This window comes from Ictidomys tridecemlineatus, chromosome 1 (genome assembly GCF_052094955.1).
Source record: "Ictidomys tridecemlineatus isolate mIctTri1 chromosome 1, mIctTri1.hap1, whole genome shotgun sequence".
NCBI classification, from domain to species: Eukaryota; Metazoa; Chordata; class Mammalia; order Rodentia; family Sciuridae; genus Ictidomys; species Ictidomys tridecemlineatus.
The window spans coordinates 154,223,316-154,367,494 of record NC_135477.1 but is presented as its reverse complement, the minus strand read 5'-3'; the positions used below and the strand labels follow the sequence as shown (position 1 = coordinate 154,367,494).

The window sequence follows — 144,179 nt, the reverse complement described above, 5'->3', positions numbered from 1 at the left end:
CCTTGATTAAGAAATGCCAGTAACATGGAATATCTGCTGGGGAAATTTGCTGGCTTTCGACAGAACCAGCTAAAAGAAAGGCCACATAGGTGGCAACAAGAAAGGCCAAAAGAACAGGGCTGCCCAAGCCCTATGAAGATCACATCTTACCACTGTGTAACCCAGATGCTGGAGGTGAAGCTACAGGAAATGTTTGTCTCAGTGGGCTTTGGTCTTATTTTGATCCCATCCCTTTTATCTATGCCCTTATTTCTGCCTTTTAGCATGGAAATGTTTTCTCTGTGCCATTACATATTATATATATATAAAACTTACTTTTGATTTTTATAGGGACTTGGAACCAAGAGTTTGCCTTGAGCCTCAGAGGAGACTCAAGACTTGGGTTTTTGGGCAATGATGTAACTGTTAAGACTACAGGAACTCCATAGCAGCACAATTCACAATAGCTAGACTGTGGAACCAACCTAGATGCCCTTCATTAGATGAATGGATAAAAAAAAATGTGGCATTTATACACAATGGAGTATTACTCTGCGCTAAAAAATGACAAAATCATGGAATTTGCAGGGAAATGGATGGCACTAGAGCAGATTATGCTAAGTGAAGCTAGTCAATCCCTAAAAAACAAATGCCAAATGTCTTCTTTGATATAAGGAGAGCAACTAAGAACAGAATAGAGAGGAAGAGCATGAGAAGAAGATCACCACTATACAGGGACGAGGGGGGGAGGGAAAGAGAGAGAGAAGGGAAATTGCATGGTAATGGAGGGAGACCCTCATTGTTATACAAAATTACATATAAGAGGAAGTGAGGGGAAAGGGGGAAAAAACAAGAGAGAGAAATGAATTACAGTAGATGGGGTAGAGAGAGAAGATGGGAGGAGAGGGGAGAGGGGAGGGGGGATAGTAGAGGATAGGAAAGGCGGCAGAATACAACATATACTAGTATGGCAGAAGGTAAAAAAGTGGATGTGTTACCGATGTGAATCTGCAATATGTATACGGGGTAAAAATGGGAGTTCATAATCTGCTTGAATCAAATGTATGAAATATGATATGTCAAGAACTTTGTAATGTTTTGAACAACTAATAATAAAAGAAAGACTACAGGAACTCTATGGACTAAATGCATTTTGCATTGTGAGATTTACATGAGACTTTGGGGGCCAGAGGCAGAATGGATGGTTTGGATATAAGGTATCACCCAAAACCTCTTTGTTAATGCAATAGGTGAAATGATTAGATTATAAGAGCTATGAACAATCAGTGAATTAATGCATTTGATGTACTGATACTTTGGATTACTGGGGGTCATTGTAGGCAGATAGGGTGTGGCTACAGGAAGTGGGGGGTGTGCCTTGGGGATTATATATTTTGTCTCTAGCTCTTTACTTTCCCCTTCTGTCCCCACTTCCGTTTCCTTCTCTTTTCTCTTTCTCCTCCTCTTTTTCTCCTCCTCCTCCCCCTCCTCCTCCTTCTTCTTCTTTTCTCCTTCTCCCTCTCCCCCATCCTCCTTCCCAGCCCTGTCAGCTGAGCTGATCAGCTTTCTCCCACCATGATGCTCCACCTCACTGTGGACCCAGAGCAATGCAGTCAGTCAACCATGGACTGAAACTTTGAAACTGTGAGCTCAAAATAAACTTTTCCTCCTCTAAGTTTTTCTTGTCAGGTGTTTTGGTCACAGCAATACAAAGCTAATTATCACTACTTATACATAATATATGTTTGTATTTCTGTGTGTGCCTGTGTATATGTAAGGCTGTTCTTGTCTTTTCCTCTATACTGGTGAAGCACCCCAAATTATTAGACATGGTTCTATATTTATATGAATAAATTTCTATTCATTATATATTAGCATATACATGATTAAATGTTACATATTCCTCTCCATTAACAAATGTTTTCTTGTATGTATATGCGTGAGTGTGTCTATCAAAAATGAATATTACTTACTGGGGCAGCCAATGTCAACTCAACCTAGCATGAATATCCCAGAGGCATCTCAAAAACTCACACTGCTGCTTATTCAAGCAACCCAGCTAGCCTCTGGGTTTATTATATTTCTCCTGCCTTAGATATGTGCATTTCAAATCCAGCATACATTAGCTTTGTCAAACCAATCTCACCTCATAAGCAGGTCCTTAGTTTCACCGCTTATCATCCAACATTCTGGGGTGACAATACCCATAGATCTGTTTCTGTCCTGCTTCTTTTCATCTGCTACCTGCTTTGGTGGTCAGAAGAGATTATTAAGCCAGGCATCTGCTTTGGGTGTTCCTCAAACAAGTGGAGGGACCACCTGGCTCCCTAGCTGTTTCTAATTCAAGTCTTATTTGGGCCATCCCAGTAAGGATCAGATCTAGCCAAAACTGGATTGCTCAGGAACATGTAGCTTTCAATTTATGAGGTATTTTAGTTAACTTTTTCATCATTGTGACCAAAATACCTGAAAAGAACAATGTAGAGGAGGAAGTCAATTTTGGCTCACAGTTTCAAAGGTTCAGTCCATGGTTAGCTGATTCCATAGCTCTGGGCCTGAGGTGAGGCTGATCATCATGGCAGAAGGGCCTGGGAGAGGAAAGCAGCTCAGGACATGGGAACCAGGAAGCAGAGAGAGAGCTCTGCTCACCAGGGACAAAATATAAACCCCAAAGATACACATACCCCCCAGTGACTTACTTCCTCCAGCCATACCCCACCTGCCTGCAGTTACCACCCAATTAATCCATATCAGTGGATTAATCCACTGATTAGGTTATACCTTTCATCATTTTTCCTCTGAAAATGCTTGTATTGTCTCATGCATGATCTTTTGGGGGGGCACCTCATATCCAAACCATAACATTCTTCCCCTGGCCCCCAAAAGTTTATGCCTATCTCATAATGCAAAATACATTAAGTACATTTCCAAGAGTCCCCATAGTCTTAACAGCTCCAGTATTGCCCAAAAGTCTAAGACCAAAAATCTCATCTGAGAATCAAGGCAAACTCTTAGCTATGAGAGTAAAGACCAAAAGCAAGTTACATATATACAATATATAATAGTACAGAATAAACATTTCCATTCCACAAGGAAGAAATAGGGGCATAGAAAGAAGCAATCAGACCAAACCAAGACTGAAGTCCAGCTGGGCAAACAAGTCCTACAGCTCCATGCCCAGGGGCACATGGCATCCTGATGTACTCTCCCAAGGGCTCATGTAGCTCCACCTCTGTGCCATTGCTGGTTACAGCCCACATGGCCTCTCTTTCATCTTGTTTCTGCTGAATTCCTACAGATTTCCTCAGCAGACATCCCACAGTTTTCATAGCCAAGAGGCTCATGGGTGTTCAGAATGGAGCCAATTTCCTGGACTGTTGCAGTCCCATCCTAGATGTCTTCAAACTAAGACTTAATCATGTTCACCCACAAAGAAGACTGAGAGCCAAAAAAAAAAATTCTGACCATATCTGGCTTGTAGCATTCAGCATCTTGGGACAAGTCCTGAGCCCTCAGTAGCCCCTTGTGATCATCAGTTTTTCCTAGCCTGTGCTGTGCTTGACCAGCATTATGGCTCCAGTTGCTCAGCCCACACTTCTATTTATTCCAGCATAACCCAGCTGTCCCACACAGTCCTTCTTCCTTTCTGCAAAAAGTCCCTCTTCTTCCCACCTGGGATGACTCATTCATGTGCACCCCACAAAGTGTTACAGAGAAAAGAACTCTATATGAGGGAGATTTTGAGGTAAAGAGGCCAGCTCCCTCATAGCCACATATTCACACTTGCATTGTGCTTGAAAGAGAAATCATTGGCCTTGTCTGGCATATACGTGAGGTGCTCCTAGAAGTTGCAGTTGTGTATCACATTATTGTCCCCTGTCAGCAAATTCTGAGCTAGAGGTCTCACTGATTCCTGTAAAGAGATATGTGTATATTTTACATACATGCATATGTATGTACACAATGTATGTGCATACACAAATACACAAGGACAGATAGTGAGACAGAGATTTTTCTCTTATTTCTGTTTGACGCCTTCCAAAATTACAGGAAGACCCTGCAGTTTCTTGAAGAGATGTTGACAGCGGATGCCTATGGTCAGACAAGACTAAACTTTGCAAAGAAATCCAGACTGACTTAGCCTAAGAGCTTGTCCTTCTGTTCACATGTAGTTAAAGGGGTCTTCACACTGAATTCAGCCTGTTAATCTCTTTCATCATGGCATGAGAAAAGACCTGCCAACTGGGACAGGTTCATCCTGGCACTGAGAGACACTTAAAACCTGATGATTTGGAGAAAGACTGTGATCAAAAGTAGGAAATGAGAAAATTATAGATGCCAAGATGAAGCTACTCTTGTCAGACCCTGGTGAAATTTATAGCTGGGAAAGCATGAAGGAAGGTTGTTCATGCTCTGCCTAAGATAAGAACTGTCTCAAGAACTTTCTAAAAGAAAAAAAAAAACTTCACCAGAAAGTCTTCTACATTCCCCATGCTTTTCAAACCTCACACATGCACTAATTTCTATAATATAGGTTAGCTTTAACATTCTTTAAGACTGAAACAAGGGCACCTCCACCAATGAGATTAAAAAAAAAAAAAACTACAGTCTCAAGTCTCCAAGACCAGTGGTCTTTGTATCCAAGCAGCTTACCTGAATTTCTGCCTTTTGCTAATAAAGTCTCTCCTTATCCTTTCTTCTTTACATATACTAGCAGCTTGCTGTAGTATGCATCCTGGATGATAATCCTTTTTCTCATTCCAGAATAAATTCTTTAAATCTGTAAACATTTTTCCTATGGCTATGATTGCTATTTTTCAGCTTTAATGCTGTCTAAGATTTTTTAGTTTCGACTTGAAGGAATCCCAATAGTTCTCATGTAGAGCTTGTCTGGTGGTAATTAATTCCATCAGTTTTTGTTTATATGGGAAGGCATTTATTTCCTCTAAAACTTGGAAGGTCAGCTGAATATAATATTCTTAGTTGAGTTATTCTTTAAGCATTTTGAATATTTTATTCCACTGCCTTCTGGCCTATAAGATTTCTCCTGAGAAATCCAATGTAATCCTATAGAAGTTCTATTGCATATGACAAACTTCTTTTTTCTCTAGCTGCTTACAAGATTCTCTCTTTGTCTTTAACTTCTGGTAGTTTGATTATAATATGTATTGGTGAGTTTTCTTTAGTGCCTTTGATTTTGATAGCAGGATAATGCTAACCATGTAAAATAAGTTGTAAACTATTCCCTCTTCTGCAACTTTTTTGAAAGAGTTTTTATATTACAAATTTTCTTCCTCGGATGGTTGACAAAATTTGCCAAATGAAGCCATCAGATCTGGAGTTTATGTTTTGAGACTCCAATTTAATAATATAGGAATATTCATGGTATTTATTGCAGGAGGTAGTATTATTTTAGGGAATTTTTTATTTCAGCAATGTAGTTGATTTGTTTGCTAAAATTTTACATAATGCTTCCTTATCTGCATAGTAGCTGCATAATACATAGTGATATTACCTTTCTCATTCACGATGTTGATAATTTGCTTGCACCTGTTCTCACTCTCAAGCTTGCCTGCATACGTGCTCTCTCTCTCTCTCTCTCTCTCTCTCTCTCTCTCTCTCTCTCTCTCTCTCTCTCTCTCTCTCTCTCTCACACACACACACACACACACACACACACACACCTGTGCATGCTCTAGGTTGAGATTTATCAGTGCTATTGATTTTCTCAAGGACCAGCTTTTGGTTTCATTGATTTGCTGTAATGTTTTCCTGTTTTCTATTTCATTGATTTTATGTTTACTTTTAAATTTGACCAAATGATCCAGAAATTTTAGTCCTAGACAGATAACAACGAGAAATGACTTTTTATCCATACAAAACTTATACATGAATACTTATAGTAGCATTATTTGTAACAGCCAAAAAGCAAAGACCCAAATGTCCAGCAGCAGATGAATTGATAGATAAAATGCAATATATCTATAAAATGATATATTATTCAGCAGTTTGTACTGATGCATGCTGCAACATGGATGAATCTTGACAACATTATGTTAAGTGAAAGGAGATGATCACAAAGGACCACATGTTAATATGATTCCATTTATATGAAATGTCCAAGATCATTAAATCTATAGAAACAGAAAGTAGTGGTTTACTACAGCTGGGAACAGAGATAGATTGTGGAGACTGGGAATGATGGTTAAAGGGCACAGGTTTTCATTTTCATGAAAATGTAAAATTGATTGTGGTAATGGATGTATAACTCTGTGACTATGCCAAAAGTCAATTTTATATTTCAATGATTTATTTTTAAAAATAATAATACTTTTAAAAATCAGTAAAAAAAAATGTGAGTAATTACCATAAGATAGACAATTGGAGGGGTGGTTAAAGAGATGTTAGTCAATGAATACAAAATTACAGTTAGATATGAGGAATAAGTTCAAGAGATCTATCATACAACACAAGACCATAATTAAAGACAATACATTGTATTCTTGAAAAATACTAAGAGAGTGTATGTTAAATGTTCTCACCCAAAAAAAAAAAAGATCACTATGTGAGGTAACACATACATCAATCAGCTAGATTTAACCATTCCATAATGTAAATATGCTTCAAAACATCCTGTTGTACATGATGAATGCATCTAATTTTATCTGTCAGTTTGCATGAATAAATAAAATAAAAACACTGAAATGTCTGCGATTTTACCCTATTCTAGCAATTCAGATTTATGCATTCTAGCAGAAGACACAAGACCCATGGGTCACAGACAAACCCCTTTATTACTTCTGGAATAACAGATGGAATAAATTCCCTTAGGGATGATTCCCCTAATTCTCTAAACCCTATGAGGGTGAGTGTCTACAAGTGACATGTGACAAAATTTTTCCCCACACTCACTGCACACATAAGTTTTCTCCTCACGTAAATCTTCTGATTGGTGACAAGATTGAACTTCAAGCTGAGGACTCAACCACACTCCTCGCACACAAAGGGCTTCTCATCCAAATGTGTCCTCTGCTGTTTGATGAAAACTGACTTATAGCTGTAGCCCCTCCCACAATCCCTATACACATATAGCTTCTTACCCAAGTGCATCCTCTGGTGCAAGACAAGGACTGACTTTCTCGAAAAGTTTCACACACACTTCCTGCACCTGTAAGGCTTTTTCCCAGGTGTGTTTTTTGGTGAGCATTAACATCACCTTATTTTTTCAGTATTGAAGATTGAACCCAGGGACACTTTACCACTAATCTACATCCCCAGATTTTTTTGGGTGTTTTAGTTTAAAGTTGCTGAGGATTTTGCTAAGTTGCTGAGGCTGGCCTCAAATTTACAATCCTGCTGCCTCACATAGATTTACAGGCATGCCCCCACCACTCCCAGAAAGAGTCAACTTTTCAGTCAAAGTGTATCCACACTCGTGGCACAGAACATGCTTCTCCCCTAAGAGTGACTTCTGGTTTCTGTGGGGATTTTATTTCTACCAGAAACCCCACCCACACTCCCAGCACACAACTGGCTTCTCCCCAGAATGCATCCTCAGGGAATTAAAGATGAAAGACCTAGTGACAAAGCCCTGCCCATATTCTCCACACATAGAAGACCTCTCCACTGTGTATCCCCATAAGAACATTTGACTTCTAGCTAAAGTCTCTTTTACACCCTGCCCAACTACCTGTTTCAGGGCCTGAAAATTCTACTCCCTTCAATATTTTTTATGCTTCCTTGAGGTTTGACCTTTTTACCATGCTGGTCTCTATTTTAGCTACCTTATTTCCTTAACCAAAGTTTAGAGGATGACCAAGGGATAAACTGGAAAAGTTTATCCACCTTTCACAAAAAGAGCTTGCAGCCTTCCCTCTTTTGCCCTTCTGCTTTGTCACTCAAAGCTGTTGCTTTTGTGGTTTCTGAACTTCTCTACAGAAGTCCTTGGTGGGAGGTGATTTTCAGCAACCGAGATGGAGATGATCCTAAGCAGATGGCTGCAAAGAACATGTTGAATGAGGAAGAGTTGACTAGAGAAGGTCAAGAGGACAGTCAACACAGAGACAGATTTCTGGCTTTGATTTTGCTTAAGAGAAAAGTTTTCATCAGAGTGGTCAAGACAAGGTAACCTGGACCACTCTTCTTGTCTGAGGATAAGACTTTACCTAAGGTTAAACATGAAAGCTCCCAACAAAGGCTTGTCTCCCATCTATACATCCTTTGAAGGAATTATTTTTCATTTCTTATTTAGTCATTTTCAAACCAAATTGTAAAATCCACATCAATGAAATTTCCACATAACATTCAGACTAGGAATCTTATAAGCAAGTAGCAGAGACATCTACAGTTCTATAAATGGCTGCAATTATAGTCCTTGCCCTGCTTCACTTATCTTCTTGGTTTTTTGTTTCCAAGATTTTACTTTCACTACAATAAAATATATTCCTCTAGGCAGATTTCTCAATTAGGTAAAGGAGTTTATCTCATTAATACTAAATCACACACTTCACTTATTTTCTGATACAAATAACTCACCACAATTTCTTCATCCTACTAACAATCTATGAGCTAAGTAGACACAGAGACAGATTTCTGACTTTGATTCTGCTTAAGAGAACTTTCCTATTAAAAAAGTGGCTTACATAAAAGTTCCTTGTCTGGAGCCCCATAAATGTAGCAGGCAGTAAAGGAGAGTTGTTCAAGAAAGCTGTGTACTGAAACTGAATTGAAGTTTCCCCATTCACAAATATTCACACTACTGGGGACACACTACTGCCCCCATTTACACTACAGAGGACAAGTGAAAACAGCAAAGGACAAGGCAGACATAGTCCAAGGACTGTATACTTACAGTGTTCCTGTTACCCAGATTTTTATAAGCTAAATAAAGAAATATGGTTGAAGATTTAGAAAGCTAGTATTGTCATCACCCATGAGAACACAGAAAGATCCAACCTGGAAAGGTAAGACAGGAAATGCAGAGTATAAGGTACAACACAAAATTTCTTCAATTCTACAAAATCCAGATCCTCCTTGAGGTAGCAAAAAATGAATGTCATTGTTTTTGCATCCCATATCCTAAGCTAAAATTCAGCAGAGCAAGGCAGGTGATCTAGGACACCCTAGGATGCCCCAAAACAGAGTTAACATCCTAGAAGAGCCATTTCTACCAAGATGCTATAGTTTTCAGCATCACCTCCTTGTACAGAGTCCTCTGAGCAGGGCTCAATAGCTGCCACTCATTCAGAGTGAAATCTACATCCATGTACCTGAATTCCACAGATGCCTGAAACACAAAACATCTCTGCTCAGCTAGGAACCAATACTGCCCATAACCTGGGAAGAAGATTAAAAAGGTGTGTACTGAAACTGAATTGAATGGGGGAGCAGGGACTATAATTTCTAGACTCAACTTTTGAAAGTGACTCTGGTGACAAGTATTCCAAGATCATTAACCTGCCACTTCTACCCAGCCAGGAACATTTGTGCTTTGACTAAAGTCCTATCTTAGGCTGGCTAAAATGAGATTTACAGACAAAGGTCCCAACCTTGGGGAACTGTCAACCCACTCAGGAAGAAGAGGAAAATGTCAATAAAGCCATAACAAGAGAAAACAGTGAGACTTCCTAAGTTTGAAGACTTTCAAAGATTTCTTAATTTAACCCTCCATGTTACAGTTAATCAGTCTGAGCCCTGTCCAAGTGGGCTAAACAGCATGCTCAGTTTATATCTCCCAGTGATGACAAAGGTTAAGCACTATCAGTCCTACAGTCCTTCCCCTGAATCAGGTCACACCCCTTTCCCTCAGGCCTCACAGGCAAAAGTGGAGAATGATGAAGAGCATGGACTTGAACTACAGAGCCAGAGTGCTATGGTTTGAATGGTTTGTCCCCTCCAAAATGGAATCTGATTTCCATTGGGGTAGTATTGGGAAGTGGGGCTTTTAAAAGGAGATTAGGTAGTTAACAGGGGTCAATGGTTTTCTTAAAGGATGGGTTAGTAATACCTTGTCTTGGATATTTTGTTATAGCAACAGAAAATAGACTCAGACACAGGTTTCAAGGCCACCTCTGCCTCTAACCAATGTTTGGTAAGACAAGCACTGAGAGGTACTTAACCTTTCAGTGTCTCCGATTTTCTTCTGTGAAATGGGAATAATAACAATACTTACTTCATGTGGCTGTACTGAGAATTAAATAAGGTAACTTAAGACTATCCACCTATCAGTCATGGTAAATGTTCAGAGAGGGTGATCACTGAGTCATTCTAAAGTTTCCTCCACACACACAATTATTATTTTGCTCTACTTTACTCTGGATTTTAAATAACAAAAAGACTCAAATACAAAATATACCAATAACTCCTTAAGTTGCTAAGAAAAAATCTAATAGGACAATAGGCACCAAAGATTTCTGGTTGGCCAATGGGCACATGAAAAACTGCTCAACCTCAACAGTCATCAGATAAATGTTAACTAAAACCACAATGAGAAATCATTGCACACCCACCAGAATAGCTAAAATATAAAACACAGAAAACACCAAACATTAGCAAGAATGTGGCAGAACAGAAGTCTCAGATGGGAAGGTAAACTGATAGAATCACTTTGGACAACTTTTCAACAAAATCCACCTAAAATTTAAGATAACCCAGAATTCTACTACTAGGAGATCCTGCTTATTTTACCTTTAACATGCCCAGTAAGTACACAAATCTGCTGGATGTTACTTATAATTTAAACAATGTTAGCTATCATCGAAATTATATTGCTACACTATAAATTTCACATACAAACACTATGTTGCCTGTAATTTTAGGTAGAATTCATTGAGAAAACATTACCAAATGTTTTTATGCATCTTGGGGCTGGGGATGTAGCTCAGTGGTAGAGTTCTCACTTAGCATACTTGAAGCTCTGGGTTCAGTTTCCCAGCACCCCCCAACACACACATACACACACTCTATATATTTTAGTTTTTGGTGATGTTATAAATATTTTTTTGTTTTAATGTTTAATTATTCATTGTTAGTATATTGGAATGGAATTGACTTCTGAATATTGATCCTATAAACTGGCTAAGCTCACTTACTGGTTCTAACAGTTTTTCTCAAATATATATATACACAAATACATACATATATATGGATATCTTAAGTCTTTAGTTTCTTCCAACAGGATTTTGTGGAGAATTTTTAGTGTTCAGGTCCTGTTAGACCCACAAAATCCTGTTAAAGACCTATGTAAATATAGTGATATACCATGCTTATGAATTTGGAAGATTCATTAATGTATTCTTTCCAAATAAATTTATAGATTCAGTACAATCCCAATCAAAATCCCTATGGGCTCTTCTGTGGATATTCAATTTTCCTTTATATGACAGAAAAATAAAAAGGCTCTAGAATATCCAAAATGATTTTGAAAAAGATGAATGAAGTTCTTAAAGTATTAACTACAGATCAGCCCCAAATCTCTCAGAGGGACCAAAAGATTCAAAATACTTTCATGGCATCAAAACCTCTACCATGGCAGGGTAAAGAGTTCAAAAATCCTCAACCTGAAAGGCCATGATAAAGTCACTTACCTTTATCAAAAACAATCAATCACTCCAAGCTCTGGAGATCATCTAAAGGCAGATGGCAAACAGAAAAGTGGTTATTCAGGAGAAAGATACTGAACTGTGGGCAACAACAATGGAAAATTTTGCCAATGGCTGCTAAACTCTCAGGCATAGTCAGCAGCATTATTCAATTATAGTGCAGAAAGCTTTGAAAATCAACAATGGAGAGAGGGCTGAGTTTATATGAAGCATGAAACATTCCATATACAGCAGTCTCTTCAGTTAACAGCAGCTTCTTTAGTAATGGATGGAAAATAAACAGGAAAGGCCAACAGTTACATGGATGTTGTAATCCTGGTTGAGGGAAGTAATAAATTGCAGACTAGATAGGTGGTCACCTATCACAGAGTCATGAAATGAGAGAGCTCTAATGGGCCTTGATAAGCTTTCTACACATCCATAGAGGAGAAACCAGATTTCCCATGCCATCCACGTATTCCTGGCTGAACATGAACTGGCATGCACATACAGAAAAGAAGCAGGAAAGTAAATGCAAAGGCAATTTAACAACTCCATGAACTTTTAACACATCAATGAGGCTGGTACCTTTACTGGATCATGATACTTAAGCACAACTTCTCACCAATCAGCATCTAACCATTAAGTGATACAGACATGGCAGTGATCTCAAGGAAGCCCGGCTTAAAAATAAAAACAAGAATAAGAAAAAGAAATGAAGGGACATAACAGTGGTCACCTATCACAGGGAAAACAGATCTCACAGACAGAGTACTAAAAGGGAGAAGGCTACACAAAGAAAGAGAACTCCAGAAATCAATACAGGGGTCATCTGAGGATGGTGGAGAACACTGAACTACATTCATGTGGAAGGATTCTCCATGAAATCAGTCAAGTAATGATTAAGAGCTGACTGTCAGCCAAACAACTCCTAGAACTCAAAGAGAGATAAGCCACATGTCAGATCTGACCACTGGGAAAGCAGAGAGCTCCTTAAAACTCTATGGAAAACAGTATGTGTCTCCTCAAAACTTAAACATAATTACCATGTGACCCAGCAATTCCATTTCTGGGTATATACCCAAAATAACTGAAAGCAGGGACTCAAACAGATATTTGTACAAGGACATTCATAACAACATTTTTCACGATAGCCAAAATGTGTAAACAACCAATGTCCATCAACAGACAAATGTGCTACATACATACTAGGAATACAGTTCAGTGTTCTCCACCATCCTAAGATGACCCCTGTATAGTAAAACAGGTCACTCCTCAAAGACTTCCCAGTATGAACAAAGAAGCCTTCAAGCAAGAGATGGATAAAATTTCAGGAAATACTCACCTCACTTCTAAGACTCAAAAGCCCAGTGGCCATCTTCTTATTTTGTTGTTGTTTTCCTTGGAGAAGGGCAAAGGCCCTAAAGGCAGATCTGGGATCAAAAAAGAAAAACAAGAAATGCCTGTGTAGAAATCCTCTCCCTAATAACTGAAACAGGACTCATTTTACAGGCTCTCTCGAGGCCCTAGGAAAAAGATCCAAAGAACTAGGACATTCATGAGTTCTACCCAGGTTCTGGCCAGGGAATAAGAAACCCATCTGCAAAGAATTGTGGGAATTTGTCATTAACGCTGAATATTCTGAGGGAAAAAGCCTCAGGATGTCTCAGAAAAGGCCCAAATCAGAGGCAACCTTAGAATCCCTGGTCTATTTTTGAGACCTTATAGTATCTGCTTTACCTCTCCCAGGTTGTTTCTTTGTGTGTACAGTGGAATTGGCCAGAAAGAAAGTTCAACTGACCTAGATCCTGCTGATGGAGTAAGGATTATGAAACTGAATCTGAGGCTGAAGCCTGGAGGGAACTGGGGAAGGCCCAGTTTGAAAGCCATCTCCTCCAGCCAGCATTAACATGTGGGCTGAACACCTCTATCAGAGGTCCTTCTGCCAGGTAGGTCCATGTGCCAAGAATAGGACTTATCCTAGGCAATGTCGTATGTGAAGAGAAGACGTGCAATTAAAGGGAGGGAGAAGGGAGCTTTTATGTAAGGACACCTCTCTTCAGAAAGGTCCCAGGTGTCTTACCTCTTATATACCCAAAATTTCAAGTTCCCTTGGAACTTAAGATATAGCAATCAATAATGGGCCCATACATTCAGCTCTTTAATTTCATGAAGAAATTTTTGAGAAGGTAAACGAATACTTACTGTTCTAAATCCAAAGCCTTAAAGAGATTTCCCCAAACTTTATGAGTGGGCACTGAATGGGTCTGAAAGAAAGAAAGAGAGAGGGAAGGAGAAGGAGGGAGGGAGAGAAGGAAGGAAGAGAAAAAGGAAGGAAGGAAGGAAGGAAGGAAGGAAGGAAGGGAGGGAGGGAGGGAGGGAGGGAGGGAGGGAAAGAGCTACAGAAGATATTTTGAAACAGAAGCATCAATTATGGGCAGAGTGTCAGATTATTAATTTAGTGTTAAGTATTTTAAACATGAACATGATATTTTAGAAAAAAAAATCCTCATTATTTTTAAGTACACTGAAACATTTAGGGCTAATTAATATTATGTCTATAACTTCTTTCACAATACTTGAAGGGAAATTGTTATGAAATCAAGAGCTTTACATGGCTTATCAGCCAAATAAAATGTGTGCTACTGGTGTGGATCCTGTTTACCAAAAACCAAATATAGAAAGACATTTTTAGGGCATTTAAGGAAATGTGAACAGTGATTGGATATTAGATGATTTTAAAGAATCGTTATTATTCTTGTGAGGTTAAAACTAGTAGTGTGGTTAAGTTTTTCCTTTTACTAAGAGTCCTTATCTGTGCCGATGAAAATGTGTGCAGTAAAGGATTAACTTTGCCCAAAGAATGGTTTAACCCTTTGCCCCTGGATCCTGGGAGGTAACTCCTTTAGCCCTTGGAACCACCGGCCTGATGAGAGTGTCTTTATTTACCTGGGGGCCTTGGGACACATCAAAGACTCTCTGCTACTAATGTGATTTTCAGTGGAGGATCCCATAGACCTGTAGAGGGGTGAAAACTAAGGTCAGCCACCTGGGGAGAGTCAGACATATCTACAGAAGCAAACACCAACAAAAACTGGTAGACACTGCTGGATTTGGTGGTACATGCCAGTAATCCCAGTTACTTGAGGTGCTGAGGCTGGCCTTACCAACTCAGAAAATCCCTGTCTCAAAATAAAAGTTTTAAAAAGGGCTGGGAATGTAGCTCCGTGCTTGTCTAGCATGCATGAGGTTCTGGGTGCAATCCCTAGTACCACACCAAAAAAAAGAAACTCTGGACACCAAGGCTGGAATTGGAATATGTTTTCCCAGTTGGCAATACTGCTTCATGTTGCCACAAATCACTGCTGGTAGAAATAGGCACCGCCCTCACAATTCAACCAGGAGGAGACAATTGGAGTCGGTATATCTAATATCTCCTGGTCCCTGCACTATGAGTTTCTTCCCTTAGGTAATTTTTTATCTGTATCCTTTTGCTAAAATAAGCCAGCTGTGCATAAATGTTTGCACTGTGAGTTGTTCTAATGATTTCCTGATCCTGACAGCCATCTTGGGGACTCCTAAATTTTGCAAAAGTGATAACCAAGATTTGCTCCTAAACACCCTAGGGGAGAAAAAAGTATATCTGGATAAAAAATGAAACAATTCTAGTCAGAATTGATACTTTTTAAGTTGGACTCGTTATTCTATGCTTTCAGCAACAACAAAACTTAGAGACAATAAGGCAAAATAATAATGAGTCAAGGCAAGAGTAATAAAGGAGTATTCCTACTATTCTTTCTAATTTCCTATTTGAAATATTTGCATAAAAATACAAATTTTTAATGGACTAACAAGGACATAGTAAACTATAGTGAGAACAAGAACCAAGGAAACCTAATATAAGTATGAAATTACCGTGTGGCTATGATCATTAAATTAGAAGAAAAAACTAGCCAGAAGTATTAATGATTTATTCTGAACTATTAAGGTTACTCTAAGGTTAAATTCACAAATACTGTGAAGTGGATGTCAGAAAAAAGGAAAAGCTGGGTGCAGTGGCACATGCCTTAAATCCCAGCCAGCTCGGGAGGATGAGCAGGAGGATTTCAAGTTCAAAGCCAGCTAAGCAACTCAATGAGACCCTGTCTCTAAATAAAATACAAAATAGAGTTGGGGATGTGGCTCAGTGGTTTGGTGCCCCTGAACTCAATCCCCAGTACCAAAAAAAGAATAAAATTGCCAGTGTTCCACAATAATGGCCAGAGATCTGTTTCCATGATCTGCTAAGACTTCGCATTTAGTGGTACTCACAGTCATGATTTATTCCAGAAAAATGATACAAAGCAATATCAACAAAGGAGAAAGGGGCATGGGGTGAAACCCAGGGGGAACCAACCTTCACTTTCCAAGAGTCTCTGGCCTGTGGAGTCATGGAGGGTGCACTTATCCTCCCAGCAATGCCAACTAGACAAGCACATTTAAAACTCAGTGTCCAGGGTATTTTGGGGGGCTGCACTTCAAAACACAAGTACATGTCTGTACCAAAATTCCATGCTACCAGAAGGAAAACGGGTATTCTGCATAGACCACATTATTTGTACAAACAAGGCACAGCGAGTTCACTATTATCAAGAAATAGTGGGAATCCTCACCAAATCCAAATTCCCACATATCAGCAAGAGCTTTCAAATGACAGCAATTGGGTCTACTTGGTTAACTCTTTACTACACAAGAGTGAAGGGAGTTTTTTTTTAAAGGAATTTATTTAGGTTATCAGATTTCTTTATTTTAATCACACAAATAACATTTTAATGTTGGAAAGCATCATAAAAATGCAGAAGATTAAAGTAGATTTCTCCTTTGGAACCCTGCCCTAGTCTTATCCATTATTCTTCTGTCTGTCAATGAGTTTACTCAAATTAAGGCCTTTATCCACTTTCATATTTGTATTTCAATATATATAGACAATGTTCATTCCCATAAATTGTATTGTTTTGTAATTTTTTCTACCTACTTACGCATGTACTGACAAAAGACTTTCGAGGAGTGAGGTAGGATAGTGCAATAATCCAGATGAGAGGTGATGGTGACTTGGACCAAGTTGGAAACCGTACAGGTTCTGCATTACCTTACTGGAGGTGGAATGTGAGAGCATGGGAGGAGTCAAAGATGAAGGCAAGGTTTTGTTCCTTGGTTTTGCCCAAGTTAATTTAGCTAGAAAGTGCCTTAGGCTAACTTTGAACTCTGGTTGTGAAAGGCCAGGTATTTAACCAGTCAGTCTGACTGGAAGTTATGCAATGATCCTCAAAGGGTATCCTCCAGTGCATTTGGAAGTTTGGATGCTGCAAGATAAGACTATGAGTTGGTAAGTGTGGGACCTGATAGATGGGTTTTTGAGGGTACCCTAAACTTGTTTCTCCACTTCATGGAATGTATGAAACTTTCTCAACAATAAAAGATTAAACATAGAAGTCCCAGTGCCTGAGTATTACCAGCAATGTCTAAATTTGCGAATCAGGTGTCAGCTCACAGCCACTAGAGGTTTGGACAAGGAGACTGGTTCTAGTGGCTCCCATCTTGTATCTCCACCCCATCTCCTAACTTTGAAGGCAGCCAGCCTGGGCCCACCACCTGAAGGAAAAACCACACAAGCCCAAATGACTACCGAGGTTCCCAGCCAAACTCAAAGATGTCTGAACCCAGCCAAGATACCCCACCTGAAACAAACAACAGAACAGTAAGGTCTGAAGACATATGACCTTCCTAACTAAAGCCCTGGGAACTTATGGACCACCCCACTCTCCTTCCCCCCCAATCCTACTTCCCAACCTGGGCATATTCAGCTGTTTCCTCCAAGCCAATCCTTGTCCCACCTCCAAAATTTGAGGATGCAAGGCCCAAGCGGCATCCTTTCCCCACCACTAAGAGATGTTTGCCCCAAGTCCAGGGAGCCCCCCGCTGCCTAAGGTCAGATCAGAGCTGGTGCACCACCATCCACCCCAGGCCTCAAGTTCCTCCCTCTCATAAAATCTCTGAAGATTTTGAAGTCAAACAGAAACCCCCCACTACCACCAGGGGCGTTTGTCCCTAAACAAAAATTGCACCAACCCCTTTCAAAGAACTGAGGGCTTCCTTCCAATTAAGCTCCACATACTACAGGTGGAGAGAACTGAGGGACATGACCACTTTCAACACCATGATCCAAAACAGTCGAGCTCCACCTCTAAAAAGAAAAAGTCTGGTTCAGACCAGTCCTGAGGTTCCTGCCCTACCCAGCCCAGGAGGCAAAGCCAAGGAGCGCCTTGCAAATCCAGAATTCAAGTCTTGCTCCAACTAGTAATCCTTCCTGGACCTCACACAGGTAATTCATTCCTACACGTACACACACACACACACACACACACACACACACACACACACACCAGCAAAAAAGAGAGCAATTGAGATGGCTACCCTATGCCCTGAGAGCCACCCCTTAAGCCAGCTTCTCTGCTCTCTGCTACCCACAAATCTCACTTATTGAGCACTGTTAAAGGAAGGTGGGTGGGTGCAGGCTCCAGCCTTGGACATGCACATGGGGACACCATGACTACAGTCCCCAGAATCATTCCAGCCCCCACAAGTGTGTCATTGCTTACAGCTTGGCAGAGAGTGAGGGATGCTCATCAGAGCACAAGACCAAGTTGGGTGAACAGGAACTGCTGATTTTCCGGTGCTGGTCTCTACTCAAAACATGCACAGGGGTGGATAGGTCATGCTAGGTAGGAGTGATATTTGAAAGGTTATGAGAAAACGGGGTTGAAAAGTTTTATTGCTTTGCTAACCAAGGAGAAAACAGTGGACTCCCTTCTCAGAGGCTGTGATCCTAACTGTCAAGGGAATAGTGGGCTTTTAAAGAGGGCTACATTCCAGGTCTACCCGTAGCAGTAGTCATAATTCATTTGTATCCTTGAAAGAGAGAGAGAGAGAGAGAGAGAGGAGATAGCCAGTATCTTAGATTTGCAGGTGCCAGGGACAAAGTCTGGATTCTTTCATTGTGTTGTCCTTGAGTCCTTCACTCTTGCGGTCTGTGAGCCAAATGATAGAAAAATCGGCATAGGAGGGGAAGATTAATCTTGCTTCCTTCATGGTTAGGGAGGGAAGAAGGAGAAGAGGAAAGAGGGGAAATCGTCATGTTAAAAATAAGCTGCAGTCACAGAGCAACAAGGGTCATATATGAAGCATGAAATGGACCCTGTCACAGGGAGTCCTAAGTGAAGCCCCGTTATTCTTAACCTTCCCCCTGCATGAAGTCAGGTTGGTATAATTTTGCTGATCTCTTTAAGTTTTGCATAATTTATCATTTATCTTATTTACAAACATTCTTGATATTTTTACTGGTCTCAAAGTTCCTTCTTTGAACACTTAGTGTAGTTAAATTTCTCATTTCTGCACATAACCTATGCTGGAACTTAAATCACAAGCAACCAAGCTTGATAAAATCGTTTGTAAAGTAAATACAAATAAATTCCAAGTAACTGGGCATGTAATCCCAGCTAGATGGGAGGCTGAAGCAAGAGGATGGCAAATTTGAGGCCAGACTTGGAAACTTACACTCCATCCCAAAATAAAATTGCATGAGGGATTGGGAGTGTAGCCCAGAGGCAGAGCACTTGCCCTGCATGTGTGAAGCTGGGGGTTCAATCCCCAGTACTGCAAAATAAAATAAAATAAATTCCAAGTAAACTACATTAAAGGATGAAATATAAAATGAACTCAGGTTAAAGATTGTATTTGACTCAGAGTTAATGAGGAAAAGTAAGATGTTAAACTTCAAAGGAGAATCCAAAGGGCAGAGTAATTGATCCAGAAATGTTTAAGTTGTGAAAGAGCACAAAACTGCAGGACAGAGTTGTCCCATCACCGGGACAGAATTTATTTACATGTCTACAAACAAGAATTACTTTTCATTACTGTCAGCTACAATTTTACAAAGTTATAAGGTAGTTCAAAAGTAATGAAAGGCTAGAACCAGATAACCTGGAAAGATGCTAGAAAGACCAAGGTTAATATTTTCTTAAAAGATCATATAGTAAATATTTAGGTTTTATGGGCACTACCTGCCTTGAAACCACTCAGCTCTGCAGTTTTAGGGAAGCAGACGGAAACAGTATGTTAAAAAAAATAAGCATAGCTGTGTTCTATTAAAATCATATTTACTAAAAAAAAAAACACATACCAGCTGTACAGTGAAGTTTTTCCATTGGAAACATTTGGAATTTTTGCTTATTCCAAATTTCCTTAAAACTAAATAAATGGTGTAGAATTTTTTTTTAAAAGAGAGAGTGAGAGAGGAGAGAGAGAATTTTTAATATTTATTTTTTAGTTCTCGGCAGACACAACATCTTTGTTGGTATGTGGTGCTGAGGATCGAACCCGGGCCTCACGCATGCCAGGCGAGCGCGCTACCGCTTGAGCCACATCCCCAGCCCTGGTGTAGAATTTTTTAAAACTCTTTTTAGTTGTAGATGGACACAATATCTTTATTTATTTATTTATTTTACATGGTGTTGAGGATCAAACCCAGTGTCTCACACATGTGAGGCAAGTGCTCAACCACTGAGCTACAACCGCAGCCCCAAAATTGTATAATTTTTAATGACAATTATTTTGTTTTTACAGAGCCTGGGTTTTATTTTGAATTACTTTTTTATTTTTTGATGGGGTCCCACTCTGTTGCCCAGGCTGGCCTGGAATTAGCAATCCTCCTACCTCAGCCTCTCAAGTGGCTAGGATTACACCACATCCATCCAGAGTTAGGATTTTAAATATGGCATATCCAAATATTTCTTATTTCTAATAATAAAAACTAATTTATTTGAATAATTAGACTTACCTTAAAGAAAACTATTCCTTGGCCATTGAAAAGTGTTTCCTGGGGGCTGGGGATGTGGCTCAGTGGTAGAGCGCTTGCCTGGCATGTGTGAGGCACTGGGTTCGATCCTCAGCACCACATAAAAATAAAATAAAGATATTGTGTCCACCTAAAGCTAAAAAATATATATTAAAAAAGAAAAGTGCTTCCTGTGAATTTTTTCTTCTATCCTGATACTTTTATGTCAGACTCAAACATGTCATTCAGAATCCAGATATTTTTACCTCCTCTGAAATCCTTATCAGGAATTTTAACTCTTATGACCCCTACACTAATTTTTTTAATGTGAAAATGAAAAAGCCTTCCCATTTTTCCCCTTATAAATCTTTCCCACTCTTGTGAATGCCTTTGGGTTTCTGCTCAGTGTAAGTGTCAGTGGCTAATGTTTGCTATACCAAAGTCTGACTACATAGCTTTTGATTTTCTTCACTTGGGTGGTCTTCATTTATTTGCACACTTACAAAGTTATACATATACTTGCTGTGTGGCCCTGTAATTTCACCCCTAGGTATTGAACCAAGAAAAATGAAAATACATGTATACAAAAATCCTTTTGTGAATGCTTATTCATAAGTGCTAAAAAACGAAAACAACCCAAATATTCATCAACTAGTGCATAAGTTGTGGAAGGGTAACAAATTGTGATAAAGTTCTTAGAGTAAAATACTACTCCACAACTAGAAGGACAGAATTACTGAAACATTAAACAAAATAGATGTATTTCAAAGGTATCATTATATCAAGTGAAAGAAGACAGACTCAAAAGGCCACAAACTACATGAATCCATTTATAAGACATTCTGGGGAAAAAAAAAAAGCAAAACTATTGACAAACGTCTTAATCTATTTTATGTTGTTATTACAAGATTCTTGAGCTGCATACTTTATAAATACAAGAGGCTTATTTGACTCACAGTTCTGTAAACCCAAGAGCGTGACACCAGAATTGGTATCTGGAAAAGGCCTCATAGTAGATAACATCACTATTTAAATGAAATGAGTTTGAGAGTGCTGAACTTTTCCTGAGTTTCAAAACCCTTCTACCCTTAAAGGATCCCCAGACTCTTGCATATTCTCAAATTAGAGCTGTTTTCATCCTTACTCAGTAAAGTCCCACAAAACTCACAAACAATACCTTTATTTACCTGTTTCTATAAAACCCAGTCCCTAACCATCATCCTTTTCTATGAAATATTCCTTAATAAACAATTGTATACCTATTTCAATAGCTTGAATAAAATAATGTCTCTAACTGGCCATTACATTTTTTCTTAGTATCATACAACAATCTAAATAGGCCTCAAGGATAGTATGCTTAGTGAAAGAAGTCAAACTGAAAAGATTATGATTCTATTTACATAGCACTTGCAAAATGACAGAACTATAGAGATTACAAATAAGGATGTTTTCCATCTGGGCACAGTGGCACATGACTGTAATCTCAGCAGCTCATGGGTGACTGAGGCAGGAGGAATAAAAATGATTTTTGAATAATAACATTGAATGTAAATGGCCTCAACTTATCAATCAAAAGGCATAGATTGGAGATTGTACCTAAAATCAAGACCCAATGATATAGTGTCTCTGACAAATTTACTTCATGGGCAAAGATGTCCACAGTATGAAGGTAAAAAGATAGGGGAAAAAAATGTATCATTCACATGGATCTTGTAAACAAGCAGGGGTTTCCTCATATCAAATAAAGTGGACTTCAAGCCAAAGTTAATCAGAAGGGACAAAGAAGGACATTTTATACTACTTAAGGGAATCATATATCAACAAGACATAACAATCTTCAATATTTATGCCCTAAACAATGGATCAACTTCATACATCAAACAAACTCTTCTCAATCAAGAATCAAATAGACTACAACACAATAATAGTGGGTAACTTTAACACACCTATCTTGCTAGATCCTCCAAACAAAAACTAGACAAAAAATATAGAACTAAAAAGTACAATTAATAATTTAGACTTAATAGACTATTTCATCCATCAATAAATGAGTTCATATACTTTCTTCTCAGAAACACATAGATCCTTTTCTAAAATAGACCATATTTTATGCCACAAAGCAACTCTTAGCAAATACAAAAAAAATAGAGACAATACCTTGCATTCTATCATATCATAATGGAATGAAATTAGAAATCAATAATAAAATAAAAAATAGAAACTACTCTAATACCTGGATATTAAATAATAAATTATTGAATGAACAATGGATAGCAGAAGAAATCAGGGATGAAATTTTAAAAAATACTTGGACATAAATGAGAATAATGATACAATGTATTAAAATCTCTGGGACACTATGAAGTTGGTTCTAAGAGGAAAGTTCATTGCATTGAACTCATTCACTGAAAAGTCACCAAATAAATAACCTAACATTACATCTGAAAGCCCTAGAAAAAGGAGAACAAATCAATTCCCAAAGCAGAATACAGAAATAATTAAGATCGGAGCTGAAATCAATGAAATTATAACTAAAAAGATCCAAAAATCAACAAAACAAAAAGTAGATTCTTGGAAAATAAATAAATAAAATTGATAAATTCTTAGCCAAGCTAACAAAGATAATGAGAGAAAATTCAAATTACTAAAATTTGTGATGAAAAAGAAAATATCACAATAGACACTACTGTAACACAGAAGATAATCAGAAACTATTTTGAAAATTTATACTGTAATAAAATAGAAAATCTTGAAAAATTTTCTAGAGAAATGAGACCTACCCAAATTGAATCAAGAGGACATAGAGAGGTCGCTCTGGGCGCGCGTGTGGAGACGTCTGTGGCGTTGGCGGCGGTGGTGGCCCCTGGGGCCTGAGAAGGTGGTGTGGCTGCGGGTTTTGCCCAGGGAGCGAGTTCGGGGCTGTTTCTTGGCCGGCTTCACGGGGACGCCACTGATCAGCGCCGGATGTGACCTTCTTGGACGATTCAAGTTCTTAAAAAGTTTCAGTGTACATTTGAGGTGGCTGTTTATACAAAGGAAGCACTGGGACTTGTGGCTACCTTCAAGAATAAAAAAATAGAAAATGGAACAACCATGTGTGTTATGTGAGGAAGAACAGGATCCAGAACCACAGAGCATAAAAGGAACCAAACAAATAGATGATGAAGATGCTGAACTGATCTTTGTTGGGGTGTCTTCAAATTCAAAACCAGTTGTTTCAAATATTTTGAATAGAGTGACCCCAGAAGAAAAGATACTGTTCGTAGATTGCAGCCTACAAGTCATGTGACCCCTTCATCAGAAACAGTGACTATGTTGCCAGTATCTCAATCTGAATCAAGATCAACAGATAGTCCTATTATTATTGAGCCTTCGTCTAAGCCTGATGATAAAAGTAATTCACCAAAAGTTGTGCCTAGTAGCTCTTCAGAATCATGTTCTCCTGTGGTTACCCTCACAAGTTCATTGCATCATCCAGTGAAAGCAGCACTTTCAGAAGGAGGTATGAATGAAAGTACTTGTATATCAAAGCGGTGTTCCAATTCTGAAGTAATTAGCATAAATCCCAAAAATCCTAAACTCAGTGATGGAATCACAGGAGGAGGATATTCTTTAACTTTGTCCCCTCCAAGTGTTTTTAATAATAATAATCCTCAGCAGAGTACATCCAATGATGTCCATACCTCAGTAAGCCATGTTCAGAATGTATTATCTTTTCCCACAGCTTTTCCAAAGGACAGTCTCCATTTAAAGCCTATAACTATAAATCCTGATAGGGAAAATGGGTTGGCAAAAACAGAATTTTCAGATCTAGCAAGTCAAAATAAGACCTTTGATCCCAAGAAAGGGAATTTGATTCTATTACTTAGTGACTTTTACTATGGACAACATCAAGGAGATGGGCAGCCAGAACAGAAAACTCACACAACCTTTAAATGCCCCAGCTGTTTGAAAGTTCTAAAAAATGTTAAGTTTATGAATCACGTGAAGCACCATTTGGAACTTGAGAAGCAGAGGGGTGACAGCTGGGAAACCCACACTACCTGCCAGCACTGCCATCGGCAGTTTCCCACTCCCTTCCAACTACAACGTCACATGGAAAGTGTACACACTCCACAGGAGCCCTCTGCTGTCTGTAAAATTTGTGAGTTGTCATTTAAAACAGATCAGATTCTTTTAGAACACATGAAGGACAATCATAAGCCTGGGGAAATGCCCTATGTGTGCCAGATTTGCAGTTTCAGATCATCAGCCTTTGCTGATGTGGAAACACATTTTAGAACATACCATGAAAACACTAAGAATCTACTTTGTCCTTTTTGTCTCAAAATTTTCAAAACTGCAACACCATATATGTGTCATTATAGGAGGCACTGGGAAAGGAGTGTTCACCAGTGTTCTAAATGTCGGCTACAGTTTTTAACTTTCTTTTTTTTTTATTTTTTTCCATACTACTTTCTTTGTTTCTTTTTCAAGTAAAAAAAAACTCTATATTTTTATGAAACTTGATGAACAACCATACTCCAAACTGTACAGATACCAGAAATACATAGTTATCAAAAGTGCACACACTTCCTCTGGCCTCTCCAGCACCTTTGGCTTCCTAGGCTTGGTCTTCTTTGGCATCTTCATCCTCAGCACGTTGTCACAATCTTTGCCAATCTCAGCTTTTACCTGTTCTTTTGTTGTTGTTGTTTATAAAATAAATGACAGTGGAATGCATTACAATTCTTATTATGCATATATACCACAATTTTTCATATCTCTGTTTGTAATATAAAGTATATTGACACCCAATTCGTGTCTTCATACATGTACTTTGGATAATGATGACCATCACATTCCACCATCCTTGCTAACACCCTGCCGGCTCCCTTTCCCTCCCTCCCCTCTGCCCTATCTAGAATTCATCTATTACTCCCATGCTCTCCCTTCTTACCACACTATGAGTCAGTTTTTAACTTTCAAGGAGAAAATGGAGCACAAGACCCAATGTCATCAAATGTTTAAGAAGCCTAAGCAACTAGAAGGATTGCCTCCTGAAACAAAAATTGTTATTCAAGTGTCACTGGAACCTGGTCAACCAGAATCAGTGAATGTAGCGTCTATTATTCTGAGTACAACTGATTCTGAACCATCTCCTCCCAAATCTAAAAATAGAATTTCCAAAAAATCTCATTAATTCTATTTTGGGAAACCAAAAGCAAATATTTCAGTTTGAATAGAAGAAAAAAACCCATGAAAACAAAAAATATAAACCATACATTATTCAGTAGCACCAAAAATAGTGAAACTAATGAATTGAGATTTAAGTTCATGCATAGGGTTTTAAAAATTTTTTCTTTCGTTCTTTTTTGTGGTGATGGGGATGAACCAGGACCTAGTATGTGCTGAGCAATTGCTCTACCACTGAGCCATGCACCACATTCCCACTCCCTGAATTTTGAGCTTTTATATGGTTTTTATATTAACTATCTGGTTCAACATATGAAAGGTGCTTGTATATGATGTTTGAGTGGGGGGGAAAAAAAGTGGAAGCCTATTTATTTTGTCAGTATTTTATGTTACTCCTAAGCTGGAGAGATCTTTCTTCTATATACAGAATTTGTAGAGGTTTTGAAGTATTTAATTTTATTTTTAAACTTTTTCTGTATATTACACATTTCACTGTTAACTCTAATCAGACTGCAATGACTTTGTTATGGCTTGATCCCTTTATTCATGAACTCTTAGAAGTGCCTGTGCAGTGTGAGTGTAAAATAATCTGGTTTTGAAAGCCTTAGTGTGATGTTGAAGGAGAAGCTGTGGCATGGATGGAGGTGAAGACTTATGTATAAGTTAGGCAAAAGAAAGTATTTGACCCCTTATCCCAGTTGAGGGATAGGCACATTCTAGTCTTGGAGCCAAGGCAGAAGGAACACAGCCTGAGAATGTCTTTGCCTAATAGAAGAACATCCCAAGGAAGCAAAATCATTCTTGAAAAATGTCTGCATTTGGTGAAGGACTCCTTCATATATTAAATAGCTGCTCAGTATCTTTAGCTTCATATGAAGCCACAACAGTAATTAGAATGGGAACCGGCCCCAATTAATTTCCTGTTGAGTGATCCAAAGGAGAATTTTTCATTCTGGCTAGAGGTTAGTGAAGAATGAATTCTCCTTGTCCTAATAAGCCACAGCAATAAAGCATGTTATAATTCCCGAGGAAAAGAAGCACTGGTATCTGAAGTTTGAACTGTACTGGACCCAGAGTTTCTGCTGAAAGGGGCCATACAAATGATGACTGTCCAGTTAATGGGCTGAGCTAAATTTAGTTCTTCCACTGATAAGCTGGAATGGGGGCTTGTCCAAGAAGGTACAGTGCACTAGGTACAGTGCACCAAAATAGCCCAGGGTGACTGATTAAAATTAAACCCATATGGGACTTTATATTTTTGAGCACATGTGTAACTTACCATAATTGAGTATATGAAGCTTGCAGTTCTGTGTCTTGGAAGTGAGTATATTACAGTTAGTAGGGTATTTTTTGTAGTATTTATAATTTCCTAACTGATTACACTAATGAATCTCTTTTTTATCATTTTTAAATTTGTTCTAGTTAGTTAAAATGGCCCAAATGTATTGTCTGTCCTTATCTGATAGATCCTCCTATTTAATCTCTAACTATACTAGGGAGGAACTTTTTCCATTTGCCCTCCCCAAAGGCTGTTTCATAGAACTGTGAAGTACTTTCTGAGCATTGGTTCCTAAACATCAGCAGCCTGAGCTGCTGTGAGTCCCCAGGGTTGTCTATCTCCCAGGGCTTGTTCTAGGGTCATCTCTTATTCATTACCCTCATCGAAGGTACCCAGCAGCCTCTGTTCATCAATCAAGGAATCTACTAGCATCCTAGCTGTAGACATAGGTCTAGAAAAGTCTTTTTCATTCTTCCCCTACTCCTTTATTCTCTCCTCAATCTAATTAAATTTTCTAACTTTCACAAAAAGCTGGGAAGAGGTAATCTTCAGGTCATAGTATTAGAATTTGGGGAAGAAGGACTAAAAATAATTAAAAGAGGTTGTTAGTAGATTTTGTTGTGTTTAATTGCTCCATGCTTGCTTATTTGATTAATTCATTCACACCTTGAACGGTTTGCTAGGTCTTTTCAGTTAGTTTGCTTGGGCCAAGGCATGTTACGAAAATTTTACCCTGAACCCTTTCTTTAGATATAAGAAAATGTGTGTGTATGTTTATGTGTATGACTGTCCCACTTGTTCTGGTGGAAATTCTTATTGTTTAAATCTGCAGACTTTTGTGTATTGTGTTTCTATGGTAAAAGTAAGAAATGTTCTAGTTGTAAATTTTAGTGATTGCTTACTGTTAGTGGCACTGTGAACTGTTGTTTGCTGTTTCACTAAAGCATGCTCCTAAGGAGTACAAATTGTCAGTTATTGCCAACTACAGGTTCCAGTGGTGTGGCCCCTGCCTACCTCCTCCCTCTTTCATTCTGTGATACAGCTCTACCATTTCCCTAATTGATATGCTGTTTTGATATAATGGCCTTGTTATTCCTTAAGCAAATCATATTTTTTCCTGATTTACAGGCTGCACATGCTATTCTCTTAGAACGCTTTCCCCTAGGCCTGCATGGCTTGCTACCTCACTGAACTGTTAACACTTCCTTTGGTTCTTAGAACTAGAAATCTCCCCCACATTTTTTGTAACCTTATTCTTTCTCCTTAAAGGCACTTTACCTCCCTCCCCCCACTTCTTTCTTCCCTCTCTAATATAGTTAAATTTCCTAGATTTTCACAAAAAAAGCTGGGAAGGAATCATTAAGGGCTTTGCTTCTCTCTTAGAATTGAGCTAGCTTGAGTCAATTTCTGTGCCTGCAACCAAAAGAAAGTTAATATAGTGAATTGAGTCAAAGGGATCTTTCTTTGTTTTTCTATTGATAGCTTATGATTTCAAGCAATTAAATTGAAGAGACCATCAAAAGCCTACCAACAAAGAGGAGCCCAAGACCAGACAAATTCTCAGTCAAGTTCTACCAGAGCTTCAAAGAAGAACTTACTGGAAAATGCCATAATATTATTATACTTTATGACTGGGTAATATTCTATTGTGTATAATATGTCAAAATACCAAAAAAAGAAGAGGTACACCTCAAATTATTCCATGAAATTGAAAAGAAACCCTTCCTAACTCATTCTATGAAGCTTATAAAACTCTGATACCAAAACCAGACAAACACACATTAAGGAAAGAAAATTTCAGATCCAAATCCCTGATGAAATTAGATTTAAAAATTCTTAATTAAAAAAACTGGCATATCACATACAAAAACACATTAAAAAGATAGTGCACCATGACCAAGTGGGGTTCATACTAGGATGGTTCAACATTCAGAAATCAATAGACGTAATTCCTCACATCAATGGACTTAAAGACAAGAATCATATGATTAACTCAATAGATGCAGAAAGAGCATTTGACAAAATTCATCATCCATTCATACTCAAAACACTAGAAAAACTAGGGATAGTAGGAACATACCCCAACATTGTAAGAGCTATCTATGCTAAGCCCAAGGCCAACATCATTCTAAATAGAGAAAAATTGAAACTGTTCCCTCTAAAAACTGGAAGAAGACAATGATGCCCTCTTTCACCACTTCTATTCAACACTGTCCTTAAAACTCTACCCAGAGCAATTAGGCAGAAGAAATAAATTAAAGGGATATGAACAGGAAAGAAGAGCCCAAAAATCCCTATTTGCTGAGACATGATTCTATACTTAGAAGATCCAGAAAATTTCTAGAACTCATAAATGAATTCAGCAAAGTAGTAGGTTATAAAATTAACATCCATAAATCAATTGCATTCCTATATATCAGTGATGAACCAACTGAAAGAGAAATTAGAAAAACTATATTCACAATAGTCTCAAAAAAAGTCAATGTAACAAAAGGCTAAAAGACCTACCTGTACAGTGAAAACTACAGAATGCTAAAGAAAGAAATTGAAGAAGACCTTAGAAGATGGAAAGATCTACCTTGCTCTTGGACAGGCAGAATTAACATTGTCAAAATGACCATACTACTAAAAGCACTATACAGATTTAATGCAATTACTATTAAAATTCCAATGACTTTCTTTATAGAAATAGAGAAAGCAGTCATGAAATTCATTTGGAAAAATAAGAAACCTAGAATAGCCAAAGGAATCCTCAGGAAAAAAAAAAGTGAAGCAGGAGGCCTCACAATACCAGACCTTAAATTATACTACAGAGCTATAGTAACAAAAATGGGACAGTACTGGCACCAAAGCAGACATGATGACCAATGGTATGGAATAGAAGACACAGACACAAACCCACATAAATACAGTTACCTCATACTACATCCATCTCATACTACATAAACGCACCATAAACATATGTTGGAGAAAAGATAGACTTTTCAACAAATGGTGCTAGAAAAACTATAAATCCATATGTACCAGAATGAAATTAGACCCCTATCTCTCACCCTGCACAAAACTCAATGCAAAATGGATCAAGGCCCCTGCACCTGGTAGAACAAAAAGTAGGCCCAATTCTCCATCATGTCAGCTTAGGAACTGAAGTCCTCAACAAGACTCCTAAAGAATAAGAAACAAAACCAAGAATCAATCAATGGGATGGTATCAAATTAAGAAGCTTCTTCATAGTAAAGGAAACAATCAAGAATGTGAACAGAGAGCCTACAGAATGAGAGAAAATCTTTGCCACCTGCACCCCAGACAGAGTATTAATCGCCAAGATATATAAAGAACTCAAAAAACTTAACACCAAAGAAAACAAATAACCCAACCAATAAATGGGCAAAGGAACTAAACAGGCATTCCACAGTAGAAGAAATACAATCCATCAACCAATATATTTAAAAATGTACAACATCTCTAGCAATTAGAGAAATGCAAATTAAAACTACACTGAGATTTCATCTAATTCCAGTCAGAATGAAAATTATCAAGAATACAAGTAACAGTAAATGTGGGCAAGGATGTGGGGGAAAATGTACACTCGTACATTGGTACAACTACTGTGGAAAGCAGTATAGAGATTCCTCAGAAAACTTGGAATGGAACCACCATTTGACCCAATTATCCCACTCCTTGACATATACCCAAAAGACTTAAAAGCAGCCTATTGCAGTGACTTGGCCACATCAATGTTTATAGCAGCTCAATTCACAATAGGTAAGCTATGGAACCAAACTAGGTGTCCTTCAACGGATGAATGGATAAAGGAAATATGGTATATATACACAAGGGAATATTACTCAGCCTTAAAGAAAAATGAAATTATGGCATTTGCCAGTAAATGGATAGAGCTGGAGACTATCATGCTAAATGAAGTAAGTCCATCCCAAAAAAATCAAAGATCAAATGTTCTGTCTGATATGCAGGTGCTAACACACAGTAAAGGAGGAGGGGAGAAAATACAAGTTCATTGGATTAGACAAAGGAGAATAAAGGGAAGCATGGGAAATAGGAATAGGAAAGACAGTAGAATTAATTGGACAACCACAAGAATGGGAAGTTATACTCCATTTATATATATCAAGATACATTCTACTGTCATGTATAACAAAAAAGGACAAAAAAAATTTAAAAGGCATACAAGAACCTTATTTGCACCTTATTAAGAAGCTAATCACAAAAGTCTACATACTGTATGATTCTAAATATGACATTCTAATAAAAAGATCAGTGGTTGCCAGAGTTGGGGTACAGGAAAACTAAAGAAATTAATGAATACAGGTAGGTAGCACAAGGAATGTTTGAGGGCAATGAAATATTATGTAGGATTCTGTACTATTGGATACATCTCATTATTCTTTTGTCAAAACTCATAGAAGATACAACTCAAAAGATGAACCCTAATGTAAATAATGGACTTTAGTTACTAATAATACTTCACTATTGACTCATTAATTATAATATTTCCACACTTATGTGAGATGTTAATAGGAGAAACTGTGAGAGGAAGAATGGTATGTGAAACTCTCCCTTCTGCTCAATTTTTCCATAAACTTAAAATTGCTCAAAAAAATAAAGTGCATTAGCAAATGCTATGGAAAGCAGTATGGAGTGTGTGTGTGTGTGTGTGTGTGTGTGTGTGTGTGTGTGTGTGAGAGAGAGAGAGAGAGAGAGAGAGAGAGAGAAAGAGAGAGAGAGAGAGAGAGAGAATGTTTCCAACAGAGGATCACAGGATAAGCAAACAGCCTTGGCAAAACACAGCAGGATCCAAGCATGGTGCCAAATGCCTGCAATCCCAGCTACTAAGGAGGCTGAAGCAGGAGAATCATAAGTTCTAGGCCAATCTCAGGGAAGTAACAAGACCCTGCCTCAAAATACAAAGGACTGAGGATGTGGCACAGTGATACAGCACTCCTGAGTTCAATCCCCCAAACTAAAAACAAAAAACAAACAAACAAACAAAGACACAAAGAACACAATACAACCATAAAAAGAATTTTTTTCCAAACCAAACTTTTCCTAACTTGATCAAATAGTACAGGAATACCAATTGGCCACTAAAGGCTTATTTAGAGGAAGGTCTGAATGATGTTCTAAAAAAAGGGGGGGGTGAGGGGGTAGGGGTACCTTGGGCAGTTGGTCGGACAGAAGTAGGCCTGAATCCTGACTTTACAGTTGCTCTGTGAACCCATCATAGAAAAACTACGTCCAACTATGGTTAAATTAATAAAGAGTCCAGAGTGAACTGAACTGAACTTTGATTTGTACAGCAAAGACTTCCAGTTTTGAAGGGAGAATGAAGAAAGAGGGAGGAGGTTGAAAGGGGCTCAAAGAAATGAAAAATAACAAAGGTTATTGTAAATGTCATTGGTCCAGCTGGGAGACAGAAGCCCTATCCTCAAGTACTGGCCACAATGGTCACTTCTTCTAGCAGCCTACCATTTTCTCAGACAGGCATTTTTTAAATTTATTTATTTATTTATTGTTGTTATATATGACAAAAGAATGCATTACAATTCATATTACACATATAGAGAACAATTTTTAAAAATATATTTAATTTTTAGTTATAGGTGTACAAAACATCTTTATTTTATTTTTATGTGGTGCTGAAGATGGAACTCAGTGCCTAACGCATGGTAGGTGAGCGCTCCACTACTGAGCCACAACCCCAACCCGAGGACAATTTTTCATATCTCTGGTTGTACACAAAGTAGAGTCACATCCTTCGTGTCTTCTTACATGTACATTCCACCATCTTTCCTACCCCTACGCTCCTCCCTTCCCTTTTCCCCTCTGCCTTATCTGGAGTTCATTTAATCCTCCCATCCTCCCCCCTCACATCAAATTGTGGATCCACATCCTTAAATCAGAGAAATCATTTGGCTTTTTATTTTTTATTTTTTGAGTGGCTAATTTCACTTTTAGCATTATATTCTTCAGCTTCATGCATTTTAAAGGAGGTGAAAGTCTGGTGGGGACTCAGCCTTGGAAAACTGTTAATGCTGTTAGTGCTATAAGTCAAAGTTGAGGCCGTGAGTGCAGGGTTCAGAGTTGGATCAGAGGGAGAATCTTTATCAACACAAGCAGGTTAATGAGCTCCAGAACCTCAGTTTTCTCAGGAGTAAAGATGTGCGAAGAGCAGGAGATGGTGGGTCAGGACATCACCTGGTCTTGGCTGTCCCCTTCCTCCTGACAGTTCTGCTCAAGATTGGAATCCCAAGGGGCTGGGAAGGAAAGAGGCTGGAGTGACCTTGGGCCTCTAGGACCAAAACCATAGAAAGGGTGGCGCAGAAACTTGTGGATGAAGAAAGCCTGGGCCCAGTGGGAAGAATGAAGACCGGCGTGGAAACGAGACCAGGGGTCAGACCCCAGGCTGCACCAGCCTGCTAGCTACCAACGCGGGGTCCACCTGGTGAACCCCTCAGGACACCCCACCCCCACCCCGACACACACACCAACCCGTCTCCTCCGCAGGGTCTCCCAGCTGTGGGGGCGGCCCCACCCGACTGAAGCTTCTTGCAACCTTGGGCTCCTGTCGCAGGAGGGACTCTAGAGCAGAAGTTTCGGGGCTCTCACCCACGCATGTCCAGGTGCCTCGCTGCGATGCTCCTCTCGGGCAGGAAAGCTGGGGCCATCTGGGCTCAGGACGCAGGACTCCAGGCAGCAGAGCCTGGTGGGGCAGCCCCGGGGAGCAGGGAAGGAATGAGCACTATCTTCTGGGTAGGATGAGCGCTTCCCACCGCGGCCGAGGCTCCTGAAGCGCTGCCCTGCCCCGAATGCCAGGGTCTCCCCAAGATCAGGCAAGTGAGGCGAGAATCTTTCCCCAAGTCTTGTCTTAGACGTTCTTGGAGTTGCGAACCCCCAACCTCCTTAGGTAAGAGCCTCCGTGTAACTGCCTGCAGGTCGCCATCCGCGCTCTGATGACCCGAGTTGAAAACCAGGTGGAGGCAAGAAAAACGGCTTAGAAACCTGAATTCCTGCTCCAGGGATGCCTTTCATTGAACCTCTATGGAGGTTTGTGGAACTTTGCAGACTGAAGTCCAAACCAGACCTCAAGATAGTGACAGGGCAACAGCGCTCCCTTGTGGACAATGTATGGTAGCTCCCATGACGAAAAAACAAAGGCTGGTGACAGGGATAGAGAAGACCAATCAGGGGCTGCTGGGGGTGTGAAGAGCTTACAGGAAAATCAGAACAATGGAATATTGCTCAGGGAAATGTTATTTTTAAAAAAAAACTAGTATTGCACAAAAACTGGCACTTTCATAGCCTGAGAGAGGGGAAAAATGGTTCACTCTCCAAATAAATAACCAGTAAATGATAGTGTGACTACAGTATCACAAACACAGGAGAAACACTACAAGACATTGGTGTATGCAAAGTTTTTTATTAAGACACCAAAAGCACAAGCACCACAGGCAAAAATAAACAGGTGGGATTATATCAGATTAAGAATCTTGCACACAATGAAGAAGAGACAATCTGGGAAACTGGACAATTATGTGGAAAGTATTCATCCAACAAAAATATATAAGGAATGCAAGAGCAAAAAAAAGATAGCAATAATACATTTTTAATAGGCAAATGATCTGAATAGGTATTTCTGAAAAAAATACATACAAGCAGCCAGGAAGTATATGGAAAAATGCTCAATATCACTAATCATCAGGAAATTCAAATCAAAACCACAATGAGATATCATCTCAACCCATTTAGATTAGTTATTATCAAAAAGAAAAAAATAACAAACACTGGAAATGAAGTGGAGAAAAGGGAACTCTCCTACCTTGTGAGTGGGAATACAAATTAGTATAGCCATTATGAAAAGGAATTGAGGTTCCCAGAAAAAAATTAAAAATAGAACTATCATATTACACAGCAATCCACTTCTGGGTATATATGCAAAGAAAGCAAATGAAGTCATCGTATCAAAGAGATACTTCCATTTCCATGTTTATTGCAGCACTATTCACAATAGCCAAAATATGTAATCAACCAAGGTATCCATTAACAGATGAATGGATAAAGAAAATGTGATCTGTGTACACGATGGAATATTATTCAGCCATAAAAAGTAAAAATTCCATCATTTGCAGCAATATGGAAGGGAAAAAAGACATCATATTTATTGAAATAAGCCAAGTACAAAAAGGCTAATACTGCATGTTCTTATTCATTTTTGGAAGCTAAAAAAAATTATTGCAGGGATGAAGAGAGTAAAATAATAATCACAATAACAGGCACCAAAATAGGAAGAATTAATTATATTGTTCACAGTAACATAGTAGAGAAACTATAGTCTACAACAATTTAAGACGGCATATTTCAAAGTAACTTTCAAAAAAGAAAAAATCTTGCAGGTGAGGCGAGGATAAACATCTATGAAATAAGCAAGTAGAAACAAGATTGGGCAGAGGAAGAAGTCAAGCTATGATTCAGGCTCAACAAAACCTCCACCAAATTGACAGGACTCCAGAACAAACAAGCATCACCCACCGTGGCTGGGTCAAGACCTTTTATCCATATTTCTCAGACACCTCAAGGGGCTACCTAAGGAAGGGCCTAACATCGGGAGATGTCTCTAGAGCTGTGGCAAACCCTGAAACTAACAGTATGATGAGCAAATTTCCTGTAGCTGAATGACAAGTTTTCTCTTGAAGGGGATCTTAGGCAGGGCATGGTGGCTCACACACCTATAATCCCAGCTGCTTGGGAGGCTGAGGCAGGAAGATTGGGAGTTCAAAGCCAGTGCCAGCAACTTAGCAAGGCCATAAACCACTTAACAAGACTTTGTCTCAATTTTAAAAATTAAAAGGGCTGGGGGTGTGGCTTAGTGGTTAAGTGTCCCTGGGTTCAATTCCTGGTACCAAAAACAAAACAAAACAAAAAAAGTTTGGGGGAATCCAGGGCATGCATATCTGCATCCATTACTGTTACAGTTTGGATATGACTTGAGTGTATCCTCCCAGGGTTCTTGAGACGGAAGCATGGTACTCAATGTGATGATATTAAGAAGTGGTGGGACCTTTTTTAAGAGGTGGGTCTAGTGAGAGTGATTATGTCACTGAGGACCTGTCATCCAAAAGGAGTAAGGTAGCTCTGTTTCTGTCAAGAGAGTTTTAATAAAAGAGAAAGACCAACCCCACCCCAGTTTCTCTGGCTTCTATGTTACCATGTTATCCCTCACTCTCACACATGCCACCACCATGATGCCATCCTTCATGATGTGACACAGCCAACAGGTCCTCACCAGAGCTAGTGCCATGCTGTTTGGACTTTCAACCTCTAAAACTGTGAGTTAAATAAACCTCTTTTCTTTATGTTTCCCAGCCTCAGGTGTTTTGTTATAACAATAAGAAATGTACTAATATAACCATACTTTGATATATTTTCAGAAAAAGCATCTCCTATCTGGAAGAAAAATAAAACAGCGACCCTAGTATGACAACTATCAAAAAGTAAAAAGGATGCCAGGCACACTGTCACAAGCCTGTAATCCCCACTGAGACAGGAGGATTGCAAGCTTGAGGCCAGCCTCAGCAACTTAGCAAGGCCCTAAGTAACTTAGTGAGACTCTTGTCTCAAAATAAAAAGTGCTAGGGATGTAGCTCAGTGGTAAAGCTTCCCTGGGTTCAATCCCCAGTACCAAAAAAAAAAAAAAAAAAAACCTTGTGAAAAAAATACTTAAATCCAATCTTTATCCCAATAGACTCTCCACAACAGATTTGGGAAGATAGAAGATCTTCATGTCGATTGTTTAAAGTATTGTTTAATACCAAAGATCAACTATGAGGAAATCTCTTTTGTTTTAACCTCTTTCAAGCCAACATTCCAACTGACCCATGACCTCAAGACTACATTGCCTGGTGGTCTCACACAGACTCAGCTCTGGCCTCTAGATGCTAGAATTCCAATTAAAATCTCACTAGGGCTTAGGTGAAGATAGAATAAAATCACCTTAAATATTTACATGAGAGATCACATGGCGGGTAATTGCAGACAAATTTTAAAATAAGAAAATCAATGATGACGATTTTAGTTGTTGGTTATTGTTTATTAGAAAACACTACAAAGCCACTATAATAAATCATTTGACATTAATGAGAGAAAGGATAAACAAATGGAAATAATACAATATAGAGCCAGAAGCAAGATTCAAACATGTACTGTTTATAAATAAGTTTATAAATAGTTATTATATAATTTATAAATACTTTTTATTTCAGTGTCAGAAAAGCTAGATCAACTACTAAATGAAGCTGTAGTACCTATCTGAAGGAAAATACAGCTGAACTTATAACCTCAGTGAATAGAAAACATGACTTTAGGATTAAATAATGGAAAGGAAAGACCTTAGCAGAATGTGTGTGGGACCACATTAGTTTTCTATTGCTGCTGAACAAGTTATCAAAAACTTAGCAGCTTTATGAATTCATAGAGTTCTACAGGTCTGAAGTCTACCATGGGTCTCAGTGGACTAAAATCAAGGATCAGAAAGGCTGGGTCCCTTCCAGAGTATCCAGAGGGGAATTCATTCCCTTGCTTTTTTCCAGTGTCTAAAGACTTTCTGCATTACTCAACTCATGGCTCTTTGCATCGTCAAAGCCAGAAATTGCATCCTATTCATCTGCTTCCGTCAGCACAGCTCCATCTCTGACTTTGATGTTTACTCTCCTGCTTCCCTCATTCACTAAACAGAACACTTACATTGAGCCCGCTCAGATAATATAGAATCATTGTCCAATCTCAAAGTCAGCTGATAAGCAATCTCAGTTCCCTCTCACCATGTAACACAGCAAGGGAAATAGAACATGACATAGTTAGGGGGCAATTATTCTTCCTACTACCAAGGATTCATGAATAAACTGTGTGAAAGTTCTCAGAATCAAAATGGAGCCAGTTGTGTCAGGCCCAATTTAATTAATGAATCAAAATTGGAAGTTTTATGAGGTAAGGGATCTCATGTATATATGCCTGGTAACAAGAACTTTCACAAAAGACTCTGCCAGAATCAAAATCTTGCACAAAGACCATAGCAACCTTCTACAGAAAACACTTCTGCAAGGATTGTCTGTCAAACAATGGCCTGTGCAGCCCTGGACTGATACTAGCCTTGTAGTCAAGGATTATCATTTCAATACAAATTATGTCATCCTCCGCATTTTGCCTTTAGAAACTTCCCCTTGCACCAACCCCCTTGAATAAGCACACCATTTATTATGCACATACATTCTCATTGCAAAGTTTATTCCCAAATAATCTTATTAAACTTTGAAAAAAATCTGTTTTTATCTAAGTTGACACCTAGGAACTGAGAATTCTAAACCAAGACATGAAACCCAAAAGCCATTTATTAACTATAAAATCATTTAAAATTTAAACTTATGAAAACATAAAATACAAAAGGTACAATAAACAATATAGAAAGGCAAGGTAGACTGTGAAGAAACACTATATATATATGTACGTATATATACGTACATATATATATATCAAATAAATGGGTAAAATCAATAATATGCGATATATCTTCCAGATTAAAAGTGAATTTTTTAAATAGACAACGCATATGAGTATTAATATTCATTTAGTTTACAAGTTCACAGAAGAACTAAACCAAATAGTAAATATACTTGAAAAGAACTTTCCTAGTAGTTGGGAAATGCAAGTTGAAATTATGATAAAATGAAGAGACATTACCTACTGAGACCTATCAGACCGATGATATACAATGAAAAGTGAAGCCCCATAGCCCAGTGAGGAGATGGAGGGAAGTTTTCCTCCTGCAACGAAGGCACAAATACAAAGTATTACAGCTTTAAAGAAAAGCAATCTACACATAACAATTAACATTTAAAATATAGATAAACATGGACTCTGGCATCTCACTCCTAGGAATCTAATCCATAGCCATTATAAATGAGGATATATGTTCCAAATCATTTCTTCAACATTTTACCACTAATAGACAAAAGATTGGCCAACAAACCTGGGAGTCCTCATCAGTAAGGAAATGGCCAAATAACTTACTTATTTACACAGTGGAATAATATGGAACAGAAGCAGAAGTCAACAAAAATGAATTTTCAATTTCAAAATAATATTAAATTTCAATTGTATCGCCACAAAAAAGATGAGGTGATGGATATGTAAATGACTTGATCTAATCACTCCACTTCATATACATATATCAAACATCACATTGTATTTCATAAATATAATTACAACTATGACTTGCCAATTAAAAATAATATTTAAAAATAAATAAAAGAATATATTACCATTCTCACAGCACTCAGGAAAGATTGCATGCTGTTGCATAAAAAAAAGAAGATATAGAAAAAATATAAAACACCTTTTTAAAAAACATGAACAATAATGTGTAGATACATATAAATGCTGAGTGGGAGAAGAAGAAACATAGCAGGAAAAGAGAGCAAATAAGTGTCCCACCAAAATATGGGGAGATCATTAATAGAGAAGGAAAGAAAGAGGAAGAAAGGGAAAGAAAGAAGGAATAAATGAAGGATCCGACCTAAATACTCAAACTCTGTGCATGTCAAAATATAGTATATTTTGTGTATATTTTGTGTATATACGGCAACGTGAATGTCTGTCTCTGTGTGTAGAGGTGACCAAAATATTTATGGGGCCACTTTTAAGAGCTTGGATTTTATATATATATATATATATATATATATATATATATATATATATATATATATATATATAATTTTTTTCAACGTTCACATTTTTCCAAGTATACGGTAATTTTACAACCGAATAGACAGTAAAAACTAACTTCATTGTGATAAAAGATAAAACTACATTACCAAAAAAAAAAAAATCACATTTCAACTTCTCCCTTGAATAATGTGCATATCTGAAACTGGCCAGAAGTCACTCAAGCCATGGCAAAGTGCTACTGCATCTTTTCATCATGGTAATTCTAGCAATGTACAGAATGTGCACTTTTGGGGCACTATCTTTAAGAATTATTTCTTGAGTTCCCATGTGTGTGGGGAACAGGAGACTTTCCTCATCTGTCACTTTGAATAAACATTCAATCCAATCTTTATGGGGGGCTGCCCTGAACAGGAGCTGAGCAGGCCCCCTTAGACTTGAGTTTCGGGAGTGTGGAACTGGCATCGCACACAGGACTTGGCTGGGCAAGGGAGTGCAGCTCCGGGATTGGGCGTCACCCAATAAGACTGGGCTGCACCCCACTGTTTGTTGTAACACAACCCCTTGCCTTTTGGGGGTAGAAGATTCTATCAAATGTCTCCCCCTAATAAAAACAGGGGTTCAAGGTGCCCTCGCTCTCTTGCCTCCGTCGCTCCCCTTGCCCTCCAGCGTGGGAGCTGATGCCTGAAGCCGCAGACACATCCCTGACCCCAGAAAAAGGCATTTCTGTGTCTGTGTGGTCTTCTCGTCGCCGGCCCAATTCTCGCGGAGTGATCCTGACTCCATCATCCGCTCTCGGGACGTGGGCCATAAATCTTCATTACTTCTTTCATTCAGAAGTATTTCTTGATATTGGCTGATTGCAGCTTGCCTCCGCCTCCCTGTCACGCAGCCACAGACTCCCCACCAGACCCAGGAGAGAAACACTTCTCCGCTCTGCCTTCACTACGCGCCAGAAACGACTCTCCTGGTCCCCAAAAACCCACAAGTGCCATCTTCTTCCCTTCAGAGGACACGCCCCACTGTAGACACCTGGTTCCTCTCGGTGAAACTCAGGCCAGGGTTTTTGAGGATGGAAATCTCTAGGTCACCGCCAGGAGCTCCCTCCGACCCCTGCACCCTGTGACCCGCTTTGGGCCTAAACCTGGGGTATATGGCCAGAAAAGCTCCCCACTGCAGTCTCTCAACCACTGGCAGAAACCTCTGCACAAGTTCCTGGGGCAGCTTGCAAACAGTGTGTGGGAGCCCAGATGGGCATGAAAGACACTGTCCTCTAATGGCATGAAGGACCTGTCTTTTGTATTAGGGATCTGTGCTCTGATTGCTGATTGCTGCATTTAATCAGAAAGGCTCCAAGAGGTGTCAGTCATCATTGCACCTCCTCCCATTGTTTTAAACCCCTCCCCTCTGGCTGAAGTGGCTTCCAGAAGTCAGCGGACAGCACAGAATGGCATGATCCAGCTTCAGTAGTGGAGCTGGATGACGAGGACCCGGAGCATGTAGGAGAAAAAACTGCTCAACTCATGACCAGATAGCAAAAAAAAAAAAGGCAAGAGGTAGGGGCCTGGTCTGTCATCCCTTGGAAGGCATGTTTCCCAATGATATGAGGACCTAGGCCCCACCTCCTAAAATCCATGCCATTCCCAATAATGTCACCTTGGGGACCAAGTCTTTAGCACATGCATCTTTGGGGGACATTTAGGATCCAAACTAGCACAGTTTGTGTCCCCTGAGTAAACTGCAGCATTTGGAGACTGGTCCAGCCTGCTGCGTATCTTTCTGAGCACCAATGAAGGAAGGAGTCCTGGCCATAGTAACTTTCCAGATTTTCTCCAAGCTGCTCTCCTCTGGTGCTCATGGCCTAGGACCAGCTGCAGGAAAAAAAAAAAATGCAAAACTTCAGTCCTAAGCAGTGAGTGACTAGCCCAAGACATGCTGCTGTGGGACCCCCTTTCTTCTTCACACCCTCAAAAAGGCTTCTAGGGTGACTTACATTGAGATGATTTTTCTCTCTACCTAACACCAAGTTCTGCATTCATCATCTCTACTCCTGCCCCAGCTAGACTAATCCAGCCATTTTCTACCACTGTCCTTACAGGGCCCTCTGTTCCCTGTGTTGGTGACACCCCTTGTCTCATCCCCCTCCTCTTTCAGGATCTATCTCAGATACAGGTCTCACTGAGGTCCCTTTATACTCTTTCTTCTGTAGCTTTTGAAGCTCTCTTACCCTGTGGTACCCAGTGGTACATTGTCCAAGAGCAGGAATCCAGATTGAATTTACTGAAGCTAACAATAGGGGAGAAGTATAGGCAAGAAGGGGGTAGCTGAAAATAAGGCGATAGAATAAGAAAACCAGTAAAATGCAGGAGCACAGAAGCAAGAGAGAAGTGTGTGTACAGGAAATTGGAGTGGCACTTGTCTTCTATCTGGTCCTACATATGGACTTGAGTACCTATGTTAAGGAACAGAGATGGAAGGTCATGTTGACACTGAAAATGGATTTTATGATGCTCTGGACACAAATGCAGATGCTTCAGTAGCACAACACAAAGAGAATTTTTAGCAGGGAGGCAACATCCCCCCGGCTCTAAATGCAAACAGGTATCAGTGCATTGTTCTGAAGAATTAAGGATTGAAGAGCATCCTGAGTCAGCATCCCCAGGGACACAGATGTTCTCTTGCTGGGCAAGGGAGGAGGAAGATCCTCTAGAGGGCTAAGTGGGCTACAGTTGTGTTCAACAGAGGGAAGATATAGATATAAGAAGAGATAATATTGAAACACACAAACATTAATCAGACACTACAGATAATACTTTAGACGATTGTGTTTATTTAAGTATCAAAATGACCCTACATTGAAAGTGATATTGCATTACATGTACGGGTTGGGTACTCAGGTTCACAGGTCAGCTCTTATGCAGATGAGTCATGTGGCTGACCTCAAGTCATTTAATTCCTCTGGGTCTTAGCTTCATCATCTGTAAAATACAATAATAATATGATTATGTAAAGAGGAATAAAGAGGGTAATAAATGCAAATGGACTCAAATTCCTGGGCCAAAGTGAACCTCCTGCCATATAGCCTGAGTAGGTGGGACTACAGACAAACACATAAGATATTAAGATAGAGAAACTGCCACAGATTGGAAGATACTAAGGAGATAATAGCACTAATTGATGTTAATTTCCTGGTTTCAATAATTGTTCTATAAGATGATAACAGTAGGAGAAACACAATGAAAACTATATAGAAATCCTCCACACTATCTTTTTTTTAATTTTTTTTTTAATTTTTATTGTTGGTTGTTCAAAACATTACATAGTTCTTGACATATCATATTTCACACTTTGATTCCTTCAGTGAGTCTAAAATTATATCAAAAATTTCAACATTTTAAAAAAGACTTTAAAATTGACACATTATTTCCTAATGCACAGCATCAAGTAGGTGGTAAGAAGTAGAAGAAAGAAGACAATCAATAAATGAGTTGCATCCTATCCACTGAAAACACAAAAGTCAGTAGTCAGCACTGAGCCATATAGTGCTGCTTCTTTCCCATTAGCTGGGCCACAGAAAATGACACAGTTCAGTCCGGCTCAATGTATCACCACCCATGTTAAGTCAATTCCTTCTCCACTGTTGATTCAAAAGTCAAAGACTTGTAAATAAAAAGTCACATAATGACATTTTGGCCAACAGCAGACTGCACATATGACAATGGTCCCATAAGATTATAATGGAGCTGAAAAATTCCTTTAACCTAGTGACATCTTAGCTGTTCTAATGTTGTAGCACAAATATAGTGATGCTGGTATAAACAAACCTACTGCACTGCCTGTCATATAAAATATAGCACCTACAAAATATACAGTACATATTCTTGATAGTAATAAAAAACTGTTCTTGGTTTATGTATTTATACTGTATTTATATTATTATTATTATTTTAGAGTGTGTAGATCTAACCTATTTAAAAAGTTTATTTTAAAACAATATGCTGTTGTGCTGGTAGCTTAACATTTATCTGGTGTCTACGGAGACACTTGACAACATGCAGAGGCCACATGGAGTAACTGACCTGGAACATCTATGTTTGTGTTAGTGCACCGGGTGATAACAATGAGATCACCACACGATGCATTCTCAGAACATCTTTGTTATCATTCAAAATAGGACTCTGTGTATGTGTTTTCTTTTGTCTAAGAAAGATGGACAAGGGCCCAATTATGCAATGTGAGAGGCAGGCAAAGGCAACTACAGTAGTACTGGATATCCTGCCAGTTCTCACATAGAGGAAAACTGGTCCAACCTGTTGCAAGGATCCTGACTACTGGGGTCATTCAGCCTAACAACCTCCAATTACCCAACTTTTTGGAACACTTCTGGCAGGAAAGGTGAATGAGAATATTATCTCTCTAGGGAGAATTAACATCATGATGAGTCCTGAGGATTCTCCTGGGATAAGTGAGTCCCCTGGGTTTCCTCAAGAGCAAGGACTCATAATTGCCTTCTACACAGTCCCTCCAAGTGACCAACAAGGGCCACACAGCAACAGACCCTTGGTGTACTAAAGAAATGGAACTGATTTCTTCACAACCAGACCAAGCAAGGCAAGATTTAAGAAGAACCAAAGCAAACATCCCACAGAAGCACTACTCCAGCAGATTATGAGAAGGCCAGCAGGCCTGGGGTTCTGTGTCTTCCAGAAGCTTTTCCACTGTGGTGGGGGCTGGAGGGAGAGCTAGTGAAAGTGAAAAAAAATCCCTGCAGCAGGAAGGATTGAAGGACAGGAAGGCTGAACAATACTGCAACCTAGATGGCCTCAGCTTACCCTTCAAGACCTTGTTGATCCACTGCATTGCAGCTCTCTTCTCTAAGTCAAGGACTTCAGCTGTAACTGGATAACCTAGCTCCAGGGGTGGGGGCAGGATGAGTGGGTCATTTTTCCTGTAGGGCAGCAAAAGAGGGATTTTGCGTTTCTTAGGCCCAGAAAAATTAAGTGATGGTGAGCGAATCTTCAGATTTTCCTGCTTGTCCAAAGGAACCTCTACAGACTTTTCATGCTTGATTTGCTTCTGTGGTACCATTGAGGTTGAAGATCTAGCCTCACGGCCTTCATCACCAGCTTTATTTGCAGGTGCTTGGAAATTCGATGAGACTGAGCTGGGGAATCCAGCTGTGCTTGCACCCTTCCTCTTCTGTGGTAGTTGGAAACCCTGAGTGGAACTGTAGGAACTGGTGATAGCATTGCGCTTCTTGCATGACATTATGGAGGTCTGGGATTTCCTAATCAGGCTGTTTACTGAGCTCTTGTAACAAATATCTCTCTTCAGAGGCCCAGGCCTGGGCACAAAGGAAGAGAGCACTCCGTTGACCCGCAGGCACCTAAATGCTGACTGTCCAGTCTCACTGGCTTCAGATCCCCTTTTCTGATTATCCTGCTTTTCCTGGACTGTGTGGTGGTCCTCCTCCTTCCCAAGTCCTTCCTCTCCCAGGGTGGTCAGGTCTTTCTCTTCCTTGGCTTTTACTTGACTGCTTTCTTCTAGAGGTCCCGTAGGGGTCTTCTTTGCATATGGGATTGAGAAATGGGCAGTCAGTGAGGACCATATAGTCAAGACTGACTGCTCTAGAGCCAAACGAAGCGTGAGTTTACCCTTAGCAGACACCAACTTCATTATCATTGAAGGGCAAGACATTCTGGAGCTGGAAACAGACAGCAATGGTTTCTTCTTTTCAGAAGACGCAGAAGAAAAAATCCTCAAAAACAGACACCGAGCCTGCTGGATTGGGTATCGCTGCCTATGGTGAATGACAAGCTGCCGGCGGTGCTGACGACGGGGTGAAGCCACAAGATCCTCATAGGATAGCTTGTGAGTCAGGTTCAGGGACGGAGCCACTGAGTGAACCCGGAAAACTGAGGGAACACGGCGAGGAAACAGCGAGGCTCCCCGGCGACCAGGTCTAGAAGGACAGTCCTGGTCGCTCAGAGTGGGGGACGGCTGGCCAGGGCTAGCCCGGCTCAGGTAACTGCCCATAAGGGGAACTTCTGCAAGGTCGGGTCCTTCCAATAAAGTCAATGGCTCAGAGAAGTTTCCGTTAGCTGCCGAAGGAGCCCAAAGCAAAGCGCGCACTGTGGGGTGTGTCGCCTGTGACGCCGCGTTGGAACGCGTGAGCGAAGAAAGGGCGCGTGCCAAGTGCACGCACCCAGGGAGCTTGGGGACCCCTTGCTGCTGGTCAAGGGGGTTGGCACCAGGGAGATCTGCTCATCCCAAGGCGTAACCATCCTTCCTGCTGTCAAGTCCCAGCTCCGTCCTGGGGGTTCTGCAGGACTGTGGTCCTGGAGCGGAGAACTGGAACCCAAGGGGTGCCAGGCATCAAGCTCAGCAGCGCCCACTCGCGGTCTGCGCCTTTTCACCTGACTGTCCTTTCCTGGCATACTAAATGGAGGAACCGCTCAGAACCTCATCTCCGCCAGCCCACGCCAGGCCAGACAATAAAGACCCCGGCCGGTGGGGGGCGCCCCCTTTGCAGCTCGGAGCATCTAGGCAGAGTGGGAGGACTGTAAGAAGTTTAAGGGGGTTGCCCCGCATCCTCTACCCTTCCAGGGACTTCATGTACCCAACATCTAAAAGGTTATACATTTACGAAATATTCGAAAGACTCGTACAATTTTCAGGAGTTTAACTTTAAACGATTTTAATGATATTGACTTCTAGATCTCCCAAATTTTAATCAGCCTGCTGTACTTCAAAGCGCGTCCCCTGCTATTGCCCTTCTCGGACTATCCCCTGAAGACCTTAAAAGAGCATGCTACAGGGATACTGCCACATCGATGTTCATAGCAGCACAATTCAAAATAGCTAGACTGTGGAACCAACCCAGATGCCCTTCAATAGATGAATGGATTAAAAAAATGTGACATTTATACACCATGGAATATTATGCAGCACTAAAAAATGAGAAAATCATAGAATTTGCAGGGAAATGGATGGCACTAGAGCAGATTATGCTTAGTGAAGCTAGCCAATCCCTAAAAAACAAATACCAGATGTCTTCTTTGATATAATGAGAGCAACTATGAACAGAGCAGGGAGGAAGAGCAGGAAGAAAAGATTAACATTAAACAGAGACATGAGATGGGAGGGAAAGGGAGAGAAAAGGGAAATTGCATGGAAATGAAGGGAGACCCTCATTGCTATACAAAATTACATATAAGAGGTTGTGAGAGGAATGGGAAAATAAACAAGGAGAGAAATGAATTACAGTAGATGGGGTAGAGAGAGAAGATGTGAGGGAAGGGGAGGGGGGATAGTAGGGGATAGGAAAGGTAGCAGAATACAACAGTTACTAATAGGGCATTATGTAAAATTGTGGATGTGTAACCGACGTGATTCTGCAATCTGCATTTGGGGTAAAATTGGGAGTTCATAACCCACTTCAATCTAATGCATGAAATATGATATGTCAAGAGCTTTGTAATGTTGTGAACAACCAATAAAAAAAATACATCATTAAAAAAAATATGGATATACTAGAAGTCGATATGCAACCATAATATGGAGTGGAGTTATCCTAGGTGTTTAAAGAAAAATTTTTAAAAATAGTTATATGAAATTTTGTTAAAATTTAATTGTTTAATTAAAATGTTAAATTTATTAATTGAACAAATAGTAGTCAATTAAACTTAAATCTTATGGACACATTTTGTTCTACTAATATCACCTCAAGTAATCTTTTTTCAATTTTAAACAGAGTTACGAGGCATAATTTACATATTATAAGTCATTCATTTTTAAGCTTACACATCAAGACTTTCCAGTAATTTTACAAAGTGTGTAACTTTCACCAAAATCTAATTTGTTAACATTGCTATTGTCCCAAAAAGAAAAGTCATTCCTCTTTACAATCACTCCCCATTCTCACTCACAGGCCCTGGCAATAATTAATGTAGTTTCTGTCTATAAATTTTTCTCTTCTGGAGATTTCATATAAATGGACTCTTAAAATATATGGTCTTCTTTCTTTCACTTAGTGTAACATTTTTGAGGTTCATCTGAGTTGTAGCATGTATTGGAACTTCATTTCTTTCTTCCTTTTCACTTAATTTTCTCACAATTCTGAAGTTAAAAGTTTTAAGATTAAGGTGTTGGCAGGTTTGTTTTCTTCTGAGACCTCTCTCCTTGGCTTGTAGATGGCTGCTTCTTCCTCATGTGGCATTTCTTTTGTGTCTGTGTTCTAGTCACCTCTTCTCATTAGGATATTGGTTGTATTGGGGCAGGCCTAAATAAAGACCTCTAAATAGAGACCCTATCTCCAAACACAATCACATTCTGAGGTTCTAAGGGTCAGGATTTTGTCATATGAATTTGGAGGGACACCATGTACCCATAACACTTCACCCACTGTCCCCCCCAAAATTCATGCCCTTCCATGCAAAATATATTCACACCATCCAATAGCTCCCAATATCTTAACTCGTTCCAGCACCAACTCTAAATCCAAAAATTCTTGTCGGTAACATCTAAAACAAGATATGTTTTATCTACAGGCAAAATTCTTCTCCAACAGTGAGCCATGAATTCAGACAATAAATTATCTACTTCCAAAGTATAATGGTGATACTGGCTTATGGCAAGTATTCCCATTCCAAAAGGGAGAAATTGGGAAGAAGAAAGGAGTAAGAGTCCTAAGCAAGTCCAAAATGTAGCAAGGAAAATACCTTTAAAATTAATATAGTTTAATTTTTATATGTTTTAACTTAATTTTTTATTTTATTCAAAGATTTTGCTTATTATAATTAAAATCAGTACTATTGCTCATATCTTTTTTTAGAGAGAGAAAGAGAGAGAGAGAGAGAGAGAGAGAGAGAGAGAGAGAGAGAGAGAATTTTATTTTTTTTCCAGCGGATACAACATCTTTATTTGCATGTGGTGCTGAGGGTCGAACCCTGGCAGCACGCATGCCAGGCGAGCGAGCTACCGCATGAGCCACATCCCCAGCCCCTATTGTTCATATCTTGACCCACATTTCTACAGCACACATCAATATATACAGTTAATTTTAAGCAATATTGAAGGAAACTTAGATTTTTAAATTGTTTTTAGTTATACATGGACACAGTATATTTATTTTGTTTATTTATTTTTATGTGGTGCTGAGGATTGAACCCAGTGCTTCACACGTGAGAGGCAAGCGCTTTGCCACTGAGCCACAACCCCAGCGCCTTCAACTAGCTTTTAAGGCTCAAGAATAATCCTCTTGGATCTGGGGTTGTAGCTCAGTGGTAGAGCACTTGCCTGGTATATGTGAGGCACTGGGTTCAATTATCAGCACCACATAAAAATAAATAAATAAAGGTATTGTGTCCACCTACAACTAAAAATATTAAAGAAAAGGAGGAAGAATGCTCTTTGGCTCAGTGCTCTGTTCCCTTGGCTCAGGCCAGCAGCTGGCATTCCTCTGGAAGCAAGGAGGAGACTTTTCTATCCCCTGGGCCCATCCATAGTCTCTGAGCCCATGGTGGCAATGGCAGCCTCACTGACCTTTGAATCACCTTTGGCCTCATTCTTCCTTGCTCTCAAACATTGATAATGCACCTTCACATCCAGATTGCTCTATCACCCTGGTTCCTGCCTGCAGAATTCCAGAAATCCAACAGCCTTCCTTCATTTTATCCTGCCTCTGTCTACTTCAGTGAAGCAAGCAGTGCTTCTGCTGAAATGGTTGGCTGAATCCAGAAATCACATACCCATTAGCTCTCTTGCAAAATTATCTGACTATACTGTTACTGTTCTTTTCAAACACATGTTCTCAGTTTTTGCAATACGCATGGCTAAACTGAAAATTTTTCAAATCTTCAAGTTCTGATTATTTTTCACTTAATAACTCCTTATAATTCCTGTCGCTCTCCTCTCACATTTTACTATAAACAGCAAGGAGAAAACAGGCTACACCTTCAACACTTGGATTAGAAACATTCTCAGCTAAACCTTCCAGTTTACCACTTAAAAGCTCTACTGTTCAGGAACCACTAAAACACAATAATGGCAAATTCTTTGCCACTTTAGGGTAAGGATTGTCTTTCAGTTTCCAATACATTGCTTATATCCATCTGAGAACTCCCAGAAGCACCTTTTCTTTCATATTTTCATACTTCCTCAGAAATTCTGAACATAATATAACATTAGGGTAGTAGCTTTGTCTTATAGCTTTCCTCTTCCCTTTGAGCCCTCGCCAGAATTTCCTTTAACTTCCATATTTCTATCAAGAGTCTCTTCAAGGCAATTTAGGTTTTTCTGACATTCTACACCAAAATTCTTCTAGCCTGCACCCCATTACTCAGGTCCAAAGCCACTTCCACATTTATAGGTGGATTTTTCAGGTATTTGCCACATAGTATTCCAATTCCAAGTGCCACAATCTGTTTTAGTACACTGGGACTGTCATGACAAAGGGCCACATATTTTGTAATGCAAACGGTAGAAATTTATTTTCTCACAATTCTGGAAGATATAAGTCTAAGAACAAGTGTTGGCAGGGTTGATTTTTTTTCTGAAGCCTCTCTTCATGGCTTATAAATGACCATCTTCTTCCTGTGTCTTTACATGATCTTTGTCTTCATTTTTTAATAACTGAAAAAAAATTTTTTTTAATAACTGAAAAAACATTGTATAGATGTCCCGTATTTGTTAATCCATTAGCTGATGGACATTAGAGTTGCTTCCACTTTTAACTATTGTAAACAATGCTGCTGCTAACATTTACATACAAGTAAATGTTTTATCTTTTATGGATACATTTTCCTTTTTACAAATAGATATCAAATGGTGAGATGGCTGGGTAACAGAGTAAATCTATGTTTAATATTTGAAAAAACTTCCAAGCTGTGTTTTTTTCAAATAAACTGCTGCATTTTAAATTGCCACCACCAATTATGAGGGTTTTCATTTCTCCACATCTTCACCAACAGATGATATTGTCTGTCTACATCTGTAGCAGTCCCAGGGAGTGAGAAGTGGTATTTCATTGTGGTTTTAATTTGCATTTCTCTAAGGATTAATGGCATTAAGCATCTTTTCATAAGATAATTGACCATTTGAATTTCTTCTTTTAGTAAAACATATATTCAGATTTTATTTATTTTTCTTGACCTGTCACACAGGTCACAATGTCTAGTACACTGCTGAATATAAATTGTATGAGCACACATTCTTGCTTTGTTTCTGATCCTAAGGTGTATCATGTTGTCTTTCGTCATAATAATAATTTTTTTTGCAATATTGGGGGTTGAACCCAGGAACAATTTACCACTGAGCTATATCCCCATCCATTTTTTATTTTGAGATAGGGTCTCACTAGGCTGAGGCTGGCCTTGAGCTTTCCATCCTCTGGCCTCAGCCTCCCAAATTGCTAGGATTTCAGGCTTGTGCCCTTGTACCTGGCTTCTTTCATCATTAAGTGTGATGAACAGTGATTTCAGAGGCTACACATTACAGTGGAAACAAACTTCATAGACTATCACAAAACAAACAGAAAAGAGCAAAATCAACAAGCCCTGGGGAATCAAAACTCAGAGTTGCTAAAATATATTATCCAGAATAACCATTATTCAACAAAAACTATGAGAAATGCAGAGAAGTAGGAACGTGTGACTTAAACATTGGGGAAAAAAAAAGGGAAGAAGGGAGTAGTCAATAGAAAATGACTTTAGAGGGCCAAGAAGTTGGATTTAACAAACTCACTTCAAAGCAGCTGGTATAATTAGTTCAAAGAAGTAAAGAAAACCATATTTAAATAATTAAAGAAAAATTAAAATGAAAATGACTCACTAAATAGTCAGTATCAATAAAGAAGTAGAAATTATTTTAAAAGGCACCAAATAGAAATAACAAATATGAAAAATGTATAGAGAAGATCAACATTAGAAATGAACTGGCACAAAAAAGAATTGCACTTCAAGATAAATAAATGAAGACTATCCAATCTGAAAAGCAGAAAAGCAATGAAGAAAAATGAATAGGCTATCTGAGTCCTGGAAGGCACAAGTAAGCATATCAACATATTAGAAGAAGAACAAGAAAGGGGCAGAATATTTTTTTGAAGGAATATTGGTTAAACACTTCCTGAATATGATATAAAACATTAATCCGCATATCCAGGAAGGTCAATAAACTTTAAAATATATTCCATCATCCATACATCCATCACAGTAAAACTATTCAAGGTCAAGTGAAACCATCAGAATATTTTGAAATCACTGAGATAAAATCAACTGATCATGTACAGGGCAACAACAATATGAACAACAGCTACTTCTTACAAGAAGCACTCATTTAGTGAACTGAAAGAAAAAAAAACAAAATCTCTCATCCTGGAGTTTTGTATTCAGCCAAACTACCTTACAAAAGTGAAAGTAAAATAAAGTCATTTCCAGGTAAATAAAGGCTGAGATAATTTGTCGAAAGCAAACTTATATCACAATAAAAACCGAAGTATTTTTTCAGTCTTCAAAACCACGACATTTCATTTGAGTTGGAGAAAGAACAATGATAAATGCAATTGTGTGGGTAATTATAATGCAGTATAATTATATTTTTATTTGTTCTCTTACCTTATTTAAAAAACAATTGCATAAAAAACGTTTTAGTTTGATTCCATCCCATTTATTGATTATTGACTTTACTTCTTGTGCTTTATAAATATTGTTAAAGGAAGTCAGTTCCTAAGCCCACATGATGTAGATTTTGGCCTACTTTTTCTTCTGTTATGTGTAAGATCTCTGTTCTAGTGCCTAAGTCTTTAATCCACTTTAAACTGTCAATCAACTAACCTATGTCCATCAAAACTATCCTTCAAAAATGAAGTAGATTAAGACATTCTCAGATAAAAGCTAAAGGAGTTTGTTGCTATTAGATTCTCCCTAAAAGAAATACTACAAGGAGCCCTTCAGGATGAAATAAAAGATTCTATTACAGTAAATCAGATCTATATGATTTGAAGAAATAAAGAACATCAATAAATATAATGGCACAAGTAAATATAAAAGACATTATTATTATATTTTAGTTTGTAATTCTTTTTCTATATGATTTATAGAGCAATAATTATAAATCTATGTTAATAACAGACTTATAAAGATATAATTTGTTACAATAACAACAAAAAAGGAGTGATGTTTAGAAACAAAGTTTGGTAAGCTATTGAAAATAAGTTGGGCCCAGACGGGAGGAGGAAGCCCGGCCCCACCCCTCGTGCTAGTCCGCAGGAAGCCCATCAACCCTTAAAACCCATCAAAGGAGGTGTGGCTACCAGCACGGTTCTGGGGCTGATCCAGGTACCCGGTTTCCAACTCACCCACCCTTAGCTGCAATAACTCAAAATATTTCCCACAAGCTTTGGGGGGTTGTAGCTATCAATGCAGAACAACTGTTCAGGCACCTGGTTTTCCCCTCAGAGACTAGAGTAGGGAAGATACAGGTGGAAGCTCATGTCCTTTCACACTGGCTATACCCACCACCCTGAACACAGAGGCTCAAGCTAGGAATAGACAACACCACCTACTGGAAGCAAGGAAAACAGTGTTCTGAGAGACTTTTTTTTCTTTTTCTCTCTTCTCTCTCTTTCACAACTTCAACATATGTGAAACCAAGAACTGTGCATGAAAAACCGAATTACCAAAGTAATATAGAGAAATTGCATATACCCCACCTTCCCCCCATTTTTTTCTCTTTCCATCTTACTTTCCTTTTTCTTCTCTCTTATTTCTCTTTTCTTCCTTGTTATGTTTTTCTTTTCTTCATTCGTATTCCCTCTATCCCACTTTCAACCTCCTAACTTCTGCTATCTATACATAGGGTAACTATCTAAATACAAATAGGAGGTTGAGTCTTTACATTCTTCCATAAATTACCAGTCTATTGGTTAGAGTTCTTCAAAGTTGCTAAGCTAGTTTAACCTCATACCCTCACTCCTTTCCCTCTACGTATAACATCCTTCGTCTGAAATTAAGTTTTCTATATGCCACCAGATATTGTATGCCCTTTATGAAACTAATGACTATATTCTTAAATAATAATTAAAATCAATATCTATAGACTTAGAATCTAACTATAAATGTATTAATAATGAAAACTTGTGCTTAGATGATGTACTGTTAATATTGGGAACTGTTAACATTGTCTTTCTCCGCAAAAGAGGGATTTTGGAGCTATATAAGAACAATATAAGTATATAAGGGGAAAACCATTAACACAACAGTTTCACAAAGCTAGAAAGAAACATGAGCAGTATGAAAAGACAAGGAAAGAAAGGACCACAAATAATGCAGGTCAATTCAACATTAGATGTGGTAATATCTGCAGCTGATGGAATGTCAGATAAAGAGTTCAGGATATACATGCTTCGGATGATCTGGAGTCTCAAGGAAGACATTATACAGCAAATTCAGACAATGAAAGATCACTTGGACAATGAATTACATAAACAAATTCAAGAAGAAAAGATCAACTCTATAGGGAGATAGAGGATATAAAAGACAAACAGAAATCCTGGAAATGCAGGAAACAACAAAATTAAAAACTCAAATGAGAGTATTACCAGCAGAGTAGAGCACTTAAAAGATAGAACTTCAGACAACGAAGACAAAGTTTTTCTACTTGAAAAGAACATAGACAGCTCAGCGAGAATGGTAAGAAATCATGAGCAGAACATCCAAGAATTATGGGATAATATAAAGAAACCAAACTTAAGAGTTAGTGGGATACAAGAGGGTATAGAGGTCCAAACCAAGGGAATGAGAAATCTATTCAATGAAATAATACTAGAAAACTTCCCACTTAAAGAATGAAAAATAAATCCAAATACTAGAAGCCTACAGGACACCAAATGTACAAAATCATAAGAGATCCACACCAAGACACATAATAATGAAGATGCCAAACATACAGAATAAGGAGAGAATCCTAAAAGCCACAAGAGAGAGGAAGCAGATTACATTTAGGGGTAAACCAATCAGGATAACTGATGATCTTTCAACACAGACTCTGAAAGCTAGAAGATCCTGGAACAACATATTTCAAACACTGAAAGAAAAAGGGTTCCAACCAAGAATCATGTATCTAGCGAAATTAAGCTTCAAGATTGAAGATGAAATAAAAATTTTCCACAATAAACAAAAGTTAAAAGAATTTGCAGCTAGAAAACCAGCTTTTCAAGACATCCTTGGCAAAATATTACAGGAAGAGAAAATGAAAAATAACAATGAAAACCAACAGTGAGAGGTAGTACAGTAAAAGAAAAACTAATCATAGAGGAAAAACAAATCACGTTAAGTAACATACATAATCAAATATGGCTGGAAGTACAAACCATATCTCAATAGTAACCCTAAATGTTAATGGCTTAAATGCACCAATCAAAAGACATAGGCTAGTAGAATGGATTAAAAAAAAGATCCAACAATATGCTGCCTAAGGAGACTCATCTGATAGGAAAAGACATACACAGACTGAAGGTGAAAGGTTGGGAAAAATCATACCACTCATATGGACCTCAGAAGCAAGCAGGGGTGTCCATACTTGTATCAAATAAAATAGACTTCAAGCCTATTAAAGTTAATCAAAAGGGATAAACAAGGACAGTACATACTGCTCAAGGGAACCATACACCAACAAGACTTGACAATCATTAATATATATGCCCCAAACAATGGTGCAGCTACATTCATCAAACAAACTCTTCTCAAGTTCAAGAGTCAAATATATCACAACACAATAATCATGAGAGATTTTAACACACCTCTCTCACCACTGGACAGACCTTCCAAACAAAAGTTGAATAAAGAAACCATAGAGCTCAATAATACAATTAATAACTTAGACTTAATTGATATATACAGAATATACCACCCAACATCAAGCGGATACACTTTCTTCTCAGCAGCACATGGATCCTTATCAAAAACAGACCATATACTATGTCACAGGGCAAATCTTAGCAATTACAAAGGAATAGAGATACTACCATGCATTTTATCTGATCATAATGGAATGAAATTGGAAATCAATAATAAAATAAGAAAGAAAAAAATCCTACATCACATGGAGATTAAATAATATGCTACTGAATGAACAAAGAGTTACAGAAGACATCAAAGAGGAAATTTAAAAATTCTTAGAGGTAAATAAAAACTCAGACATAACATATTGAAATCTCTGGGACACTTTGAAAGCAGTACTAAGAGGAAAATTAATTTCATGGAGTTCATTCCTTAAAAGAAGGAAAAGCCAACAAATAAATGACCTCACACTACACCTCGAAGCCTTAGAAAAAGAACAAATCAGCAGCAAATGCAGTACAAGACAAGAAATAATTAAAATCAGAGCTGAAATCAATGAAATCAAAACAAAAGAAACAATCGAAAAAATTGACAAAACTAAAATTTGGTTCTTTGAAAAAATAAATAAGATTGATAGACCACTAGCCACACTAACAAAGAGAAGAAGAGAGAGAACCCAAATTATTAGCTTACGGGATGAAAAAGGCAACATCACAACAGACAATTAAGAAATACAGAAGATAATTAGAAATTATTTTGAAACCCTATACTGTAATAAAATAGAAGATAGTGAAGGCATCGATAAATTCCTTAAGGCATATGAACTACCCAGATTGAGTCAGGATGATATAAACAACCTAAACAGACCAATATCAAGTGAGGAAATAGAAGAAGCCATCAAAAGACTATCAACCAAGAAAAGCCCAGGACCGGATGCATATACAGCAGAGTTTTACAAGAACTTTAAAGAAGAACTAATACCAATACTCTACAATCTATTCAGGAGATAGAAAAAGAGGGAGAACTTCCAAATTCATTCTATGAGACCAATATCACCCTGATTCCCAAACCAGATAAAGACACCTCAAAGAAAACTACAGACCAATTCTGAATTGTGCTGCTGAATTCCCTAATGAATTTAGATGCAAAAATCCTCAATAAAATTCTGGCAAATCGGATACAAAAACATATCAAAAAGATCGTGCACCATGACCAAGTGGGATTCATCCCTGGGATGCAAGGCTGGTTCAATATATGAAAATCAATAAATGTAATTCACCACATCAATAGACTTAAAAAAAGAACTATATGATCATCTCGATAGATGCTGAAAAAGCATTTGACAAATTACAGCATCCCTTTATGTTCAAAACTCTAGAAAAATTAGGGATAACAGGAAATTACCTCAAAATGGTAAAAGCTATAAATGCTAAGCCTCAGGCCAGCATCATTCTAAATGGAGAAAAATTGAAGGCATTCCCTCTAAAATCTGGAACAAGACAGGGATGCCCTCTCTCACCACTTCTATTCAATATAGTTCTTGAAACACTAGCCAGAGCAATTAGACGAAAGAAATTAAAGTCATAATATAGGAAAAGAAGAACTTAAATTAGCACTATTTGCCGGTGACATGATCCTATACCTAGTAGACCCAAAAAACTCAACTAAGAAACTTCTAGAACTAGTAAATGAATTCAGCAAAGTGGCAGGATATAAAATCAATAGCAATAAATCAAAGGCATTCCTGTATATCAGTGACAAATTCTCTGAAATGGAAATGAGGACAACTACTCCATTCACAATATCCTCAAAAAAAAAAAATAAAATACCTGGGAATCAACAAAAGAGGTGAAAGAGTTATACAATGAAAACTACAGAACCCTGAAGAAAGAAATAGAAGAAGGCCTTAGAAGATGGAAGGATTTACCTTGCTCATGGATTGGTAGAATTAATATTATTAAGATGGCCATACTACCAAAAGCACTTTACAGATTCAATGCAATTCCCATCAAAATCCCAATAACATTCCTTGCAGAAATAGAAAAAGCAATCATGAAATTCGTCTGGAAAAACAAGAGACCCAGAATAGCTAAAGTAATTATAAGCAGGAAGAGTGAAATTGGTGGTATTGCGATTCCAGATTTTAAACTATACTATAGAGCAATAGTAACAAAAACAGCATGGTACTGGCACCAAAACAGGCTGGTAGACCAATGGTACAAAATAGAAGACACAGAGACAAATCCACAAAATTACAACTACCTTATATTAGACAAAGGTGCTAAAACCATGCAATGGAGAAAGGATAGCATCTTCAACAAATGGTGCTGGGAGAACTGGAAATCCATATTCAACAAAATGAAATTGAATCCCTTTCTCTCACCATGCACAAAAGTCAACTCAAAATGGATCAAGGAGCTAGGAATCAGACCAGAGATTCTGCATCTAATACAAGATAAAGTTGGCCCTAATTTTCATCACGTGGGGGCAGGCCCCAAATTCCTTAAAAAGACACCTATAGCACAAGAGTTAAAACCAAGAATCAACAAATGGGACAAATTCAAACTAAAAAGTTTTTTCTCAGCAAGAGAAATAATATGTGAGGTGAATAGGGAGCCTACATCCTGGGAACAAATTTTTTCCCCTCAAACATCAGATAGAGCTCTAATCTCTAGAATATACAAAGAACTCAAAAAGTTAAACAACAAAAAATCAAATAACCCAATCAAGAAATGGGCCAAGGACCTGAACAGAAACTTCTCAGAAGAGGATATACAATCAATTAAAAATACATGAAAAAATGCTCACCATCTCTAGCAATCAGAGAAATGCAAATTAAAACTACTCTAAGATACCATCTCACTCCAATAAGAATGGCAGCCATTATGAAGTCAAACAACAATAAGTGCTGGCGAGGATGCAGGAAAAAAGGTACACTCATACATTGATGGTGGGACTGCAAATTGGTGCAGCCAATTTGGAAAGCAGTATGGGGATTCCTTGGAAAGCTGGGAATGGAACCACCATTTGACCCGGCTATTCCCCTTCTCAGACTATACCCAAAAGACCTAAGAAGAGCATACTACAGGGACACAGCCACATCAATGTTTATAGCAGCACAATTCACAATAGCTAGAATGTGGAACCAACCTAGATGCCCTTCAATAGATGAATGGATTAAAAAATGTGGCATTTATACACAATGGAATATTACTTAGCACTAAAAAATAATAAAATCATGGCATTTGCAGGCAAATGGATGGCATTAGAGCAGATTATGCTGAGTGAAGTTAGCCAATCCCTAAAAATCAAATGCCGAATGTCTTCTCTGATATAAGGGGGTGACTCAAAATGGGATAGGGAGGAAGAGCATGAGAAGAAGACTACCACTAAATAGGGAAGAGGGGTGGGAGGGAAAAAGAGGGAGAAGAGGAGTTACACAGAAGATGGAAGGAGAACCTCATTGTTATACAGAATGCATATATGATGTTGTAATGAGAAAAAGAAAAAAAGTGTGTCACATTAGATTGGATAGAGAGAAAGGATGGGAGAGGAGGGGAGGAGTAGGGAGGATAGGAAGGGCAGCAGAATAGAATAAGAAAATATGATTGATGTATGTACATTCCATGTATGTATTATATATCAAAATGCATTTTATTGTCATGTATGACTAAAAAAATAAAAAATAAATTTAAGAAAAAGAACATAAGTTGGCATTAATTCAAACTAGGTTGTGATAAATCGAAGGTTGATGCTAATCCTCAGTGTAACCAGAAAAGGAAATGACAAGAGAATCAAAGGTACACTAGAAAAAAATAAATAAATTGTAAAAGGAAATAATGCAAGAATTAAAGAACAAAAATATGGAAGACCTATGGGGGAAAAAACACATAAATAACAGAAGTTAGCTCTTCCTTTTGAATAATTACTTTAAATTACAATAAATTGATTAAACTCTCCAGTTAAAAGCCAGAGACTGGCAGCATGCATTTAAAGGAAAAATGTTATAATACATGCTATCTAAAAGAAACTAACTTTAAATCCAAATACACAAACGTTTTGAAAGTATGAGTTTTTTTAAAAAAATATTCTACGCAAACAATATTCAAAAATGAAAGCTGGTGTAGTTATACTTAGGCCAGAAAAAATAAATATTAAGTTAAAAATTTTACAAAGAGTCAAAGAACGATATTAGATGTTGATAAAAGAGTAAACCAATCAATAAAATATAACAATTACAAAAATATGCCCCTACAAACAGAACCCAAAAATTCTTGAAGAAAAAAATGACAGAATTGAAGAAATAGACAGTTCTAAAATAAGAGTTGAAGATTTTGAGATAATACTAGAAGTCTAGCCAGAAAAAGAAAGCCATCCAAAGTATGTAATAAGAAATGCCTGCTACATATTAGCAGTTTGGTAATTTACTATAATAACTTAAATAGTAATTTAACATATAATTAAATAAGTATATGCATAGAGTGTTAGCCCAGAGGCTGGTACTCTGGAAGCATCTGATAAGTGTAACCACCCTTACTGAGCCTGTCACCTACTCCAAAGAGAAGTTTTCTTCTCTGGGTACAAGCATCTCTGCACAGTGGGGAAACTGGAAAAGACTCATCCTCTAGTTTCCCAGAAGTCTGCCCAACTTTTCTTCTAAGTAATTAGTTCTATTCTCTCCTGGAGCACTCTTATTCTATATAGGCCTAAATTATGTGAATTTGAAATCACATGCTGAAAACCATTCAGAAGGTATTACTTGGTACACAAATTTTTAAAATAATGGGAATTGCTCCAATTTCAGAACTGTGTGTATGTGTGCACACGGGCCCATACCCATGTGGCACATAGACCCTAGGGCTTCATGCATGCTAATCAAGCATTCTGTCACTGAACTACACCCTTAACCCCTCACTCAAAATTCTTTCAAAAGTGAACTGTAGGAGAGATTTTAAAGATGATCCGTCTTGGGCATGTGGCCACATAACACAATATGGCCACGTGGTGGCGCCATTTAGGCAATCTTCCAATTATCACCATCATGAGTCTGTCTTGCAACCCAGGCATCTATATCCTAGCATCTCAATCTCCGCAGTTAATTCTGGGAATATGCTGTTTAAAAGTTCTTATCATGATGAAAGATAAGTATCCATTAGGTGCAGTGTTAGTGCCAGAGCTGAGAAGCACCAACAAGAATCAGTGTTTTAGTCTGTAAGAGAAGACAAAAGGTCATGGAGTCATAAGACAATACTAGTATGCGACAAAGGCTGTAAATAGATGGACACATGTGTTTTTGTATTCTTGTAAATACAAGAAGAAAAATTAGTCTTGACAGATGATGTATGTTTTGATTATATGTGATCGTCAAAAGCATATTATTTCCAATAAAATGGAACCACTTTGAAAATTTGAGGCATTATTGCCAAATCTATCTCTTAGAGCCAGAGAAAGGAATAAAATCCTGTTCCTTAACAGACCATTAGATATTCGAGGATGGGGTACTGTCCCCATGTGGGTCAGTTTCAGGGCAAATGAAGTCATAGGTGTTGTAGGGACAAATGAGGCAAGGCACCAAAGATAGCAGAAAACAGTTTTATTTGGCTGCAGCCAGGTTCAGAGGGCACAGCTTTTGCTGTAATCAATCAATCCCCTGAACCCCGAGTTCAGGGAGTTTCAGAGTTTTATACCCAGCATGTAATAGGAGGTTTCAGAAGTTCACAGTCTGCAGAAGTTCACATAATAGCAGCTTTTTCTTTCACTGTTCTGGGCAAGTTAACTCTTCAAGGACAACACCTGAGAAGGGGAGAGCTTCTTCTTCCCTTTCTTTCCTCCCTCTGCCAGCTGTTACCATGGAGCCCAATTGTAACTTTAAAATGTAGACATCTCTGTGAAGCCCAGCTCAAGGCCAGAGGCCTTGATTGCACATTTCTTCAAAGTACTATACTGGATACGTTTGTGAAAAACTAGTAAGGGGGTGTCCAGCACCTGGAGTGCTGGTATCTTCTCGGCCAGTGGCCAAGTAAACAGGGAGACACAAAAATAGGAAGTTTATCTACAATGGACTCTTTTGCAGAGACTCTCGCTGACAGTCTTAAAATCAGCCATGGTGAAAAGGGTGAAGAAAAGGGGGAGCCACTTCAATAGGTATGCCCTGTGCTGTGAGGAGGGAATACAGATGAGCTGAAAAAGTGGCCTAGTGAGGGTGGGTCAGGGCTGCTATGAGTGAGGAGGCTCCTCCAGATGGGTTCCTTGAGGCCTGGGACAGTAACCACCCTGACCATGAAGCAGATAGCACACTGCCAGGTGTCCAAATTCCAGCCCCCCTGCCCGTCTCCCCTCCTCCATTCCCTCAGCTATGATTTGAATGCGGCCCCCAAAGTTGATATGTTGTGAACTTAATCCCCCAATTGGTATGTTGCCATATGTTGACGGAATTTGGAGGAGAGACCTTTGGGACATAATTAGAATTAGATAAGGTCATAAGGGTGGGCCCCATGATGACATTGGTGACTTGATACAAAGAAAAAGAGAGGCCCTAGCTAGCATACTTGCCCATGGGATAATGTTAAAAATTGCTAGTCTTTTTAATTAAGCCAACTGTTTTTGAGAGACACATTTTCAATACAAGAATAGAGCCACAGTCATTCTACTATAATGTTTGTTTTGAATATTAGAATTTTATCCGATGCAATTTATACAAAAGAGAAAATTTGAGCATTATGTGCTCATGCTCATTCCTGATTTCATTTGAAAGAAACACGAAGTGAAAATACAGAAAATTTACACTCAGTTTAATGCCTGTTTTGTACCTTGCAGAAGTGCCCAGAGAGCACAGGTGCACACACTGCCAACACCTACGGCTTCACAGGATGTGTGATGAGCCATATCCATCCACATTTGATGTGATGACTTTCCATGCCATCTAATTTCATAAAACCTCCCCTCCACCACTTCACAATGACTCATAAGCTACAATCCCTCCAACAACCACTTCGACAAGAAACCTTGCAATTTTGTTGAGGGTAAAATGCCACATTTATTTCAGTGGTTATGAACTTCTTAACTATTTAATCTGCATAAAATTATGCAGCCAACTTTTTGATGAAATTTTTGTTGGGATATAATTTATATACCAAATAATTCACCCAGTTAAAGGGGATTTTAATATAGTCAAGATTTTACAACCATCACCCACAATTTTAGAACATTTCTACTTCTATAGAAAGAACTCAGGTATCACACCTTATTCTCACATTTACCACTCCCTGCCCTAGGCAATCACTAATCTATCCTGTTTCTATATATTTTCCTTCTGTATATATTGAATATAAATGAATCATGTCTTTTTTGTGACTGACCCTCTTTCACTTTTTATGTTTTCAAGGTTCATCCATGTTATACTTTATTTCTTTTTATGCCATAATAATATCCCTTTGCATAGACATATAACGTTTTATTTATCCATTTGTTAATTGGTGGTCATTTGAGGTGTTTCTATCTTGGGGCTATTCTGAATGATGTTGTCAAGAACATTTGTGTACATATTTGATCATATATTTTCCACTTTTCATGGATATATACTTAGGCGTGAAATTGCTAGATTATAAAATAACTCTTGGTTTAGCTTTTTGAGGGACTGATAGAATGTTCCCAAAGTGGCTGTATCTTAAACATTCCCACCAACAGTGGGAAGATTCTCATTTCTCCACATCCAACAATTTTTCTTTTCCATCATTTTCATTATGGATCTTAGTAGGAGCAAAGTGATATCTGATTGTGGTTTAGATTTGCATATCACTAATGGATTATGACATTGAGTGAGCATCTTTTCTTTTTTGGAGGGAGGGTGCAGGGAGAATACCAGGGATTGAACTCGGGGGCACTCAACCACTGAGCCACCTCCCCAACTCAATTTTGTATTTCATTAAAGACAGGATCTCACTGAGTTGCTTAGCGCCTCACCATTGCTGAGGCTGGCTTTGAACTTGAGATCCTCCTGTCTCAGCCTCCTGAGCCCCTGGGATTAGTGGCATGCACCACCACGCCAATAAGGACTTTTCATGTACTTATTGGCTATTTGTACATTTTCTTAGTGATTTTTTACTATTAATTTTTTTAGTTTATTACTTTTTTATTCTAATTTGTTCTAAATGACAGCAGAATGATTACAATTCATATTACACATATAGAGCACAATTTTTCATATATCTGGTTGTATACAAAGTATATTCAGACCATTCATGTCTTTGTACATGTACTTAGGATATATCCATCTAATTCCACCATCTTTTTTACCCCATGTCCCTCCCTTCCCCTCCCACCACTTTGCCCTATCTAGAGTTCATCTAATCTTCCCATGCTCCCCCTACAACCCCATTATGAATCAGCCTCCTTATATTAAATTTTAACAGTTCTGTGTTACAGCATAGACTCTAGATAAAGCCCCTTATCAACCATATGATTTGCAAATATTTCTCCTCTTCCATAGGTTGTCTTTTCACATATAATGTTCTCTGATGCATAGAAATGTCTTAATTTTACTAATGTCCATTTTATCCATTTTGTTTTATCTTGTTTGTGCTTTTAATGTCATATCTAAGAATTCATGGCCAAATACAAGATCATGAAGATTTACCCACTTTGACTTCTTCAAAGAAGTTTGTAGTTTTGCTTTTATACTTAGGCCTTAAACCTTTTATATAGTGTGAAATAAAAGTCCTACTTAATCACATGTAGTTTTCCACCAGTATCAGTTCCATTTGCTGAAGAGGCTACTTCTTCCCCAGGAGATTTATCAAAAATAAATTGAGAAGGTTCTAGGAAGATGGAGGAGTAGGAAGCCCCCAGAAATCTGTCTCCCCACCTAGACAACTGCACTATAAAATCTGTCTGATATAACTATTTTAGAATTCTGAAGACGATTGCAACTTCCAAGAAAGGCTAAGATCATAAATGTTGGTCAATTTCAGTTCTTAGCACTGTAGCTATAACCAGTCCCCCATCTCTCAGCCACTGGCAAGAATCTGTGCACAAGGTCCTGACCCTCTTTCACTTTTTGTTTTCAAGGTTCATCCATGTTATGCTTTATTTGCACAAATAGTGTGCCAGAGCCAGGGTGGGCATGAAGGACCTTGTCCTCCAAGTATTGGGGATCTGTGCTCTGATGGCTGATTGCCACATCTTATCAGAAAGGTGCAGGCAAAGAGGTGGTAGTCATCATTGCACCTCCTCCCATTGTTTGAAGCCCCTCCCCCTCAGGCTGAAATTGTTTCTAGGGAATTTAAAGGTCAGTGCCTTTTTTCTTCCCTTTGTTTTTTTTTCTATTTTTTTTCTATTTTTTCCAATTTGGGAACCAGAATATTCAAAAGCAATTGCATATACAGGGAAAATTAGAAAGTCACCATGAATGCCCAGGGGAAACAAACCTACTAGGCTGTCAGTTATATAAAAGCAGAGCGCATGCAATTATGTACAATAGCTAATACCTGATAATGATAATAAAGAACTGCGATACTAGTGTATTTACTTACTACACTATACTTTCATCATTATTTTCGAGAGTATTCCTTCTACTTATGAAACAAAATTTACTGCAAAACAGTATGCCATATTACACCAGCAACTCCTCATCCACCTTATGTTTACTGCAACTCTTGAATTGCATAGTTTTCCTGCAGTTGGTTTAGTCTTGTATTGTATTGTTCACCACAGCCTCCAGAGCAAAGGGCTGTCATATCTATTCTAGGAAACCTGAAGTAAGCTATACTATCTAGGTTTGTATAAGTACACACTGCGTATTCACACAATGAGAAATCACTTAACAGTGCACTTCTCAGAATGTGTCCCCATTATAAGTGACACATGAATGGATTAAAAAAACTTTCAAAGATTAATAATGAAAAGATAATACAGTAGAAAATAGACAAAAAGAATTGATCAGGCACTTCAAAACAGAGTTTATCCAAATAACCACTAAACATTAAATGCAAATTAAACCAAAATGAGAAGACTTACCACATTTATCATGATATATTTTCCCTTCTACCATAAACAACTCAAAAACTAGACAAAATGTATGAAACAATTCTTTTCATACATTAGATAATAAATCAAGGTAACCCTGCAAATATCTCAACTTTCTGGTTAGGGATACTTGAATCATGGTATTGGGAAGAAAACCAAATTAAAGTGTGGCAGATCTGATCTACTGAGTAAACAGAGCTTAGAATTAGGGAAGAGGAAACAACTGGAATTTATGTTACAGGTTATGGGACAGAAGCAAATTAAACAGAAACAGTGCTCCAGAAATCTGCAAATAGCTCACCTTAAGTCTTTTGCTGACTGGTAAATTGCATTTGCCTTTGCGCAAGACAAAACTCCAAAAGTGGGCAGAGGACTACAATTATGTGAGATTCCCATAACTCAGAAAGACCAGAAACAACAGCCATTATGGATGAATTTTGATGAACACCCAAAACACTCAGTAGAAACCCCAAGAGCATAAAGCCTTTGTAAGAGGGTATCACACCCCCAACAGCAAAGTTTAAAAATAACTGTCAAAAGAATCAAGCTGATTTACAGGTAATTTATCTATCATAATGAATCATATAACCCTTTTTCAAAAAAATAGGAAATCCAGACATTCAACATTATAATATTCAAAATATCTAGCATTCAAACAAAAAGTTATAAGATATTCAAAGAGGAAGGGAAATGTGACCTCAAACCATACAACAAATATGCAAGGGAAACAAAACCTCTAATGAGAGAGATGATGAGTTAGCGGATGATGGCTTTTAAAAGATTATGAATATGTTGAAGAACTTAAAAGGAAAACAAATAAACATAAGGAGCCAAGAAATGGAAGATGTATAAAAGAGTCAAATAAAATCTTAGAGCTAAAATAATAATAGCTGAAACTAAAATTTTAGTGAAAGGCTTAACAGATTAGACACTGCAAAAGAAATAAATCAGGGAACTTGAAGACACAGCAATAAAAGCTATCCCTTGAAACCTCTAGGAAAAAAAGCTAAAACAAAAACACAAGCCAGGCCTGGTAATTCCAGAAGCTTGAGAGGCTGAGGCAGGAGGATCACGAGTATAAAGGCAATCTCAGCAACAGTGAAGCACTAAGCAACTCAGTGAGAACCCTGTCTCTAAATAAAATTCAATATAGCCTGGGAATGTGGCTCAATGGTCAAGTGCCTCTGAGTTCAATCCTTGATACAGAAAAAAAAAACCACCACATTTTTTTAAATGATTAAGATCTTTAACAAATATTTCCCCAGAGAACCACATGAAAAAGTGCTCAGCATCACTAATTATAAGGAAAATGAAGATCAAAACAAGATACCATCTCACATCTATTAGGATAGCCACTATCAAAACAATCAAAAATGATAAGTGTTGCTAAAGATGTGGAGAAAACAGAATCTTTGTACATTGTCACTAAGGATGTAAAATGATGTCGACACTATGGAAAAAAATGGCAGTTCCTTAGAAAATGAAAAATATAAGATCCAAGAATTCCACTTCTGGGTACATATGCAAAAGTAATGACATGAAAGACTTGGAAATATTTATACACCCATGTGTATAGTAGCATTATTTGCAATAGCCAAAAAGTAGAAGCAACCCAAGATGAAAATGCATTTTGTGTATGTGTCTTTGTGTGTGTGTGTGTGTGTGTGTGTGTGAGAGAGAGAGAGAGAGAGAGAAAGAGAGAGAGAGAGAGAGAATAGAGAAAGGACTCTTATTCAGCCTTTAAAATGACAGAAATTCTGACGCATGCTATAACAGATAAACTGAGATCATTACATTAAATGCAATAAGTATTAAAATAAGTCAAAAACACAAATACCATATGATTCCACTTATATGAGTTACTTAGAGTAATCAGATTCAGAGACAGAAGGTAAAATGGTGGTTACTAGAAGCTAAGGGTAGGGTGCAATGAGAAGTTATTGTTCAGTGGTTATAGTTTCAATTTTGCAAAATGAAAAGAGTTCTGGATATGGATGGTGATGATGGTAGGTATCCCAGCAATGTGGTTGTACTCAATGCCACTGACTGTCCACTTAAAAAATGATTAAGATGGTAAATTTTATGTTGTATGTATTTTATCATAATTTTCAAAATAAAAAATTAAGAGGATAGAAAATAATGACGAGAGTCTCAGGAAACTATAAGGACCTAACATATTTTTAACTGGAGTGCCAGAAAGGAGAAGAATAAAGACTTACAGACATGCGTACAAAAGTTGAAAGAATCCATCAACACTATTAGGAATGTTAAAGTTTGGCAGGAGGAAAATTATACCTTATGAAAATATAGTATAAAAATGATAGGGCTGGGATTGTGGCTCAGCAGTAGAGCGCTTGCCTAGCATGGCTGGGACCTGGGTTTGATCCTCAGCACCACATAAAAATAAAGGCATTGTATTGTGTCCATCTACACCTAAAAAATAAAAAAGAGTTTTAAAAATGATAAATAAACAATATTTTAAATTCAAATGCCTATAAAAGAAGTTACTATTTAAACAAAAATAATAGCAATGCATTGCATCATTTACTTATGATATACATAAGTAAAATGAATGATAATAGCGTAAGAGCTGGGAGAAGAAAAACAAAGGTGAACTCTTGTAAGACTTACATGTGAATTTGTTATCACTTGAAGATAGACAGTGATGAATTTAAAATGTACACTGTGAACACTAACACAATCTTTTAAGTTAGAAAACAGAGAATAGTTAATAAGCCGAAAAAGAAAAGAAAGTGAAATCATAAAAAATATTCAATCCACACAAAAAAAAAATAGGAAGGGAGAGAGGAAAGCAGGAACAAAGAACAGATTCGACAAATAGGAAACAGTTATCACGATGACAAATTTAAAGCTAAGCATGTTGAAATAATAACTTTAAATGCAAAAGGTCTAATCACCTGATTAAAAAGCAGAATAAAAAACTCAACCATACACAGACTATAAGAAACACATTTGAAAACACATTTAAAAGTAAAAGGTTATAAAAAGATATGCCATGCTCACAGTAGGGTCATGCCAGACAAAGTATGATCCCCAACAGGAAAAATTAACAAGTTAGACATCATCAAAATTAAAAACCTCTGCTATTAAAAAGATATTAAAAGAATGGAAAGATAAGCCACAGATAAAAAGAAAATACTTGCAAATTTTATTTCTGGTACAGGAGTTGTGTTTAGAATATATATAAAGAGTCCTTAAAAATCACTAATAAGAAAATTTTTTAAAAGTCATTTGCATTTTTATAAAAAAGCAATCAATTCAAAAATAAAATACATGATTTTCTTTACAGCAGCATAAGAATATTAAATATTATTAAATAATATAAGTATAAATCTAACAAATAATGCTCAAGAGCCCTGCACAAAAAGCAAAACTTTTTACAGAATTAAATAGTATCTAAAAATTGAAAGATATTCCGTGTTTACGAATTGAAAGAAAGTCAATGTTTCCCAAACTGGTCACAGTAATTGTCATCAAAGTCACAATATATCACATGTGTCTAGAATCTGACAAAATGATTCTAAAATTTAAATGGAAATATAACTGTTGAAGAATTGCAAAGTCACTTTTACTAAATTTATTTATTCTTATTCCAATTTGTTATATATGACAGCAGAATGCCTTACAATTCATATTACACGTATAGAGCACAATTTTTCATATCTCTGGTTGTATACAAAGTATATTCACACCATTCCTATCTCCATATAAGTATTTGGGGTAATGATATCCATCTCATTCCACCTTCTTTTCTACGCCTATTCTCCTCCCTTGCCCTCCCACCCATTTGCCCTATCTAGAGTTCATCTAATCCTCCCATGCTCCCCATCCCCTACCCCACTATGAATCTTATATCAGAGAAAACATTCGGCATTTGGTTTTTTGCAATTGGCTAACTTAACATTATTCTCCAACTCCATCCATTTACCTGCAAATGCCATGATTTTATTCTCTTTTATTGCTGAATAATATTCCATTGTGTATATGTACCACAGTTTCTTTATCCATTCATCCACTGAAGGTTGGTTCCACAATTTAGCTTCTGTGAATTGTGCTACTATAAACATTGATGTGGCTGTGTCCCTAACCCTGTGTGGCTAAGTTCTTTGTGTATAGACCGAGGAGTGGGAGAGCTTGGTAAAACGATGATTCCATTCCCAGTTTTCCAAACAATCTCTATACTGCTTTCCAGATTGGCTGCACCAACTTGCAGTCCCACCAGTAATGTATGAGTGTGCCTTTTCCCCCACATCCTCACCAACGCTTATTGTTGTTTGTATTCTTGATAGCTGCCATGCAGACTGGAGGGAGATGAAATCTTAAAGTAATTTTGATTTGCATTTATCTGATTGCTAGAGATGTTGGAACATTTTTTCATATATTTGTTAATTGATTGTACATCATCTTCTGAGAAGTGTCTGTTCAGTTCCTTGGCCCATTTATTGATTGGATTATTTGTGGGGGGTTTTTTATTTTTTGTTTTTTGTTTTTGGTGTTAAGGTTTTTGAGTGCTTTATATATCCTAGAGATTAGTGTTCTATCTGATGTGCTTGTGTTAAAGATTTGCTCCCATTCTGTAGGCTCTCTATTTACCTCACTGAGTATTTATTTTGCTGAGAAGAAGCTTTTTAGTTTGAATCCCTCCCATTAACTGATTCTTGGTTTTAATTCTTGCTCTATAGGAGTCTTATTGAGGAAGTTGGGGCCTAATCCTACATGATGGAGGTTTGGGCCTACTTTTCTGCCATTAGGTTCGAGGTCTCTGGTTTAATTCCTAAGTCCTTGATCCACTGCAAAGACACTTTTGCAGAACAAGGTACAAGGATTTACACTACCAGACAGGAAGGCTTTTATAAAGCTAAGGTAAAGACATGGTGGTTGAAGATAAAGCATAGAAAATGACCCACTTGAAGGAGACCGTTCACTTAGGACCAAGGTAGAACTAGAGAACAGTGTAAAAAGAACAATCTCATAACCAACCATAGAAAAACTAGATCTTTAGTGGGGAGGTATGAATAAATTTGACCTTCCTCCACTTCACACTATACAGAAAAAGCCATTACAGGGGGCTGGGGTTGTGGCTCAGTGGTAGGGTGGTTACCTAGCACGCGTGAGGCACTGGGTTCCATCCTTAGCTCCACATAAAACTAAATAAATAAAGTCAAGGTATTGTGTCCATCTACAACTAAAAAAAAAAAATTTAAAGCCATTACAGGGGCCCATAGCTCTAAATGTGAAAGAAAAATTATAATTTGTAAATGATTTTTTAAATGGTAAATATCTTCATGACATGGAGAATAGAATAAAAGATTCCTTGGCAGAATACAAATAGCACCAACCAGAAGGAAAATAACTAGAAATAAGATCTTCTGTTCTCCCACTCCCCCTAAAAAAGATACTATTAAAAGAATGAAAATTAAGACAGTGAGTGAGGGGGGGGGTTGTAGCACATTGTCTCCTGTGTGTTTTCCAAAGATGGCCTTGATAGCATCTCCCCTTCCACATGCTTCTCTTCAGCAGGACCTTTCTGCTTGTCAAGAGTGAGTGAGGACTGTCACTGGGCAAGGTTCTGACTACTTTGAGAGCATGTAGATTCCACCCGGTTTTCTTGGGTCCCTCACCTGAAGAAGCCATGTGCTGCACACAAAGTTCAACTAGAGTGTTGTGCTGGAAAGCCATGAATGGGTGCACCAGGCCACAGCCACAGCTGAGCCCCCAGATGACAGCCAGCACCAACTGCCAGACATCCAACCCAGAGAAGCCTTCAGATAGCTGACAGCAACCAAACATGCAAGACCCCAACCAAAAATTTCCACAGTCAAGCCCTCTTCTCAAATTCTGACCCTCAAAACCATGAGCAAAATAAAATAGGCATTGCTTTGCACCACAACATTTTGGAGTAATCTGTTCCACGGCAATAACAACCAGAACTGACAGAATATATTAAGAACTCCTACAAATCAACAGAAAAAAGACTGACAATGGGCAAAAATAGGAGCAAAAGGCTTGAAGTCCAAATGACCAATTATAAAAACATGCTCCACCTCAGTGTTCATTAGGGAAAAGCGAATCAAAACCATAATGAGATGCCACTACAGAACAACTAAAATGGGTAAATTTTAAAAATCAAAACTAACACTATTATGTGAGTGAAGATATGGAGCCCTCCAAACCATTTACACCACCCACCACCATAAGCACGCTAAACAGTACAGATAACTTGAAAAAAAAAATACTTGGCACTGTCTTATCAAAGTTGAAGACCCATACCTAGCAAATGAAAGAGAGAAAGCAAGGCACATGTTCACCAGGATATATATATATATTCATAGCAGCAAAACTTGGAAACCAGTAACAACTCAAACTTTCATCAATAGTATATGGACAAATAAATTGATAAATTTGATGTACCAAACAGTGGAATACTATGCAGCTATGAAAATGAGCAAGGGTATAGCTTAACATAGTAATATACAGATAAATCTCATAATTGATTATGAGTAAAAGAATATATATGGTATGAATCTATTTAAATAAGATTAAAAACACTAACAAAATATATATTTGGGTGATAAAATATAGAGAAAACAGGGAAATGATAATCTAGCTTCATTTGTTATTCAGTTTTCTAATTTCCCCCAACACTGTTTATTTGATTATCAAAACCTTCCCCACTACTTTGTGATTCCAACTTAATATCATATTCAATTCTTAGCTGCACTAGAGAGAGTTGGTAACAGTTGTTATCAACCAATTTGGTCTTGGTTTCTGGCATGGACCTAAGGACTGGGAGGAGGGCATGGAAAAAGTGTGAATGGAATAAATAAAAGCAAGAGAGAGGTTGCAATAGTCATCGTCATGGGATTTATTTTAAAACAGGAAAATTCTAGCGACGGAACCAAAAAGAGAAAGGAAGTCTGTGGTAGGGTTTGCCAAGCCAGAAAGTAAAGCGTCACCTGATAAAAAGACTTATGAATGAGCTCAGAGCAAAAATATTTGGGTGAGATCTAAAGCTGAGGCCAGACCTTCAGGATCAGGAGGAGCGGTCAACTATATTGGTCCTGGGCTCAAGGGTGCAGCTTCCATGGACACCAAGGAGGTAGTAAGGCATCTGCTGAAAGTTTTCAAAGATTTAGCACTACTATTTTCAAGTTAAATTTATTACCTTTTTCCTTACTCCAGTGTTTATTGATGGAAGGAGATTACAGAAAAATACGTAGTGACCCATTTTGTTGGTCCTTGTCTGCCACGCTCTGGTTCCTTCGTCAGCCCACAACCGACTTTTACAGTAACCTGCATTCCTCGCCCGCCGCGATTGGCCCTGAAGAGGGCGGTAGTTGACTTGAAGGGACGATTACCCTGGACTTGGACTGTGCGAAGGATGCACCCTTGACGTTCTGCGAAGGATTGAGGTGCAGTGGACCGTCTAAGGCGACGGTGACCCGCCCTCCCCCAGAGCCCCGCCCCGACCCCGCCCCCGGCCCGCAGCCCAGTCGGGGCCCCGCCCGCGCTCCCCGCTGCGCGCTCACACTCCCAGCCCAGAGCTGCGGTGGCCGCGCAGGTCCTACCCGCGTCGCAGCGGCCGGAGATGCAGCCGGGCGCCGCGCTGTGCCTGCGCCTGTGGCTCTGCCTGGGACTCCTCGACGGTGAGCGCCGCGAGCCGTCGGCTTGCGCCAGGGTTGGGCTGTCTGCTAAGGGGAGCCGCGCGCCAGGGTTGGGGGGGCAAGTGGTTAGATGGCACCAGTGGGGTTCGGGCGGGGGACAGGACTGTCCAGGAGCACGGGGGTGCGGACACCGGATGGAGCACGGCGGGTTGGGACTAGGGACCGCCGGGATGAGGAAAGAGCGGGCGGGGACTGCAGCCGGGTCAGGGACGAGGCGACCAGTCTGCGCGTCAGCGCTGGGATAATCCTTGGGATCCCAGACTTCGCTGTACCTTCAGTGGCTCAGCTTCCTTGTAGGCTGGCCCCTTTGGGCTGCATCCTTAACCTGGATCCTTCATTTCTTTATTCACTCCCCCCCCCCTCCCGCGGAGCTCTGGCGCAGCGCTACTCGGTCCCAATCAGTTCTCATGCACTGGGGATTATTCCCTGGGAGCCCTCAGAGGTGACAATCCCCGCCCGACTCCAGACTTCTTGGGTGCGCACTTCCCGACGCCTCGGGGTCAGCGCTGGAAGTCCATCCCGGGAGGTCCCCCAGAGGGCGCACCGGACGGGCGTCCACCTTCCCCAGGGCAGAGACAGTAGCAGCAGGGGCAACTGCAAGGGAACCAGTAGTCGGGGATGAGGACCCAGGTGCAAAATTAAGATTAATCTCGAGTCTGTGAGCGGTCGGCTTGCAGAAGTGGTACGAGGCCGAGGTTCCCCGGATTTGAGAAGATAGAAGTCTTGAAGGCCAACTGAATATTAAGGCAAAGGTCGCCACCAAAGGGTCTTGTTGAAAATATGGGTAGAGACCCAGACCCAGGGCTGAGGTTGGAGAGAAGTGTGGGGGACAAGGAAAAGAGCGGAGGAGTTGAATGGAGATGCTTGGAAGAAAGCATCAGGGGTGAGGAGAGAATGAGCTGGTGTCTCTGGAAATCAAGAGGTTGAGGAGGGTCTTGGTTTGAGAGAGGAGTGCTGGGAGGCCTGAAGGGAGAGATGGAAACAGCACTGTGTTTGCATGTCATAAAATTTAATACTGACTTTACATACTTCATCTCTTAATTATCACAGTCAATGTCAGACCCATTTTTACACATGGAAAAACTTAGACCAAGGACAATAATGTAAATTCTCAATGTCCTCAGGAGACCTGAAGGAAGACAAGTAGTTCATCTCTGTCTTTGGGATACCAGGGCTCTGTTCTCTGCTCACCATCTCTATCTTCATAGGCTGAGGGACTGAGAAAAGCAGAGGTGAAGGTGGTATGGTTGAACTTGAAGAAAGGGGGAGATGGACATATGTCTGAGCTTTTGTCCTCCTGATCAGGGGAATAACCTTGGACCATTTCTTGCTACCCTGTATCCAGCCCAGGGCCAGAATCTCACAGATGCTCAGTATGTGTTTGTTGAGTGACTGAGTAAACTGTGGGGCAAGGATTGAATAGGGCCCTTGTTGGAGGGCAAGATGAGGAATGGGAGACCTTGCACATACACACATACACACACACACACACACACACACACACACACACACACCTTAAAGAGATGTCTCTCAAGCAGCAGGTGACTATACCAGAAGCTCGGGAGGGAGGATGGGTTGGGTAGCTGAAGTGGAAATAGGGCAAGGAATCCAGTAGGGAACTCTTGAGGAAGGGAACCTGGAAGGAGGGGGGTCTTCCAGGGAGAAAAGGATATTTTGCAAGTAAAGGAGGACCAGGAGAGGCCAGCATGAGTGGAAGGTAGAGGAGTAGAGGGAGGTGATGTCATTCCCTGTAGTAAGTGACAGTGACTCTCAACAAATCATGTCGTGAAGGGAAAGAGGGGGTATTAGCTGAAGGGGTATATCCCAGGCTAGAACTGGGTGTGACTGGTGAGGAGATGCTAATAGAGACAAAGACCATTCCTCCTGAGCCCTGAACCTTGCTTCATCCGTCTTGTTGGGCTGAGGAGGACCTCCGACTGCTGGAAGTGCTATAGCAGGAATATGAACCCCCAAGTGCATGGGTTGGGGGTGGAGCTCAGTGGTAGAGTGTTTGCCTAGCATGCAGGAGGTCATCAGTTTGATCCCCATCACCCCTAGAGAAGGGGAAAGTCCCTAAGTAGAGTCAGGCATCAGGAAAGCCAGATGCAATCAGAGAAGCTTTTTGATTCCCCCCAAAGATGGTTGAACCAGACTTTTGCCTAACCCTGCCCCAAAGTTCTTGCTGTGTGGCCTGAGCCCCTCCTTTTCCCTCCCTGTACCTGAGTTTCCCCATGCACAGCTGTGGGACAGGCTGGCAAACAATCAGGGGCTGGATGTGCATAGGCTGGATTTTAAGAATTAGGATCCTGGTCTAGTTTCACAGTCTGGCCACAGCAGTGTCTCCATGGGAAGAGCAGATGGCAGACAGAAACCCCAAGATGCTTTGTCTTTTTCAGTTTAGTCTAGAAGAGAGGCTGTTTACACCTTTGAACAGTGGGCAGCTAGCTCTGGGACATGCAGGGGAATAAGGAGACTGCTGGGCAGCTAGATGGGCTGGACTGAGAGTGCTACCCCTTGCCATGGTCTGAGTCACACATGGCTATCCCACTTTCTGTTATACCTGCTCCTCAGTCCTAACCCAGACCCAGGGTGGGGGAGTAGGGCGGGGATGAAAGTCAGTGCAAGCAGGTCATGGGGGTCTGGGCCCACCTTACTGAGCCCATCTTATGGCCCTAGTTCAGTGCTCTGGGGACTCAAATGCAGGTGCTACCCACTTGCCTACCATGCCTGAGGTAACCGAGCCAGTTTGGCTAAAGGAGTCCTGCTCCCTGTCCAGAGCACAGTGTCCAACAGGCCCCAGACAGGGTATTGCAAGTGCACTGTCTGTTGAACTCCCCAGTTGCCAGGGAAGGAGGCTGCAGTTCTGTACAAGACGCAAGCCATTGTGCCTGCTCAGGGTGGTCCTGCAAGGGTTTGGACATGGCACTGAACTGCAGGGGTTACCTATGTGCCAGACTGGCCAGGACACCGACATGGCATCAAATGTCTGTAATCCAGGGATGAAAGTGTTCAGTGGCCCAAGTGAAGCCCAGCTGGTGGGTTGTGAACTGCACAGGAAGGCAGTGTCACTTCCAGTTAGGGACTTCCTGGAGAGGTCTGTAGAACTCCAAGAAAGGGAATTCCAAGCAGGGCAAAGAATACCTCAAAGACAGGAAAGTCCAGATGGTACATGGGGACAAGTGAGTGATCAAATGAGGCCAGAGCCTGAGATGCGGGTGGGGAAAGACCAGGCAACAGAGAATGACAGAAACTAGGAGACTGCTGTCCAGGTGAGGCAGGAGTCAGGGAATTGCAAGTGGATGAACCCAGGAAATACTGTTAGTAACAGGATAGTGGAAAGAACAGGAAGAGGAGCAGGTCCCTGGCTTAAGCAAACAGGGTGGATCCTGAGACAATTTATCAGATGGAGAGGAGCAAATGTGGAGAAGCATGGCCTTCAGGTGGAGGTATCCAGTGCAGGACTTCCCAGGAGACCCCAGGTGTCACAAGTAGGATAAGGAAGGAGGAAATTTGGGAGCACTTGAGTGACATGGGGCAGAAGGGAATGGGGAATAGGATGGGGCAAAGAAATGAAGTTTTAGCATGACAGAGAACTTCCTCTCTGTGTCTATCTTACATCTCTCCTGCTGCCCTTTGGGTGTTTTCCTCTACAGGATAGGTCTTTCTCCCCAAGGGCTTACCCTATGCTAATCAGCTCTCTGAGACACACCGGCCACCTACGGGGGGAAGGGGGGGAAAGACGGGGGGGGGGGGGGGGGGAGGGCAACCTTGGATTCCAGAAGGAAGGGCTTGCTCCACTAGCCCAAGAAACTAGTCCCTATCTGGGGAGAGGGATGAGGGCAAGAAAGGTTCACACCTGTGTTTTAGAGCAGTCTCTTGGGGGCAAGCAGGAAGGCAAATTTCAGAAAGATGTTGGAAGCAAGAGTGGGGATGAGGCTGAGTAGGAGGACTGGACCCGTGGGCAAAAAGAAGAGTTCAAGGAACTTCTCACACTCTAGGCGGACCTTCGATAGAGAAGCAGCCGACATATCCCAGCTGGAGCCAGGGATTCCTGACTTTCGTTCCTTTTCAGACACTGGCTTCCTCTGGGATCTGGGTTTTCCGGTTATGCGGAGGGGACAAGTCTGGGAGCAGGAAGGTGCGGGCATTCCATGCTGGAGGAGGATCAGGGCGCCTGCCCTGCCCCTGCTGGGCGGAGCAGACAGCAGACACGCCCCCCCCAGCCCCGCAGCTTCTCCTCTGCCCACGCCACCTCCAACCCAGCTGGGCTTAGGCAGTTGCAGGTTTGGGTGGCAAGTGGGGGAGCCCCCGCCACGTGGCCGGCAAGGTCAGCAGGGGTTCATGGGAAAGGACTTGTCGGTCACAGAAGAGGACATCCTGCCTGCGTTTCCCTCTTCCTGCAGCAGGAGCTGGTGGCCCCGATTTAGCAGCACTGGGGGGCCACCTCGAAACCAGCTGGACTGTCTGATAACACAGCTCGTCCTGTCGACTGGTGAACGGAGTCCTGACCCCAGAGAGGCCAGGGTAATGGCCTGACACAGCTGGCTGCACCACAGCAGCCCTGCACCAGGTGCTAGCATCTGCTAGGGTCACCTCTATTCCTTAAACCCCTCCACTAGGTACTCAGGCAGCCCGCACTCAGAGGGAGAAGGGGGGTGTCAGTGTGAGACACACTCTCACAGTCAGTGTGAGCCACACCGCAGTAATAGTTCATCAAATTGCTTCACACTAGAGTATGTGCAGGTTTTAGCCTTGTGAGAAAAACTTCATTATGCATCCCGCTTTTTTGTGGCTGCTGTTGTTTTGCAGTCCTGAGGAATCAAACCCAGGATCTCCTGCTTGGTAGTCAAGTACTGTACATCTGAGCTTCATCCTGAGCTCCCATTTTGCCCATTTTGAAGATTAGGAAATTCAGGACAGAGGAGTGAAGTGGCTCACTAGATGCTAGGTGATAATGGTGAATTGGCTTATTTGAAGGAGGTGATGGATGTCTGGCCCCAGATGGCATGGGGACCGATGGGCCAAAGGAGAAAACAGCAGGTAATTGTCCCTATGCCCCAAGGAAGGCCCTAGAGAGATGGGCAAGTGGGATCCTAAATTTATGACCACTTCTCAGACATTGTTACCTTGATGTCCTGGCACTCCCCCAAACAGTAACATCTTGCCCCAGGGTCTGCTTCTTGCCTGGTGTGGTTACTTCAGTGCAGGGCATCTCTGCCTTTCTGGGTAGTGCGGGCCTCACCTCCACACCTCTTCTACATTATATACAGTCTTTTTTGTTCCTTGGATTCCCAGAGTCAGTCACAGGTCAATCACCAGCCAAGCCCATGCTGGGAATGCTACAATGAAAAGACAAACAAAAGTCCTGACCTTGAACAAAGGAGTTGTCAAATGTAATAAGCCAGCCTCTACCAGGACCTGCAGAACAGTTCAGGAATCCTGTGGAGGGACCTCAGTGTGTGACCCTGGGGGTGTGGCATTGGGGCTGAGATATCAGAGTAGAGGAAGGGACTGTCCCAAATATATGGCTCATGGAGGGCAAAGTCTCTGAGGCTGAAGAGGGCAGGGGGTGGGTGATGGGGAAGCCACCAGTGCACTCAGATTTTACTCAGGCAACAAGGAAGCAGGGAATGATTTGAGGCAGGAGAGGGACTTGTGTCATAAAAAGTTCATTTCATTGCCTGGTTGGGATTGGACCAGTGCAGATACATTGGTGTGGTGATCCAGGAGAGATGTACTGAAGCTGGACAGACAGTAGGGTAAAAAGGAGGGTAAATGGAGAGAGGTCAGCTCCAGAATGTCTAGTGGAGGCTGTCTGTCCAGAAGGTGTCCATTGCAAGGTCTCTGAACACTGTAAGTACAAAATTCTCTGCCAGCAAGGCAAGGAGAGGAGAGTACAGCGTCTTGGCACTTCGAGTCACTCTGCCCTTGGTACCCTCCTCCTGAGCCAGCAACCTCCAACTGAAAAACCCATTTCAGCTCTGAGAATGGATGTGATATGTGACCAGTTGGTTCTGGGGGAGGAGGAAGGTTAAGAATGCCTGGTGGGATGGCCATCACTCAGATGGCCTTCCTAGGGGATTGGAGAGCAGTATTTCCAGGGGTTGTGGAAGAAAGATGATTTGATCTGCCAAAGTCCTTTCTATTTCATAAACTACAGAAATGCAAACAATGCTGACATCCATAAAAGTAAATAATAGCTTTCTGAAATCTGTCTCCCAAAGATAATCCATGATATAATGTACTTTTGGACAAGTTGACCTCTGTGTGGCTTAGTTTTCTCATTTGTACAATGGCAATAACAGCACCCAACTCAGGGCGGGTATTAAAACAGTGTAGGATGTACAAGTGTGTAGGACTGTTTTGGCACATAGAAAGTGCTAAATTTGCAGTTGTTCTTGTGATACAGGATGTATTAGTCTAAGCAGAATCTGGGGGTCAAAGTGTATAAACATTTTTTATCATTACTGTGTGAGTGCCTATTTCTCCACATCCTTGCCAACATTGAGAAGTATCATTCTTTTTAATACTTGCTCATCTGGTGATTGAACAGTTGTGTGCTCCATGGGACCAGATGTCCTCACAGTGATCTGGGTTTAAAGTCTGGGGTCCCTAAACGTCCACCAGGAATGGAATACAGAAGAGCTGCTATCAGGGAGGCTAGGGAGACACAGAGTGGAGTTGAAATCCCAGGGAGAGCCACTGTCAAAAGGAGAGAATGAGCTAGTGAACAGGACAGGGGCCCGAGGCTAAGCCTGTGATCCTGGGCTTTGCTATGTGGCCTCATTACCCCACACTACATTCCATCCTTTCCAGCTGATTGTCAAGGGCAAATTCAGGACAGAGGAGTGAAGTGGCTCACTAGATGCTAGGTGATAATGGTGAATTGGCTTATTTGAAGGAGGTGATGGATGTCTGGCCCCAGATGGCATGGGGACCAATGGGCCAAAGGAGAAAACAGAAGGTAGTTGTCCCCACGCCCCAAGGAAGGCCCTAGAGAGATGGACCGGTGGGATCTGCCTTTGCATACAACCTTTTATTATGTACTCCCCTCCTGGGCCAGCAAGCTTCAGTATGTGAAGCCCAAATAAGCTCATAGGAAAACGCTCCCTGCCCCACAATCAGCAAGGTTTTCCCAGATGCCCTACCTCCATGCTATGGCCACAGCATGCTAGAGTCACAATGAGATGTGGCAGCCATGATAAGCCAAGAATTTAGCAGACAGGTGATAGTAAATATTCAGTGTACATGAACCAAAGACAATTTTCTCTTGTGGTGTTTTGTTTTGTTGTTTTGCAATACTGGGGCTTGAACCTAGGGATATTTTACCAGTGAGCTGCATCCCCAGAGACAGGGCCTCATTAACTTCCCCAGGCTGGCCTTGAACTTGTGATCCTCCTGCCTCAGCCCCCCAAGTCATTGGGATTACAGGCGTGAGCCACTGCACCTGACTTTTACAGTGGCTGTTCATGTGTTATTTTGCTATTTATGATCTGTGTGGTTCCTAGTAATCTTGGGAACAATCTATATTTCACACGTGGGGAAAATTAGGGGCTTGGAGAGAGGAAATGAACTGCTCAAGGCCATATAACTAGAGAGTGGAATTGTAGGGTGCCCAGCTGCGTTCACAGAGCTCTAAGCACACACTTGAAACAGCCCCTCCTGTCCCTGCTGACTCTGTCCTACAGGGTGGGAGGTGAGGAACTGATGGCCCCTTGACTCTCACCTTTGAGCTCTAGAGGCACAGAGCTGACACCAGGTCTGGAGAACTTTAGGACAGAAGACCTCCTCCTTGCCAGATATCTACACAGGTCTGTCCCCAGGAGTGAAGAAAAAGGATTTTGGTTCTGGTCTCTTCCATTCTTCTCAGCCCCAAGACCAATACACAGTGACCCTGACCCCTCCCAGCCAGCTGTTGCCCATCACCCCTATCATAACTTGCCTTTAGTGTGCAGCTGCTGCCTGGCCCCTGGCTGCCTTTGTCTTCCTGCCCTGTCACAGCTGCCCAGGAGAGTGTGTCATACTGGCACGACTGGCATAGGCCCCCTATCTCCAAGTCACTCAAGAGAGAAGGAGAAGAGGAGCCAGGCCCAGGGTAGCCACAACAGGGTCATGCTCCCTGTTCCCAATTGGTCTTGATGTCATCCTGTGTCACCCATAATGGCCCTGGAGAATAATCCATGTGCTGTTGACATCCTAGCCCCAAGGAGCCCCCAGATGACACAAATCCTCCCTGTGCTACAAATCAGGGTCAGTGTGGGAGGTCAGTGCTCTCAGCTTCAGGGGTCAGGGCAGTGTGCCTGGGTCTGAGGGCAGTAGCAACAGTCCACCAGGCACAGACAGCAGGGGAAGGCAGAGGACACAGCCTGAGCCCTGAGATGAAGGTGGACAAGCCCTGGTATGCTCAGCAGGTAGACTCTAGGAGTAGCAGAAGCTTTGAAAAACCAGCCAGGAAGGGGGTGGAGGATTCTTGGGGCCCTTATCCTCCTGAAAATCAGGCTGAGAGTATGCAGATCTAAGTGGCCAGGAGAAACCAGGAAAGGGTCCTGAAGCCATGCTGCCTCTGGGTTGGAGGCCAGGAAGGAGATTTCTGGGGGTCAGGGAGGCATGGAGCCAATGCTCAACCTTATAGCAGGATATAGGGGACAGAGAGATATTAGGGTCAGGGTGGGAGCAGCTGCAAAGATGCACCTGTTGACCCTTTGCCTTCTCCTGCCAGCCCTCCTTCCCCCACTATTCTGGGACCTGGACCTGGCCTTTCTTTGTTGACTTAGTAATCAATGGAGCTCTCTAGAAATGCCTCAGAGCCCAGGCCTTATCCTCTTGCACTGGAAACAGGACCAAGACCCTGATACATTGGAGCGTGTCTTCAAATTCTGTCCAGGTGGCCCCGGAAAGAATTTTCCTGGTGAAATGTAAATTCTATACATAGCAAGGGACATGGGACTAACAAGTTTGGAACTGAGAGAGGGGATAGGAACCTCCTTTATGGCACCTCTCAGAGCCACGCTGGGACATCCATGGGATAAACATAAAGTCTTGCTCTCTCTTAGCAGTCTTCATGCATTTCGGTGGGTTTTTCTCTCGGTTTCTCAGGAAGGTTCCTTTGAAATATAGTATTGGTTGTTTAAAGGACTTTACTTACAGCCAACCTGGCCACGGATCTACACAGAGGATCAGGACCCATAAAGGGAGTGTGATGGGGGCAGCTGGGGGATCAGAGGCCCAGGTACCCATTGACTTCCTGTGTGGACTTTCCTGCTTATTAGGTATGAGGGGTCTCTGAGGCTTTCATTTGAAGGATTTCTCTGCTCTCTGCCTTTGGAAAGCAGCATTGTCCTGGAGCAGGGATGGCCCTGAACTCAGCAGGACCTGGGCTTCTATACGGCTGCTAAGCCACCTACAGCTGTAAGGCCTAAACCCTTGATTTCTTCATTCATTGACTACGCTGATTATGATCTCTTCCTCCCTTCCAAGCTGTTGTGAGGACCAAAAGAGACAGCGATGACTAGGCCAGCTTCCCACTGCCTGGCTCCTGTCCAGCACCTAACCCACCATGGGACTTCCCTCCACACCCTGCCTGCCACTCATCAAGGGATACTGGTGTGCCCCAGGAGAGGCTGCAGGATCCCTGAATGCTGCTTACGCAGACTTTTGTGCCTGTGGCTGATGCCTGGGACTCTGTGGCCCAAGGCCGTAGGGCGTCCCAGAGCTGCTGACAGCACAGAGAAAAGGAGGTGTGCACTCTGGCCTCACTGACCTCAGTCTGGCGCCTGCCCTGACTGCTCTACTGCAGGCTTGGAGGCCAGGGCCCTGCTGGCCAGGGGAAGGAAGAAGTCAGTTCCTGGGCCAGAAACAGGAAGGCAGGGGGAGTGCGACAGAGGCCAGGATGACAGCGCTTCCTGCTGCGGGAAGGGAAGGACAGTGGAGACAGACAACAGCCAGGCAGGAAGGATGCACCTTCTTTAGGGCTGCAGGTGGGGGCTGGGCAGCCATGTAGCCTCTGGACATGGCAGCTCAGGCCTGAATCTCTCCTGGCTGCTGAGCTGCTTGAGGTTCACATTGTCATCAGACACCAGTGACTGTCCTCTAAAATTGCAAGCATCTTTTTCAAAGGAACAACAGGATCTGATTCAGTTTCAGCCTGAAGAAAGGCCTCAGAGGTCTGTTTAGCAATCCATTCATCCATTCATCAATGTAACCATCTGTCCACTCATCCATCTGTCAACCCCATCCATCCCTCTTTCCCTCTGTCCACCTATCCATCTGTCTATCCATCCAATTCCCCACCCATCTATTCTTCCACCCATCCATTGTCTGTTCATTTATCCATTCTTTCATTTACCTATTTCTCCATTAACCCATCTATCTACTCACCCATCCAACTATCTGTCCTTCCATCTACCAATCCATTTATCAATCCATTTTTCTGCCCTCTGTCTGCCCATTGACCCTTCCTTCCAATCATCCATCATTTAGTCATTCAACAAGTATTTATTGAACCTTTACCCTGTGCCAGGTGCTGAGCTAGGCACAGGTTGGGTAGAAAATAGTACCTTGGTACTTACCCCATCGAAACTTAATGCCAGCAGGAGACATAGACAAACACAACTTAAGCAAATAACTAAATAAGATAATTACAACTTATGATGAGAAGAATAGAGCAAGAATCCATGAGGCTGAAATGAAGCCTAAAGAGGGAACTTATGTTTTTGTAAGGATGTGCAGGTTCTGTCTAAGCTGAAGCCTGAAAGTGAAACGAGTCCAGCCGTACAAAGAATAGGTGAGGAAGCCCATCAGGAGGACCAGTGTGTGCAAAGACCCTAGAGTATGAAGAAATATAAGATGTTGCAGAAAAATGTGGAGATTATGGTGGCTGGAGAATGTGAACATGAAGTGAGAGAGGACCACAAGGACTTGAAGAGCCGGTAGAGGCCAGGACTTAGTCAGGAGTTTGGATTTTCCTGGAACTGTAGTGGGAAGTCACATGCAGGATTTAAGCATAAGTGTGATGTGGTCCCTTTGTTTTTTCTTTTAAATATCACAATGACTGCATGGAGAAGAACTGTAGGAGGACATTCACAGGACCAGGAGGTGGCTTTGGGGCAAATGCCACTGTGCAGGCACCCATTGAGAGAGCAAGGGCCAGCTCTGGAATGCATCTGGCCTGCATCTGTTGTAGATGGATAGGCTGGGGAGGGACAGGCACTGATCCATAGTGATTCCCATTTGGAGAGATTGGAGCTATCAGGGAAGGAACTTTCAGCAGAGTGGAGGAAGTCTAAATCTAAAGTTTAGCATCAGAATCATGGAACGCAGGGTGCCTACAGGGTATCCACGTTGACAGAGCAACTGAACACCTAAGGCTGAATTGAGATAAGTGATCTGGGCTGGAGATAGAGGATTTGAAGGTATCTGGACCCTTAGGAGATGGTAGTTGGGAAGAAAAAATGAGAAGCAACAGGAATCAGTATTGGGCAGAGGGAAGGAGAAAGATGAAAGGACAGTGAGGTCACAGGAGACAGGTCTGCTCCCTGCCCTTGAGTGATCTGTGGGGTCACTGGAGGCTTTGACCAGCAACTCCCCTTCCCCCTCTAAAGAGAGGGTGTTCACCACGTGGATGCACAAGTGAATGTGGCTGGGGGGTTGATGCTATTTTAGAGCTTTGGCACTAAAGGGCAATAAGAAAAGGGGTAATGGCTAGGAGGGAGTCTGAGACCAAGGATTTGTATTGTTTTGTTCTGAAGATGGAAGATGATTCCTTAGAGAAAGAATGGTGATCAGAAGAGAAATAAATTGTTTGTGGGAATCGGGTCCAGGGGGTTGGAATCCTGAACATGATGGAGAGTGGCAGAGGGAACACCCTGAACTCCATTAACGAGGGCCTGTTTGAAGTCTGAAAACAGGAAAATCAAGGGGAAGCAGCCAGCATGAGGAGCTTTGTGCTGCAGTGTTGAGCCACTTGGGAATATAGTAGTGTCACAGGGTTGAAGTAGAGGACAAGCAGACAATCAGATTGATGGGCCAGGACAGAGATGACACCAGGAGGGTGCTGAGGGGTGAGGAGGAAGCAGTGGGGCCTTTGCTACGTCTGAAGGGTTTAGCAGCCGTAGAACAGGACACCTGGGCTAGAAGAAGAGGAGGGGGAAGAGAGCAAAATGTAGGAAGTCAGGCATTCCATGATGGCACGATTTCTGGTGATGACCATGTTCAGGGTGTGACCCTGGAAGCCAGTGGCTGAAGGGGAGAGGACGGGAGGACTCAAAAGGCAAGGATGCTGGTGAGTCACCACGTGGATGTTGAAGTAATGGAGAATGGCAGGAGTTGGGGTGGGAAGGGGGATGGTGAGCCAGGAGCTACAGTCAGCAGAGAATGAGGGGAAGTGACCAGGAGAGAAGCTGATGACAGCTTTAGTGGGCACAGGGTGGTGCATCAAAAGCATATGCCTCATAGGGGTTGGTGTGGGGAGGAGAACTGGCCACAAGGAATTCTCTACGAGGCATGTGGGGTAGGAATCTCCCCTGTGGCAATGGTATCCTCAGAAAACCAGGGTTCACCGTGAGACAGGAGGGAAGAGGAAAGATGGTACTGTTTAGCACAATGATGTGGTTGCTTCCACTGGTGGGATGGTGCTGCTGAGAGGAAGTTCTTCCCCCATCCACCCACTCACCCTCTCCCACCACTCACTCCCATTCATTTGCCCACCCATCCATTGATTCATCTGATGATCCATCATTCATCTATCCCTTTCTCATCCATCATCCATCAAATCATCCTTGTTATCCATCCCCGGAGTCTTTGTTGCACGTCTCCTGTTTAGGGGCTTAGGAAGATGAAAACCATAATTCAGTCTGACTAGTGTTTGGGAGCCCCAAGGAGGGTGAGGCAGAAGCTGCCCAAATGATGATGCCTGCTCCCATAGGGAAGGGACATGTGACCTGAACCCTAAAGAGGGAGATCCACAGGAGGAAAAGAAATGGGAATGTCCCAAGCAAATGAACGAATGAGCAAGGCAAAGTCTTCAAGATATGAAAAACCTGGTACTTTGAAAGTGTAGTAAGAAGTCCTGAACCTCTTAGGATTTGAAGCTGGGGAAAAAGGAGAGGCCAAAATGTCACTATTTATCTGCTTTATCTTAGAAGCTAAAGAAAGCCACCAAAGAAAACAAAGTTGACAACTTCTACAGCCCTACAGCTGGCAATTACCTGGGGCTTGCTCAGATACGCACTTCGGGGGGCAGGGGGAGCTATGGTCTCCCCAGGGCCCTAGCACAGTGCCCCAGACCTCAGTGTGGGGATGTCCTCTCGCCCCAGGGAGGAGACACATGGAGCTGAGGCAGTGGCTGCTGGCTGAGGCAGTACTCCTCTTGTGCTCACATGCTGGCCTCAGGCCTGACTTCCAACTAAGTCCAACTGGGAGAGCAACAGTTCTTTCACACCTACTCCCTTCTTAGGTAGCTCAGGGGACAGACCACCATTCACCTGGTTGCCCACATATTTGCCCAGCTGTCTGTCTGGCATAGCCTTGTTTTACTTTTCACTGACTGGGAAATTCTACTTTGCCTTAGAAGCCCAGTCCAAAGCGCTCCCCTGGGGATTCCTTCCTGGCTCCTCACTGCTCTGAGGTTACTCCTGCCTGGGAGTCCCCCTCCCCTAGTGACAGGTCTCTCCCCAGCAGCCCCAGGGAGTACAAGTAAGGGGCTGCTGAGTGCCCAGGCCCTGCTCACATGCCTGAAAGGGCCCCGCATGGGAAGGAGGCTGCAGGGCCCAGGGCCATCTCTCACCTCAGGACCCCAGGACAGAGTGGGCTCCAAGGACAGGGATATTGTTGACCTGAGTGTGAGGAGGTACAGTCCCAGCAGCTGGCCAGGCAAGGGGATGCCTTCTTAGAATGGCAGCTCAGTTCACCTGGAGAGCCTCATATTCCCAAACGGACAGTAAAACTCGATGCTTGATGAGGGCGTTTCTGCTCTGACCCGTGGTGCAGTGGTGCCTAGAAGGGTTTGACCAGGAGCGGGGATGGGGAGGAATGGAAGAAGGGAGAGGCCAGTGAGTGCTGACTGGGGGCTATTTTCTACATGATGCTTAAATGAGACCTTGATATGTGGAGTGTGATATCCTGGTACCACTTGGTTGTGTGGCTTGGGGTTAAGGTGTGTAAAACCATCTATGGTGGGGCTTCCCAGGTTCCACCCCACCCCATTAGCATGGCAGGACCCTAGGGTTTCAGAAGCTGAGGAGCAAAGGAATTGGACTTTGGCTCCAATACTGGGGAATCTGTGGGACTAGAAGGGCTTGGGGATAGGAGAATGGGCTCTGCTTCCCCCAGGAGGACAGGGACTTGGGGGAGGGACAGGACACAGCCCTGGGCCTCTAGCCATACAGTCCTCCCTTCCTGTTGTCTCAGGATGGTCCTGGCAGGATGCATCTGCCAGAGTTCCAGGCCCAGACCTCCCCCAGAGTTTGCTCCCACCCCCACCAGGATCCCACTCTTCCACACACATACATATGTGTATATGCAAGAACATAAACCACAGATGTTTTTACACACCCTGACCCCAAGCCACACAACCAAATGATCAGGACAGCACACTTCACATACCAAAATCTCATTTCAAAACATACTGAAGACACACAAAGATGCACTCTTGCACACACATACAAAGCTACATATACCACCCAAAGACAGATTCACATGCCCAGGCCCACAGATACAGACATGCATGTGCCAAAGACCCACACCTGGCAACACATGCATGCAAAAAACACACACACACACACACACACACACAGGCACACACACAGGCACCACAACACCCCTCTACCCCACCAGGAGGAAAATGATACATGCAGAGCTGGAGGGGAGGAGGGCTGGCATTCTGGTGGGCAGAGGGGCCTAAACCCAATCAGCCTGCAGTCATTGAGGGCTGAGGATGGTTACTTAACTACATCAAGCAGATTTACTTGTGCATCTAAGGAACAGTTCTACAGGAAGATCTGAGGGTGTTGGGTGGAGGCCTGGGCAGGGAGAGCCCCCTGAGGCTGGGGCAATTAGACAGGGCCTATACAGATGAGGGGGAAAAAGCTGGTTGAGCCAAAGAACAGTCATGAGATGGATTCCCTGGGATCTTGAAGTGGGTGAGGACATAAGAGGCTGGGTGGGGAGGCCGAGGCCTGGGTGCGTTTGGGGGAAAGTCTGGGATGTGCAAGACCCCCTCATAAGCAGTGAGCATAGGTGTGCGGTTTAAATGAAGCTGTGGGGGTCACATGCCTTAAGCCTCCCCCATGTAGAATGAGCCCTGCAGTCTCCTCCTTCTCCTTCATAATGGCCACTCAGCTCTTTATGGCCAGAGGCCGGAATCCAGGGCAGTCAGGGATCACTTAGGGCTGGCTGGACCTGCATGAACTCATGACCCAGTGCTACACTAACCCTGTCTCCCATGCCAGGCCTGGCAAGTGGTTACTCCATGACCCCCCCAACCCTGAACATTACGGAGGAGGCATACATCATCGACACCAGTGAGAGCCTATCCATCTCCTGCAGGTACTGAGCCCTTCCCACCTGGCAGTCCAAGGAGGCTACAGAAGGCCAAGGTGGGAGGTGATGGCTGAGGGCACAGAAGACAGCTCCTCCTCAGGCCATAGAGGCCTTGAGGCTGAGTAGGGTTCCCAGGATATGGGTACCTAGAGGCCTTGCAGACAAAGGCACCATGTACTTCCAAACCTTACCCATACTTCCCCCTCAGGTCACCCTATACAGGCCCTAGATCACCTGCATTGACCCCCAGCCTCCCTTCACTGACCCCAAGCTCTCCCACTCTGCTCCCAGGACCTCCCTGTAGCCCCAGCTATGATCCAAGGCCTGAGCTTCTCTACAGGCCATCCTGCCACTAAGCTCTGGGGTCTCAGAGAGTTCCCTGTCCAGGCTGGGTTTGTGATATGTGCCTAAACCCCGGGGCTGTCCCATCTCTGTGAGACAAGCTGTGGGTGAGGCTATGGGCCCTTCAGGGAGGCTCCTCAGGAACTGTCCCCCTGGGTTGCCACTGAGTGCAGGGGGCTTCCTGACCTCTCCTATCTTCTGCCAGGGGGCAACACCCCCTTGAGTGGGCCTGGCCAGGAGCTCAGGAGACACCAGCCACAGGGGAGAAGGACAGCGAGGACACAGGGGTTGTGCGAGACTGCGAGGGCACAGACGCCAAGCCCTACTGCAAGGTGCTGCTGCTGGGCGAGGCCCACGCCAACAACACAGGCAGCTACCTCTGCTATTATAAGTACATCAAGGCCCGCATCGAGGGCACCACAGCTGCCAGCACCTACGTGTTCGTAAGAGGTGAGGTCACTAAGACAAGCGAGCAGACCAGGTGTGGGCAGGGTCCCAGAAGGGATGGTTAGTGCCCGTGCTGACCCCAGGCTGGCAAGAGGGGAGAAGGAGATCTCCCCCTACTCCAGATGGCAGCAGGCAGCTGAATCATCACCACCCAGCCCCCATGGGGCTGCCCTGCCACTCCTGACCAGCCCTGGCCAGAGACTCCCTGAGCCCCGTCCTTCCTCAACTCCTACTCCCTCTCCTTAGACTTTGAGCAGCCGTTCATCAACCAACCCGACACTCTCCTGGTCAACAGGAAGGACTCCATGTGGGTGCCCTGCTTGGTGTCCATCCCTGGCCTCAACGTCACATTGCGATCGGTACAATCCCAATCCCCATGCCAGGATTCAACCCTACTACCCCGTCCCTGGGAAAGGTGGCTGCTGGTCTGGTCAGGAGGAAAGGAGTAGCCAGGCACTTACAGTCAGTGTATCCCTCCAGCAAAGCTCCGTGCTACAGCCTGATGGGCAGGAAGTGGTGTGGGACGACCGCCGGGGCATGCGGGTGCCCACGTCACTGCTGCGTGATGCTCTATACCTGCAGTGTGAGACCACCTGGGGCGGCCAGAACTTCCTTTCCAATCTCTTCCTTGTGCACATCACAGGTAGGGCCTGCTCCTGGCACCTCACCCACTCACCACTCCCTGTGCCCCCAAGAGGAATATGGCAGGCACCCCCATTCCCAGTAATAGGGCTATTAGTGACACAGCTGATCTTGAGGAGCATCCAGTGCTCTGCAGTCTGTGTGGTGGGTGTCCTGTGAGGGCTATGGGAGTCACTGTGCATGTTTCACCAGGCAATGAACTCTATGACATCCAGCTGTTCCCCAAGAAGTCACTGGAGCTGCTGGTCGGGGAGAAGCTGGTCCTGAACTGCACAGTGTGGGCTGAGTTCAACTCAGGGGTCACCTTCGACTGGGACTATCCAGGGAAGCAGGTGAGGTTGGCAGCCCTGCAGGGCGCCTTCCTCCTGCCCACATCTGTCCTGTTCCCATCACTGCCCAAGCCCACCTATACCTGGCACACACTGGGCCTCTGTGTGGAGGAGGTACAGGCCCAGCCAGCCCCATGAAATCCAGTCTGATAGGAAAGTTTTCCACCCCAAGGAAAACTGGGTCAAGGCTTCCAGAGCCAGCACTGGCTGGGCAGGGGTGTGTGCCTTTGGTAGGTCCACTCTGCCAGAGCCCACCTGCTGACCCTGGGCTTCCCCTGGGTGTGGGCAGGCAGAGCGGGGTAAGTGGGTACCTGAGCGGCGCTCCCAGCAGACTCACACAGAACTCTCCAGCATCCTGACCATCTACAACGTCAGCCAGCACGACCTGGGCACATATGTTTGCGAGGTCAACAATGGCATCCAGAAATTCCGGGAGAGCACTGAAGTCATTGTGCACGGTATGGCCTGGAGTTGGATCATTATGCCCAGCTTGGCCCCCGGGGTGGGTCCAGCATCGTAAAGCCTGAGGAACAAGGGTCCTTGTGCAGTGTAGGCTTGGGGTCAAAGGCCATGGTGCACCTAAGCAGCGGGGAGTCTAGCCAGAGGAAAGGGAAGGCTATGAGCAGAAACCCTGCCTGGCTCCCACATGCTGGATAGCATGGCAAGCCTCCATCTTCAGGCTACTGGGACTGCAGGGGCTCTGCAGGGGCTGGAAATCCCTGGTCCTCGATGGGTCAGCCCCAGATTTACACCCATGCCTCCTGTCTGGCAGAAAAGCCCTTCATCAGTGTCGAGTGGCTCAAAGGACCTGTCCTGGAGGCCACTGCAGGTGACGAGTTGGTGAAGCTGCCTGTGAAGCTGGCAGCGTATCCCCCGCCGGAGTTCCAATGGTAACAGCCCTGGGCCCCCTTCCCTTTCCTATCCTACCAGGCCCAGCACAAGAAAGGACTGAGGGACGAGAAGGGCAGTGTCCTTCCCCATCAGGGTCTGCACTCTGAGACCCAGGTGGGGACCTTCCATGAGGATACCCCCTAAAAAGCAACTACATCATACAATAGTTCAACTAGAAAGAAGGTTGGCCCAGGATACTATAAAACCATGAAAAGATTAAGTACCAGCCTGCTTAGTACATATGGTGTGGTGACAGAGAGGAGGACTTTAACTGTTTCCTGCAACTCCTCAGCATCTCTAAAGCCCTGAAAGCTGGACTCATTTACATGCTGAGTAAATATAAGGCCAGTCACACATCAACGACCTCAGTCCCTTAGTCCTTTCAACTAGGTTGCCTCTCCCAGGACCCTCTTCTCCAGAAATCTGGAGATACCATAGGGATTGAACAAAACGTTATGGAGCCTGGCCCTGGGCAATAAAGCTAGAGAGTTTCCAGGAGGTTTACCGAATGCAAGAGCCCAGGCTTCAGTCTGTGAGCTGAGAAACCAAGGCTTCCCTGTGGGGTGTGTTCAGGGCAGTGAGGGGACCCCTCAGTAGTAGCTCTGCCCTTGCTGGATGCTCCCAACAGAACTCAAGGGAGCACAGAACCTCTCCCCAATGCTTCCTCAGCCCTCTGAGCAACCACATGGCTCATCCACGGTAGATCATGCTGACCCAAGCTGCTATTATACAGGTGAGAAAACAAGTCAGAAGATGGAAAGGCCATTCGTCGCCTGGGCTCCAGCATTCTGTCCTCCCAGTCTGAGTACCTCTCCCACCTGGAAGGATAGTTTTTCTGGTGCTGGGCATGCAGATGCCCCAGATGTCCTCAGCCAGGAGCTACTTGCACTACTGTAGACTAAAAGCAGGCTTCTCTTGGAAGAGCCTGGAATGTCCTGGCCCTGAGCCTAGTGAGGCCACAGCCTTGGGAGTCCACCCGGCACAGTACCAGAGCTTTTGAGGCAGAGTCTTGAGGGCAATGGTGTAGTCAGGAACTTCACTTACAAAAAGGCATTCCTAGAGACACCCAGAGCCTGTCCTCTGCCTTCCAAGGCCAGAAGGACTGAGCCTGCTCAGGGTGAGTGACCAACTCTGCTGCATCTGGGGTCCAGCCTGATCCCTAGGCAGCTGTTTTCCCACTGGAACATTCCCACCACATCTGGACCTTCTCCTGCATGGCCAGCATCTACTTCCAAGAAGTTCTCAGCTGGCCCAGAGCACTACTAGGTAGTCACCAAAGCCCCACAGGTGCCCACTATTCAGTTGGCATCATCTTGTGATAACTCTGAGACAGTGACTGAAGGAAGGTATAGTGAGCATAAACAGACAAGCTGGTCCTCGGTTCCCGAAGTTCCCAGTGTGCCCAGCAAGGTGCTGATGTTGTCTTGGCCCTCACAACCCCTGCAAGGTACATTTCCCCAGTTTTCAGACGAGGACCCTGAGACTTGTGATGGAAAGGGGATCTGCCCAAGGGCAACAGTCCCAGCAAGTGGCAGAGTTGGATTCTAACAGCCCTCTGCACCAGTGCCAGACAGATAGCACAGGCTTGTGCTTTCCTGCCTTGTCCTGCTCTGTGACTCTGTGCAAGTCATGTCATTCTCTGAGTCAGACTGCTGTCAGAGAAGAGAGATCTCTGTGTCCCTGTCACCATAGTTCTCTGCCCAAGAGATGTGCCACACTACCGCATCTCTCTGACTTAGCACAGTTGGTACCCAGAGGGGAAGCATCTGAAGAGGAAGGACTCTCTGAGTCCAGAACTCAGGTGGCAGAGGCAACTGCCTACAGAAATTCCAGCTCATGACTTAGGGAGGAGCCACTGTGGGGTGGGAGGCATCTATTTCCTCACATGTGCAGCAAGTATCTATGGAGCACCTACAGATGTCAGGCAGAGCTCTACATGTACGATGTACAACAGGAAGGAGACAGTCCTCATGGGATTCGTAGCTCAGTGAGGGTATAGACAATCAATAGACACATATCTAAAAATCAATAGGCTATCTGGAGATGTAGCTTGTGGTAGAGCAAATACCAGGGCATGAGGCCCTGGGTTTAATCCCCAGCACTGAAACAAAACGAAAAGAAAGAAAACCAATGGGCTAATGATCAGTAAGACAGGGACAGGGTCCATCCAAGTACCACCCACATAATGAGACAGGAGAGGATGAGCTAGTGTTCTTTAATGAATACTCTAACCCAAAAACAGAAAGTAAAGAGCCCTGCAGACTGTCATCTATAGGAAAGAGAATCCAAGCAAGAGCAGCAGTAAATGCCAAGATCCTGGGTAGACCATGTGTCTGGAGAGCTCAGGAAAGGGCAGAATTGGGGATCAGAAAGCCAAGCAGGGATCTCCTTGCATGGTAAGAAGTCCAGTTGTGCTCCTTGGGGACTAAAGCTTCACTTCTGGATTTGGACTGTGAGAAAGAGGACAGAGCCCATTGAGAGCCCTGTAGTTGGTACCTGATGCTGCAGCCCAACTAGTATGGAAGAGCCAACCAGAGGAGACTGGGGAGTTGGGCAGAACCTTCCTAGACTGAACTTGATAAGCCTGGTAATTGAAGGCAAACCAAGGCCACAGACAAGGCAGAGTTAAGGGGACTGCACTGAGCAGAAACACAGTCTCCCCATCACTTGGGGAAAGATCTCAAAGGCTTTAGGAACAAAGGCAGGAGTTGCTGCTGCAAGGTCTCAGGGATGTTCCTGAGCTGACCACCTGATGGAGTTATGAGACCCAGCTGATAAAGCCTAAAGCCTTTGACCATCTGTCCCCCAGACCAGAGACTGCTGCCCCATCCATCCCACCCACACTGCTGCTGGCCCTTTCTGGCCTGATCCAGGAGGGACTGCTTGCTCTGACCTGGCCCATCAGGAAAAGCCACTTGGTCTTCTCTTCCCATTTCCAGCAGTATACATGGGCCCTCCATATCTCTGTGTTCTGCATCCGTGGATTCAAACAACTGTGGATTGAAAATATTTGGAAAAAAAAATTGTGTCTCTACTGACCAAACATGTGCAGACTTTGTTCTTGTCATCATTTCCTAAATGCTTTGGTATAACGCAGCATTTACATTGCATTTACATAGTATTTATATTGTATTAAGCATTGTAAGTAATGTAGAGATGAAGGGATGTGCATGGGTTATATGCAAATAGAAGAGACTAGAGCATTCAGGAAGTTGGGTATACAGTGGGGGGGGGGGGTGTCCTGGAACCATTCTGGCTGGATGGGGTGGAAGTGTCAGCATGAGGCAGGGTCCACACAGCCCCTGAACTCCCTTCCTGGGCCAGGTACAAGGACAAAAAGGCAGTGACTGGGCGCCACAGTCCACATGCTCTGGTGCTCAAAGAAGTGACCGAAGCAAGTGCAGGCATCTACACACTTGCCCTGTGGAACTCAGCAGCCGGCCTGAGGTGCAACATCAGCCTGGAGCTGGTGGTCAATGGTACAGGCAGGGAGGATGGGAGAGGGGGCAGGTGGTTGGGTAGGTGTGGTGATGGGGCCACCTGATTGGCTGATGCCTGTTCCCCTAGTACCCCCACACATCCATGAGAAGGAAGCCTCCTCCCCCAGCATCTACTCCCGCCACAGTCGCCAGGCCCTCACCTGCACAGCCTATGGGGTGCCCCCACCTCTCAGCATCCAGTGGCACTGGCGGCCCTGGACACCCTGCAAGACATTTGCCCAGCGCAGCCTGTAAGTATGCCCCAACCCCATTCTCCTCTATTTAACCTCCAAATTTCCCCAACCTCAACCATGGTGAACTCAGTTTTCAGCCCCTCTTGCCACCCAGACCTTACCTGTACCTCTCCGAGATCCCTATTCTGAACTCAAACCCTATCTTTGCTTTTGTTGCCTATGCTTTTGAGGTATTATTCATAAAAAACGCTTTCCCAGACCAACATCATGAAACAGCTTCTCTATTTTTTCTTCTAATAATGTTATAGCTTTAAGTTTTATAATTTTAATCAATTTCAAACTGATTTTTATAACTGGTGAGAGACAAGAGTCTAGTTTCATACTTCTGCATGTGGATAGACAGTTTTATCATCACTGAAGAGACTTTTGTTTTCCCAGTGTGTGTTTTTGGCACCTTTATTGTAAATCATCTCTAAGTGCATGTATTTATTTCTGGGCTCTCTAGTCTGTTCCATTGGTCCAAGTCCTTGTTTTTATGCCAGTACCATGCTACTTTGGTACTGTACCTTTATAGTATATTTTGAAATTGAGTAGTGTGATGCCTCCAGCTTTGTTCTTTTCATTCAAGATTGCTTTCACTATCCAGGGTCTTTTGTGGTTCTATCTGAATTTAAGATTGTTTTTCTATTTCTGTGGATAATGTCATTGGCATTTTGATAAAAGCAATTGCATTGAATCTGTAGATCACATCGGACAGTATGAGCATTTTAACAATATTAAATCACTGATTCAGTCCTATGCCAGCAGGCCAGGCTGGACTATGGGGATGGGGCTAGCCCCCACCCAGTTCTCTCAAGAGCAAGCCCCTGGGTGCATAATTGCATCATTTAGGAAGGACAAAAGGAAGTGCATCTGGGTACCAATGATGGCCCCTTCCACGAAGTGGGCAGACTTGGAATATTGCTATAAAACTCTGTTCTGGGCCTCAGAATACACTAAGCATGTTTATGTGCCTTTGCTCATCTATGCAGCTCACAATCACCCCCATATAGATAAAGCAACAACAGGTTTTAAGAAGAAGGGCAACTTTCTCAACAGAGAAAACAGAGCCTACCCAACTGCTGAGCAATGCCCCCTTAAACTAAGCTGGATATCCACAAGACAGATGGGCCAGGGAGAATATTTATGGCAAAGACAACTTAGACAATGCAGGGGACAGGAGAGGAGGATGCTGAGGTGAGCAGAGGTCTTTAAGGCACTAGGGTGGGACAGTAAAGGACATTAAGCATGGAAGTGATAGATCAGATTTGCCATTTAGCCAGAGATCCTGTGTCACAAGCTAGGGAGGGATGGATGCCAGGAACCTAGACAGGAGATAAGGGAAGCCCCACCAGCAACCAAAAGGCTATGGCTCCAACACGGTCAATGGGGGAGGCTCAATAGAAGTGGTGTGAATCTGAAACAGCCTGAAGTATCCAAGGATCATGAGAGATTCTTCAGGAATCTCACATAGCCTACATCTCACACTGGTACCTCAAATTTACTTCCCTCTGATGATCCACCATTATACCTCATACCAACTGAAAGAGCCAGGGGCCCAAATATGCTGGGGATGCACATCTAACCCCGGAGGAGAAAAGGAAAGATTAGTGGAGTGGTCCTCCTGAGGCAGAGTGATGACATGCTGCCCGGAGGCAAGCGAGGTAAGCAGATCCCAGGTAAACTCTGAAGGAAGCAACACAGCAAAAGTGGGATATAATGCACAGGATGGAGTGCAAGGCCCTGAGCAACACTGCAGAAACAAACTCACTGGCCCTATTACTCACTTGGCCTGAGAACTGGCCCTACCCACTGAGGTGTAAGATGACTCTGAAGATGACAAAGACCCCTATCCCCCAGTGTGAGCTCTCCCTGGCTGTGTCTCTGATCTGCCTCCTGGTTTGTAACAGCCGTCGTCGGCAGCAGCGGGATCGCATGCCTCAGTGCCGCGACTGGAGGGAGGTGACCACACAGGACCCTGTGAACCCCATCGAGAGCCTGGACACCTGGACCGAGTTTGTGGAGGGGAAGAATAAGGTACAGTCCAGCCACCAAGGGGCCAGAAGAGAAGGGGGAAGAAGGGTGGTTAGGAGGGCTCTCTTCTGCCTTCTCTGTTTCCACCTGTCCAGAAGAGCTTGGGGAAAGCAGCTGAGAACCAGGTGACCCTTCCTCAATTTCTGGGCCTCAGCTTCCCTTCCTACATGCACATAGGAGTCAGGCTTCCTGCTTCTTCCCAGACAACGAAGCAGAGATCCAAGATCTCCTGGCCAGGCCACAGTCCCCTGTGCTCACAAACACCAAGGCTTGGAGAAGATGGGGCTGGAGGCTGACCAGGTCTCCACAGAAGTCTGCTGAGCTGCTGGACCAGCCTGGGGGCAATGCTAAGAAGAGGCCAGGAGGGGGAGGGGGAATGAACAAAGGCACCCACTTCCTACAGTCACTTCCTGTTTTCCTACACACCTCCAGAGCCTCTTCCTGTTCCAGGGCTGGCCAGGAAGTGCCCGGCTTGGGGTGGGGGTGGGGGTCTTTGGATGGTAGGCAGGGCCTATGGCCCTGTCTCCTCCCCTACTTCTCAAGTTTCTTACTCCCTGAAGCCAGGATTTTTTCTGAAAGCCTGGGACACCTGCTACCTACCTCCCAAGACTCTCCTGGACACTAGAAAAAGGTGCCCTGGAATCAATGTGGCACATCACAAAGATCTCACACAATGACCACTATTGACCTTAGGCCAAGCTTGACCCCAGTTCAGGAGTAACTGATGCCTTGATGTGACTACAGTCTGTTAAACCTGTCTTGTACTGACCCAATTGTCACGTTGACTTCTGACCCTTCAACATGGCCATAGACTAAGCCCAGTCACAGATTGAAGTCTCTCTGTTCCTGCCAAAAACTGCCCTCTGACCTCAGCCACAGGAAAGAGGAACTGTCCAAATACTGTCCCTTGACTAACTTCTAGGGACCCTCCTAACTCTGCTGTGTGAAGGCCGTTCCTTCTCTTCCCTGCCTCACCATTCCTGGTCCTGTCTCTGAACTTTGTTCATTGACAGCCTAAAGCTTCAGTTTCCCCATTCCTGGTGGGCATAGTGGCCTCCTTGCAGAAGGGGAGGGTCCAGGTTGAGGAATTCAGGCTAGAAATGGATCTTTGTACCTGTGCTCTACCTAGACTGTGAGCAAGCTGGTGATACAGGATGCCAATGTGTCTGCCATGTACAAGTGTGTGGTCTTCAACAAGGTGGGCCAGGACGAGCGACTCATCTACTTCTATGTGACCAGTGAGTGACCAGACTGCCTTTCAGAGAGGGCCTCTTCCCCTGGTCAGCCCTGGGTGCAAGGTCAAGAGCCGGGTTTGACTCATTGTATTTCTGGTGATTATGAGGCACCCAGGAGAGATATATAATGCCCATAGGGCCTTGGGGCTGGATGAGAGGGATATATTTAGAGATTATCAGCATGTGGACTAAGTGTTGGTGCACTGGGGTAGTAGTACTGTGTTCCCTCAGCCCTGATCCCTCTCCCTCAAGGATGTCCTCTGGCTCTCTGCAGCTACACTTGCCTCCTGCCACCCTTCCAAAACCCTGGAGCCCTGTGGTTCATGTGCACATTTTGCTCTGGAAAGGTCTACAGCTTACTCAGATTTTCAAATGTATTGATGACCTCAGGAGAACTAAGAAGCCTAGGAGTGGGTAGTCACTGGACCCAGGGGTGTCAATGAGGGCACCCCCCAGAGAAATGGAAACAGGGAGGAACACTTGGGGGCAGGGAGGAGCCCATAAAAGCTTGACAAGAAATGATTAGAATCGAGAGATGGAAACCCAGAGTGTGGTACGGGCAAAAGTTAATGAAGAAATTGTTTCAAGAAGAGGAGGAGTAGTGGGGTATGGTCAGCTGCAAGAAAGAATGAAGAATGGGCCCCACTGAGGAGACTCAAGGAATCTGGCCTCCTAGGAGAGGTGAGAGCAGCAACCTGGTTGGGGCTTGATCAAGACAAAGAGAGGTAGGAAGTCAGGAGGAGACCCAGTGGGGTAGGGCTGACATCAAGAGAGCTGGGTCCATTGGTCAATGAAGGGGAGAAAGAAGAAGGAAGTGAGCTCTAGAGTGGTATGATCGCCTGGATACATATGTGCACACCCTTCATTGAGAACTAAGTGAATTCGAAGGCCAACTGGGAAAGGGGAGAGGGCAGACAGGCGAGCGAATATCTGGGCAGAGTCACAGAGGTTCCTCCCCACTTCCCAGCCATCCCCGATGGCTTCAGTATAGAATCCGAACCCACTGAGGAGCCTTTAGAGGGCCAGTCCGTGCGCCTCAGCTGCCGAGCCGACAACTACACTTACGAGCATCTACGTTGGTATCGCCTCAACCTGTCCACGCTGCACGATGCGCAAGGGAACCCGCTACTGCTCGATTGCAAGAACGTGCACCTATTCGCCACGCCGCTGGAGGCCAATCTGGAGGAAGCGAAACCAGGGGAGCGCCACGCCACTCTCAGCCTGAGCATCCCCCGAGTGGCGCCCGAGCATGAGGGCGACTACGTGTGCGAGGTGCAGGATCGTCTCAGCCACGACAAACACTGCCACAAGAAGTACCTCTCAGTGCAGGGTGAGGCGGGCCAGGCCGGTGATCAAGGGCGGAGCCACGCTTCTCATCTAGCCTCCGCGGCTTCTGCCTTTGCACCCAGCCCAGTAGCGCTTGGGTAGTCTATTTGCAAGTCTGGGTCGGCAGGAGCATTCCACTACCCAGCTCAGCCCCGCCTCTCACTTGTACGCACAATCCCCGACCCTTCCTTCAGTATTGTGCAACCCATCTTACCCTTGCACGCCCACCTCCCACACCTCTGCTCCCAGTCCTGCCCGGAGTGCTGGGTCTTAGGTGACTTTTACTTTCTGCGCCTCCACTTAGCTCCCTCTCCACCCCCACCCCCAGCCTTAGAAGCTCCTCGGCTCACGCAGAACTTGACAGACCTCCTGGTGAACGTGAGTGATTCCCTGGAAATGAGGTGCCCGGTGGCTGGAGCGCATATACCCAGCATTGTGTGGTACAAAGATGAAAGGGTGCTGGAGAAAGAGTCTGGTAAGGAGGGTGGCCTGTGGCGACTGTGGGGGTCGGGAGGTCTTCAAATCCAACGCCCCTAGGCCCACCTGAGCTGGACTCTCCATGCCACCCGGCAGGAATCGACCTGGCGGACTCGAACCAGAAACTGAGCATCCAGCGCGTGCGCGAAGAAGACGCTGGCCGCTACTTGTGCAGCGTGTGCAACGCCAAGGGCTGCGTCAACTCTTCCGCCAGCGTGGCGGTGGAAGGTCCGAGCTCTGCTTTGCAACCGTGGACCCATTTTCTTCCCTAATTGTAGCCTTCTTTTGTCCCATCTCATGCAAGTCATGCGTATCAGAAGGGATAAGGTATAGCCTTTTCTCCCTTCCTCTTTTCCCATTCAGGCTCGGAGGACAAAGGCAGCATGGAGATCGTGATCCTCGTTGGCACCGGGGTCATTGCTGTCTTTTTCTGGATCCTCCTCCTCCTCATCTTCTGTAACATGCGAAGGGTGAGGTAGCTTCCCCTGCTGAGCCTCTCCTCAACTCCTAATGGGGTCTTTCTTTCGGCCAGCCCTTCCTTAAGAATAAAAACAAGTTCCCCAGCCTGGTTTGACAGGTAGTCTCCTGGGAAACTTCCCCATCCTTTTATGCTGGCTCCAATAAGAGAAAAGGTTATCTGTTGGTCAGACCTTTACTCATTGAACCCCCAAACAAGTGCCATCTGTAGCAGGCAAAGTTTTGCCCAAGCCACAGTGGTCGCGACCAAATTAACAAGCTGTTCCCACCCCTACCCTCAGCCGGGACATGCAGACATCAAGACTGGCTACCTGTCCATCATCATGGACCCAGGGGAAGTGCCTCTGGAGGAACAATGTGAATACCTGTCCTATGACGCCAGCCAGTGGGAGTTTCCCCGGGAGCGTCTGCACCTTGGTGAGGCCAACATCCAGCCTGCCCCAGCCACCATGCCCTCCCTGGCAGAGGCAGCCTCAGCTGCTCCAGGGTGGGCCCCACTGGTGTGCCAGAAATCCCTCCCTTCTCAGAACTCCTGCCAGGAAGGCCTGCCTGGTCCCCACCTGACCTGACCTGTTCCATCTGGGCCTTCATCCCCCAGAACCCTTAGCCAGCACCCCCAGTTCCCAGGCCCTTAGGTCATTTCCTTGCTCTGAACAAAATGGATGTATCACACCTGCCTGGAGAGGATACTGAGGGCTTCCTGTCTGCCTCTCCTCTCCCTTTCTCTCTCCAGCTCCCTCTCCACACACTCTTCCTGTTTGGCAGAAGAGGTACCCCATGTTCCTCCTGCTTCTGCCCCTTACTTCCTGGCCTTGGGACAGGTCACCCTGCTACCCACCCTTCTCCTCCCTCAGCCCCAGGTTCCTCACCTGGAACCTGCTCCTTGCCTCCACAGGGAGAGTCCTTGGTCATGGAGCCTTTGGGAAGGTGGTGGAAGCCTCAGCTTTTGGCATTAACAAAGGCAGCAGCTGTGACACCGTGGCTGTGAAAATGCTGAAAGGTGTGGTGTCGACTGGGTCGAAGGGGCTTCCCAGCTGGGTGAGGAGCACCAGCAGCTCTCGGAGGGACTGTGGTGTAGGAAGGGAAATTGATGTTCAAAGATAGAATATCACCCAAGAATTTACAGGGAGGCAGTGGGAATCAGAGCAAGGCTTCCTCCTGAACCTCCTGCCTCAATGGGACCAGAAAGATGTACTGGGTACCCTGCGCCCCCACCCTATTGCTCCCTAGTACTGACTGTGTGTTAGTTAAGTCAGTGGCATGGGAGGAGGGGCGGGCAGGTCTCGCACCATGCTAAATCCCATGTATCCCCTCCAGAGGGCGCCACAGCTAGCGAACATCGCGCCCTGATGTCGGAGCTCAAGATTCTAATCCACATCGGTAACCACCTCAACGTGGTCAACCTCCTGGGGGCGTGTACCAAACCCAACGGTACCGAACCGGGGTGCCCTGGGGGAAGGACTGGGCATTTGCGGGGTGGGCTCACTCGCGCTAAGGATGGGAGGAGCACGCTGGGATTGGGTTGGCAAGATTGGAGTGGGGTGGGGTGGGGCGCAGGAGGGATATCAGGCAGTGGTGGTGTCGGGCCGGAGCGTTGCTGTACATCTGTCCCTCCAGCTTGCCGTTAGTCACCAGTGCCTGGCTCTGCCCCACCTTTCCCCAGGGCCCCTCATGGTGATCGTAGAGTTCTGTAAGTACGGAAACCTCTCCAACTTCTTGCGCGCCAAGCGAGAAGCCTTCAACCCCTACGCGGTAAGTAGGCAGCCCAGCCAGCAGCCAGAGTTCTAACCGAGAGCCAAGGGCTGAGGGTGGAAATGGAATGCGCCTCCCTAATGGGAGGCGAGCCCCTTCAGACCAGCTTTATGCATCTATAGGAGAAGTCTCCCGAGCAGCGAAGGCGCTTCCACGCGATGGTTGAAGGCGCCAAGGCTGACCGGAGAAGGACGGGGAGCAGCGATCGGGCCTTGCTCACACGGCTCCTGATGGGCAAGGGAGGGGCAGGGCGGGCTCATCCTGTTCAAGAAGGTAAGAGCCTGGCTTCCCCTGGCCCAGAGTCTGATTGGCACCTCGTGATCAGGCAGCCCAGAATAACATCCTGGGGCCCTAGTGGAGAGGCTTCCATTAAAAAGCATGTAATGGACTCTGACTTAGGAAGGACAGACTCCCCAGCGATAGATTCCACAGAGCTTTTTGACATTTGAGTTGAGCATCACAGTATGAATAGCAGTTTGCATGAAGACAAGGTGGAGAAGCAGTGGAGGGTGGAGTAGCAAGTGCAGAGGCCCAGTGGTACAACAGTATTTACTGCTCTAGCAGTAATCCTAGAGAGTGGAGGTGAAGGTCAGAGGAGAGGGCTGAGAGCTAGTACCCAGGGCCTCAGGGACCTGACCAGGAGGGATGTAGTCAGGGTGGGTGAATAAATGTTCCCTTTGGGCTGGTTGGAAGATGAAAGTTATGGAGGAGATGCTCCAGAGCCCACCTCCGTCCTTTGTGCAGTGGAAGACCTGTGGCTGAGCCCACTGACCATGGAAGACCTTGTCTGCTACAGCTTCCAAGTGGCTCGGGGAATGGAGTTCCTGGCCTCCCGCAAGGTGAATCTCCCAAATCCCCATCAGGCCCTGTGGAGAGGAGAAGGGTGCAAAACCAACAGGATGCATATGTGTGCTCAGTCCAAACTTCATCCCAAAGTGGCCCCAGAATCAGCTACTGTCTCTTCCATTTTACAGAAGAGAAAACTGAGAGCAAAGTAAGGAATTCACTTTCCAAATCCCCTGGCTAGTCAGTGACAGAACTGGATGTGAAATCAGTCTGGCTGACTCTCTGACTTTCTTTGCTATCCCCACAATTCTATGAGTCCTGGGGATCCACAGAAATCTTTCCCCAAAGGAGCAGGAATCAAAAAGGACACCCCTGGAGCACTCTGGAGCTCCAGGCAGGGCCATCACCCAGGCCATCTGAGCTGAGTAAATCCCCACCTCCTTTCAATCTAGTGCATCCACAGAGACCTGGCTGCACGAAACATCTTGCTGTCAGAAAGTGACATAGTGAAGATCTGCGACTTTGGCCTTGCCCGGGACATCTACAAAGACCCTGACTATGTCCGCAAAGGCAGTGTGAGTGCAAAAGGAGAAAAGTTGGGGGCCTGGGAGATGAGGAGGAAGAGACCTGTTTGAGCAGGAGGGGTCGTGCTGGCTTAGGGTGACATGGACTCCTTAGTCTACCAGGCCACCTGCCCAGATGCTGGGGGACTCACTGCTTCCAGTGCCTCCACTGAGCCTACAGAGGACCCTAGTGACCCTGTCCACTAAGGCAGCCTGGGGTGGGAAAGTAAAGACATGAAGTGACAAGCAGGGACTTTAGTGCTCCAGTCAGAACTTGTGTTTTACCCAGTGTCTTGGTCCATTTGGTGGACACCAACTCCCTGGGTGTGCAGAGGAAGCCAGGTGATGTCTGTCTGGAGACGGGCAGGCCTGGTGCAGGGGCTATCCCAGAAAAGTTCATCTATGCTCAGGGGGCAGCATGTGTCCTACTGGTGAAGTTCAGAGGGTACCTGAATGAGCATCCATGGCTGATTAGGGATTTGCTCAAGGGAGAGGTGGGAAGAAGGCTGGAGGAAGGAAATAAGAAGGATGAGTCCAGAATGTGTTGTGACAGCCACCCTGTCTAGCATGGTCCCCCACAGAAGGCTTTTGTCCTTCATTCCAACTCACAGGTGGGTGACAACAGGTGAAGGAAGTAGTTTACAGAAGGCACTCTCTGTAAGCTGTGAAGAGAGGGGATGGGAATGCTGGGCTGGAAGCAGAGACCCTCAGGTAGAAGTAATGAGAGGAAAAGAAACAAATGATGGGAAAGAGACATCAGGAACCCCGGGAGGAAGGGTTAGGAACTGACCTCTGGGAGGAGGCTGTCTCAGTGTCTGACCTCAGTCCTCTCTTCCTTGCCACCCCATGGAACACACTTCCCTTCATGTCCCCTAGGCCCGGCTGCCCCTGAAGTGGATGGCCCCTGAGAGCATCTTCGACAAGGTGTACACCACACAGAGTGATGTCTGGTCCTTTGGGGTGCTGCTGTGGGAGATCTTCTCCCTGGGTGAGTTCAGGGTGAGGTGTCCAACTTGGGGAGGAGAGAGGGGACCAGCTCCAGATTGTACCATCAGCATTTCTGGTGCCAGGGGCAGGGCATGGAGGTATGCACCTGGAGCAAGCTGTCTCATCATTCTGGGGCAGGTGCTTTGTCGTGTGCCATGAAAGCCTCCTGCCTCTACCCATCCTGGCCCAACTCCCAGAGAACTTTGCCTCCATCCTGGTATCGCCTGGGTCCTGTTGCAGGACAAAGCCTTGGTTCACATGACAGCCTCCACCTCTCATGGCTCCCTGAGAGAGCTTGGTGCTCATTCAATGAACAGACCTACTTATACAAGTCCCACATAGGAACATGATGAAGTCCCCTTCTAGGGTGGAGGGAGGCAACAAACAAGAAAGTATCACCAATGGCAACGATGATAAATGCTGTCACTGAAAATAAAAGAACAGGAAGAATCTAGCAGCTTGGGTACTGTTGTGTGAACAAGAGGCACTCGGGAGGGTCCAGGGTACATGAAAGGGAGTAGAGGGTAGGCATGTAGTTCAGTGGCAGAGGGTAGGTTTAGCTTGCACTGGCCCTGAGTTCAAACCCCACCTCTGCAAAGTAATAATAATAATAATAATAATAATAATAATAATAAAAGTGGGTAGCATGGGTAGGCCTACAAAGACGACAATCAAGGACAACCCAGCCCATTGTGCTTGGTTCTAATGTATTGGAGATCCCAGGATGTGGGCACAGTGGGGCACTGGGAAATGCAGCAAGAGGGAGAAGTAGCTTTGTCAAAACTGGTTCTGTGGAATTCCACCACCCATAAAGGTCCTGATAACTGTGAATTCACTAATTCGTGTTGAATGTGTAGACATTCATGGCCCCCTAACAAATGAGTGGCCTCATCCTCCTTTAACTAGATAAAAAGCTAGAGTCGGGGAGGACAGGGCAACAACTAGTCTAGGCCCCAGGTTGGGCACAACAGAGTGAACCCCATCTTCACCTTGCTACAGGGAGGAAGAGAAAGGGTGGCTGGAATAGGACAGGGGCAATTGGGAGGCTGGGCTGAGCAGTGGGCAGCCTGCTCCCCACTCACCTCAGTCCTTTCCTGCTCTCAGGGGCCTCCCCATACCCTGGGGTGCAGATCAACGAGGAGTTCTGCCAGCGACTGAAAGATGGCACCCGGATGAGGGCTCCAGAGCTGGCCTCTCCTGCCATGTGAGTCTCTGGCTGGATGTGCAGGTGCTGGGGACAGGGGGGATGGGCACAGGGAGAGATGCAGCAGGTGGGGAGGGGGGATGGGAAGTGAAGCATGCAGGCTAGAAAAGGGGTGTGCACACATAGAGGAAGGCCTGGGTACAGGCACAGAGAGAGAGAACACACAGCAATGGGGGCACTCTGGGGGACATGTAAACATGGAGGCAAAGGATGGCATTCAGGCACAGGAAGTACAGCAGGCTGGCAGCAGCAGGAAATAGGCAGGCCAGGATGGGCCTGGGGCCTGTATAAACAGGCCCTCACTCCACCACTGACCAGTCAACAACTCCCTCCTGCTCTGTGCCATTTCCAAGGAGACTAGAGCCAATAGAGCTGGACTGGCCCTGGCCCTGGCCCTGGCAGGCAAAAAGGTAGTCAAGTAACCATAACTATGATGGACAGGAGAGGTTTGGGTGCTCTGAGAACAGCCAGTGGGAATCAGAAGGAGTCAGGGTGATCATGGAAACATCCCCAGGTGGGGATACTGAAGTGACACTTGAAGAAGGAGTGAAAAAGCAGCTGGAGAATGGTGAGGAGGGATACCCCAGACAAGGGGAACAATGCCTAGAGTAGGGAGACAGAGGGGGTGCAAGAGACAAGCTTAGTCTGGTTTTTGTTCCTATAACAACAACAAAAAAAAATAGTGGGTATTTTATATGGAAAAAAGATGTATTTAGCTCATGATTTTGGGAGTTCAAGAGCAGGGCACCAGCATCTGTTTGGCACCAGCGTCTGTTTGGCATCTTCTGGCTGTATCATGTTATGGTGCAAGGATGAGAGAGAGAGATGGCCTGGCAAGAGACCGGGCAGGGGTTAGGCTCCTTTTATAACAACCTCCTTTCTTCCAAATGGGTTACTCTTGTGAGACCCAACCCACTCCATCCAACCAACTTTAATCCATTCTTGAGGGTGGATGTCCTCACCCCACCAATCCCCACCACCACCACCCCAACCCCCACCACCCCCCCATGAAATCTTCCACTAGGCCCCACCTCTTAAAGGTTCCACCACCTTAAAGGTTCCAGCACTAATACACTGGGGACCAAGCTTCCAGCACATGAACCTTTGGGGAACACATTCAAACCTCATCCAAACGATGTCAGGGATCCAAGGGAGAAAGGAGGGCTAGGATGGGCTGGTGGAAGGGTCAGGGCATGCTCAGATCACAGGCCAGCAACCAGCTTTTCCTTGCAGACGCCGCATCATGCTGAGTTGTTGGTCAGGAGACCCCAAAGCAAGGCCTGCTTTCTCAGAGCTGGTGGAAATCCTGGGGGACTTGCTTCAGAGTGGGGGCCGGCAGGTGAGTCCCATCTGTGTTCTGACCTACTACAATCTCTGACCCTGACTTTGGACTTGCTCTTACTGCCCCCTAAGCTCTGTTCACCTCTCAGCTACCAGACAAGGGTCATGCATGTCCAGGCCCTAGGACCTTTCAGTGCCCACCACCCACATCTCTGTCTCACACCCAGTCACTCAAAGGGAAGACACGGGCATCTTCCTTTTGTTCACACAACCCCTGATGCCTGCTCCAGCTGCCATGCAGACGGTCAGAGATCCTTCTTGCCCATGAGGAGCTCCAGGCTAGTCCTTCCCAGACCTGAAGGTAGCCTCTGACTCCCCAACATAATGGTGATGTGTTCTTTCACCTCCTTGGACCCACTGAGCACCCAGGTCCTGGACTTGTGTGTCTTGCATCCCTCCCTCCCTGGTGGTACTCATGGCTAGTACCTCATGCTTTGGGACCTGGAGGAGTGACCAGGCAACAGGCTTCTGCCTGAGACTCAGGGACTGGAAAAGGGTAGTTTGGGTCTGGTTCTGCCAACAAGAAAAGGTAAAATGCTTACACTGGTTCTGGAGGCTGCAAGAACACCCAAGAGACTGAAGTGAGGATGCTCTGCTGAGGCCCAGCCCTCTTTGCCTGCTTCCTCTGCAAAGGGAGACCTGGGAGGACTGTTGGGAGAACTGAATGAGGCTGGCCCAGCAAGGCTGCAGCAACCTTGACCCCTGCACTGCCTTGAGCACTGCTTAAGTCTGCTGGGGTTCTGGCAGGAGCTTATTTAATCCTCAGAGCACATGCTCACACACACAGCCCATCATGACCCCACCTGAGAGGTCAGGACCCCAGCAGTCCTGAGTGCAGGGGCAGGGCCTGAGGTACAGTCTCTGACCCTGACCAGCTTCCACATGCTTGCCAGGAGGAAGAGGAGGACTGCATAGCCCCATGCAGCTCTCAGAGTTCAGAGGACAGCAGCTTCCTGCAGGCATCCACCACAGCCCTGCATGTGGCCACTGAAGACATGGAGGACAGCCCACCCAGCATGCACCGTCACAGCCTGGCTGCGAGGTCCTTGCTTCCCTGGGTCTGGGAATGATGCTGGGGAGGTGGGAGAAGCTGTTTGGAGACAGTATATTTTATCCTCACACATCATCAAGGAAAAGCAATTTACAGTGACTTGAGAGATGACTTGGATGTTAGAATCATTTAAATAATAGCAGTAGGGTCATCAATGCCCTTGTGGGCTTGGTCATCAGCTGTAGGGCCCCCCTCCAAAGCCTTATGGCCTTACAGCTGTGCTTTCCTCTGAGCCTCCTCAGTCCTGTTTTCTGCCCATCAGTATTAAGACATTTCCATTGTTATAACAAAATACTGAGTACTGGATATTTTATAAAGAAAAGCGGTTTATTTAGCTCACAGCTCTGGAGGTTCAAGAGCATGGTACTGGTATCTCCTTACCCCTGGGGAGTCACATGACAGAGCCCATTATGATAGCAGGAGCATATACAGAAGAGAGCATATGGTGGAACAGGAGGTCAGAGGGATTCTGGGGTCAGCACAGCTCTTTTTGTAACAACTCATTTTCTTAGGAATTAGCCAGTCTGGAGAGAACTACATTAATACCTTCCAGGGGTAGCCCCCCCCCAATGACCTTGTATTTGGCACCACCTATTAAAAGTTCCACCACCTCAACACTGCCACACTAGGGACCAAGCTTCCATTACATGTACCTTTGAGGACACATTCAAGCCCTTATTCAAACAATAAGGCAATTGGCCTTCTCTGATTCTCTGCACTTCCAACCCCCTCCCTGAAAAGGCCCCCTCACCACAGTTCAAGCAGTACCCATCCCAGTGACATTTTCTTGCAGGAAGACTGTCCAATAGGTTGGATTTGGGGCCCAGACTCTTCCCAGGGTGTGGCCACTCACTGCCAGAGACCTTGGAAGCAGAGTCAGCCACTCACTAGTGGTATTCAGGAGTGAGAACTTAGCCTAAGTTCCCAGAATTTTAGCCTTAGGAAGTTGCACCATCCACATTCCCACCAGCCTGGCTAAGAGACATGGAACTGAGAATCTTGCCAGGTCTGCTTCAGCCTAGGGCAGGGCCAGGCCATCCAGTGGCTATAGCAGCAGGACCAGCTTGATGTGCCCCACTTTCCTACTACTGTGCACCCCACTAGGGGACTTTGGAGATTTTATTCTTCTTGTGCAGGTGAGGAAATGCAGCTCAGGGAAGGGAAGGGATGTGCCCAGGATCCCTCAGATGGGGCTGCATGATGGACATCCAAGGCAGGACCTGGGACAGGTCCAGACCTCAGGCCCAGGCCCCACCCATGCTCATACCCCACACTGGAGGTCCTTCCTCAGGGACAAGAAGGCAGATTGAGAGGTTAGTAGGGTAGTTGGCTTGTGCCTCTCCAGTACCCTCTGTTTTCTCCCCACAGGTATTATAATTGTGTGTCCTTTCCCGGGTACCTGGCCAGAGGGACTCAGACCCAGGGTGCCCCCAAGATGAAGACCTTTGAAGAATTCCCTATGACCCCAACAACGTACAAAGCCTCTGTGGTAAGGGAAGGGTGGGGGGAGAGATCTGTGTACCTCAGATCAGGGCCAGGGGTACCTCCACGGGAGGTAAGCATCAGAGATTTCTGAAGCAAGTGACAGAAGTCAACTGCTTTTTAAAATGCTATTTTATTATCAATCAATATGTATAAATTGTATATATTAATGAGGTTCAGTGTGATATTTTGATACATACATACAACATGCACTAATAAAATCCAGCCTCCTTTATCCACCTTTCCCCACTTTCTCAACATCTATTAATCACTATTCTACTTTCTACTTTGTTTTTTTTTTTAGCTTCCACCTATGAAAGAGACTCTATAGTTTTTGTCTTTCAATGTCTGGGTAGTTTCACTTGACATAATATCTTCCACTTCCATTCATTCTGCTGCATTGACAATATTTCATCCTTTTTTAGAAATGGAATAATACTCTATTCATCGCATTTTCTTTATCCATCTGGTACCTAGCATGATTACATATCCCACCTATTGTCACTGCTGCCAAAATAGCATGGAGGTACAGGTATCTCCTTGACAAAGTCACTTGAAATGTCAAGGCCAGGGAGCACCTCAGGTACTTTTGGGTCTCATACAAAGCCACCACCTTCAATTGCTTTCCCCTGTGTTCTTGTCACTCCCACACAAGGCTCCCCTCCCTGGCAGCCCCAGGGCCCTCTTCTTCCCGGGGGGGGGGAGGGGGGGACAGCTGCCCCTCAGATAGTTCTTCTTGCATCAGCTTAAGTCACAGACTCCCTCCCTCCTTGACTGGCAATTAGTGCCACCAGGCAAGTAGAGGACAGTGGCACTACAAGAGGAAGATGGGATATGAGGAATAGAAAAAATTTGTAGTGTCCACTTATATAGTGACACCTGTGTCCTCCGATGTGAGTCAAGCATAGTTGAGCTTAGACAGCTCTGTGAAGGTGGACAAGCATGTCCACTTGTAGAAAAGGAGACTGAACCCTCAGACCTAAGCTCTGGTGATGCACAGACAGGAGTCATGCCAGGACTTTCAGTGCCAGCCCTCACCCAAATGGGACCAATGAGTTCTGAGCCTGGCCAGTGAGCACAGGCCCAAGGAGGTTGGACAGCCAGATCAACAGAGGGAGCCCTCCACCAGTCCACACAGTCCTCAGGCTCACGTCTCTAGGGCCAAACAAAGACCTAGAGAAGACTGCAGTCCTCTCCAGTGGAATTCAAAGTGAAACCATACCAAGCCACAACTGAGGGGAACAAAGGCCCACTAAACCCAGGATGTGTGTCTCCAGCAGGATCTGAGTTCCAGATAACTATGAGTTGCCAGAAAATTATTTCACATACTCTCCCCATTTCTCCTATTGCTCCTGTTCTACCCGTACTCTGAGCACATGCTTGGCTACCTTATAGGCTCTCCAGCATGGTGTCCCCATGGCTCCCCCCCAGACCTGTTTCTCCCTCTGTGGTGGGGACATGTGACTCACCTGCATGCTTCAGAGGTGATAGAATGGACACCCCCAGCCTGGCTCAGTTCCCACAGGGACAGGTGTTAGATGAGCAGAATGAAGGTGCACACAAGTCCCTTCTTGGCTGGTGCTCACAGCCTGGCCCACAGCCTTGCTGGTTCTCTCCACACAGGATAACCAGACAGACAGTGGGATGGTGCTGGCCTCAGAGGAATTTGAGCGGATAGAGAGCAGGCATAGACAAGACAGTGGATTCAGGTAAGGGCTTGGGAGGCCTCCTCCCCTGCAAAGGTGGGCATTGCCCTCCCTAGGAGACTCTGAGCAGAGGCCTGGTGAGGGAGGTTGGGGCTTGGTGTGCACTGCCACTCTTATCTAGAACCCTCCGGTGGCTCCCTGTTGCCTTTTTGTATGTTCAAGGGAAGCTGCTGTAATACTGCAGGACTTTTGTCCCCCATCACCAAAGGAGTCCCCCTTCTGGCTGTACGTGGGTACTGGTCCAAATACCTCCTTTTCATTTGATGGATGACCAGATGTCAAATTTTGTGAAACCATGTGTGATCCACTGTGCCCAGTGCACGGGCATGCGCATGCACATACACACACACACACACACACACACACACACACACACACACACACACACACACACACACACCAGCCAAGGGGAGACTACTTTCATCTCCAAACTCCAAACAGCCCATGGTCTTTTATCCAGACCACTCCCTTGACCTTAGTGTCTTTGTCAAGAGCCCCTTTTTGGGTCACCTGTCATAACTTTGCAGAACAAATCCTTGGCTTCTGCCTATGCTGTTTGGAATCAATATATGACGTTATCACTAAATATTTTACTCTAAACCTCACCTATTTATTTATATATCAAGAAGACAGTTGATCTTATTTTCACATTTGTTGCAGGTATGTTAATGATTTACAACTTGTCAGTTACAGGTTGAGGATCCACTACCCAAAATACTTGGGACCAGAAGTTTTTGAATTTCAGATTTCAAAATGTTTTGGATTTTAGAATATTTTGCATAGACTTTACCAGTTGAGCATTCAAACATCAAAAATTTGAAAATGCTTCAAAATTTCAGTTTTCAGAGAAATTTGAATTTTGTAAGCATAAGAGGGACTTTGCAAGTATACTTTAATTTTTCATATAGTCAGTCAGGAAATCAGATATTTTGCCACTTGTTTATTATTAAAATCCTAAACTAGTAACTTGGTTTTAGAAAATTAATGATAGTAATATTTCCTGGAGTAGATTTTGGCTTATGTTTCCTTACTAAACAGCATTTTATCACTTAAAACATAATTAAATAAAAGGGTAGGCTGGGGATGTAGATCAATGGTAGAGTGCTTGCCTAGCATTCACGGGGCCTTGGGTTTGATCCCCACCCAAAGAAAGAAGGAGGGGAGGAGGCAGACAATAGACCAGAGTATAATTGCAATTAAAATTCAAGTCTGCACACATCTTGCTAAAAACAACACAGCTTTTCAAGGAGAAGAAGTAAGGCCACTAAGCCCATGTCTATGATGTACCCAGGAAACTGTGTGTGTATGTGTATGTGTGTGTGTGTGTGTGTGTGTGTGTATGTGTGTGTGTGTGTATGTGTGTGTGTGTGTGTGTGTGTGTCCATCCACACCCAGAACCAGTAGAGCCAATCCTAAGCCATGGCATAATAGCAGAAGACTATCCCATGAGAGAAGCATGTGGCAAAGTCCTTAGGACAAGCCAGGTGCAATGGCATGCACCTGTAATCCCAGGGATTCAGGAGGCTGAGGCAGGGAAGATCACAAGTTTTGAACCCAGCCTTAGTAACTTAGAGAGACTCTATCTCAAAATAAAACATAAAAAAGCCTAGGGTTGTAGCCAAGCAGTAGAATGCCTCTGGATCCAATTCTCAGTACAAAAAAAAAACATGTCCTTGGAATAGTGACCAATCCCACTGGGGAAAGAATGGAGGAGGCTGAGAATGGAGGAGGCTGAGCCTGGTAGGAGACAGCAAATCCCCTGGTGCAAGTAGGTGGCCCCAGGGCTGGTGGTCTTGGTAAGCACTGCTTCTGAAAGGGTAGTAAGCTGGAAGGGAATACTGCTTGGTGACGACAAAAAAAGAAAGTTCCAGAAAATAATAGTCCTACAGAAGCAAGGTAGAATCCAGAATTCAGAAGAAGACACACACAACAATTTGTTCATTACAGAAACTGCGCCTCACTATGGCAGCAACAGAGGGCACAATTCTTTGCACAGGTTCCCTTGGAAACATTATGATAAGCCATGAAAAGGTGCAACAGATCACTGGGCAGGTGTGTTCACTTGGAATAAAAAACATTCTCCAAACAGGTGCAAAGACAGAATATCTTGGAGACAGCTATGGGGAGAAGAAGGAAGTGGTTTACCTGCCCAGCCCCTTCCTGTCTTCTCTTAATCCCTGGTCCACACTCACCCCTGGGGAATCAACTCTTCTTCACTCCCAGGTTCCATCATCTTTTCAGTGACCCTTCAGGATGCCAGATTCCTTCCCCTGCAGTGTAATGTTTCGTCCAAGTCTGTAGGTGGAAGATCTAGAAAAATCTGGGCTTCTGGTTGGCCAGCAAGGACTGGTTGGCCCTTGGTGGAAGTATGACACCTGACGTGAAGAGCTGCCTTTGGCAAGAAAGAATTAGTCAAAGGAATTTGAGGTGATACCAAAGATGTGGGTCTGATATGGCACTTTTGAGTGAAGAAACCTAAGAAGCCCTCTATTTTAGTTCATCTTATGCTTCCATAACAATACTTGAGAACGGGTAACTTAAAATGAGCAGAAATTGATTTGGCTCCTGGTTACCAAACCTGGGAAATCCAAGAGTATGGTACCACCATGCGGCAAGGTCCTTCTTGTCCTTCTTGTCGCATTATCCCATGGCAGAAAGTGAGAGAAACATTGAGAGGACCCAACTGCTTTTATGACAAACCCACACTTGTGATAACAACATTAATCCACTTGGTGACATAACCAACTCTTAAAAGTCCTGCCTCTCTACATTTGCACTGGGGACTGAGCTTCTAACAGATAAACTTTGGAGGACACAGTCAGACCATAGCACCATGTGTATCCTCCGCCCCTAGATGATCACAAGATGATCTATTATTTTTGGTGTAGGAAATTCCAACATGAATAATCATGAATGAAAAATTAAGCACTATTCATTCAGAGCTATTGTAAGACTAAAACAGGAAATTAGAATTAAAATTCATAGTGGAGTTTTCTTAAAAAGATGAAAACTGTAACACAAGACTCCAAGATGAATTAAATATATAATGAAACAAGAAGCTGCACCATAAGTCAGGCATTTAAAAATTCAGAATATAAATGGAGAGAATGAAGATGTAAAATGGGAACTTATTTCACAAATAAAACGAAGATTTAAAAAATGACTAAATTTAAGAAGGAAATTGAAAGCAATTTGAGATAAATCTTATCAAAAATGAAGATCAGGGTGCCAGAGGGACAATATATATGAACAGAGTTATAGTGGAGGTTATATAGAGAATGGTCAAGAAAAGAAACTCAAGTAAAAGGATCAGAAAGAAAGATATAGAAGATGAATAGAAGACATACAATATACATAAAATCAGAGTCCCTGAGGAAGAAAATACAGAGGAGTAAAACTAATATTTTTAACTTATAGTTTAAAGATAATGCTCTTAAATAAACAAATGAAGTCATAAATTTACGTATTAGAAGGATACCTGGAAAAACTGACACATGAATACTAAATTCTAGTAGAATGATTTGACTTTAAAGAGAAACGTTTAGGGAATTTAGGGGAAAAAAGAAACCCTAATGACTTTTAAAGGAAACAATTGGTATATCAGGGTTTTCTCAGTAGCACCAGGCAGAGCAAAATAATAATAAATCAGCATTTTCCAAATCTCAAAGGAAGTGACACCTAAGAATAAAGCTTAGGGGAGTGGTCAGAGAAGCCTTCATGGGCTGGAACCTGCAGAGCTTCTTAGGCTGTGATGAGAAACTTGAATTTCATTCCAAGAGCAATGGTAAGCCACTGAAGGGTGTGTTCTGATGTCATGACTAACTTTAAGGGTCTCTCTGAAGATTGGAGTACAAGGAGGCAGGAGTGAAAGCACAGAGATCTCCCAGGAGAGTATTACACAGCCTGCAAACCCACTCTTGTGTAGGGATGGAGGGGTAGAGAGTTATACATAGGTGAATTATGGAGTTAGAGTGGACAGGACCTCTGGATGCATTGGGTGTGAGAGCTGAAGGAAAGCAAAGACCGCGGCCAGATGCTTGGCTTGAGCCATTGAGTGAACCTTGTTGCCATTTACTGAGATGGGCAGCACAGTGGCAGCCATCTTGGAAGGACACTATTTCCAAATGGGCAGTGAGCAGGAGGGGCTGCTGGACCTCAAATGGCAGGTGGTAAGGGGAAAAGAAAGTCCTAGCAAATAGGGTCCTAATGAAGTAGGATAGAATCCAGAATTCAGAAGTCAGGTACGCAAGGGGTTTGTTCATTAGAGACAATTGCTGCTCACTACAAGTGGCAACAGAGGGCGCTATTCTTTGCACGGCTGGAAAAACATCTGATGAACCATGAAGAGACAGATGCACCAGAGGCATCTGCACTGGGCAGGTGTATCATAGAGAAGCAGGTTTGGGGGAATGCAATCAGACGTTCCAGGTGGAACTGTGTCTAAAACATTCCCAGGAGTGTTTGTCAGATCAGATGAGTCCTGTTTGCTGTTTAAGCCAAAGGTGTGTGTTTCCCTTTGAACGTGCTGTGTTCAGACTGTGTCTTTGATGATTCCAATCAGAACCTGACCCACATCTGATCTCTTCTGTCTTTTTACTAACGACATCCTCCCTGTCTTGGCAGCTGTAAAGGACCAGGCCAGGATGTGGATGTGTCCAGAGCACACTCTGACCCCCAGGGGAGGCGGCGCCGGCCCAACCGGGGGCCACAAGGAAGTCGGGTGTTTTACAACAGCGAGTACGGGGAGCTTTCGCAGCCATGCGAGGAGGGTGACTGCTCCCCTTCTGCCAGTGGGCCCTTCTTCACAGATGACGGCTACTAAGGCAACACAGGGCAAGGCTCTCTGACCCTGGGCTCCAACAACTGGGGCAGGGAGCTTCCCTGGCTGGGCAAGCAGAGGGCTGGAGACCCAGACTGAGGATCCATCTTCTGTAGTTCCAGTCCTGGACGAGTCTCCTCTTCCTTCTCTACCTAGCTCAGAAGAGCAAGACTCCAGGCTCAAAGGTTCCCCTGAACTCTGTCACCAATATTTGTCCCAGGTCATCTGTCAGGCACCCTTGTCTCCCTCAGATTCAAATGCGGTTTAGCTCAATGTCCACAGGTGCTGGTGCTTAAGCTAGGCACTCCCATGGAGACGGGCTTTTGATTAACTCCTTTTGTTAAAGTTGGAGTGTAACACCGTTTTCTGATAAAGAATGAATATATCTGAGGGTCACACAGAGGTAGAGTTAGCCTTGAGCCAGCATCTCCCAGACCCCACTTAAAACACTGTCACATCCATGTGTAGCCTTCCTTTCCCATCAAGAAAAACTTTCTTCACCTGTCTCTCAAAGATTGAAGAGAGAGCGCCATGTTTTCATCACAAAGTGACAAAGGAGGAATGGAGGGTGGGTTTTATCCTGAGATGGACCAACAACTAACTAATTATGGGACAGCCATAATTAGTACACGATAACACGATTATAAAGAGTAAAAAGCAGGATGCCCAGCCCTGAGTGTTGAGAAGAAACATTCAACCAAACATATTTTTTTTCATTAGAACTTTGGAGACTATTATAACTGCTGTGAAGCATTTTCTTTGCAAAACTTCAGTCACAGGGAGCCCAGGGATTGTCTTACTGAATCTAGCCAATTCTTGCTTGAACTCCAACCAAGTCAGGGGCTATCATAGCAGATGCTGCAGTCACCACCTGTCTCTCTTGAGAAGGCCCCAGCCCCTTACCATCTGGCTCAGAATCTGAAAACTCAACTGCTGTTTGGTTCTTCCCTCTGTGTCCTGGATATTCCTACTCCAGGTGCTCCCAAGATGTGAACATCCTCATGAAAGATGAACACCATGGGTTCCACTAAGGAAAGCTTTGAGGCTGGCACAGAGAACAGCACTGTCCTGTGCCCATCAACAATCAATGGATGTTGTTGTGGCCCTGGGAGGACCCTGCCATCTGCCTTTCCTTTGACACCTGAGCAGGTCAAACCTTTGCCCCTAAGGGAGCAGCTGAGAGACCCTTGAAGGCTGGAGCCACTCTTCCCAGACCCCTGTTCCAGCTTACAGTGCCCACTCCACCCCCACCAAGAGAAAGACCCTCATCTTGGTTAATACCATGGAAATCAACCCTCCCAACTACTCCCCGAGCACCATCCCAACACGACGCTTGCAGGACAGGCGGCCATGCAGCGAGCAGGGGCTTGCTCAGCAGACCCTCCCTACAGAGTGTATTTTTACTTCATGATAGGTTTGTTGAATGCATGTATGACTGTAGTCCTCATTGTCCCCCATGGACCTCCTTCCTCTTCATGTTACCTGACTGTGCGTCTTGGGTCCCTCTAGCTTACCCAGTGGAAGTTCAGATACTGTTCTTTCTCAGGGGACCAAAGCCTGCAATGTAGATGCAGCCCTCCCCCCGTGTGTCCCACCTGTTTGTGTCACCTCCTCTCCTGTCATGTAACTGCCCACACAAAATGTACTGGGGAAGAACACCTGCTATGCCCTTGTAGATTCTCTGAAAAGATCTAAAATATTTAACAAATGATAATAATAAATTTGATGCCAGTCTTTGAATTACAATGAATGGATTCTAAGTGAAATTCCAGCTGTCTGAAATTTTGATCTTAACTCTCCCTCCAGACCAACGGGTCCTCTTAGGGCACTTGGGAAATACAGCAAGGAGGTGTGGTTTCCCTAGAATTAGCTGCTGAACTCAGTCTCCATCTCTCCCCAAGTCGACTTCCATCCCCTCAATGTGCCAGCAGATGGCGCAGGGAGGCAGCAGGATGCTGGCTCCCATCCGCAGAGAGGAGATGTGAGCGCCCAGCCCGCTACAAATGCGCTCCCCGCAAACCTACTTTATTTGTAAACTAACACAGCAGTTTGTCGCCTCCTATTACAGCCATATGCTTCCCCCTGAGCATCGGTGACCCGAGGACTTGGGGAGCTCAGCCTAGGGTGAATCCTCTGCGTCAGCTCTTAGCGTCCGCATCCGGAATGGCCACCCCTGCGCAAGGGACTACCCAACACACCCAAAGAAACATTTCCAGAAGGCTGCAGTACGAGCCTGAGATCACCTCTCTGGTTTAATCTTGCCTGTACTCTGAAGTCAGGGAAGTATGAGCTGGGACCCGAGGCTGAGCACTGGCTCAGGTAGATGATCCCAGCCAGGAGAGCGCAGAGCGCTTAGGCTGCGGCGCCGCTGGGTCCTTCAGGAACCTGTGTGCTATGTCTGTGGAACTTTGTCAGCAGTAAGCGGCTATCTTAGGAGGCAGCAGGAGATTGGGGAATGACACAGGGCCACAGGACACAATCTCAGCAAGTTTTCTAGGAGAAGATGGCCAGGCAACTGGGCCAGAGGCTCTAGAGGAAAAACCAGTGATGTCCACTGGGCGGCAGCAGCCCTGTTAGCTGGTCCCCAGCAGATGAGCGTAGCAGGACTATCAGCACTGCCCTAATGGGGCCCCGCACTCAGGAGAGCAGAAAGGACCCAGGCAAAAGGTAGAAATCCTGGTCTCTCCCACCTCTCTGTGGTTTGCTTCCTGTCCATAGCAGTGATACCTGATGTCCCCAGCCTTGTTTTCACGGTGGGAAGAGGCCCTCCCCATAAAGGCAACTATTAGTGATGAGTTGGGTTTTTGTTGTTGTTGTTGTCTTTGTTAATTGCTTTTTCTTGTATAGAATAAATCTGAAAGTAGAAAAGATTCCACACTGAACGTTTGTGTGTGTTTGGAATGTTTGAGTTTGTACTGTAATTGAAAGAACTTGGACAGGATGAGACAACCGTTCCTCCCAGGTCACCAAGCCCAAAGTCCACCCACGTAGGAAGTGGCACCCTCTGCTGTTACAGCTTTCCCAGGTGGGGCTGCTCTCATATTTCTGGGCTCCTGTGGTCCTGCCTGGACTGGGCCCTTAGTGCTAAACTTTGGTGTCCCCAAAGTCCCACCCCTGCTTTCTCTCCCTGGAATACCCCAACTCCAAGATTCATGTATAGGAACTTAACCAGCAAGGAGTGGGGGTAACATGAAAGAAGTCACATTAGACAAAAGTGTGCTCCTTCCTACCACAAAGATCTCTTGGCCCCTTTCATCTCTCAGACTCCAGACTGTGAGCAATGCCCTCCACCCAAAAAGCAGAAAGTAAGATATAAAGGCTTTTAGCACCCTCAGACAGGTTTCTAGCCCTCAATGCTCATTGTATGGAGGAGGTAGCAAACCCAGGAATCAGCTTCTGACATAAACACTGGCTCAATCCTCTTCCCTCTGGTGCCTGCTCTCCCAGGCCACTCCCCAGCATCCTCACATCATTCATAAAGCTGGACATTCAACCCAGATAATTGACCCCAAAGTGTCCCCAAGTGATGGCCCATGCCCATGTCACTGGGACCACCCCTACAAATCTTCATATACAGATTCAAAGAACAAGAAGAACAGATCACATGTTCACTAAGAGGGGTCCTTGGTCTCCTCAGCCACCGGACAGAGCTCAGGGCTGAGTATGAAGAATGGGTGATCAGATAGGCACCTCGAGGCCAGTGATCCTGGGCATGGCACTGTCCCTCAGAACCTGTTTCTCCTCTGGTACGCATCACACAACAGAGTTTTGGTGATAATAGTTTTAAAGCCCCCAGGGACACTGGGAGTGACTACACCTAAGAGGAAGCTCCTGCCCCCACCAAGTCAAAACCATAGTGATATCCTGACCTCCCCCTGTCATCATATCACCATGTCCCACTCATCTGCAAAGGGCTGAATATTTGTGTACCTCCAACATTCATTTGCTGAGCCCCTAATGCCAGATGATGTATTAGGAGGTGGGGCATCGGGGAGGTAATAAAGTCATAATGATAGAGACCTCGTGAATGGAATTAGAGCCCTTATCAGAAAAAGCCAGTAAACCCCTTCACGCTGTTCCACCTTAAAGAGTGAGAAGTCAGCTTTCCACAAATCAGGAAATGAGCCCACATCAGAAACTGGATCGATCTACTGGTGCCTTAATTTTGTATTTCTCAGCTTCCCGAACTGTGAAAAATAAATGTGTTGTTTAAACCAAATCTAGAGTCATTTGTTAATAGCAGATTCAAATAAATCACCTTCCTCTTTTCCATCCATTCACAGCAGAATGAACAGGGTGCTTCTGGGGAGCAGCAAGTTGAGTGGGACTCTGGTCCAGAGGCTGGGATGGGACCTTACAGGTCTAATCCACTGATTCCCACCCCTCACCTGGCAGGCCTGCAGATCTGGTGAACAGAGGCATCACAGAGCACTGGTCAGTTGGGGAGCTGCCAGTCCCGTGAGGGCAGTGGGCATGAAATGAGCTGAACACCTATTCAGGACCTGTTCAGGAGGCAATACATAACATACGTAACTTGTATGTCCTCTGAGATGGCTTATGGATTAATATGATCCACCCCTCCCCACCCTAAGTATCTTTCCATTTAGGGAAACATTACTGGGTCCCTTTGGTCATGAACTTGATAGGGCTCCACCCTAACCCAGACAGAAGCAGGTAAGCTGGACCTGATTATATACAATGTTTCTTTGGCCACCACCATATATGGGGTCAGCATAGACTTTTAGAGCAGTGGGAACCCACTGAAACCTTATGGGAAGGCCCTGGGACAGCAGCATGGCTCATTTCCCTAAGCCTGGATCAGCATCTAAAGTTTGTCATTGCCAGCTTCCAGCTTTTCACCCAAGAGGACAACTAACTAAAAAACAAGAGCCGAGAGGCAGCTGAGAAAAGCAAGGTCCTGCTGATATCACTTGAGCCTCCATCAAGCTTTCCTTGAAGACAGTCCTTGGAATTTCAGTCTTTGCTTTAGCCATGTGCATCAGTTTTTCTGCCACTTTCACTGATGCTGCACCTGCACAGCAAGAACCATTTTGACCTTATCTTTTCACCCTCTCTACTACAGGGTCCTTCCTGCAGGGAGGGGAGCTCTGGAAAAGGAAGGGACAAAAGGAAGTACTTGAGAGAACCAAATCAATATTGACCAAGATGAAGCCATCCACAGAAGTAAGAACAGTATGCACTGGTGACACTGCCCAGAGTCCCACAGCCCAGATGGCTATGCTATGAGGAAGAAGGAAGGAGGCTGAGAAGGGAGTACTGGCCCTTAGGGATTAATGGGGTGACCCTTGAGCAGGACACCACGCCTTTGTGAGCCTAGCAGGTGACCTAAGGAATCATGGTTTCACCAGATCTAACTTGTCTTCTTCAAGCCACTGAGTGCCTGAGGGGATGGCTCATCTCAGCTTCCAGCAGAGCCCCATATGTGCCCACCTGTCCTTGTGGTGACTATGCAGGGCAGGAAAGAAAGAGGGATCTGTTCCTTGGCCAGTGCTATGGCCCTGGCTCTGGAGGATTTCCCTAGGAAAGGATAGGATGGCTATATTGGCCAGGCACCTTCAAGAGCAGGCTATAGCCATGAGCCTCTATTGTCCCCTGAGGAGGGCCTGGAATCTTGGGAGGGAGCAGGGTACTAGCAGAACCCTCCCAGGGCTGTCCATCCATTCAACCTCCCACTGAGAAAGGAACTCAGAAAGAAAAAGGAAGGCCCCCTTCCATGCTTGTGTGTGCATTGGATTTAGAGAGAGAGGGAAAAAAAACACATTTCATACATGAACAGCATTGCAAATACTTCCAACAGTACGAAATTATTGCACCATGAAGGGCTGACCTAACTAGTCCTCAAGCTAACTGGCCACAGCAAGGCTACAGGACAGTGAGTTATGATAGAAGACCGGCATCAAGGACGCCCTGAGACAGCTCTCATGCACATTAACCAAGATGCATGGTTTAAGCCGGGCACAGTGGCACACACCTGTAATCCCAGTGGCTGAGGCAGGAGGATCAGGGATTCAAAGCCAGCCTCAGCAACAGTGAGGTGCTAAGCAACTCAGTGAGACCCTGTCTCCAAGTAAATACAAAATAGGGCCGGGGATGTGGCTCCATGGTTGAGTGCCCCTGAATTCAATCCCTGGTGCAAAAACAAAAAACAAAACAAACAAACAAACAAACAAAAAAAAAAACATGGTTTGAAGGGCCAGAAGGCTGCCCAGAACTGCTGCATTCCTCACTGAGAGATGGAATTGGAGTCCACAGTCTGCTCCAGTTTGCTTAACCATTTCCGTAGACCAGCTATCAGAGAAGGCTCCCAGGTGGCAAGTCTCAGAAATTGAGGTGCTGGTTTGACAAAAAGGGAAAGAGAAGAGTAAGGGGCCTGGAGCCTCCAGGGACTCTTATGGTGTTAGGGAGCTTCTGCAGGGTGGCCCACTCTGCTTGTCTGAGCTCCATCTCCACACACCCATGGCAGCCACATTTTAGGCCCAAAGTGGTTATACATGGGATGGAGGGACCTTGGGCTGGGCCATGCTGGCTCTAGACCAGGCTGGGATAGGAATCCAAGCATGGAGTACTTGGGCATGCAGGGATGGGGGTGTCTTTGGACACAAGAAAAGGGATCAAACAAATCCACCACAGTTGGCCAAGGATATGTCCTGAGCACTTGCTTGCTTTGCTGCCTGAGTTACAACACTTGTGTCTCCCCAGGGTACAGCATCCCATTAGTTGAGCACCAGGCTTGGAGGCCTTCATGGTCCTTCTATAGTCCCAAATTTGATGTTTGGCCCATATCCAGGGCTGCTGAAGTCATTTACCTCCAGCATTTCCTGATTCCCAGAGGATAAGATGAGGTGCAAATGTTTATTTTGGCCCAAAGGATGTCCTGCAAACATTTCCTGGGACAGGCTGACTATGTCATCAAGAGAAGGTGCCAAGTATTTTCTGTGTCCCAGTCAGCCCTCTGCCAGCAGGAGACAGGCATTCAGGAGCAGTGGGGAAGGCCTAGCCTGGATGCTGACAACCATAGCCCATCCCTGCACCTTCTCTCTCTCTTTCTCTCTCTGCACCCTCTCAGGCAGACTCTGGAACCCATATTGGAGACCCTCAACTGGCCTGGCCTCCAAGGAAACAATGCAGAAATTAGAGGGTGGGTCATACCCGAAAATCCATCCAGGCTTTAATTTATGGAGCCTTTTGATATTACTTTATATGGGAAAAAGAGTCTTGGAATTGTGATTAATTATTCTGAGATAAGGAAATTCTTCTGGATCATCCAAGCCAGCCAAATGCAATCACATGTAACCCTGAAACAGAGGGGAGGCAGAGAGATTCTCTCTCTCTCTCTCTCTCTCTCTCTCTCTCTCTCTCACACACACACACACACACACACACACACACACACACACACACATACACACACACACACACACACACATTTTCATACAAGAAAGGGGTGGTGTGACCCTGAGTCAGAGACTCAAGTGATATGGCCACAAGTCAAAGAATGCTGGCAGCCACGAGAAGCTGGAAGAGGCCAGAAATGCATTCGCCCACAGATTCTGGAGAGAATGCAGCCCTGCCAATACCCTGCTGTGCCCCAGTGAGATGGGATTTCTAGTCTCCAGAACTGTGAGCAAATAAAAGTGGAGTTGTTTTTAGACACCAGGTAGGCAGCGATTGGTTATAGCGGTTAATTAGGAAATGAATTTGGAGGCCTCTCCTGGCCCCACCATAGAGGCAGACCCCAGCAGTTCCCACTGCCCACTGCCATGGATGGTTTCACAAGGGAGCCAGTGTGGGGTAAAGGGTTGTACCAGTCTGGGACAAGTCTTGGTCTTGACCTTTACAACTTGGGAGATGGGAGCAGCTTCCTCAGTGGTGAAACAGGGACAAGATGGCATACTTTGATGAGTGGCTAGGGGAACTGGAAATCTTGGAGGCATGAGAAAGAGGTCTGTGGTCACACCACAGGTTCATGGGAATCCAGGAACAGATCCACTCAAACCACTATGAGCCAGAAATGTAAAAGGGGTTGAGGTTTTTGTTGCAGTGCTGAAGATCAAATATTGAGCCTCCTAGGTCATGAGAAGCAAATGCTTCCCCACTGAGCTATACTCCAAGCCAAGGAAGTTTTAAAGACAAAGACTGCCAAAAAGGAGGTGCATATTTTATAAGGATGTTGTATTCAGAATATATCAAGAACTCTTACAACACAGAATAAAAAAGACTAAAAAAAATTGGTAAAAGGACTGCATAGATATTTCTCCAAAGAATAAAAGCAAAAAAGCATATGAAAAGATGATGAATATCATTAGTAATTAGAAAAGTGCAAATAAAAACCACAGTAATTACTGCCTCACACCTTCTAGGATGGCAGTAATAAGAAAAATAATAAAACAAAATAACAAAAGCTGATTAGGTCTGTTTTTTTGTTTGTTTTGGTACCAGTGATTAAAACCCAGTGGCACTCAACCACTGAGCCACATCACCAGCCCTTTTTATTCTTTTTAAATTTAGAGACAGAGTCTCTCTAAGTTGCTTAGGGTCTTACTAAGTTGCTGAGGCTGGCTTTGAACTTGCGATCCTCCTCCCTCAGACTCTGGAACTACTGGGATCACAGATGTATACCACCGTGCCTGGTTGGAACTCTTTTTTTTTTGGTGGGGGAGTGATACTGAGGATTGAAATCAGGGGAACTCAATCACCGAGCCACATCCCCAGTCCTATTTTTATTTTATTTAGAGACAGGGTCTCACTGAGTTGCATAGCTCCTCGCCTTTGCTGAGGCTGGCTTTGAACTCATGATTTTCAGGCCTTGGCCTCCAAAGCCACTGGGATTTCAGGCATGCACCACTGCATCCAACCAGCTTCAACTCTTATACATTGCTAGTGTGAATATAAAAATGGTGTAGATACTGTGGAAAACAGTTTTGTGGTTCCTCAGTAAGTAAAACACAGAATTACCATATGAACTAGCAATTACACTCCAGGTTATACTCAAAAAGAGGTGAAAACAGGTGTTCATACATATAGTCACATGTTACAATAGCTAAAAAGTGAAGTGAGTAAATGCCCATCAGTGGATGAATGGATAAACAAAACGTGGTATATACTTGCAATTGAATATTACTCAGCTATAAGAAGAAAATACTGATGCTGGCTACAACATTTCATAAAGTGAAAAAAAACAGACACAAAAATAACATGTAATCCAATTTATCTGAAGTATCCAGAATTGACAAATACATGAGACAGAACATAGATTAATGGTTGCCAGGATCTGCAGGGGGAGGCAGGAATTGGGAGGCACAGACTAATATATATGAGGTTTCCTTTTGGGGTATTTGCTTTGAAACGGCTAATTTTCTGTTGTATTAATTTCAAATTTTATATATATTATCTAAATATATTTTTAAAAATAATTTTAGTTGTAGATGGATTCAATACCTTTATTTTATTTATTTACTTTTATGTGGTGCTGAGGATCGAACCCAGTACCTGGCACACGGTAGGCAAGCACTCTACCACTGAGCTAAAACCCCAGCCCCCAAGTGAAATATATATTATATAATATATACTTTATATAAAGCATGCATATAAAAATAAATAAATGAATAAATATATAATATATGTGTGTGTGTGTGTGTGTGTGTGTGTGTGTGTGTATACACACACATACAGGCAGTACTTAGGATTGAACCTAAAGTCATTTTATTCCTGAGTCACATCCTCAGCTCTTTTTATTTTTTATTTTGAGACAGGCTTTCACTAAGTTGCTAAGGCTAGCCTCAACCTTGCCATCCTCCTGACTGGGACTCCCAAGTAGCTAAGATTATAGGAGTGGAATCAACAATAAATTTTAAAACTTCATTATATAAACAAATAGCAACAGCCAAGAAAGCCCAATCACTTTGGGGAGGTGGGAGAAAGAATAGGAGGCTTGGTAATGCTGAGAGGCAAAACCAAAAAAAATATATTGCAGGCCATTTGCAAGGTGAGAGCAGGAAAACATCTGATCCATTGTCAGTTCTACAGGGAGGAGCAGTTGAAGGCCCAGGTCCCCTCCTCATCCTATACAAACAAGTGGTCACCTCCCCCAGCTTGCCTGGAGTCTGAGGTTGACACCCTGAGAAAATGGGGACAAACACAACTCAGGAGGAAGCAAAGGGAATTCCTGGGTGGGGGAAGTGCCCAGGATCCCCTCACCAGGGACTTGATAGAGGTATCTCCTTAAAATTCTATACTTGGTAGAGGGCCCTAGGGAAGCATTTTGGTTCAGTTCAGGAAGAATCAGCAAAAAGCTGCAGATACAACTTAGCAAATGCAAGGACAAAGCACTATGTTTAACATCAGAAAAAAATACTGGTTTACAAATAAGAAAATAATTTTGAAACTTTAACCTAATTAAATATTTCTTTTTGTCCTTCTTTTTTCTCAAATGGATGCAATATGTATAGGGGTGTCTGGCCTGAACATCAGAGGCAAAGAAAATGTCAACTGGTGACACAGTGATGGTAGTTTGGCTGTTTCGGTGAGAAAGTCAAATCTCTATGTGCTCTGCCTGGCTCTGGAATTCCTGATCAACTCTTTGACCATCTCCTCTGGATGGTCTTTGACCTTTATTTTATGAATACAAGAGTCCTAAGAAAGTCAGATAAACTAGGAAAAGCAATCTTTTCACATTAAAGTTGATGTTGAGTTTCAGATGCCTGTCTTTAGATTTTTTCCAGAGATACCCAAGGAATCCTGCCTAACTTCAGGCACCCCTTTGGGACCTTCAAAGGTGCAATGGCAAAAAGCAAACTTATGAGAGTATTTTGTGCCTTGAACCCACTGAGGGTTAATACAGTGGACCTAAGCTCAGAGCCTTGATTATTACCCTGAGGGGCTACTTTGCTGACCCAGTACTTGAGGGAGAGAGAAAAGAGTCAAAGGGCTAGGTGCAGTGGTACAATCTTTTTTTTTACATTTATTTATTTTTGTAATTAATTATTTCAATTGGTATATGATAGCAGAATGTATTTTGATTCATTGTACACAATTGCAGCACAACTTTTCATTTCTCTGGTTGTACACAATGGAGCATTGCACCATATATGCATTCATACATATACCTAGAGTAATGATGTCCATCTCATTCCACCAAATTTCCTGCTCCCATGCCCCTCACCTTTGCCCAATAGAAGTTCCTTCCTTTTCCCCAAGCCCACTCTCCCCGCCCCATATTAAGAATCAGCAACCACTTATCAGAGAGAACATTCAACCTTTGATTTTGGGGGACTGGCTTACTTCACTTAGGATGATATTCCCCAACTCCATCTATTTACCTGTAAGTGCCATAATTTTATTCTGTTTTAATGCTGAGTAATATTCCATTGTGTATGTATACCACAATTTCTTTATCCATTCATCCATTGAAGGGCATCTACATTGCTTCCACAGTTTAGTGATTGTGAGTTGAACTGCTATAAACATTGATGTGGTTGTGTCCCTGTAGTATGCTGATTTTAAGTCCTTTGGGTACAGACTGAGGAGTGGGATAGCTGGGCCAAATGGTGGTTCCATTCCAAGTTTTCTAAGGAATCTCCATACTGCTTTCTAGATTGGTGGCATCAATTTGCAGTCCCCCCAGCAATGATGCCTTTTTACCCACATCCTCACCAACATTTATTGTTGTCTATTCTTGATAACTGCCATTCTGACTGGTGTGAGATGAAATCTTAGTTTTGATTTGCATTTCTCTAATTACTAGAGATGTTGAACGTTTTTCATATATTTGTTGTATATCTTCTTCTGAGAAATGTCTGTTCAGCACCTTAGCCCATTTATTGATTGGTGTTTTTCTGTGATAAGTTTTTTGAGTTATTTATATCCTAGAGATTAGTGACTAGTGCTCTATCTAATGTTCGCGAAGTAAAAATTTGCTCCCAAAACATAGGCTCTCTCTTCATCTCATTAATTATTTCTTTTGTTGAGAAGAACCTTTTCAGTTTGAGTTCACCCCATTCCTTAATTCTTGACTTTTTTTCTTGCACTTTAGGAGACTTCTTAAGGAAGTCTGGGCTTAATCTGATGTGATTTGGGCCTAATTTTTCCTCTATTAGGAAAATGGTCTAATTCCTAGGTCCTTGATCCACTTTTGAGTTTTGTGCATGGTGAGAGATAGGGGTTTATTTTCATTTTGCTGCAGATGAATTTCCAGTTCTCCCAGCATCATTTGTTGAAGAGGGTATCTTTTCTCCAATGTATGTTTTTGGCACCTTTGTCTAGTATGAAATAACTGTATTTATGTGTTTTTGTGTGTGTGTGTGTGTCTTCTATTCTGTACTATTGGTCTACATGTTTATCTTGGTGCCAATACCATGCCATTTTTGTTACTATAGCTCTGTAGCATAGTTTAAGGTCTGGTATTCCTGCTTCACTCTTCTTATTAAGGATTGCTTTGGTTATTCTGGGTCTCTTATTTTTCCAAATGAATTTCATGATTGCTTTTTATTTCCATAAAGAATGATGATGGGATTTTAATTGGAATCACATTGAATCTGTTAGCACTTTGGGTAGTATGGACATTTTGACAGTATTAATTTTGCCTATCCAAGAGCATAGGGATCTTTCCATCTTCTAAGGTCTTCTTCAATTTTTTTCTTTAGTTTTCATTTTAAAGTTATTTCACCTTTTTGTTGATTCTCAAGTTTTTGTTTTTGTTTTTGTTTTTGAGGCTGTTGTGAATACAGTAGTTTTCCTAATTTCTCCTTCAGAGTATTCATCACTGATGTATAGAAATGCATTTGACTTATGGGTATTGATTTTATATCCTGCTGCTTTGCTGAATTCATTAATTAATTCTAGAAGTTTTCTGGTAGTTTCTTGGATCCTCTAAGTATAGAATCATGTCATCAGCAAATAATGATAGTTTGAGTTCTTCTTTTCCTATTTGTATCCCTTTAATTTCTTTTGTCTAATTGATCTAGCTAGAGTTTCAAGGATTATGTTGAATAGAAGTAGTGAAAGAGGGCATCCCTGTCTTGTTCCAGTTTTTAGAGAGAATGCTTCCAATTTTTTTCCATTTAGAATGATGTTGGCCTTGATTTAGCATAGATAAGTTTTACAATGTTGAGGTATGTTCTTCCTATCCCTAGTTTTTCTAGTTTTTGAACATGAAAGGTTGCTGTATTTTGTCAAATGCTCTCTCTGCATCAATTGATGTAATCATGATTCTCATCTTAAGTCAATTGAGGTGATGAATTATATTTATTGATTCCTATATGTTGAACCAACTTTGCATCCCTGGAATGAACCCTGCTTGATCATGGTGCACTATTTTTTTAAATATGTTTTTGTATGCATTTGCCAGAATTTTATTGAGAATTTTTGCATCAATGTTCATCAGGGATATTGGTCTGAAATTTTCTTTGCTTGATGTGTCTATGCCTGGTTTTGGTATCAGGATGATACTAGCTTCATATAATGAGTTTGGAAGGGTTCCTTCCTTTTCTATTTCATGGAATAATTTGAGGGGTATGGGTATTAATTCTTCTTTGTAGGTCTTGTAGCAGTCAGCTCTAAATCAGTCTGTTCCCAGGCTTTTTTTGGTTGGTATAGGCTTTTGATGGCATCTTCTATTTCTCTGTTTGAAATTGATCTTTTTAAATTGTGTATGTCCTCTTGACTCAGTTTGGGTTGATCATATGCCTCTAGAAATTTGTTGATGTCTTTGAGGTTTTGTTTTACTGGAGCATAAGTTTTCAAAATAGTTTCTAATTGTCTTCTGTATTTCAATAGTATCTGTCATGATATTTCCTCTTCATCAAAAATTTGAGTTTTCTCCCTCCTTGTCAATTTTATGTATTGTTTCAAAGAACCAGCTTTTTGTCAATTTTTTTGGAATTATTTCTTTTGTCTCAATTTCATTGATCTCTGCCCTGATTTTAATTATTTCCTGTTTTCTACTACTTTTGGTGTTGGTTTTTCTTTTTCTAGGACTTTGAGGTATAATGTCAGGTCATTTATTTGTTGACTTTTTCTTCTTTTAATGAATGAGCTTAATGCAGTTAACTTTCCTCTTAGCACTGTTTTCATTGTGTCCCAGAGATTTTGATAAGTTGTATTGGAGTTCTCATTTACCTCTAAGATTTTTATTTTTTACCACCTCCTTTATGTCTTCTGTTACCTGTGTGTCATTCAATAGTGTATTGTTTATCTCCAGGTGTTGAAGTAGCTTCTTTTTAATTTTATCATTGATTTCTAATTTCATTCCATTATGGTCTGATAGAATGCAGGGTGATATCTCTATTTTTTTAAAAAAAATATTTGCTAAGACTTGCATTGCAGCATGACATATGGCCTATTTTGGAGAAGGATCCATGTGCTGCAGAGAAGTGTATTCCTCATTGATGGATGGAATATTCTATATATGTCTGTTAAGTCCAATTATTGATTGTATTATTGAGTTCCATAGTTTGTTTAGTTTTTGTTTGGAAGATGTATCTAGTGATGAGAGAAGTGTATTAAAGTCACCCAGTATTATTATGTTGTGGTCTCTTTGGTTCTTGTGTTTGAGAAGAGTTTGTTTGACAACATAGATGCCCCATTGTTTAGGGCGTAGATATTTATGTCTTATTGATGTATGAATCCCTTAAGCAGTATGAAATGTCCTTCTTTGTCCCTTTCCATGAGGTTTGGTTTGAAGTCTACTTTATTTGATATGAGGATGGAAGCCCCTTCTCATTTACATGGTCTATGTGAGTGGTACTTTTTTCCCACCCTTTCACCTGGATGCCTTTTCCTATGAGATGAGTCTCTTTAAGGCTACATATTGTTGGGCCTTTTTTTTTATGCAATCTGTTAGTCAGTCTATGTCTTTTAATTGATGAGTTTAAGTCATGCACATTCAGGATTATTATTGAAATATGATTTGTATTCCTGGACATTTTGGTTTATTTTTGGTTTTTAACTTGATTTGGTTTCTCCTTTAACTAGCCTTTCCTTTAATGTAGTTCCTCCCTTTGCTGGTTTTCATTGTTGTTTTTCATTTTCTCCTCCTAGAATATTTGCTGAGGATGCACTATAGTGCAGGCTTTCTTGCTGTAATTATTTTTACCATGAGGTTTTTATTTTGTCATCAGATCTGAAGCTTAATTTTGCTGGATTTGGATTTGGCATCCATTTTCTTTCAAAGCTTGGCATATTTTGTTCCAGGCTTTGAAGATCTGGGTTGAAAAATCTGCTGATATTCAAATTGGTCTCCCTTATATGTGATCTAATTCCTCTCTCTTGCAGCCTTTAAGATTCTATCCTTATTCTGCATGCTAGGCATTTTCATTGTAATGTGCCTTGGTATAAATCTGTTGTAATTTTGACATTTGGTGTCCTGTAAGCCTCTTGTATTTGATTTTCCAATTCATTCTTCATTTTGGAGAAATTGTCTGATACTATTTCATTGAAGAGATTGTGCATTCCTTTGGAATTTCTGTGCCTTCCTCTATCCCAATAGCTCTTAGATTTGGTCTTTTGATGCTATCCCATAATTCTTGGATGTTCTGCTCATGGTTTCTTACCATCTTCACTGTGTGGTCAACTTTATTTTCAAGATTGTATACTTTGTCTTCATTATGTAACATTTTGTCTTCCAAGTGATCTAGTCTGTTGGTGATGTTTTCTATTTGGTTTATTGTTTCCTTTATTTCAAGTATTTCTAGTCCCCTCCCCTGCCCCCCAAATCTCCATCTCTTTCTTGAAGTACTCTTTTGCTACCTATATTTGCTCCCTTAGCTCTTGGTTGGTGTCATCAATGGTTACCTGTATTTGCTCATTTAGGTCATTCTTTAATTCACAGATCATCTTAATTATGTACATTCTGAACTCCTTCTCTGACAGTTAATCAACTGTGCTGTTCATGGATTCTGTTATTGTAGTATCCTGGTTTGTTTGGGGGGTTTCCTCCCTTGTTTTTTCATGTTGTCTATATGTCTTCATTTCTTATAGTATGGATCTGAGGTACTACAGTTTCTACCCTATAATCTTGTAGTGTCCATGCAGATTATCTGTACCTCACCTTGATGTTGGCCTTCCAGACCCTGCCAGTGTCCTGTAATGCATGCTTCTGCAACTAAAGGCAGTGGTTGCAATAGCAGAGTTAACTCAAGATAGCAGTAGGGGTGTCCCAAGATAGATGCAACCACTTTCAGAGATGGAGCTGAAAGGGTGGGCCTTACAATGGCTTTGGGCTGCCTATTCCAAGATAGCTGCTTCTAGGCCCTGACAGTTGTAAGGTGAAGGGTACTGTATGGGGAGGGCCATGGTTGCTGTGTCCTAAGATGGAGGTGGGCTAGGCCTGGGCTCCCAGGTGGGCCCAGAGGGTGGTGCTAGGCCTGACCTAGACCTAAGCTCCTGCATGGGTCAGCCAGTTGGTGGGGGCAGTCCTGGACCTAACTTAGGTCTGAGTTCCCCTATGGGTGGTGGGGGCAGACCTAGGCCTGGGCTCTGGAGTGGACCTGCTGGTCAGTGGAGGTGGTCCTGTGTCAGGGCCTGGGCTACCACATGGGTGGCAGGGTAGGTCCTAGGCCTGGGCCTGGACCCATAGGTAGGCAGGTCGGGGGAGGCAGTCCTGAGCTGGGTCCTGATCTCCAGCATGGGTCTGTAGGTCGGCTTAATCTGGGCCTGGGCTCCCATGCAGGTCAGCAGAGGTGGTCCTACTAGTGGTACAATCTTAATCCATCAACTTGGGAGGCTGAGGCAGGAGGATTGCAAGTCCAAGGCCAGCCTGGTCAACTTAGTAAATCCTGTCTCAAAATAAAAAATTAAAACAGATGGGTAAGTAGCCCAGTTAGCGAGCACCCCTGGGTTCAATCCTCAGTACAACAAAGAAAAACATAAAAGGGACAGAGAAGGCCCTTACTGGATCAAGTTGAACAGGTCACAACAGTTGGACAAAAGAGGAAGATGAGGTAGATCTGTCAGTGAGCAAGGCCCTCCCTTTAACAGCCCAAGGCTTGAAACTGGTAGGCAAGAGTTATCCAGCTGGGAGAAGCAGTGTGTTGGTAGGAAGGAAGCAGAGACCCAGAATTCCTTCCCTATAGGGTAACTTGCTTCCATCTTTTCCTTCCTTCTATAATTGCACTGTTAAGGATGTAGTCAACTAGGCACAGGCCATGTCACTGCTCCGGATCTCTGTTGTTATGGCAGGGCTATGTTTCTTTCATACCCAGATATAGTCCCCTGAGGAATGCTTCTAAGAACCATTAAATAGGTCAGTGATAAAGTTGACTCTAAGGAAACACTCATCAAGAATCTTGCCCTGTTCCAGTTTTGACTGGGAAATAGACTTAGTAATATTGTCCACGCTCTGCAAGTTGGGCTGTGATGAATCCAACACACCATATTTGAGCAATGGAAATGTAGGATGAAGAATGCAGTCTCATAAAAAATCTCTACAATTTTTAAACAACAAAATAAGTCCCCACAGAGAATTGTAATCTAAACCTTCAATCCTCCTCTCTTCTTAGTTGGCTCCACCTCAGCCAGAAAAAAAACAAAACAAAAAAACCAGAATCCTCCCTACCCAGTACCTGTAAGCACTGAGTAGTCTGTGGTCCTTCAACTGTCACTAGGTCTGAGCAGCTGGCCCTCGTACTGGCTAACTTCTCCCCTCTGCTAAGCCTTGATGAACCAAGCGTACTCTTTTGAGATGCACCTTAGTCAGCTTTCCATCACTGTGAAAAAATGCCTGATAGAATCAACTTATAAGAAGGAAAGGTTTACTTTGGCTCATGGGTTCAGAATTTTCAGTTCATGGTTAATTGGTTCTATTGCCGTGGACCTATGGTGGCATGGTATGTCATGAAGGGAGCACATGGTGGAGGCCCATTCACCTCAGGATGGCTAGAAAAGAGAAAAGAGGGGAGAGAATAGTGGGGTGGGGAGGGAAGGAGGGAGCCCTCTCTGAGGTCTAAATATTCTCTTCAAGGTCACATCTCTAATTTTCTCCCACTGGGCCCCACCTCCTAAATGTTCCACAACCTCCAGATAACACTGTAAGCTGGGGACTAAGACTTTAACCCATAGGACTTTGAGGGACATTCAAGACCTAAACTATATAGCAGCACATGTCTTTAAGCAACAAAGAAACAGAAGGGCATATAAGAACATTCCAGCTCCAACATACACATAGACACACATATATGAGAGGGAAAAAACAGAAAACTTTCCTAGAGGATTCTCAGTTGCACAGCAGCTTCTTACCAAAGCACCTGCCATCATCTCAAGCAGAGGTGATACTCCAGGAAGGGAACTGTGCAGGCAAGACCCACCTACTGGGTTCACCTGAAGAAACTTCAAACCTAACTGAGGATGTAGCTCAGTTGGTAGACTGCTTGCCTAGTGTGTGTGAGGCTCTGGTTTTAATCCATAGCACTACAAAAAACAATAGGTGAATGCTTTTTCAAAGAAACTTTACACCCTTGCAAACATGGGGAAGTAGAGTACACAGAGGGAGGGAATAAAGAAAAGCAAAATCTACCTTTTTATTGAAAAATAATTATTACATATAGTTTTGGGGCATAATGTGATATTTTGATATATATATATTTTACAACGATCAAATCAGGCTAATTAACATACCTATCACCTCACATTTTTTTTTGTAGTGAGAACTTTTTTTTTCCAGTTGTAGATGGACACAACACCTTTATTTTATTCGGTTTTTAAATTTTTTTATGTGGTGCTGGGGATCAAACTCAGTGCCTCATGCATGCTAGGCAGGCGCTCTACCACTGAGCCATAACCCTGGCCCCAGCAATTTTAAAATACTATATTCCATATGTAATTATTAACTGTAGTTTCACAATAGATTTCAAAAAGGATCAGAGAGATGATGTGATCGACAGACACAAAGTTAGAAATAAGTTCAGGAGATATACTCTTCAATGTGATGGCTACATTTAATGTATTATATACTTGAAAATAATGAAGAGCAGATTTTAAGTATTCTGAACACACACATATACACACACACCAAAAAAAAAAAACCTTAAGGAAATGGTAGATTTAATATGTTAATTGGTTGAATTTGGCTATTACACAATTTTAAAACATCATGCTGTAACCATGATGTATGTATGTATGTATATATATATATTCTTTGTTAATTAAAAAAATAACTTTAAGCCAGGCAAAGTGGTGCACACCTGTAATCCCAGTGGCTTGGGAGGTTGAGGCAGGAGGATAATAAATTCAAAATCAGCCTCAGCAATTTAGTGAGACCCTAAGCAACTAAAAATAAAAAGGCTGAGGATATAACTCTGTGATTAATACCCCTGAGTTCAATTCCCAGTACCAAATAAATAAATACAATTTAAAAATAAAAATAAACTGGGTGTGGTGGTGCATGCCTGTAATCCCAGCAGTTTGGGAGCCTGAGGCAGGAGGATCGTGAGTTCAAAGCCAACCTCAATACTTAGCAAGGCCTAAGCAACTTAGACCATCTCAAAATATAAAAAGGGATAGGGATGTATCTCAGTAGTTAAGCACCCCTGGGTTCAATCCCTAGCACCAAACAACAAACTACATTCTTCCAGTGTAATTGAAATATTATACCCCATCACCAACATCTCCAATTCCCACCACCTGCCCCCAGTCCCTGGTAACCACTATTCAACTCTCCATTTCTATGAGTTCACCTTTTTTAGATTCTTCATATAGAACAGTCATCCCTCAGTATGCATGGGGGATCCTCTTCAGATACCAAAATCTGTGAATGTTCAAGTTCCCTCTGTAAAACACTGTAGTATTTGCATATAACCTCCACACTTCCTCCCATATACTTCACCTCTAGACAACATGATCCCTAATGCAAAGCAAATGCTATGGAAGCAGTTGTTATAATATATTGCTATACCATGAAACATCAGTACACATTTGCTGCAGACACACTGTTTTCTCCATATTTTTGATTTGTAGTTGGTTGAATCCATGAATACAGAACCTGCAGATGTAGGTGGCTGTTATTTGTCTTTCACTACATCTCACTGGTTTCAAACTGGGAGAACTCTCTCAGGTATGTCTGCTTTTATTCTCCACCTTTTGTTGTTCATTCACTTGGAAACCAGGCTCCGCTCTGGAAAGCCCACAGGCTTCCACATGGTTGTCATGGAGAAGCATCCTTGGTATTGCTGTCTTTCCAGAGCCCTCTGCTTGTGGGCAAGGCACTTACCCTGACCAGTGGAAGGTGGTACAGCAGTCTACCCATATCTGAGGAATACATTCCAAGATTTCCAGGGAATACATGAAACCTCAAATAATGCCAAACTGTTTCCCCCAATATGTCCTACTGGTTGCCACAGAGTGCCAGAGTTATCTTCCATGTTTTAGGCCCTGGTGCCTCCTTTTCATTACCAGTCTTATGGTTTGGGACCATTCTTAAGTAAAACACATGTTATTTGAATACAAGACTGCAAAACTGCAAGTCAATCACACAGCTGTGTTACTGACAGGTGGGTAGCTCATACAATGTGGATGCACTAAACAAATGGATGATTTGCAACCTGGGTGGGATGGAGTGGAAAGGCACCACATTTTATCACATTACTGAGACTGGCATGCAATTTAAAAATTATGATTTATTTCTGATATTTTCCATTTATTATTGTTTAAATCAAAGTTGACCACATAGAGCAAAGCCATGGATAAGGTGGGACTATGGTAATTAGATCAGTAGGTCTTGGCTTTTCAGGAGGGTAGGTGGCCCATGAGTAGCAAATGCCCCCTTGAGAAAACAAGGCTCAGGCCCTCTGGGTGTGACCACAGAGACCACTATGTTCATAGTAACAAAGGTGGCTTTTCTCTTATCTCATAAGCAATATTCATTCCAGAAAACCCCTTGCAAGCTGATGAATAATCACTACCTTTAAAAATGTATTTTCCATTGGAATTATTTCCCCAATGACCAACAAAACATAAACATCAAAGTCCTAGCTTATAATGCAAAGTTTCCCAGACCAAATAGTCGATTAAAATTGTTAGAAACAGCAGAGAGAGTGCACACACTAGTCAGCTATTAAGAAACCACAGGCTGTCTGCAGGTGAGATTTGACCAGTGTGAGACTTATTGCCATGGCAGCACAGGGGTGGCTGGCAAGCTATCCCTGCCATAAAAGTCAAGGCATGCTTCTGTATCATGGTAGGAGTATTCTAAGATACTCCCCCAAAGTTAGCTCCTCCCACTGATGAGCCTGTTTCAGGGGTATCAATGTTTTCCCTCCATCTGTCATTTCTGCAGGTGACAGATGATTAAAGAATATTTCAGAGAAATCTACAGGTTTCAAAGCATCAGTGACTATGGCCCTACCAAAGAGGTGGCCAGGAGTAAGGCCTGATCATCTGGGGAGGTTACATGAACTTTCCTCTTTCCTGACTCAACTATTCTGGCTTCCCCAGGACATGAGAAGCCCCAGTGCATAACATTTCCATGGTATGGGATCAGGGACCCATACCATGTCACTTGATTGAAGCAAGATTTGGGTCACAGATCAGCTGTTTCACAATGTGCTCTGCAAGCTCCCAACCTACGCATATCACCCAGCCTCTTGTCTGTGTGGGAAGTCTCATCTCCACCTGGGCCTGTGCCCTAGTGCTTATACTGTGGTGAGGGCAAGGTGGGGTCAGACCACAAAGTAAGGGTGCCAGCCTGGGTGGGCCTTGTGGAGACAAAACACACACTGTGGCCTAGGAGACCATGCCAAGAGGAAATTCCTAAGACATAAAATGGAGTCAGGCATTGAGGGGGCATGATATTCTCAGGACCCATCAACCAGAGCAGGAAGTTGGCTGCACCTCTGCCTATTAGCTGAGCAAACAATGCATCTCAAGAAGATGGGGTGAGGCCCCAGCTCTGGGTATATGAAGCCCTCAGGGCCTGGCTCTTGTTTAAGGTCCCGAAGGCATCCACCAAGTCCTACTCTGCCATGAAGCTCATCATCACCTTCCTGGTGTTCTACCTGTCCCTACTCAACTATGGTGAGTGGCCTTGGGGCCTTGGCATAGGATGGACCTACCACAGACGTCTGCTCTTCCCTGGTCCCTACTCCAGAGAGTCCTGACGCTGCTGCCTCTGTAGTGCACAAGGCTACTCATATTGGTCCTTTCTGCTTGGCCTCTGGTGCTCTGGCTGTTCCTTCCAGGGTTTCCTGTCTTTTTCCTTCCTGTGACCTTAGAAACCTTCCAGGGTCAGCCATGCCTGAGAGAGACCTTAGGCTTTCTCTCACCACACTGCCTGCCTAGGTTACTCATTTCACCCACCAACATCAGGCTTTCTCCAGTCTTGGACTAGTCCAAGTGTCAGCCCTGATTTAGGAACAATCATCTGTTCTGTCTGGTGAATGCCCCCTGGAAAGCCTGCCCTCTAGCCTATGCAGAGATCACTTCTTTCTCCACCTCCAGACCACTTCCCATAGATCTCTTTGCAGCCATCTCCTATTTACATGGCCACTTCTCCCTATTTCTGCCTGTCTCGCAGACTTGGCACAAGGCAACCATCTGTGAGAAAATAGGGAGATGGTCTGGGCAAGCTTTGAAACTTCCCTTTGAAAGTGTCCTCTCAAAGAAAGGTCCTCAGCTAGGCTCCTCGGATTCCACTGTGTAAAGTGTGAGTTCTTCCTATGTGTTGACAGGTGACAGTTTCTTCGTGGACTCAGTGGTTAAGCCTGTAGCACAACCTGTAGCTGCTGTAGCTCCTGCTGTGGAAACTGTGGCTGGGGCTGTGCCCAAACTCCCATTCACCTACTTCAACCCCCTGAAGATCATGCTGGCCAGCCTGGGCATCCCAGTGGAGCACCTCATTGAGGGTTCCAGGAAGTGTGTCACTGAGCTGGGCCCCGAGGCCGTGGGGGCTGTGAAGACACTGCTGGTAACAAAGGCAACCTAGGAATCCCTTTCCTGTGTTGCTGTCCCTCCCTGGTTTCTCAAAATTGTTTAAGAGGCATCCAGTTCTGTTAGGGAGACCGTGCTTCCTGTGCTGCTCCAACAAGCCTACTCCTGGAGTGCTGTGACATTGGGTGTGAACTAGGTTGACCATATGTGAGCTATGGGGGCTGCAAAGGGCCCAAGTGGGGCACAGTAAGGACACATCTCACAAGGAGGCTGCCAGTGGGCTGTGGCACTTTGTCCTGGTGCTCATTCCCCATTTACCACCTAAGAACCCTCCCTGGGGCCAGCAGCTGTGCATGCCTTCATGACTTGAGTACGCCTCCGGTGCCCAGGGCCTCATGTCAGTTCTCCCTGGTAGCAGTGAAGCAGAAGGGGCACACTCAAACTTGTTTTCTCTTTTCCAGGGGGCACTGACATTCTTTGGTTGAGCCAAGGCAGGAGTAACTCTACCTGAGGACAAGAAGCTGCCCACTGGCAAGGGCTAGAAATCCAGCCGCTGGTCCTGAAAATGGCCACGTCCTTTATCTTCCTTAATAAACCTGGCTAAGAGCAGTTTCGCAGTTGTTTTTTTTTTTTCCTTCTGAAAGTCAATCCCCATAGGGGACCAAGAACACTTAATACTCCAGATTAGGTAGGTAGGGTGTTTGTGAGAAGGAAGGAGGGAGGGAAAGAGAAGCTGGGGAGAAGATGAGGGAGGGAGAGAGAAAGGGGAAGAAAGCCAGCCAGAAATTACAGGCGACTGGAATTCAGTTAAATTGGGTGTGGAAACTGGGAAATTTTTCTTTAAACATTCTGCAAAATTGACATTATAACCATGTAGATATTCTACATTGCTACAAAAGACCAAAATCTTTTAAAAGGCAACCTCTATAAAGTTGAAATAAAAACAAGAAACTTAAAGTTTCTTTTAGTGGCAAAAGCACTATAGAGCATCTATTTCAAGTAATGTGAAAATACAGTACTATACATCATGGGGGATGCTATCCCAGCGCCATTCTTTACGTGTTGTTATGAATTATATACTATGTGAATGCCATTGATACCTGAGATTTCTGGAACAGCTAAAAGGAGATACTAATTTAATATCACTAAGGTTAAGTAAAAACGTTAAGAGACGAGTGCTCCATGTCTGGAGATGTTACAGATATGAAGAAAAGAGGCTAGGCTCAACAGCATGGTTTCCAAGAAAGCAGCAGACTTTTAAACAATGCTATCTGCAGAAAGCTCAATATGATCCCACATAGACTAGAGTATCTTCAAGGACAAATCCCTTCAGATTCCCAGGGGGGGGGGAAGTCTGTTCTTTCTGTAGTCAAATGAATCTTTTAGAGGTTTCCCAAACCACTGTTTATCAGCCAATCAAGAGAGCTAAATCTGAAACCTGTACAAAAGCTCCCTATGATACATATACCATGGTATAAACTTCTACCTCTGAATTTCATGCATTTCTACTTCACAGGGTAATTATTTTATATGTACTGGCAGCAACATACAACAAATATTTATTAAAAAAAAAAGTAGGGCTCAAGATCAGAACTGATCCATTTTATCTTGGGGGACAGGTTCTCATCTCTCTTCCCTAAAAGACTGTAGACTAGAAATAGACTCATTAGTAGAAGACAGAATTCTTGCATCTAGATTTTGGTCTCTAGATATTACTTCCCACTTTAGGAACCAGGAATCGTTGGATCAATGGCTGATTTCCAGGTCTGGAGCAGGAAACAAAAAAGAATTTCTCATAAGAGGAGGCTGCTACCAAGATTATCAGGATTTACCCTAAAGACACAAGAAGCCAATCTGAATAAAGCTCCCATCAGCTGAAGATGAGTTAATTTAGAACACTAGTAATGGTAATGGCTGCACCAGACAAAATTCATCCAGTGTTATAAATGCACACATATTTGATAGAGGGGAGAACCTGCTTATTTCGTTACCTTTGGAGGACACAGGGAAACCAATTCATTACTTTGAAAACTGATAATCCGTGCCACAGGTCACCAACATTTGATTATTTTTTTTTGTTTCACAAAATGTAAACAAAGGAATGATAAAAAAAAAAAAGGCAGCCACTTTTCAACCTGTAGTAAATCAATGGATATAGGGAAGTTGAAAAGGTTGCTAATACCACAGAAAGATAATACATACAACATACACCTAATAAAAGTATATAACACCTTTGAAGCAGTTAGTCTTAGATCTGTCTGGTTTTGATATCAGTGTAGTGATACTGGACTCAGGATGGGTTAAGTTTTCCTTCTCCATTTTTAAGAATTTAAAATTGATATCTAATGTTAATAGTAATGTCCTCCCCTTCATGTGTGCAGTTGTGGTATTTTTCCTGTTCAGCTTAAAGGCTCACAAATTTTGCTGATCTTTCCAAAAAAACCTAATTTTTAGATTTTGATTTTTCCATGTTATTCTTTTTTTATTCTATGAATCTCTGCTCTAATCCTTAATCCTTGTTATTTCCTTCTTAACACTTGCTTGGTTTAGATTTGGTTGGCTGTTTGTCTTATGATGAAATGTTCTTTGAATTCTGTCTTTAACATAAGTCTTTACAACTATAATTTTCCCTTTAAACATCATTTTGATGCATACCATGTTTTAGTATATCTTTTCACTTATTTCAGAGAATGCTCCAATTTCCTTTTTCTTTGACCCACTGTTTATTTAGGAATGCTTTACCTTCCCTATAATTCTGAAGTTCCCAACTTTGTATCTAACTTTGTCTCAATGACTGGAGAATATACTCTGTATTACAAATTTCAATCTTCAATTTAGGTCTGAATTAGGATATATATAGTATAGCAACCCCAGCTGTCTCCATAAAATACTCAGATAAATAAATACCATATAATGTTACTGATCATTAGTAAATGTTGGTTACAATCAAATCCATTCTTTGACATCAACTGGCTATTAGTTTATGTATAATATGAACAAGTAATGAAACGATTATCTTATACGAAATAACAGGTAAAAATGGTCCTATAATCAAGTTTCATTTAACAAAGAAATATTTTACTGTGCCAGTCACACTACTCATAGTTCAAGTGTTCAAAAGTCTCTCATGGTTCAGGTCTGCTAACGAACAGAGTTAATCCTTCACACAAGAAAAAAAATGTGTTTAGAATTCTTGGATCCCTTTGATCTGTTAAGTATTGCTCTACTTATATACCTTCTAATGCTTAGTCTTACCAGTAACCTCTCTGGAAGGCAGTTTATACCTAAAACCATTTTCAGTAATATAAAAAGCCTTAAAAAACAAGCTTTTAAAAACAATTTACTTTCTGTAATTAGTTATTTAGTAAGGGCTAAATCTGAATTTAATTCAGACTAAAATCTGAATTAAAAGTAACATGAAATGGTGTAACAAATGAAAAAAATCTTTTTTGACTAAATACCTTTGTCAAATCAATAAACGAAAGTGGAAGACAGAGCACACACTGAATCAGGGTTTACTCTAATGAAAACAATGAGTCTTAGATAAAACTCACTTACTGTCTCTTCACCCACCTGCAAGGTAGAAATTGAGGTTCTCATTAATTCTATTTCAAATTCCCCTTCTTTTTATTCTTCTCTGCAAGCCCTCATCAGTTTAAAATATGTCAACTGAACCACACCAGAAGCCAGCTTAGTCTGACACCAATTAGTCTTATTTTTTTCATCTATTCAACACAGTATTGCTTGGTGGTATCTTCCTACAACAAAAATCTAGCAATGCTACTCCCATTTAAAACCTGTGTGGCTCTTTACATCACCTACTGGATGAAGTTCAAACTTTTGACATGTTGGTCATGTTCTAAAGGCACCTCCGACTTTACTCATCATGTTCCAGTCCAGTCACTTCACTGGTGTGCTCTGTACTCATTGGCACACATTATGCTCAAAATCCATTCCATTTATAGTTAAAGATATTCCAAAAGGCCTTTATTAGGAGTTTCCATTATTCATCCTGGAAAGAAGTTCTTGGTCCTTCAAAATACAGCTCAGAGATTACCTCTGAGAGATTTTTCAGGCTTATGTAGATTGTTGCTCCCTACATAAATGGTGTATCTGTAGCACTTATTGCATTAGATTATAATGATCAACGAGGCACAAAGATTGTACCTGTAAATATCTACTTCCAAACTAAGCATAACATCTACAATTCCAAATGTTGTGTAATTCTCAATTACAATTGAGTCTTGCATGAGTATATGAACAACAAAAGTGGTTTGACATTAACCATCATGATTCACCAATGGACCAATGATATGTAGTCCTTTCACCCACTGAATCTGTACCCAGCAGCTTAGATTCACTTTGCTAATGAAGTACCGGACAATAAGATGCTTGAAGCCCATATCAGGTCACATTCATAGAGTAAGCAAAAGTTTCTTGAGTTAGATCCAAAATAATTTGGACAGACTAGAGAGATTGGAAGTTTGCAGCTAAAACAAAACAAAACAAAATATCTTATTTATGTGGAAATGTTACATATGTTAAGGAAACCACAGAAACTGGTTTTTAATCTACCCCATAATCCAGCACTTTTCTAAATTCTTAGCTATAGACTGGCTAGACTCTAAACTTAAAGAACTTAATAATATTCTGACTTATGGCTATTTTTCAGGGCAAATTTACTTATAAAATATTCTTCAAATCATCCTGAATTCTACCAAAAGTCATCTTTTACTAAATTTTTGCAAAGTATCCTGTTATGACAAAATGATCTTTGCAATATTTGTGCAAACTTATTTTAAAATTGACCGAAATTTAAAATAAGTAAATATTAGCCAAAAAGAAATCTTTGTATATACAAGGTCACACCATTACCCAAAACCTGATGTTATTCCGAATATATTTCAATTCATGTTTCTTTAGGTACTTATTCCTCTAAAAAGAACACTGATTAGAATTTATAAAATACCATGGCACCCATACTTTCGTTATCTTTTTTAT

At 43.0% G+C, this 144,179-nt stretch overlaps 3 protein-coding genes and 1 non-coding gene across 5 annotated transcripts; 3 read left to right on the top strand and 1 right to left on the bottom strand.

Moving 5' to 3' along the window:
• Positions 1–23,255: 23,255 nt before the first annotated feature.
• LOC101961103 (zinc finger protein 280B-like) lies at positions 23,256–25,881 on the top strand. Its single transcript, XM_078050174.1, is given in 3 exon segments — positions 23,256–23,672; positions 23,675–24,845; positions 25,381–25,881. Coding segments are annotated over 3 exon segments (1,563 nt in total). The 5' UTR covers positions 23,256–23,512; the 3' UTR covers positions 25,613–25,881.
• Positions 25,882–42,429: 16,548 nt separating this feature from the next.
• Positions 42,430–72,923, bottom strand: LOC120885502 (uncharacterized). The gene is made up of 2 exons (XR_013439014.1): positions 72,665–72,923; positions 42,430–42,597 (listed from the first exon to the last, which is right to left on the bottom strand). It is a non-coding gene; the product is annotated as an uncharacterized LOC120885502 (transcript).
• A 63-nt stretch (positions 72,924–72,986) lies between these two features.
• On the top strand, positions 72,987–118,049 carry Flt4 (fms related receptor tyrosine kinase 4). 2 transcript variants are annotated; one of them, XM_040272834.2, is made up of 30 exons: positions 72,987–73,145; positions 88,610–88,706; positions 89,248–89,492; positions 89,736–89,848; positions 89,970–90,132; positions 90,324–90,463; positions 90,750–90,918; positions 91,233–91,350; positions 94,676–94,830; positions 94,919–95,081; positions 96,974–97,100; positions 98,227–98,335; positions 99,300–99,662; positions 99,987–100,133; positions 100,232–100,363; positions 100,499–100,605; positions 100,894–101,029; positions 101,508–101,612; positions 101,930–102,043; positions 102,276–102,364; positions 102,487–102,637; positions 103,109–103,203; positions 103,603–103,725; positions 104,590–104,701; positions 105,805–105,904; positions 107,138–107,243; positions 108,139–108,287; positions 109,665–109,785; positions 111,402–111,487; positions 116,108–118,049. In XM_040272834.2, the coding sequence occupies exons 1-30, from the start codon at positions 73,088–73,090 to the stop codon at positions 116,304–116,306; spliced, it is 4,092 nt and encodes a 1,363-aa protein (XP_040128768.2). In that variant the 5' UTR covers positions 72,987–73,087; the 3' UTR covers positions 116,307–118,049. The 2 variants fall into 2 exon arrangements, with proteins under 2 accessions (XP_040128768.2, XP_077906290.1); XM_078050164.1 differs by lacking the exons at positions 72,987–73,145; positions 88,610–88,706; positions 89,736–89,848 and having other exon boundaries at positions 89,352–89,492.
• A 20,150-nt stretch (positions 118,050–138,199) lies between these two features.
• Positions 138,200–139,787, top strand: Scgb3a1 (secretoglobin family 3A member 1). Its single transcript, XM_005339332.4, has 3 exons — positions 138,200–138,326; positions 138,980–139,215; positions 139,640–139,787. The coding sequence occupies exons 1-3, from the start codon at positions 138,275–138,277 to the stop codon at positions 139,661–139,663; spliced, it is 312 nt and encodes a 103-aa protein (XP_005339389.1). The 5' UTR covers positions 138,200–138,274; the 3' UTR covers positions 139,664–139,787.
• The last annotated feature ends 4,392 nt before the right edge of the window (positions 139,788–144,179 follow it).

What these genes read in the sequence shown, in the direction of transcription:
- Flt4 (XM_040272834.2), top strand. Translation starts at nt 73,088, where the DNA reads ATGCAGCCGGGCGCCGCGCTGTGCCTGCGCCTGTGGCTCTGCCTGGGA. An exon ending in AGCCTATCCATCTCCTGCAG is followed by an intron (nt 88,707 to 89,247) that starts GTACTGAGCCCT and finishes ATCTTCTGCCAG; the next exon opens with GGGGCAACACCCCCTTGAGT. An exon ending in ACTATGTCCGCAAAGGCAGT is followed by an intron (nt 103,726 to 104,589) that starts GTGAGTGCAAAA and finishes CATGTCCCCTAG; the next exon opens with GCCCGGCTGCCCCTGAAGTG.
- Scgb3a1 (XM_005339332.4), top strand. Translation starts at nt 138,275, where the DNA reads ATGAAGCTCATCATCACCTTCCTGGTGTTCTACCTGTCCCTACTCAAC. An exon ending in CCTGTCCCTACTCAACTATG is followed by an intron (nt 138,327 to 138,979) that starts GTGAGTGGCCTT and finishes ATGTGTTGACAG; the next exon opens with GTGACAGTTTCTTCGTGGAC. An exon ending in GGGCTGTGAAGACACTGCTG is followed by an intron (nt 139,216 to 139,639) that starts GTAACAAAGGCA and finishes TCTCTTTTCCAG; the next exon opens with GGGGCACTGACATTCTTTGG.